This window comes from Labeo rohita, chromosome 18 (assembly GCF_022985175.1).
Source record: "Labeo rohita strain BAU-BD-2019 chromosome 18, IGBB_LRoh.1.0, whole genome shotgun sequence".
NCBI lineage: Eukaryota > Metazoa > Chordata > Actinopteri > Cypriniformes > Cyprinidae > Labeo > Labeo rohita.
Genome location: NC_066886.1, coordinates 10,760,370 through 10,882,265, shown reverse-complemented (window position 1 = coordinate 10,882,265; position 121,896 = coordinate 10,760,370). Strand labels below are relative to the sequence as shown.

General features: G+C 36.0%; 9 protein-coding genes across 20 annotated transcripts; 6 read left to right on the top strand and 3 right to left on the bottom strand.

Annotated features, from left to right (window-relative positions):
- Positions 1–442: 442 nt before the first annotated feature.
- trhr2 (thyrotropin releasing hormone receptor 2) lies at positions 443–11,005 on the bottom strand. The gene is made up of 4 exons (XM_051135892.1): positions 10,874–11,005; positions 8,283–8,953; positions 6,096–6,513; positions 443–1,557 (listed from the first exon to the last, which is right to left on the bottom strand). Exons 2-4 carry the CDS (start codon positions 8,666–8,668, stop codon positions 862–864), a joined length of 1,500 nt encoding a protein of 499 aa, XP_050991849.1. The 5' UTR covers positions 8,669–8,953; positions 10,874–11,005; the 3' UTR covers positions 443–861.
- A 1,446-nt stretch (positions 11,006–12,451) lies between these two features.
- On the top strand, positions 12,452–49,042 carry zc3h18 (zinc finger CCCH-type containing 18). Of its 5 annotated transcripts, none has more exons than XM_051135881.1 (19): positions 12,452–13,009; positions 14,514–15,403; positions 17,711–17,795; positions 18,516–18,679; positions 18,755–18,850; positions 19,171–19,328; positions 19,729–19,758; positions 19,866–19,977; positions 20,891–21,177; positions 38,644–38,829; positions 39,962–40,093; positions 40,244–40,339; positions 41,672–41,983; positions 44,944–45,060; positions 45,428–45,624; positions 46,881–47,071; positions 47,157–47,256; positions 47,435–47,531; positions 47,954–49,042. In XM_051135881.1, the coding sequence occupies exons 2-19, from the start codon at positions 14,525–14,527 to the stop codon at positions 48,177–48,179; spliced, it is 3,465 nt and encodes a 1,154-aa protein (XP_050991838.1). In that variant the 5' UTR covers positions 12,452–13,009; positions 14,514–14,524; the 3' UTR covers positions 48,180–49,042. The 5 variants fall into 5 exon arrangements, with proteins under 5 accessions (XP_050991838.1, XP_050991840.1, XP_050991839.1 ...); XM_051135883.1 differs by having other exon boundaries at positions 12,452–12,620; positions 41,711–41,983; positions 47,954–49,041; XM_051135882.1 differs by having other exon boundaries at positions 12,452–12,620; positions 47,160–47,256; positions 47,954–49,041.
- A 2,409-nt stretch (positions 49,043–51,451) lies between these two features.
- Positions 51,452–53,113, top strand: il17c (interleukin 17c). Its single transcript, XM_051135893.1, has 3 exons — positions 51,452–51,515; positions 51,647–51,894; positions 52,404–53,113. Exons 1-3 carry the CDS (start codon positions 51,510–51,512, stop codon positions 52,633–52,635), a joined length of 486 nt encoding a protein of 161 aa, XP_050991850.1. The 5' UTR covers positions 51,452–51,509; the 3' UTR covers positions 52,636–53,113.
- Positions 53,114–54,484: 1,371 nt separating this feature from the next.
- On the top strand, positions 54,485–78,705 carry tango6 (transport and golgi organization 6 homolog (Drosophila)). 5 transcript variants are annotated; one of them, XM_051135888.1, is made up of 19 exons: positions 54,485–54,621; positions 54,968–55,098; positions 55,162–55,617; positions 57,237–57,353; positions 57,443–57,602; positions 58,949–59,058; positions 59,149–59,311; positions 60,352–60,428; positions 60,527–60,639; positions 60,727–60,903; positions 61,996–62,122; positions 62,991–63,185; positions 63,545–63,679; positions 64,393–64,899; positions 66,607–66,664; positions 69,505–69,663; positions 72,886–73,037; positions 73,840–73,953; positions 77,973–78,705. In XM_051135888.1, the coding sequence occupies exons 1-19, from the start codon at positions 54,570–54,572 to the stop codon at positions 78,147–78,149; spliced, it is 3,180 nt and encodes a 1,059-aa protein (XP_050991845.1). In that variant the 5' UTR covers positions 54,485–54,569; the 3' UTR covers positions 78,150–78,705. The 5 variants fall into 5 exon arrangements, with proteins under 5 accessions (XP_050991845.1, XP_050991841.1, XP_050991844.1 ...); XM_051135884.1 differs by having other exon boundaries at positions 54,968–55,617; XM_051135887.1 differs by having other exon boundaries at positions 54,529–54,621; positions 54,968–55,617; positions 58,952–59,058; positions 60,361–60,428.
- An 8,860-nt stretch (positions 78,706–87,565) lies between these two features.
- has3 (hyaluronan synthase 3) lies at positions 87,566–93,484 on the top strand. The gene is made up of 3 exons (XM_051135890.1): positions 87,566–88,280; positions 89,814–89,915; positions 89,987–93,484. The coding sequence occupies exons 1-3, from the start codon at positions 87,651–87,653 to the stop codon at positions 90,914–90,916; spliced, it is 1,662 nt and encodes a 553-aa protein (XP_050991847.1). The 5' UTR covers positions 87,566–87,650; the 3' UTR covers positions 90,917–93,484.
- A 518-nt stretch (positions 93,485–94,002) lies between these two features.
- chtf8 (CTF8, chromosome transmission fidelity factor 8 homolog (S. cerevisiae)) lies at positions 94,003–95,480 on the bottom strand. The gene is made up of 3 exons (XM_051135894.1): positions 95,218–95,480; positions 95,019–95,136; positions 94,003–94,425 (listed from the first exon to the last, which is right to left on the bottom strand). Exons 1-3 carry the CDS (start codon positions 95,238–95,240, stop codon positions 94,192–94,194), a joined length of 375 nt encoding a protein of 124 aa, XP_050991851.1. The 5' UTR covers positions 95,241–95,480; the 3' UTR covers positions 94,003–94,191.
- Positions 95,481–96,865: 1,385 nt separating this feature from the next.
- On the top strand, positions 96,866–107,737 carry tbc1d15 (TBC1 domain family, member 15). Its single transcript, XM_051135889.1, has 17 exons — positions 96,866–96,951; positions 97,932–98,027; positions 98,352–98,423; positions 98,593–98,734; positions 98,853–99,057; positions 101,997–102,099; positions 102,204–102,401; positions 102,504–102,632; positions 104,048–104,151; positions 104,250–104,344; positions 104,455–104,571; positions 104,806–104,906; positions 105,123–105,222; positions 105,321–105,418; positions 105,549–105,665; positions 106,965–107,051; positions 107,171–107,737. The coding sequence occupies exons 1-17, from the start codon at positions 96,928–96,930 to the stop codon at positions 107,375–107,377; spliced, it is 1,995 nt and encodes a 664-aa protein (XP_050991846.1). The 5' UTR covers positions 96,866–96,927; the 3' UTR covers positions 107,378–107,737.
- Positions 107,738–108,732: 995 nt separating this feature from the next.
- tph2 (tryptophan hydroxylase 2 (tryptophan 5-monooxygenase)) lies at positions 108,733–114,145 on the top strand. The gene is made up of 12 exons (XM_051135517.1): positions 108,733–109,312; positions 109,549–110,193; positions 110,622–110,765; positions 110,845–111,028; positions 111,122–111,261; positions 111,908–111,975; positions 112,678–112,874; positions 112,985–113,120; positions 113,211–113,337; positions 113,564–113,659; positions 113,750–113,883; positions 113,965–114,145. The coding sequence occupies exons 2-12, from the start codon at positions 109,957–109,959 to the stop codon at positions 114,137–114,139; spliced, it is 1,638 nt and encodes a 545-aa protein (XP_050991474.1). The 5' UTR covers positions 108,733–109,312; positions 109,549–109,956; the 3' UTR covers positions 114,140–114,145.
- si:ch211-218c6.8 (apoptosis facilitator Bcl-2-like protein 14) lies at positions 114,135–117,884 on the bottom strand. Of its 4 annotated transcripts, none has more exons than XM_051135518.1 (6): positions 117,796–117,884; positions 117,309–117,453; positions 117,092–117,220; positions 116,915–116,994; positions 115,325–115,576; positions 114,135–115,189 (listed from the first exon to the last, which is right to left on the bottom strand). In XM_051135518.1, exons 2-6 carry the CDS (start codon positions 117,430–117,432, stop codon positions 115,148–115,150), a joined length of 627 nt encoding a protein of 208 aa, XP_050991475.1. In that variant the 5' UTR covers positions 117,433–117,453; positions 117,796–117,884; the 3' UTR covers positions 114,135–115,147. The 4 variants fall into 4 exon arrangements, with proteins under 4 accessions (XP_050991475.1, XP_050991477.1, XP_050991478.1 ...); XM_051135520.1 differs by having other exon boundaries at positions 117,095–117,220; XM_051135521.1 differs by having other exon boundaries at positions 117,330–117,453.
- Positions 117,885–121,896: the final 4,012 nt, after the last annotated feature.

The following is a 121,896-nucleotide window of genomic DNA, read 5'->3' as shown; positions in this document are numbered from 1 at the left end:
TTTAAGAGCAAGTGACCACACCGGCGCCTCCATCAGTCATGCAGTGAGTGCGCTACTATTCAGCTTCCACACTCTGCACTTAAATAGCGCAGATTTTTCTAGGTTAACATTAGACTGAACGGCCATGTAAAGCTGCTACTACTTACATATTTCAGATAAAAAGCCTTATTTGAAGTCGATGAATGATAGGTGAGTGTCTGGATGTCCTGCCCGATGTACTATATTAGAATATAAACCAGCCATTAATGATCTGTCCGTCATGGACTGCATGACTGTGCCACTTCCTGTGGATTTTTTTTTTTTTTGCGACTAAGCGACTAATAAAATTTTGGTCGACCAAGCCTTTTTTCGTCAACTAACAGTTGGTCGACTAATAGGGGGCAGCCCTAGTAAAAAGGGTATTGTTTTGCACGATCATTGAGGAATTTTAACCAAATTATGTTGCAGACATTTGATGAAGACCCTTAAGAATCTTGAAAACTTGTGGAAAATGGGCATCCGATGTCCCCTTTAAAAAGACTAATATGTGATTTTTATTTTTCATGTCAATTAATATGTCATTGTTCGTCTACATTTTTAAGTAGCAGCTGTAAAATGAGATGTTAAATGTTCCTTCAAAACAAATCAGTCAGCCTTAGCTGAAGCTCTAGCACTAGGAGGAATGTGATGCTGGTGCTGACAGCCAAATGGTTCCACTTGTAAATTATGAGGAGAGAGTGGCTTCAGTCTTGCCACCTCCACTGAAAAGTGAGGATGACGCCTGTTAGTAAATACAAGTTTTGAATCCCAAGATCTAGCTTTAAAATAAACAACCAGGCTCTAGCGATCAATGAAATATATACAGTATGTCATGGAGTGCATCTATACAATGCTATGATTTAACTCTGTGTCATTCTGTTTAGCTTCCACCAGAGTAAATTTGAATTCACCTTCGGCTAGTTGTGTCTGCTCTGTGTTGCTCATGTCAGCGATAATATCCTGAGCAGTATTATCGCTTTCCTCCATTATTTTCCCATTATCATTAATCTTGCTCATGTCCACGTTCTCCACTGTAGGCATCTCCTTGTCAACTGAGTTTTTCAATTCATCTATGTTGCAGTTTTCAACTGCGTTTTTCTTGAGGCTTGGCTCAATCTCATTTTTCACGCCGTCACTGATTAGCTTGTCCATATTTTCCTTGTTGTTCTCCATGCCTTTGTTTGGTTTCTGCTCAGGAGTGACTGAACTGGTTTTCTTAGGTGTGCCATTGGTGTTGCTGCAAAGTCGGGGGTCCCTTCCAAGGCTGTATCCGCTCTGGAACATGGAGAGCGTCCGCTGGTGCACGTCTTCCCTACGGCAGCGGTACAGGCCACGGAAGGCCGAGCGAAACTTCTGAGACATCAGGTTGTAAACGACAGGGTTGATCGCACTGTTGGCATAAATGCAGGTTCTGCAGAAGAGCAGGAACCAGGCGTCCAGGTATGGCGTGCTCACGAAGGAGTTAATGAGAACCAGGGTCCTGTACGGCATCCACAGCAGGGCGAAGAGCACAACAACCACTGCGAGCATCTTAGTGACCTGAAAAGGTGAGAAATGATAAAAGTGGCTCTTTGAGGTTTCCATATATACTTACATATAGATCTCTCTGATCTCTCAAAGCTTTCATATGAATTCAGAACACTTCTTTTAAGTATTTCTGACAATAACAGCAAGCATGTTCCTCGTGGTCACATATTGTATTTTTTAATAAGTTCTTTTCATGCCATTAACAGTGTGAACAGATTCATCTTTTGAATATTTTTCTTTTAACAATATGAATCTTGAATATTTTCTTTTAACAAGTCACAATGTTTGTAAAGCTAACGTAAAATCCTGACTTGACAGACTGTGTGCAACAGACAAAACAACTTCATTTTCTTGTGCAGAAAGAGAAGGATGATAGCAGTGCTTTAGTAATTTCTATTCTATTTATTTTTATGTTTGAAAGGAAAAGATGTACTGTTGAGGTCAAATGTTTGCACCCCCCTTTTCAGAATCATTAAAAATCCTAATTATTTTAGCAAAATAAAAGAGATCATACAAAATGCATGTTACAGAAGGTTACAAAAGGTTCAAACGCTCACTGATGCTTTTAATTTGAAGATCAGGGTAAATTTAATTTAATTTAATTTAAGTTTGTAAGTATCTTCTGTAGCTTCTGAGGGGAAGTGCTAAATGAAAAATGTACAAATCTCCATTCTGTTCAAAAGTTTTCCCCCCGGCTCTTAATGCATGGATTTTCCATCTGGAGCATCAGTGAGCGTTTGAAACCTCTAGTTGCGCATGAGTCCCTCAGTGTCAAAAGATGGATCTCAGAATCATACAGTTATTGTTGGAAAGGGTTCAAATACACAAAAATGCTGGAAAACCAAAGAATTTGTGGGACCTGAAAGATTTTTCTGAGGAACAGTGGGCAGCTTAACTGTTCAGGACAAAAAGGGACTTATGAACAACTATCACTAAAACAAAAACACAGCTGTGGATGATTCATGTAACAACACAGTATTAAAAATCAAGGGTATGTACATTTTTGAACCGGGTCATTTTTATAAATTCAAATTATTTTCTTTTTTGACTTTATGTAAACATCTTTTAGGTAAAATATCTTACTCAGGTCAGTACTATACAAAAAATAACATGCGTTTTGTATGATCCCTCTTATTTTGGTCAAATAATTAACATTTTGCAGATTCTGCAAGGTGTATGTAAACTTCATCTGTATCTACTGAAAAACAGTGGCTTACTGTGATAATTTTCAACTATTTAAAACATGTTCAAAACCATCATGTCACTTTAACAATTTTGACAAAACATTATCTATGTTAGCTCAATAGTGTAATAAATAGTAATATTTAAATTAGCAGAAATCACAACAATGTTCAGTACACCACAAAAACCCACAAGGCATAAAAACACAAGTACACAATCAATGAAAAAAAATGTGTACTGACAGGGCAGCAGTTCCATGTCTTCTTGTTAAAGCATGTATGTTATTATTATGTAGAAAAACTATGCCAACAGGCTTATACTGAGTGCTTAAATTAAATTTAAAGAAATAAATCGTCCTTGTTGGGATCTCATAAAGAAACAATTGCATTTTACATTACTGTTGCATTAAGATAAATGAAGCAGTCCGTAACATGCAAAAAGAGAGCTGCGAAGAGAATGACAGAGAGAAACAACAAGACGAGACATGCTCAAACATCTTCCATCAAACATCAGTCAAACATCATCTTTGTGTCCCCAGTGACAGTTCACAGGCAAACACTGCTGAACCCCTGTGAGAAGGGTGGAATATATCCACACCATGTTTTGTCTGTCAAACTAAACAAAGCAGTCCTCCCTAGTGTGTCCTCACTCATTTCAAGCGACAAATACATACTAAAATTCATCCCATTAAGATTCACAGGGACTCCTATGGGGCTCGAGCGCATTCATTGTCTCACGCTAGAGATAGACAACCGGTGACGGAGACCTTCAATAATAATGACAAAATTGTCTGCACAACAAAGCATCTAATTGAAGCCGTATGAGGCTGGGAGGAGCTCCTTTAATTAACAAAGCAGGAGATAATGACTGCATGACTGGCAGTGACAATTTGAATATGCATTTGAAATATCTGGTTATTGTGATTGCTTATCAATGGAAAACAAGGTCTTAACACAGCACAAACAAAGCCGGCTGCTACTCATGATTAGGTTAAATAAAGGGGAGCCTCTACTGTAGTGATGACTTTATCAGATTCATGGGAGAGATAACTTCACTCAACCACCGCCGTGGCACAGGCATCTTCAATCGTATTGAACTTTATGAAATTTTCAGATGAAGTGATCAAAGAGCTGGAGGTGCGCCGTAACCGAGGTACAAAAGCGGAAGAAAGGGAGTCGCTCTTATAACCTCAAAGAGCATAATCTCCAGGAGTATTAAGCATACTTGAGTGAACATCACAAATCATATTATGCAAATGTTCCGCTCAAGTGGGGCACTCTTGAATCTTCAAGATTTTGATCTGAGGCGAACACGAGCATCTCCGCACACACGTAAGTGCACTCGTGGTAAACGCGGGGACACGTGCACGTAAGGTCACTGAATGGTCTGAATTTCATGATATTATTATTATTATTATTAACGCTCTGAATCTATCATTAAACTCATTAGATCTACATCATTGAACTATCATTAAAGTCTCAGAACTACAAAACTATAAGTTTGTCTGGTTGGGTAATAAGACATTACTTGAAATGCCTTTTGTTTTCTCACCGCCTGCATAAATCATATTTCTGATGTCTATGATCTATCACAGAGTCTGTTATTCTAGAGTCACAACGCAGCTGTGGCTGATGCAGTGACGGTAATGTAGACCCAAACAGTACCCTGATGGCCTCTAATGCCTCTCTTCTGATGAGATAGATCCTGATGATCTGTTTTATGATGGTATACTGCCATTAGGTACACTTTCACATGATGAATAATAAGCTCAGATGTTTGGTCTCCATCCATATATGTGTTTATTTGCACAAATGAAGGTGTGCAGAGATATTATTGTGCTTTATACAGAACTCCAGACAAAAAATGACTACATTTTGGAAACAGTATACATTACTTCTGTTTTGATGCTAGCAGTAAAAAGTGCTGATAATGGTTCCAACATGTCACCCAAACAAACTTTTTCTTATGTAAAGTACAGTTGGGCCTCATTCACTAAAACTCTGTGTCTTTAATTACACATTGTCACATAAAAATGACTGTGAACTATATAACGGCACCTATGAGTCATTTGTTCACAAATCGGATACCAGAGCTTGTGCTGCGTTAGTTGTTGCGTGCAGAAAACACTGGCACAAAGTCAAACGTTTTTGAAACAATACAATTTTTTACAGTAGTCTCTTCTGTTCACCAAGCCTGCATTTATTTGATCCAAAGTACAGCAAGAACAGTAAAATTTTGAAATAGTTTTACTATTTAAAATGTTTTCTATTTGATATTTTAAATTGTACTTTATTCCTGTGATCAAAGCTACATTTTCAGCATCATTACTCCAGTCTTCAGTGTCACGTGATCCAAATCATACTAATATGCTGATTTGCTGAATATGCTGAAAGAAACATTTATTATTATTATTATCAATATTTAAAACAGTTGAGTACATTTTTTCAGGATTCTTTGATGAATAGAAAGATCCAAAGATCAGCATTTATTGTAACATTTGTAACAGCTTTTGTAACATTATACACTATACCATTTAAAAGCTTGAAGTCAGCATAATTTTTTTATTTATTTGTTTTGTTGGGAAAGAAGTTATAGAAATTAATACTTTTATTTAGCAATAAATAGATATATCTGAACTTTCTGTTTCATCAAAGAAACCTGAAAAAAATTCTACTGAGCTGTTTTCAACATAATATTTTTTTAAGCAGGAAATCAGAATATTAGAATTATTTCTGAAGGATCATGTGACTGGAGTAATGATGCTAAAAAATCAGCTTTGAAATCACAGGAATAAATTACATTTTAAAATGTTAAAATAGAAAACAGTTATTTTAAATAGTAAAAATATTTTTAAATTTTAATGTTTTTGCTATACTTTGGATCAAATAAATGCAGGCTTGGTAAGCAAAAGAGACTAAGAAAAAAAAATCTTACTGTTCAAAAACTTTTGACTGGTAGTGTAGGTACAAATTATTGTATGTTTTCTTACTTTTCTATGCAAAATTCTAGGCACTTGGCTTTTATAAATTAAGTTGTAACCAAATAAAATATAATACTAGAAATATTGACTTGATTATATACATTTTGCCAATTAAATGTGTTACTTTAAAGACTATTTTAATCTCCACCAGGAAAATAACGACACACTCTTTTCCTCACAAACTGACATTTAGTAGAGTGAAACATTATTCTCATAAAAAAAGAGAACTGACCTTTCAAAAAACAAATGTGAGATAATAATCATAAGGCACGGTACAGGAGAGAAGAACTGCCCTTCGTTTGCCCTCGACTGCAATCTCAGTGGATATCAAAATGCGGAATTAATTGTCTAAACACAAACTTTTGCAGACACACACACGCGCGCGTACCTGTTTCCGGGAAGAAAGCGCGCTCTTTGGGCGTCCCTGACGACCCACTTTTCCGGCGTCGGCTGGTTCTTTGCAGCTCCTCCTCAGAGTGGGGGCAGTTATGGTACCCGAGTCTGGTGGGTGGGGCAGAGGATTCAGGTAAAGGATTCGGGCGATGAGACCGTAAAGAGCAATGGCCAGAAGCAGCGGGATCACGTAGAAGATGGCGAAGTCGATCAGGTAGATAGGCAGGTAGAGGTCTCGAGAGACGCGGTAGCCACACTGAACACGACCCTCAGGGTTCACCTGGATGTCCACCAGGAACAGCCAGAGCATACAGTAGACACAGGTGAAAGCCCACACCCCGGCAATAATGCGTTTGGCTCGGGATACCGTACAGACAGTTTGAGCCCTCATTGGGTGACATATAGCGATGTATCTGTGGGACCAAGAGAAAATATTAAGGTATATTATTTAGTTAAATGTATTTAATATAGTGTTTCTCAATTAAGGACATGGAGCAAAGACTATAAGCGTAACATTTTAATGACATTAATGTCTAAAGCATATTATTTCGTTCCAGAAATATTTAGTTTTTTTTAAATCTTGTGTTTTGAAAGGATTTCAAACTCCCAAACCATTACGCACCATTTATTTTTATAAAAAATAATAATAACATTTAATGCTATTTTCAAATAATATAACAAAATAATAACAGTTAAAATAAAATGAAGGGCAAATTAATGCCATCTGGTGGGAGAAATAAAAATCAAGCTATAAAGTAAAGTAAATTTTATGGTCTGCCTTCTGGTCTCATCAAGTCCAGCTGTTTTTAGCTGTACAAACAACTCGTTTTGCTGCTTGATATTGCAAATTTGTGTGTTTTATCATAGTATTTTAATGTATTGTCTTAATTATGAACACACTAATTTGTAGTGCAACAGTTTTACCAATTACGTTGTAATTCTTATCCTTATTTCCCTGTAGAGTGTTTTCACAATGTGTCATCAGTCGGCCATTTTGGTGGCACTGAATGTAAACAATACCACTGAACCAAACAAACCTCTCATATTTTGCTAATTATTGCGGCTGAAAATGTTCACTTACTGTCATGTTTTTGGCTGGACTAATCGTTCGGACCGGGAATAATATTTTTTGTGCTTTAGACTGCCAAAAGTTATAACAAATCAATGAGAGGAGTGCAAAAAACTGTCTGAGGAACAAAAAGCGTTTGTGGTTGGCCAAACTGAACCAGGATTTTCAGAGAAAGTATTTTGACAACATTTGTGATTGTTTTTATCTTTTCCAGTTAGGTTGGTGAAATATTAGTCTAATATCTTTATTAATACTGCTCGTATGTATCTTTACCACCTATTAACTTTAGTTTGTCAAACTATTTCGCCTTTTACTGCTTACTAAGTCCTTCTCTATATGATTAAGCAGCTTCCACACGTTTTTTCTGTGGTTTAGACAGCACAAATTAGCAGAACAACACATTCAGTTGTACATTAACCGTGCAATCAGTTCTGTTGTTTACATCTGAGTATTGCCAATATGGTCGCACCAAATCGTGACGCGAGTGCACACCGTCTAGCAGCTAATGAACAGGAAGTCTCGCCTATAAGCTTACTTCCGTGTTGAAAAAATAAGGCGGATAGCTTCTAAATATAAAAAGGCTGTGCTGTGCATTCCCTTGTTGCTTATAGAAGTATTTTCAGGCATAAATGCTTTTAATTGGTTTTACATTTGGATATATATTTAGACATTATCAAAGATTAATTCAAGATTTGTTGGTTCTACCCCCCAAAAAATGCTGTTTTTTTTTATTTATTTTTTTTAATTTTCTATTTATATAGCAAGTGCCACAATACTCTGCAAGTTTTGTACCATTCCAATTAAGTCAAACATTTGCGAAATGCAAAATTTTCACTCTAAAAAAGACCAGCAAGGTGTTAAATATTGATATTTAAAAAGCCTGAAATCCCACATGGCAAAAAAATAAAGAGAAAATCTAATTTGTTTGTATACATAACACCAAAAAATACTGAGCCACAAAGACTATCAATATTCATTAGATTATTAATGGAGCATTTTTACTCATATTATCTTCATATGTATTTTATTTTCATATTATATAACTACAGTCTTTTACCAAAAACTCTGTCTCCATCTCTCAGCTATTTAATTTCCTTTCTTTTTAGGTCTTACCTCTCCACAGTAAAGGCTGTAATCGAACAGGAGGATGCATTAATACCAAGGTACTGAAAGTAGGTGATGCCCAGGCACCCAGTCTGCCCGTACACCCAGGTGGCCATCAGGCTCTCAGAGATGTTCGGAAGACCTGCGGCCACCAGGACCATGAGGTCCGCCACGGCCAAGCTCACCAGATAGCAGTTGGTGGGTGTACGCATGTGCCGCGTGGTAAGAACCACCAGCACGACCATGATGTTTCCCACTATGCCCACGCCACACACCAGCAGCACGAGGAAAACAGACACCGTCTTATACTCCAGGGACTCGGACACGGCGTCCCCAGACCCCACCAGGGAGATGTTGGTGGGGGTGTCCATTCTGGAGCTCACATTTTCTTGCATGATTAGTCCTCTTGATGTGAGTATTTTTAGGTGGACGATAAGAAAGAAAACAAAATTGAATCTGTTTGATGGTGTATGAAAAAAAACAGTCTATTGATGTTCTTTTCTCTTATTAAGTATGTTGTTTAATTTTCTTGGCTTCAACAACATAATGATGTTCATCTGCTGACCGCAGCCCATTATTTCTTCTGTAACAGTATCCTTCCATTAAAAGCATCGCATTGAAATCCAGAGGCTAATTTTTTTTTCCCACGTTAATGCAAGCGTCCGTCCAAATCGATCACTCTGGAATAAAAGATTGTAGAAGTCAGCGGGGAAAAAGCAAGTCTCAATCACCGTTAAGAGGATTTCATAGCCGTCTGTTAATTACTAAATAACAGTCCATTTCATCTGGCGCAAAAAGATAAGGCTGCACACAGACGTACGCTAAGGTGGGAGCATCACATATTAAAATAATATGTTGCAGACACACTTCCAATTTGTTTTCTTTACAAAATCCCATAACACTTGCTCTAGTAAGGATTGTAGGAGACTTCCTCTGAACATTATTGAGACAGGATGAGAAGCTTTTAATTATTCAAATGAGACATTTTAAGTGGTGCACGGCGATAAGTAGGAAGAATCACAGAAAGACTTAAAGCCACACAGCTGCTTGGCAAATGGCATGTTTAATATCCAAGGATCTTTAAATCAAATACAACCTTTGTTTTTATCCGCCTATTGAATTATCTTACAAATCTTCAAATTACCTCAATAGCTGTTTTTCAGTGCATATTGCACAAAAAGACACTTATCATATTGGAAGAGTGCAATGTTTACCACAAATATTCTTTGATAACGTATTTCAGGATTAATTCTAGTGTTTTTGAAATCCATTAAAGCCACTAAATGAGGCCAAGATGTTGTTCACAGGAGCTTGAAAAATCCAGACATCTGTTGCTCTTTTCAACCGTCTCTTTGCCTTGTAAATAAGACTGCATTGCCTCTCGGGGCTTCCCTAATAAATTGAGGTGGACACGATGTGAAAAGTAATTTAACTCAATCCCGACTTCCCAACCTTGCAAAACCCTGCTCGGACTTCATTTTACTCTATTTCATATTCCATTATTACTGCTCTGGCAGTGCAGATATGGACAAGAGCACTGCGGTTTCCAATCATGTAAACTGAAGAACATAAATGTGTATGTGTCCCTCTATGTTTAGTATGCTGCCTTTGCTTGAATTAAAAAATGAGGGACATGTTAGAAATTAAAAAAAAAACAAAAGTAAATGACAAGTAAACATATTGCAAGCACTAAGAAACACTATCCATTAGATTTCTGCTGTCACATATATAAAAGAGACCTCTTCCTTGTCTTTTTTCTGAGGTTGATTCAAAGATTTTCATTGATGGTGAGAGCCAGACGTGCTGCTATGAAACGGGCTATCATTCACATTTGTTTAGCTCTCCTAATTGACAGTATCACTACCAGAATCCCAAATCAGTAGAACGCTGAGGAAAACAGCACGGCTGTGTCTCAAAACCTAGTGAGCTCCCTAACCAGACAGCATTTTGGGGCGCCACACGTTCGGTTCAAAATGCTACATGCCTAAAAACGCTATCTAGGTAGGGAACTAACTAGATTTAGGACACATCCTACTCAGTCCGTGCAAAAATCACAGTCTCTCTTATAAATTTGTACCTGAACAGGAAAGCAGATGTTTCATTAATTCTGTAAATATTCATAGTTTGAGGAAAACGAATAATTTAGAGTTTCGCACGTTTTTAAAGCAACATTCCGTTTTAAAGCAAGTTCCATTTTGGCGCCTTAAAGAATATGTGAACTTGAGAACATCTTAAACACTCAAAAATATACACGCTCAGATTGTGAGTTTTATATCTCAATATTACAAACGTTCGACTGTATATATTTTTTTAATTATAAAAACGTTAGTAAACATTCGAACCGATCTTCTACGTGAGCAGCTTAATATTTTAAAACAGACTTGAACGAAACAAGCTATAAGAATTTCATTCTTGCAAAACCCACAGCTCTTTAACCACTTGTATACTTACATCAAGTGCATATCATATACATACACCTTTGTCTTCAAAAATAACACCTTAGGAATTAAGTTATGTTTTAAGAAAATCTCTTTAAAATTTGCCTAGTATGCAAACTGACATCGATAACTTCTCAAGATAAAAAATAAAGCGTCTCCTACCTGACATCATTCTTGTAGTTTGGAAGCAAAACAGCTCTCATGCAGTGTCGGCTGTAAACTCCAGATGAAAACAAAAAATACACTGATATGAAGTATTTGACATGACGAGCAAATAATCTGATCTTGTACAGAAGCGCTAGTAAATGCACTCTTAACTGTAAGTCTTCTTAACTGTAGGTCCCTTCATTACAATATCGCCCCCTAGTGGAAAAGCTCGCCGGTAATTCGTGCGTGTCTTGAGTGATTTTTAAGGCACACTGTAGGCTCCAATTAAAGATGCACTCACAAAATGTTCTACCCCATAGGAATGAATATTACTTTTGAAATATCATTTAAATGATGTACACTCACATGATAAAGACGCACAGTAAGTTATATCAGTGGCCTAATTAAGCGTTTGTTTTCTTTTGGTATTGTTACGATTATTAAATTGTTTGAATGTTAATTAATTTTATTAGGTAGGGTGTTTTCTTTAACTTAGGGGTGAATTCAGGTTGTTTTCAGACAATTTTCCTATTCATCTTGATGTCAAAATGTGCCCCAATTTACCCCTAATTAGTTTACTCGCCAGATATTTAAAATATGTAAAATGTTTAAAAAAATTAAACAGCTATTTTCCCTTTTTATATACTTTAATGTCATTTATGTTCCTGTCTGACCTCAGTATGTAAATATTGTTCCCGTTTGTTTGAATGTACACTACCAGTCAAAAGTTTTTGAACAGTATGATTTTTAATGTTTGTTTTTTTTAAGAGTCATACTGCTCACCAAGCCTGCATTTATTTAATCCAAAGTACAGCAAAAACAGTAAAATTCTGAAATATTTTTCCTATTTAAAACACCTGTTTGCTATTTGAATATATTTTGAAATGTAATTTATTCCTGATTTCAAAGTTGAATTTTTTAGCATCATTACTCCAGTCACAGGATCCTTCACAAATCATTCTAATATTCTGATTTGCTGCTCAGAAAACATTTATTATTATTATTATATTGGAAACAGCTGAGTAGAATTTTTTAAGGTTTCTTTGATGAATAGAAAGTTCAGAAGAACAGCAAAAAAAAATAAAAATAAAATAAATAAATATATATATATATATATATATTTTTTATTTTATTTTTTTTTTCCTGTTTATATTATTTCAGATAAATGCTGATCTTTGGATCTTGTTCATCAAAGAATCCTGAAAAAAATGTACTCAACTGTTTTAAATATTGTTAATAATAATAATATCATGTGACACTGAGGACGCGTAATGATGCTGAAAATTGAAAATTTTGCTTTGCCCACAGGAATAAATTACATTTTTAAATATATTCAAATAGAAAGCAGTTATTTTAAATAGTAAATATATTTACTATTATAGTAAATTCTTTAAATTATAGTAAGACTTCTTTAAAAAAATCTTTTGACTGGTAGTGTATGGCTCAGCATATTTATGTATTGTATATTTAATGTATTTATTTTCAATTGATTTCTAATAATAATTTAACAAGATTTCCTTTCTGTTGCTTGTTTGTGAATTTTATTCTATGCAATGACTAAAAAATCATCTGGTCGCGTTTTGATGACGTCTGGGTAATGGCCGCTCTCACTGTGTCGTGCAGGGTTTATGCATTTCTCCGGTAGAGAAAAATAAGAACCCCAGACAGATCGCTCATTGTTTGAACGCAGTCACCCCAAGGAGAGAGACCGGGTGACTCCCTACACTGAGACCCTGTCTCCCGAGACTCTGTGGTTTGAAAGGTGACCGAATGTGTTTTAATACGCGATGTCCGTTTGTTGTGCAGGAGGGAGCGCTTTATTGTTGCATGAGATTTTAGCCAGTGTGCATCGAAGAAACTCCGTGCAACGGCGTAACTCGCGAATTTAGACTTAGGAAGTAACGTATGTGTTATTTAAGCGCAAGTCTCGGGTTTTAGGCGGCGCGATCGTTCGGAAAATGTCGGAAATGGTGTGGTTTTCTAGTGTGCGGGCAGGACTCGGGCCTGTTAGCCGCATCGCCATCAACGAGCTCTCCCGTTAAAGATAAAGCGGCTAGTAAGACATGTGTCGGTCTCCCTCTCATGAATCCATTGCCTTAAATCTGAGAAGGTAAACAAGTTCCAGATGATTCAATGATTGGCCTTTGTGTGGTATGGAAAAGTTTGTTTATTTGTAAAGTTTTGAATGCGGTTAAGCTATGCTTACGTTAGCAGGCTAATGTAAGGTGTTGTTATGGAATAATTTGTAGGGTAATCAGTTCGTTTTAATAAAAATACTTTGTTTATGCAAGAGTGTCTTACGTAAATTCATAATGGTATAGATTTCACCTAAATAACGTTGGTATTAAAGTAATTGTTGCTATCTTAGCTTTGTATAAGACGCTGTCATTCAAAAATAAATGAAGTGACAAGTGTTCTGAAAGTCAGTTTAATGTAATGTAAGATATCAACCGCAGTCAAGCTTATTTAACAAACACAGCTTATTTATTTTTAATTATTTCAACACTAAGTAATTTTTAATATTTGAACACTTTTAACATGTATAAGAACTTGCAAGTAAAAATATTTATAATTGACTTATGTTTAGTATCAAGTCAACCCTTAGTGGGTTCAAGCATTGGCATTTTTGCTGTTTTTTTTCTTTTTATATACATTATAAATGTCGTTTTTGTGTATATTATACTTAAATATTATTATAACATTTTACATTTACACCACCAGTCAAAAGTTTTTTTTGATTTAGATTTTTAATGTTTTTTTTTTGTCTCTTCTTGTCGCCAAGCCTGCATTTATTTGATCCAAAATGCAGCGAAAGCAGTAATATTATGAAATATTTTTATTATTTAAAATAACCGCTTTGTGTTTGAATATATTTTAAAATGTAATTTATTTCTGTGATTTCAAAGCTGATTTTTTTCAGTGTCACATGATCTTTCAGAAATCATTCTAATATGCTATTATTATTATTATTATTATTATTATTATCATCAATATTTAAAACAGTTGAGTACATTTTCAGTATTCTTTGTTGAATAGAATGATCCAAAGTCATCTGAAATAAGCTTTTGTAACATTATACACTATACCATTCAAAAGCTTAGTCAGTATAGTTTATACTTTTTATTATAATATAATTATAATTTAATATAACTAATACTTTTATTCAGCAAGGATGCTTTAAATTGATCACAATAATAATAATAATAATAATAATAATAATAATATTGAGCAGCAGATTGGAATATTAGAATGATTTCTGAAGGATCATGTGACTGGAGTAATGATGCTAAAAATTCAGCATTGAAATCACAGGAATAAATTACATTTTAAAATATATCAAATAGAAAAACAGTTATTTTAAATAGTAAAAATGTTTCAAAATTTTACAGTTTTTGCTGTAGTTTGGATCAAATAATAAAAATAAATTAAAGGAAAAATAAGTGTTTTGACTGGTACTGTATTTACTAAATTTGTTATAAAAGTGTTAGGTTTCCAGGAGTTTACAAAAAAAATAGTTACTGTTTTATTACATGTTGCAAGTATTTGGAGTGGGTCTTAGAGGGTCTGTTAACTTAGACTTTATTTTTGTGTGTTTGTGTTTTTTTTTTTTGCTCTGTGTACTAACTGTTTGGCTCATATTGAATGTCTGCTTCAGAGTTCTTGCTAATGGATACGCCTGAGAGCCCCACCCAGTCCCCACAATCTCCTGAGGAAGAGGAGAAGGGTCTCTCCGACAATGAGCTACTGGAGTCGCCCGAGTCCCCAGCGGATGTAGACAAGGGAGTTTCGGACAGTGAGCTTTTGAATGATGATGAAAATGACGTACAGGAGCGTGGCGGAGACTCAGACTTTGAGGATGGAGACAGGGTAGCAGCTAGAGGCGAAGATCCTGAGGAGGTATCAGACCTGGATGACTACAAGATGGACAGGGAGGAGAGAGAAGACGTCCACCAACCAGACCTCGGTTTGATGTCCCGAGGAAGCAGACAGAACCCTAGCCAGTCTCCAGAGGAGGAAATCCTTGAGACACCGAGATCACCTGATCCTGACTCGCCGGGGCCAGAACACGAGCGACCTTTCACCCCAGTGGAAGAGGAGCGAGATGAGGAGGATGAGACGACCACCAAATCTGGTCTTGGCCGTGCTGAGCTTGAGGAAGAGGATGATGAGGAAGAAGAAAGGAGGAGGAGAAGGAGGGCGGCGATGGTAGTGAGCGATTTGAAGGACGAATCTTCCGTGTCTAGAGATCTGGATGAACATGAGCTGGATTATGACGAGGAGGTTCCAGAAGAGCCGAGTGCTGCTGCTCCTGAGGAGGACGAGGCAGAGAAGGGTCCCGCTGGGGAGGATGGAGAAGATGAGGAAGAGGATGATGAAGAGGAGGAGAAAAGACGGAAGAAAAAGGAAAGAAAACCAATTCTGCCTCCCGATAAAGATACGCCGCTGAGAAGATCTGAAGATTCAAGAGAGGGAGGCAGGAGAGATTCGTTCCGTGATAGAAAGAAAGAAGAAGACGATGGAGAGATTGATGAGGGAGAGATAGATGTAAGTATTTCGAAATCATTTGTGATTAGCATATGATGATTAGAGCTGTTCTATCTCAGTTTGCCACTGCAGGGCAAATTATGAGCGTTTGTGTAGGTGATGCAGAGAATATTGTTTTTGTATAGCCAGACCACAACAGTAGAGGGAGCAATTGAATCCAAAATCTTAAATTTTTTCTAGAATGGAAATCACCTACACTACCAGTGTAGGTGATTTTTTATTTTTTTATTTTTATTTTTTTTCACTACCAAGTCTGCATTTGTTTGATCCAAAGCACAGCAAAAACAGTAAAAATTAGAAATATATTTATAAATTAAAATAAGTGTTTTCTATTTGAATATATTTTAAAATGTAATCATAAAATGTCTTTAGTGTCACATGATCCTTTAGAAATAATTCTAATATGCTGATTTGCTGTTCAAGAAACATTTATTATTATTATTATTATTATTATTATTATTAATATTTAAAACAGTTCAGTACATTTTTTTTCAGGATTCTTTAAATAGAAAGATACAAAGATCAGCGTTTATATGAAATTAAAAGCTTTTGTTACATTATGCACTATACTATTCAAAAGTTTGGAGTCAGTATAAGTTTCAAATGATTAATCCTTTTATTTAGCAAGGATGCTTTAAACTGATCAAAAGTGATGATAAAGACATTTATAGTGTTACAAAAGATTTCTATTTCGGATAAATGCTGTTAAATGCGGATAAATAAACTTTCTATTCATCAAATAAACTGAAAAAATTCTACTCAGCTATTTTCAACATAATAATAATAAATGTTTTTTGAGCAGCAGATCAGAATATTAGAATGATTTCTGAAGGATCATATGACTGGAGTAATGATGCTAAAAATTCAGCTTTGAAATCACATTAATAAATTACATTTTAAAATATATTCAAATAGAAAACAGTTATTTTAAATAGTAAAATATTACTGTTTTTGCTGCACTTTGGATCAAATAAATGCAGGTTTGGTGAGCAGAAGAGACTTTAAAAAAAAACATTAAAAATATTACTGTTCAAAAACTTTTGACTGGTAGTGTACCTTTGCGGGTTATATTTAAGACAGTTATTATCTATTTTATTATACATTTTAGTCAGTTATTTTAGACTCTGTTATCAGCATATGCTGAAGTAGATTTGTCTCTTGCAGTCTCTGAGAGAATGTCAGTTGTTTTTACTTTCGCTTTCTGTATAGTGAATTGACTGAGGTTAAGACGCTCACCGGCATAACTAATGCATAAAGTTTTCACGTTTCTTGTGTGATATCCATTGATTCGCCTTCATGGTTTAAAACAGAAATATATTATCCAATATAGCGACGTAACCGCAAACCCCCATGCGTATGCATCTTAAATGCGGGGTGACATGAATGAGGAATCAACTCGGTATGCCATGCTGTCTGAAACACATCTCTATGCTTGTGCGCGCTTTGGGTGTGTGCAAGAACACAGCGTACGTAACACATTACTTCTGTTTCGTTTCTTCTTGTGGTTTTAAGTAGCTTGAATGTGTAAATTGGCAAATTAATCTGCAAATCACATGCCGAACAGTGGGGTCTGGACCTGGTTCATACTATCACGGATCAACTGCGATCCGTTTAAGCTTTAATAGATTATGTGACAGATCAGAGCAATCTTTTATTTACTAATTCAACATTAAATCATCAAATTGTTACTCCATACCGATCACATACAACGAAAGTGCAGAATAATTAGAACAATCATTTATGCACAATAAATAACGGAGCATCATATCTATACAAATTTTCCCTAGAACGTTCTCATGACCTGGTTGGGGACCTCTATTCTAACCATTCTAATGGATTCACAAGTTTCAAGATCGATGTTCTAAAGCAGCAGTTCTCAATCTTGTTCCTCTCATCCCCTGCTCTGCATCTCTCTCTCTCTCTCAGATCAGCTCAGCTGCTCCAACAATGAACTGTTCCACTTATTAACTTATTTTCACATAGCTATGACAAGCGTTAAACACGAACATGTATGTGGTTGGCGTTCTGTATTAAAGCTTTAAACATGATAAAACCATATATTAAACTTCTGAGGGAGGGCCGTTTTTGTGCTAGCTGAAAAGCAGTGTAAAATAAAGGTAAAATATTTGAAAAATGTGATTTTTTTTAAAAACGAAGCATAAAGGCATGTTGCTTTGCACCTCATAAACACAATCAAGCCTTCGAAAAGATCCATTAGACCACCCCTTTAAAATAAAAAAAAAATAAACCTTTAATCAGTTATTAATAAGTGCTACAGTAAGAGTGTTTTTCTGTTATTTTTATTAGGATGATGATCTTGAAGAGGGGGAGGTGAAGGACCCCATGGACCGGAAGATCAGACCCCGACCCATCTGCAGGTTTTTCATGAAAGGTAGTTCTTCATTCATGTGATTTCCTGAATGGTTTAAATCAGCTGATACAGCTTTTAACATTTAATGCTTTAGCTTATTTCTGAACAAACTTTGACACACTTTTTTAGTAGTCTTTTATGTAGCCCAAAGCGATAATAGAAAGCACGTTATCATCAAGGAAAATTGTTTAAGTTTGATAAGTGTTACATTTGCATTTAGTTTGTTGTTCTGTGTATGCCTAAATTACAACAGTAGGGGGAGCAATTGAATGCAGTATCTGAGCATATTTGTGACGCTAGACCACAAAACCAGTCATAAAGGTAAATTTTTTGAAATTGAGATGTATAGGTCAGATGAAACCTGAATAAATAAGCTTTCCATTAATATATGGTTTGTTAGGATAGGACAATATTTAGAAAATCAAAATATTGAGAAAATCACCTTTAAAGTTGGCCAAAAGAAGTTCTTAGCAATGCATATTACTAATCAAAACATGATCTTTACTTAATATCTGAATGATTTTTGGCATAAAAGAAAAATTGATCATTTTGTCCCATACAGTGTATTTTTAGCTATTGCTACAAATATACCAGTGCTACTTATGGCTGGTTTTGTGGTCCAGGGTCTCGTTTGTCTTTGGAGCAGTGGATGGTTTTGATGTTGACGCTTTGATTTAACATTTTTTTGAACTATCAGTATATATTTAAATACCACAATGGCTTCTCTCTGGTCTCTGACAGGTAACTGCACATGGGGCATGATCTGTAGGTTCATCCATCCAGGAGTCAATGATAAAGGCAACTACTCCCTCATCTCCAAGCCAGATCCCTTCTCTCCTAACGGAGCACCTCCTGGAGGAGCAGGAAGTGGTGGACCTCACCCCCTCATGCCTGCTAACCCCTGGGTATGCATCCTTTGTAAAGAATTTTCTACTATTTAGTTTCTTCCTGTATTAAAATCGTTAAAATTTCAATTCCAGGGAGCCCCTGCCGTAGAAGAATTGCCTCCCCCTCCACCGCCTCTAGATCCACCAGTGGAGAGCGCCTGGGAAAGAGGCCTTAGACATGCCAAAGAGGTACAGATATTACCTCCATGCATGTTTTAAAATTGCTTTTGAGTCAACCATTTAAAAAGTTTCATTTCTAGGTACTATTATACAGTCTATGGGTTTTTTGAGGGGAACTCTTCCATTCAAATTAGTCTGTAGTGTGTTCGTGGTTTGCAGTGATCACAAAAAAAATTGTAATTTTTTTTTAACTAAGCTAACATGATTTCTGTATTTTGATACTCGCTATGCTAGATATGTTAATGTGGGGAGGATTTGTTAAATAAAAGTTGTCAGTTGAACTGAATAACTGAAAGCCTTGTTTCAACTCAAATAAAACATTTCCTTAGGTGTTGAAGAAAGCCACCATCCGTAAAGAGCAGGAACCTGATTTTGAGGAAAAGCGTTTTACCGTAACCATAGGTGAAGATGACAGAGACTTTGACAAAGAAAATGACTTCTTCAGGGAACGCGGATATCGTATCACCAGAGAAATCAGAGATGCGGGGTATGAAAAAAAAAAAAAAAAAAAAGAAGACTTATCAGGAACTCAATCGGAGTGTGATTTCTTCCATTTGTTATCTTTGTTTCTGCGGGTTCATGTTCAAATATGGTTGTGGGTAGTTAACATACTTAAAGGTAATTGTCATCCATCTAAAACTAATGTTAAAAGCTTTTTGACTATTCTTATGAATATTAGTTTCCATGACCTTATTATACTTTTGACTATATGGAATTTTTGATGCAAAAATTAATTTCACAATGCAGGACCATTTTAAATGGCATCGAAATCTTATTCATTCATGTAAATTTGAAACTAAATTATTCTTGTTGATTAAAAAAACCCATGGGCGTAAGCTCTGACCCATACTGTAATGCTTTTCCCCTTTTCTCTTTCTGCATTGCAGTGATATTGAGTTCAGAGATCCAGGTTATGGGTGAGTATCGTAAATGAAATGCCCTCCTAAAACAAAACAACGTATGCTTTCACTATTAATTTAAACCACTTTATAATTTTACCGATTTCTATTCGTTTCTGTGGTAGTGATCCATATGGCGACCCATACTATGATTATGAGATGGAAGCTTTTTGGCGAGGAGGCCAGTATGAGAATTTCAGAGTGCAGTACACAGAGACCCCACTGCCGTACTACCCTGTGAGTACATGCTGATGTTGTGATCAGCTGTTTTACTGTCTTGTTTACTATATTTGTTCCAAGGGACATTTAGGTGGAATTAAATAACAGACATAACAGCACCTAAATGTGTTTATTATATAAAAATAGTTGACTGTTCAGTGTTGCATTTGATCAGAATCAAGTATTCCTAAGAGACATGTACCTAAATGTGACCCTGGACCACAAAACCAATAGCATAGGTATGTTTGTAGCAATAGCCAAAAATACATTGTATGGATCAAAATGATTGAATTTTCTTTTATGCCAAAAATCATTAGGAAATTAAGTAAAGATCATGTTCCATTAAGATATTTTGTGAATTTCCTACCGTAAATATATTAAAACATAATTTTTGATTAGTAATATGCATTGCTAAGAGCCTCATTTGTAGGGCCCTATGAAATCTGTTTTATTTTTTTTTTTTTTTTACCAAATTTCCGTTTTATTTCTTCCCACATTCAGTTTTTTCCTTTTTAATTTTTCTGGACTCCTTTTTGGTGGTTAAATCAAATTTTATTAATCAAAAAGCCAGTCTAATTAATTAAAACCATGAAACTTGTTTTTTTAACATCAGTTTATCAAAAGCTCATTAAAATGTTTTATTTTTTCTCACCTTATATTTTATTGTTATTGTTTTAGCATTTTCTCGGGCGATTTTCTCAATATTTAGATTTTTTTTCACCCTCAGATTCCAGATTTTCAAATTGTTGTATCTCGGCCAAATATTGTCCTATTCTAACGCACTGTATATCAATGGAAAGCTATTTATTTAGCTTTCAGATGATGTATAAATCTCAATTTCAAAAAATGTACCCTTCCGATTGGTTTTGTGGTCCAGGATCACATATTTGTAGTACTTAACAACTGAGATTTGTTTTTTGGTTCGTATCAGGACCGAGAGCGGGAACGAGATCCACGCGAGCGCCATCGCGAGAGGGAACGGGAGCGTGAGAGAGACCACCGTGAGCGAGAGCGCAGGCAGAGAGAGCGAGAAAGGGAGAGAGAACGAGAACGGGAGAAGGAAAGCCGGCGCAGGAAGGAGGAATGGGAGAGGGATCGTCTCAAACGGGACGAAAAGGAGGGAAGACCTAGAGAGCGGCCTCCCAGAGAGCCACGGGAGAAGAAAGATGATAAGGAGAAGCCACTCAAACCACGTTCGCCCACGAACATGCCACCCAGGTGAGTTTCAAGCTTCCTACTCTCTGGCTGCATTTGAAATCGCATACTTCCCTACTATATCGTAGGTTGAAAACAGTATGTGACAAAACAAGTTTCCCTGAATTCACAGTATTCATAAAAGAGTAAGGGGAAAAAGTATCCGGGTGATTTACTATTTTTGGTGATTCTGAAGTGTGCATAAGATGGATGATTTACTATCCTATGAGGCTACATAGAGGATTTATGAATCGCTGGTGAGTCACATGATGATGACAACATGGTGAATGCCGTACATCCAGATTACATTCATACTGTATAGAAGGTACTCTTTTTGCAGTTGTGAAGTAATTATGTACTCTTGAGTAGGTACTTTTTCGAATATGTGATTTTGGATGCAGCCTCGGTCTTAAATAGAATGCTGAAATGTCACAGACCATCTGATGCATATTGCACACTAAAATCACAAATGTGGTAATATGTAGCATTTTCAGTCTTATTGCCTGGCTGCTACACAAATTTGCGTTGTACAGGTTGTTAGTCTGTATATACTTATTTATTTGAAGTCCGCTGCAATGAATGGACTTGAAGTGTTTGTTGTTTGTGAAGTTCATGTGCAGTTAGTACTTCATTTGAGTTGGAAATTCTGACCACAATATCTACATGTGTTTCCACTAATTATTTGGGAGTTGTCTATGCAATCTTTCACATAGACTGCTGCATTTTAAAGTGATTTAAATTCCCCTTTCCACGTTGGATACTGGTTTACATTACTGTGATATGATCGAATTCATACTTAATTTACGCAGACAGCAGTTTTTTGGTTTTTTTGGCTCCTTGGCTTTTATTGGCTCTTTACTAAGTGAGAAATTTCTTTTCATGTATTTTTTTTTTTTTTTCTAAATAGTGCTTAATTTAAGTATGCCAAATGTTAATTTCTGGAACTGAAAATTCATCTTGTAAAAAGTGTAACTGAAGCTTAAAACATAGTAGATAAAATAATACTTTAATATAGGGCTGGGGCGATAGGGCGATAGTTATCGCACTACATACATTTTCTTGATAACGAGTTCGATAAATGTTCAATATAATGTTTATGCGGCAAAGTCAGAACAAAAGGAGTGCTAGTCATTTAAAACGCACCACTCGGACTGTTTATCCACTCAGATCAAAGTTCAAACGGTGGCACGGCGTGAATTTACTAGAGAAGATTTGTTCACGCGCTGATGAGTCTTAGTCACTAAACAGCACCGTGTAGGGGTGTAACGATACATGTATTCGTACCAAACCGTCACGGTACGAGCATCTCGGTTCGGTGCATGAGGCCTTACAACGAATACAGGCAATTCACCCTCAATCCAGAAGGGGGCGCCCGCAGTAATGCAGCTTTGTTTGATAACCGCCAGCAGAACGTCGAATGCCAGGAGTTGCGCACTTGAAAACAAAGCCCACTAGACAGTGATCATGTGCTGATTCTGAACGCGTCTCTCACTGACAAATGAGTAAAATGTTACTTTAAAGGCTTGCGCACTCAACTGTCTGTGACATGGAGCTTTGAGCTCTTGTATCCTACCTCTGTCATTCGGCACAAATCCAAACATTCCATAATATTTCCTTTTTTGTGAGCCAAATGCTGAACTGTTATTTATTATGTAAATAATACTTCAGTCGCGTTCTAACGATGACACAATGAGGCAGGCACGCTGATGTTTGGTTCACTGTTTCATTTTGATAAAGTAACGTTATCAACTGCGCTGTTAGCAATGCTAGAAGCCTGGAACTGATATGTTTTGTGTTTGAAACAAAAAACAAATAGAACGTCGCTTTCTACCATTTGAGTTTCCTTTCTGTCACAAACCTAGCATGGGTTTTTTTTTTTCTTTTTTTTTTTTCCCTTCCCTGTTGTACCGAAATCATATCGAACCGTGACCTTTGAACCGAGGTATGTACCGAACCATGACATCGGTGTACTGTTACACCTCTAGCGCTGTAATATCCAGTGTGAATCACTTGACTTCACTGAAGAACACAAATGACTCAGTTTAAAGCCAGATAAAACAGTGATGACAAACAGGTGAAACACTGTGTGCAACGATACAGTCAGAAGGCTTTTTAATCTACAAATCACCATCGTTTACCAAAGATTTACTGTAGTAGCACTAACTGCACCATGGTATTATATCAGAAATGTGGGTATATTTGTCAAGTTTTTTTATATTAATGTAGACATGTATTAGATGTATTGAAGGAGGATTAATGGAATATAATTACAGACAGTATTTTTTTGTGATTAAGCTATGGTGTTTATGCATTTATACTAAATGTATTTAGACTACTGTTTTTATACAAATACCTAGAAACCATATTACATTTTTTACCATGGTATTGGGGTGCTATATTTGTGGTTTTAACAGTTATTTACATTTACATTTACATTTATTCATTTAGCAGACGCTTTTATCCAAAGCGACTTACAGGTGGGGAATACATCAAGCGATTTGTCCTAAAGAAGCAAAACGACCTACGAAGTGCTCAAAATACCATATAACAGGCATTGTTCAAATAAGTACAAGCTAGAAAGGGAAAAGAGTAGAAAAGGAATTTTTAATTTTTTTTTTAAGTCAAGTAGTGTCAAAAGAGATGGGTTTTCAGCAGTTGCTTGAAAGTTGTTAGGGAGTTGGCATTCCGGATAGCGGTGGGAAGATCATTCCACCAGCCAGGAACGGTGTAAGAGAATGTTCTGGAAAGTGACTTTGTGCCTCTTTGTGATGGTACAATGAGGCGTCGCTCACTGGCGGATCTCAGAGTTCTGGAGGGAGTGTAGATTGGTAGCAATGAGTGGAGGTAGGCGGGCGCCGAGCCTGTGGTTGTTCTATAAGCAAGCATCAGTGTCTTGAATTTGATGCAAGCTGCAATTGGGAGCCAGTGCAGGGTGATAAAGAGAGGTGTGACATGGGCCCTTTTGGGCTCGTTGAAGACCAGTCGTGCTGCTGCATTCTGAATCATTTGTAGAGGTTTGATTGTGCATGAGGGAAGACCGGCTAGAAGAGCATTGCAGTAGTCCAGCCTGGAGATGACCAGGGCCTGGACAAGAAGTTGTGTGGCCTGCTCAGTTAGAAAGGGCCTGATCTTTCTAATGTTGTGTAGGGCAAACCTGAGGATCGAGCAGTTTTAGCAATGTGGTCTTTGAAAGTCAGCTGGTCATCAAAGATAACACCAAGATTTCTGGCAGAACTTGATGGGGTAATTGTTAAAGTACCTAAGTTGATGGTAAAATCATGTTGTAGAGTCAGAGTGGCAGGGAAAATAAGGAGCTCAGTCTTTGCCAAGTTGAGCTGTAGATGATGTTCTTTCATCCACTCCGAGATGTCCGCCAAGCAGCCTGAGATCCGTGCAGCTACTGTTGGATCATCTGGTTGAAATGAAAGATAGAGCTGCGTGTCATCAGCATAGCAGTGGTAAGAGAAGCCATGTGCCTGTATGATGGGCCCCAGTGATGTAGTGTAAATGGAGAAGAGGAGGGGTCCAAGAACTGATCCCTGAGGAACCCCAGTGGCCAGATGATGTGCTTTGGATACCTCCCCTCCCCAGGCCACCCTGAAAGACCTACCTGTGACATAGGATTCAAACCAGCGAAGAGGAGTCCCTGTGATACCCAGTGATGAGAGGGTGGACAGGAGGATCTGATGATTGACTGTGTCAAAAGCAGCAGAAAGGTCCAGCAAAATGAGTACCGATGATCTGGAATCAGCTTTTGCAATCCGCAAGGCTTCAGTGACTGACAGTAGTGCAGTTTCAGTTGAGTGGCCGCTCCTGAACCCTGACTGGTTAGCATCCAATGAACTGTTCTGCGCGAGAAACAGTGATACCTGGTTAAAAACGACTCGTTCCAGTGTTTTTGCAATGAATGGGAGGAGAGAGATCGGTCTATAGTTATCTATAAGTGAAGTGTTTATTGTAGGTTTTAATGTAGACGTTCATCTTTTAAATGAAAAACTAAAACTATCAAACGGCCCAGAAAGGTGATAAGGACATTGTTAAAATAGTCCATGTGACATCAGTGGTTCAACCATAATGTTATGAAGCTACGATAATGCTTTTTGTGACCAAAGAAAACAAAAAATAGCAACTTTATTCAACAGTTTCTTCTCTTCTGTGTTGTGTGCACAAGTGCCTTTCTATGCCATTAAAACATTTCAGTTGCTTAGCTGTCTATTCAGGGTCAGAAAGCTCTCGGATTTCATCAAAAGATTTTACAGGTTTGGAACGACATGAGAGTGAGTAATTAATGACAGAATTTTCATTTTTGGATGACGATCCCTTTAATATCACACTTTAATATGACACTTGCACAAGGTTGTTCTTTGTAGTTGCTGTAGCTATTTTAGCCCTGTAATGTGGGTATGTTACATTTAAATGGTCATTGAACAAAACGCAGCTATGATTGAAATTTACGCTGGACCGTGTTTATATCATGTAACTCTTTGTTGAGCACTGCAGAGTGACTGTTCTTCTATTTGTACACTGTAAGTTGCACTTGCACATGTAACACGCGTTCTGAATCTTCCGGCATTTTGGTCTTTCCTGACATTATCGCAATAGTTTTCTCCTGTTGGTTTTATTTCCCTTCGCAGTAATTTCTTCATCACCGTTTTCACTTGCATAACCATAGACTCAGATTGCATATTTGATTATGGTGACTTTATGGGAAATTTCCAGGAGGATTGTATCTCATGGCCACACCAGAGCTGCTCTTTTGACCCTCTACGTCATGTCAGCTCTCAATTTTCCTGGAGTAGAGATTCATATTTCATTAATTAAACCAAAATCCCACAAAACATGGACAAATTTCCGGCTCGCTTGTGTTGAGTAAATGACTTGTGTTCTCAGAATTCCACAAAGGGAGAGGGACATGCTTATGAATATGTCCCATGATACTTGCACAGAGTCATTCACCAGGCAGTGTAGGGGAGACACCCACCTACACGATTTGTTGACTTCAAAGACCGCTGTTGCGTCTCACATTTCTCAACTTCGTATGATATTATCTATTTTGTATGAACAATTAGGTCAGCTTGAAACTGGTTAAAATGCACAATCATACTTTCTTAAAATCATACCTTGTGACTAATGTATAAACACAGAGTTTCAGTTCCACAGAACACATCTGATGTGGTTAGTAAAATGCTTCATGTTTCATTGACAGTGCTAGATACTCAATACAGTATTGTTATTTGTGTAAAAAGTAAGTGCCTGTGTATTTATGGGCAGTAGCACCATTCAGATACAATTAGATTTTTGTATTAAATTACGTTATATTGATCCCAACTGGTTATTTATGTACGTAATAACTAGGCATAATAACTATAATAACGCCTTAGGCTGAAAGATATTGTATTGTGGTGTGATTGTGTATTGTGTCTGGTGTGTGACTGCTTTTATCTTTACTACTAGTCAAAAGTTTGGAATAATGAAAATGTATTGTTTTTGAAAGAAGCCCCTTATTTTCACATAAGCCAAAACATATACATAATTGATTATATAACTGAGCACCAATTCAGCATATTAGAAGGATTTCTGAAGAATCATTTGATGCTGAAAAGTAATGGCTGCTGAAAAAATAAAAAATAAAAAATTAGATTCACCGATTGGCTCAACCAACTAGAGTTTGGGATCTGTTTGTCTGAGCAGTTTAAGACAGAGATAGTACAGGAAACATGTTTTAAAGTCATTATTTTTGCATTTAATTCATGTACTGGCAACTACTTTTCATTTCATGTTTTGCAACATGCATCTTATGTCATCAGATTTTTCATGACACTTCTCAGTGCAACTAGCACATCTTGCATGATTTTGGAATTAGCTTTGGATTACCTGCATCACAGGTGAAAGTTTGTACTATTGTACTAACTATTTATTGTAATGAGCTGACGTAAATGGTCCGCAACTCTGATTATGGTAGCAATCACGTGATCTTGAAACGAGGGAAATTTTCCGCTTGGCAAAGGAATGAAGGAAAGAAATCATTAAACCTGGATGTTCACAGGGTGAACATTTCCCAGGCGTGGTGAACACAGGAGTGTGCGGTTAGATTGACACGGTTTGCTCACAAACAACTCCCTGTGACGTTGAAAGGCGTGCATGATTACCGTTTCAGGCTTTACCTGAATGTGTCAAGGCAAGCATTATTGTGCATACGTGTATATGTTTTTCATATTGTTGGCTCATCGCTACTCGTGCTGTGAGGTTTAAAATTCAGTCTGATTAGTATAAGGAAATTGACATTTGAAATAGCAATAATGGAAATGCATCATTTCATAACTTTGGCAGTGGCTGAAACTGAACTTAATTATTGTATCTGACTGATACTGCACGTGAATTGATACAAAGGGGGGGGTGATACGAACAAACCCTTAGTTCACAATATAAGTCAATGTTTTTCGCAATATACATCAAGTTTGGGATCAGTAAGATTTTTAATGTGTTTTTTAAATAAGTTTCTTATACGTATCACAGCTGCATTTATTTGATCAAAAATACAGAAAAATGTAATATTGTTAAATATTATTACAATGTAAAATAACTGTTTTTTATATATATATATATATATATATACACACACATTATAATTTAGTTTTTGATCAAAGCTGAGTTTTCAGCATCATTACTCCAGTCTTCAATGTATATATATACACACACATTATAATTTAGTTTTTGATCAAAGCTGAGTTTTCAGCATCATTACTCCAGTCTTCAATGTCACATGAACCTTCAGAAGTCATTCTAATATGTCCTTTTTTTTTTTTTTTTTTTTTTTTTTTTTTTTAGGCATTTTTTTAAAAGCATTTATTAATAAATAGAAAACTTTTCTAAAAACTGTACATTTTTTTATTTTTTGAAAGAAAAGAATACTTTTATGTGCTAAATTGATTAAAAAAAAGTGATAGCAAAGACTTGTATTGTTAGAAAATAATTTTTTGAATAATTGCTGTTCTTTTTAACTTTTTATTCATCAAAGAATCCTGAAAAAAGCAGCACGACTGTTTCCAACGTTGATAATAATAATATTATTAATAATAATAATAAATCAGCATATTAGTATGATTTCTGAAGGATCATGTGACACTTAAGACTGGAGTAATGATGCTGAAAATTCAGCTTTGCGTCACAGGAATTAATTACGTTTTAAAGTATATTAAAATGGAAAACTATTATTTTAAACTGTAATAATATTTCACAATATTTCTATTTTTTTTTCTCCATTTTGACCAAATAAATGCAGCCTTGATGAGCCTAATTGACTTGTTTAAAAAACATTAAAAATCTTAATGGTAGTGTATATATATTAATATAATAGTGTTTATTTTAGATATTAAAAATCATAATCAAAAATACAAAATACAATACAACAAAGATGCAAATATACAGTAGAAGTTTTTCAGGTAGGTGTGTCTGCAGACAATGATGATACAGAAATTAGTCAAATGTAAAAATAAAACATAGTCTTCTCTGTATAAATTACATTTACATTAATTATTAAAGCTACTGAAGTGTTTCATTTATTAATTTGTCAAGTCACTATGAAACCAAAATTGACTATTCTTTTTTTTTTTTTTTAATGTAATGTTGCCGTATTTCTTATAAGTAATTTATCTGTGCACGTTATTTTTATTATTATTTTTTTTTAACTGATGTGCCCTCATAATTTTTAATCAAAATTACTTCCAATGACATTTCTACTTTGACATGTTTACTGGTATAAGAGTGTGACAATGTCACTCGCTTGAGATCACAGCAATAGAGAATGGCAGCGATCCAACCAATTGCAGATGGACAAAAATGAAGTCATTCAGATATACATCACAGTAGGGAAGAAAAGACTATTGGAACTGACATTTCACGGCAACAATGTGGCAACATCAAGCACGTTCTGCACTTAAAAGAGAAGTCCACTTCCAGAACAACAATTTACAGATAATGTACTCACCCCCTTGTCATCCAAGATGTTCATGTCCTTCTTTCTTCAGTCGTAAAGAAATAGTTTTTTTGAGGTTGTAAACGATCCAAGCCAAGGAAGAAGGGTCTTATCTAACGAAACGATCAGTTATTTTCATAAATATAATACAATTTCTATACTTTTTAATGTCAAACGCTCGGCTTGTCTTGCTCTCCCTAAACTCTGTGTATTTTGGCTCAAGACAGTTAGGGTATGTCGAAAAACTCAGATCGTATTTTCTCCCTCAACTTCAAAATAGTACTATATCGCTGTTTTACCTTTTTTGTTAAGGGTGTTTGATCTTTGCATGTTCACTTTGCAAAGACTGGGTCGGTACTTCTGCAGCGATGTAGGATGATTTTAAAATGATTTTTGAAGTTGAGGGAGAAAATGCAATCTGAGTTTTTCTACATACAACTCGGGGCACCATATCAGTCCATTATATGGAGAAAAATCCTAAAATGTTTAACTCAAAAAAACACAATTTCTTTACGACTGAAGAAAGAAAGACATGAACATCTTGGATGACAAGGGGGTCTGTACATTATCTGTAAATTGTTGTTCTAGAAGTGGACTTCTCCTTTAATTTTCTCATTTATGCATGCAAATAATTTTTAGTTCTGTGGTGCACATTTATATATACGTGTCGTGATTATACATGATGAAGTAGAAACTCTATCAAAGTGTTTGTCGCCTTTACATTATTTACATATATATATATATATATATATATATAAAACCCAGCCCTAACTGATTCTGTCGCAGTTACGCTGCCCTCCAAAAGGTTGGAAACGCCCTAGAAAAGTGGGGTTTTGGACAATATTGGCATGAATCCTTTTTAATTTGATAATTTTGCACTGATAAGGGACAGCACAAGCTACGAAAACATATTTTATTACATAAACAGTTTATACATAGAATTTTTTTTTTTTTGATTAATCAAAATATCCACCATTAGTAGCTATTACAGCTCTTCATAATGTGGGCCTAAACTCATTGTATTCTAAACTTAATTGGCAATCAGTTGTTGAAGGTATTAAGGTGTGCTGACCCAAAAATCTTTTAAAAACCTAGGCTAAGTTTAAACCAGTAACCAGGCATCACAGCTGGTAAAAAGGCATGTCTGACTTTGACATGTGTATATTGCCATTATTATGTAATCAAAATGAAAATTGTTATTGCTGGTTTTCAATGATGATGTCAAGTTGCTTTAATGTATTTGCACTAAAAAATGATATGGATTTATACTGATGTTGCCCAAAACCACACTTTGCCAGGGGTGTTTTCAAACTTTTGAAGGGGAGGGTATGTAAATATATTTTGATTTAACACAAATTTTACATTATTGTCATTTTGAATGATTTGTTTCATTTCGCATATGTAATTACATCTTAATATCTGCTGGGAAACCCCCCCAAAATGACATTGTTTTGGCAGAAGGAAACCACAAATATGGCTTTAGATGTGAATATTCAGTTTATTCTCATGTCATTTAATATAAGCCTACTGTTTATGATCCATTTTCTTAAAGTATTAATTTTTTTATGTTTTTTTTTTTATTGCATTAAGCATTTTCATAAAACACTGCTTTGTTAATCACAGCTTTTTTTTTCAATTTAACCAGCAAAATGTTTAAATTGCAAGCCATAATTAATGATTAGGTTTATTCTGAAGCATGCATTTGTTGAAGGTTTCTTTTTCATTTAAATAGAAGTTTATTTTTATGGAATCAGGATTGTCCAAAGATGTGGAGAGGCCAGAAGAGGAATTGATCCAGGTTCTCTTTTCCATTGTGTCTGTGTCTGGTATATTCCTCTGTGTCGCCCCCTTCATTGTTATGTGTTGGTTTTTTGTTCTGCTTCTCCTTCATTTGTATTGCTTGACTGACTGTGATATTCCAGACTTCACTATAATGTCAGGGCATTTTGAACAGATTAATTGAACTGTTAGATTTCGTGCCCTGAGTGTGTTTGCTGAACAAGCAGTTACTCTGTGGTTTTCACCACTATGTACTGTACGCTGTCGTTCATAGTCACGTTTTGTGTGCTTAGAGATTTAGACACAGGACTGGAACTATGCCAAGCCAAGAATAAAATAAATGAGTGGGGAAAATCAAAACAAACTTTTTTTTTTTGTGTCCTGTTTATAGCACAGTATAGCACAATAGTTAAGTATGCCACAAAACAGGTTATAGGTAAAACCCTGTTTATTGTTTGCCGTTTATGGCGGGCGGCTCTTGCAATACTGGAATTGTGCTTTAGCGTCAGTTATTGGTGTTGGCATTTTAAGTTTCATCATTGTACGTCACAAAGGTGATAAATCCAGAGAAACGTCAAAGTGATGAAATGGCAGGTGTTTTGATTCTGGTTTGTTCTTTGTAAACAAGAGTCACGTCAGAGTTTGTCCGTATGGAAATACACTGTATGTTCTAAAAGATTATGTTTACATTCTTAATGTATGTCCCTGGTCATATTTGGCCATTTATCTGTACCAAAAATGTCCTTTAAAACTTAATCTACCACAGGAATACATTTAATTTTAAAATGATTTAAAAAATAATAATAATTTAATTTGTAATATTATACAATGCTGCTTTAAAAGTATTCATAATCAGTTAATTCCGGTCTTTTTCGGCATCAGAGACTTTTTAAAAAACTTTTTTTTTTATTCAGCTCTTTATGTAATCTCGTTTGATCTTCCAAGCTGCATTGTTACAGGCTGTACTTCCTAAAGCCTTTCTTCCTGTGTGAGTCTGATTTTAGTACAGCACACCTTTATAACCTGCTCATTTAGGTGTGACTTAAAATTACATCATCGGCTGAATCCAGGTTTCAAGTTACACCCTGTTTCAGAGCATGCCTTTTCCCCTGACAAGGAAAGCAATGCAGTGACTTCAGTCTTAAACGGTTTTATCTTATTTTCCGATATCCTCTGTAGAGATCAGATGTCATGATTACATACAAAGATGGTCAAATTGTTCTGCAAGCATAAGGCAATACATTGAAATATCTTTTCCGGATATTTTTTTTTTTAGACACATGAACAAGCGCTGCATTTATCCTTTTGTTATTACAGATGTCTCTGCATCTGTGTACTTTCCTGGCATGAATGTCAATTTGTCTAAACTTCCGTTCAGCTTACAGATTTATATGAATAATAATAATGCTTCAATGATGCAGAAATCATTCTGTATCAGTCGAAGACAATTTTAAAGTCTTAAGTCATAAGTGATTCTTGGAAAGACCTAAAGCTAGTCAGATGACATGGCTGCTAACCTCTCTTGACTGTGGTTTGACCTGGAGCTTTCCGATTTAGCACAACATTGATATCTAGCATACTCGCACTGAAAAATGACGACAAGGGCTTCCCATTACATGAACAGTCCACTGCCTTTCTGTTGACGGCATGCTGGTTGTTTTTAATGAGTTAAACACACCCGGGCCATCTGACACATACTCTATGGAGCGCTGTTAAAATATGTACATTTTTACGTGTAGGCTTACGTTTGTAAACATTCCAAATAATATTTTGGAGCCGTTGTCATTCTGATAACCCGTTGACCGAATGCAATGTTTATGTATGTGTAAAGTTAACAAATTAATAATGTAGTTTACATTTTTACTCATTAAATTAATTGATTTTAACAGTAAATGCATTTAAAAATGTACGAAAGATTAGTGTTTAATAAATGCTGTTCTTTTGAACTTTCTATTCATTTTATCCATAGAAATCTGAAATATCATTATCACTATTTCCAGAAAGATATTAAGTACCACAGGTGTTTTCAACATTGATAATAAGTGTTTATTAAGCGCCAAAGCATATTAAAATGATTTCTGAAGGATCATGTGACACCGAAGACTGGAGTAAAATTCAGTGTTTCGTAGCAGGAATAAATTGCACTTGAAATGTATGTTAAAATAGAAATCGGTTATTTAAAATTGTAGTAATATTTAACAATATGACTTTTTGTGTTTATCAAATAATTTCAGCCTTGGTGCAGAAATCCTTTCAAACTTTTGAACAGTAGTGTTCATGTGCAGTGATTTTAACAAATTGCTAGATCACTTCTGAAATCTGAATTTTTTTTTTTTTTTTTTTTTTGTTTTTTTTTTTTTTTTTCCCCTCGGTTACGAGTGAAACAGGATATTCTATGACTAATAAACTCAATAAAATACTTTGAACAATTAAAACACATTTATCTCCCATTTTCTGTTATTTGTAAATATTTTCTTTTTAATTTGGGGATTTGTCATGTTACTGCTCTGCATGAAATCTGTCTTCACGGAACGACGTGCTTCCTTTTTTCCATACAAACAGGAAATTAAAGGTGAGCTCAGATTCCACGTCTAAAAATAGCTTCTATTGTCTGTACTATTTTTAGGTACACTGCAATACTTGCCTCAGGTTTGTTTGGTCTCTGACATCACCCTAAAGGACATTCCAAGTCCTAGGCTGGATCACGTTAGTCATTAAACAGCATGCTTTAGTATACATAATGTAAACTGCCCTTAGTTTAACTAATAGTGTAATGTAATGATCTTTAATTAACCCAAGGATTAATAAGCAACTTCTTCAAAAACTCCCAAACTTGAAAGATTGCCCTAAACAGCTTTGGTTAACATGGACTAGGAATGTCCAGAAAAATTAAACTTGCATAATATGGGACTGCTCGAGGGCCAGCTGGTCAGGTGTTATGACGCCGTGGTCTGCTCCCTACATTTTATGGACTGTAACTCAGTGGTGAAGTCATGATGGGATATGCAATATCACTATTACTGATCATGGATGATTAAAATGTCTCTACGATCTGCTTTTGAAGAAAAATCGCAGCTGCAGCGCAGATGCAGTTGCTGCCTCCACCTCAATAGTGTACAGCCCAATCCCACAGGTACATTATTTTCATGTGCTTTAAAGCCTTGCTGGCTTTACATTACATTTGCGTGCTGTTCTGACATGCGCTTTTTCTGAGCACGTACACCTGTAGTTATCCTTCGCATCTGATTGCGCTAAGACCTAAGGCCTGGCATACTGCCCTAACGAAAGCCAAATTTACAGTACCAGTCTTTTTTATAGACCCTTGAGCTTGGCAAATTGTGTCATCAGCCTGTTTTGTGTTATGGTTTCTATGCTGCCACAGAGGATGTGTTAAATTGGACATTAGTCCTTGATATTAGAGATAATGGGTTATATAAAACTGGAAATTATGCGTAAACATGCAAAATTCCCATGCACATGTAAATAGTTTTTCGAAGGCACAAAAATGTTTCTTGTGTATGTGTAAAAGTTTGTATTTTTTTTGTATTTTTTTTATCTTAGGGACTCTGTATGTTGTCACATGAAAAATCTATGAAAAAACCCAGAGAAAATAAAAATATTTACAGATGACTGAACTAAATCCAAATCTAAAGCTGAAAAAAATGCTCTATGGGCCATTTATGTTAAAGATTGTCTGAAAATCTACTGAGAGGTTTGGACATATGAGTCTGGAAAAGTATGGAATTTTGAAATGGAAAATGAGTAGGAAAGCTGAAACACAGTTGGTTATGTTTAAAGTGAAAGTAAAAAGTAAGAGAACAAACGTGTGCCTGTATATTAGGTGTGTGCAGGTCTTAAAGGGGCAGCAGACTAACTGTACTAAACACACTGCCCCTTGTCATTCATTTTAAAGGGCACCTATTATGCAAAATCCACTTTTACAATGGACATAATTCTGTGTTGGCAGCATGAACACAACCACCCTACACTGATAAAAATCCACCCACTCATTTTTTTTAAAATCCCCATTAAATCAAATCAGTCTCACTAGGCATGCTATTCTAAGCAATGCGACTTAACATTGTTTAGGCCCCGCCTACAGCCGCTGACTGACAGTCCTGCATTGCCACCCACAGTGAGTTGTCTTTGGTATGTGCGCTGTTTGGGCAGTCTTTCAAGTTGCGGTTGTACATATTACCGTCCGTATCCTTGTGGTTAGCGCTCTGACATATACAGCGAAACTGCTTGTACGTTGTTTACTAGGATTGCTTACGAGACATTGTTTTCATTTCCTTTTTTTTTTTTTTAGTTGATGCTAAAGTTTGATGTTGATCTACCTATATGCATTTGTGTGCACAAAACATTTCATTTCGGACTGCTTTGTGAATGTCATATCGTTATAATGCTTAGCTAATGTTTCAAAGGCACAATTTATTTATTTTTTTATACATTTGTTTTTTAAATTAAAATATCCAAAAAGCACTAGAACTGTGTTATATATTTTGCTGAATTGTGTGCTTACTAGGGATGCAACAATACAGTTAGTCCACGGTTCAATACGTACTTCGGTTTTTAACCACGGTTTTCGGTTAGGTTCTAATATCTTGCCACTTCAGTGTAGTTTTTTTAAATTAACAAAATACTCCAGTAAGCCTCTATACACTGGAAAAAGCGTGGTTTAGTATATGTCTGCTTAGTATTTCTTTTGAGAGAGGTACTATTTTTTATTTTTATGCAAAATAGAATGAGTTTCATTTATACTGGACACCAGAGGGCGCCCTCGTGCAGAAAATCCACATATATGTCGAAGTATCACTGATGACGTTCCAGTCAGGAAATCACTAAAATGGATAAAGGCATTGCTATTGCTGTAACTGAATAAGTTATTTCAAACACTCGACTTATGTTGTGAATTAAAAATAAGTTATAATGTTTTTTTATAACTTTTGTTTTTATGACTCTTTTGTTGGGCAATTTTAACTAGTGTAATGGACCATGTCATTGCATTGCCTGCCAGTGACAGCATACACCCTTGATTTTCTGGTTTTATTTTGTAGAAGACATGGGAAAAACCCCAAAGACACTTTAATATGTTAATACTTTAATATGTTAATTATATTAGATAGGTAATGAACGCACAGAGTAGCATTATAATAGAACTTTCAACACACTGAAATATATTGAGTATGATAAAAACAGTGCTGTTTTACATCACATACACATGACCTGGAAGGAGCGGAAGTGCTTGACTGTGGCATAATAAAAGCTCAGCTGCTTTCGAACCATGTATCGTGCTCGTCCTTCATTAGCAATCGCTCCAGCGTTCTCGTTTCGCTTCCACAACTTTCAGCTCACCCTGCTTCATACTACAGTGATATTAATAATTCTTTAATACATTAGCTCATCTGTGAACATGATTTATGACCGAGTCATGATGGGTTGCATTGGCTATAGGGGTGAAGACTACCCCTAACTCCTATGATTCCACACTCACAGCGTCATGAACCTTTGTTTGTTTTGAATATGCGCCCTCTAGCAGCAAAAACGTACATTTTGCGCCTTGAATCATTTGTTTGCATACGTTATCAAAGTATTTTAATTGATCAGCACCACACTGTTAGTTTGGTGGCACTAGCAAACGCGTCCTACCTGCGCGGTCCTGACAGGTTGCTGTTTTGTCCCACTTTCAGTTTGTTAGGCTTCCCATATATATGGCTAAACACCAGTTCTCTCACTCTGTATGTTGCTTCTACCAACTGTTTTATTGCTGTAGGTATGCAGAGCAGTGACGTATACAAGAAGCTGTCTTCTGAAGACGGGGCGGGAATATGCAGCTCATTTGCATTTAAAGTGATACACACCAAAACAGCTTTTTTTTTTTAAAGACATGCTCCAAAAATGACTTTTCAAAATGATCTGTGGGTTATTTTGAGCTGCAACTGCACAGACACATTCTGGGGACACCCAAGATCAATATTACTACTTGTAAAAAGGAGCATAATAGGTGCCCTTTAATAAAACAACAAAACACAAATAGCCAGCAATAACCAGGAATATTAAAGGGGTCATCGGATGCCCATTTTCCACAAGCTGATAGATTCTTTAGGGTCTTAATGAAAAGTCTATAATATATATTTGTTTAAAAATTCTCAATGGTTGTGTAAAACAACACCCTTTTACCTTGCCAAAATCAGCTCTGCAAAAATCATCCTGTTCTTATCGAGGCTCCTTTAAATGTTAATGAGCTCTCCTCGCCCCGCCCCGCCCCTCTCTTCTCTCTGTGGAGTGACGAGCCTGTTTACTTTAGCTGCGTTTAGCCCTTAAACTTGCTAACTAGCACGTTATTAGGTAAGGTGATTGCAGAGATTCCTAAAAAAAACCCTTATACTCACTTCTGCTGTAGGTGAAGCTGGATCACGAATGATTTGCGCGAACATAGACGCGTTTATGTAGATCGTGTGACGCCACACCGACAGGCATCTGAGAGTGGCTCGATTTAAAAAAAATTTTGTATTGAAAACCACTGCATAGATTTTTATCATTATAGGGTAGATTTATACATACACTGCCAACACACATTATTGTTCAAACAACATGAAAAAGTTAACTTTGCATCCGATGACCCCTTTAAGGCATAATTGTGAAATATTATTAACAGTTCTTGGGGTTTTTTTAATTGAAGCGTAGGGGAAATCTAGGGCTCTTCTGGGGGAAATAAACACACTTAAGATTATAGACTAGATATCTTGTTGCCGGAAAACAACCGTTTACTTTGTCTGTAGAACAGGAATTGCGTGGGAAATATGAGGTAGTTTCTCCATTTCGTTGTCACCTGTTTTTTCTGGCATGTTGTTTGAAGGGGAGCCAACTGCTTCGATATTACCCATAGAAATGGTAAAATACATAGTATGGTCAGCTTTTATTATTTAATAACTAAACATGTGACCTGAGAGCAGTAGATTTCCTGAAGCAAATGGAGTGGTGGGTGACAGACAACAATAATAGAAATGTAGTAATACAGAGCTTATAAACTGTATTTGAATAACGGCTGTTTATGTAAGATTTGCTTTGTGGGAACAAGTTGGAAAGACATGCATACTTTCGGGTACAAAAGCGTGCTGTGAACTAATACAAATGAAGAGACATTTGACACTGCTTATGAGAAGTTTGTTGGCAGCTCTAGCTTCCTGATGAGCCGTTGGACGGCTTCCAAAGTCAGTGAAGAGGATATAGTCTGCTGCCTCCATAAAAAATTACTTTGCTCTACAGTTTTACAGGATATAATAAAATTGGTCTTTTATCACTATTGTAGCTCCACTTCCCTGTGAACACTAAAACATGGTAAAATCACTGTAACGGATAGCTTCCATTGTTAACATTGCTTAATATTGTTGACCTAATGGTGATTTTTTTTTTTTTTTTTATAATGTCAATTTGGGGTTTTTTTATTGTTTTTCAGGAAATTAACCGGCATATTCTCGTTTAAGGAAAACTTGTTTCCCTAGCATCTAGACTAAAACAAATCTATGCCGGCTTTACCATGTCAGTAACACAGCTTATTTGACAGAGAATGTGGAAATTCTACCTGCTAATTGTAAACATTTCACTTTCATTAAGAGAAATCCACGTTACAACTCTTTAAAGGAAATAGGTCATTGAGATGTTTGTCAGGTTTAAGAAAGTCACGCTATAGGTGCAGTCTTTCTGAATCCCCTTTTTATTGTTTTTCTTTTCAGAGGGCCAATGGAGCCACCACCAAAGAAGGAGATGGTCCCGTTGCCCAAGAGGCCAGATGAATGGAAAGACCCCTGGCGCAGGTCTAAATCCCCTAGGAGAAGACCCGGTCTCATGGGCTCCCCTCCACGTGGCCGTAGACGACACAGGCCCTCTGGATCTTCAGTTTCTCTTTCCAATTCATCTAGGTAAAATAGCTGCCATGGATCTATTGAGCCAGACATGTGGTTGATAAAGGGAAACTTTTGCCTACTTTTTTGCTAGTTGAAAAAGCCTCACGTCATTCCAAACCTGTTTGACTTAGTTTCTTTTGCAACGTGTTGCAAACAGTGTTGTTTTAAACCATATTGACTTTCATTATATGGACAAATCAGATCAGAATTAGAAAAAAATCTGAAAAAGTCTTAAAAAAAAAAAAAAAGAAGTTTGGAATGAACGGAATGAATCAGGGTGAGTAAATACAGTTAAGATCACTAGAGAAAGTTGTTTTGATTTTGAGATCTATCTTTTCACACTGAGGACAACTGAGGGACTCATGCAACTGACACAGAAGGTTGCATTAACCATGCATTAACAGCCAGGGGGTGAAAACTTTTAAACCGAATGGAGATGTGTACATTTTTCTTATTTTGCCTAAATATCATTTTTTTTTTATTTAATGCTGTCCTTCAGAGGCTACAGAGAAGATACTTGCATGTTTCCCAGAAAACAAAATAAGTTAAATTTACCCTGATCTTCAGATTGCATCGTGTTTCCTTCTGGAGCATCAGTGAGCTTTTGAATCTTCTGTAATAGTTGCATATGAGTCCCTCAGTTGTTCTCAGTTTAATAAAATGGATCTCAAAATCATACGGTAATTGTTGGAAAGGGTTCAAATACACAAAAATGCTAGAAAACCAAAGAATTTGTGGGACCTGAGGGATTTTAACTGTTCAGGACAAACAAGGGACTTGTGAACAACTATCACTAAACAAAAAAACAGCTGTGGATCATTCAGGTAACAACATGTATTAAGAATCAAGTGTATGTAAACTTTTGAAGTGGGTCGTTTTCATAAATTCAGTTATTGTTTTCTCTTGTGGACTGTATGTAAACATCTTTTATGTGAAATATCTTACTCAGGTCAGTACTAAATAAACAATAACATGCATTTTGTATGATCCCTCTTATTTTGGTAAAATAAGTAACATTTTTAATGATTCTGAAAGGGAGATGCAAATGTTTACCTCAACTGTAAATGAATTTTCATTTTTTTTGTGTGGAGTATTTTTTTAAGCTAAGAGGTAGTGCTTTTATTTATACATTTGGCCAATTTTCCAGGTCTTCATCCCGATCTTCGTCGTTCACGGGTTCTGGCTCTTCCCGTTCCCGTTCTCGCTCACGGTCTTCTTCGATGAGTTCCTACTCAAGTCACTCGTCTCAGCACAGCTCTTTCAGCGGAAGCCGCTCTAGGCAAGATATCACAGTTCACGACAATATCTTGATTTGTCATGCAAATTTGCTGTAATGACTTCCAGAACATTCAGTATACCACTTTTATAATTGGCTGGCTTTCACTGTGCATATTTGCTGTTATTAATCACTTTATTTTCCATTGTCTAGATCACGATCCTTCTCTTCCTCACTCTCCCCGACCCCCTCGGCACAAAGAAACACTAATAAGAACAAAGCTGAGCAGCCTCCCGGTGCATTGAAAGGGTAAATATACACTTATGCTCACATTTGGTTTACACACTACTGTTCAAAAGTTTGGGGTCGGTCTGTTTTTATTTTCTTTTTGAAAGTAATTAAAGTTTTTTTCCAGAAAGGAAGCATTAAATTGATCAAACGTGACAGTACAGTATAGTTTATGTTAACAACTTTCTGTTCCTCAAAGAATCATGTATCATGGTTTCAACAAAAATTGTTGTTTTCAGCATTTTTCTTGAGTACCAAATCAGCATATTAGAATGATTTATGAAGGGTTGTGTGACTTTGCCATCACAAGAACAAATTACATTATAATATATATTAAAATAGAAAAAACATTAAAAAAAAAAACTAGGTTATATTAATATTTCGCAATATTGCTGTTTTTCGCAATATTTTTGATTAAATAACCCAGATATTTAAAGACATTAAAGGATTAATTCACTTCCAGAATAAAAATTTCCTGATAATGTACTCGCCCCATGTCATCCAAGATGTTCATGTCTTTCTTTCTTCAGTCAAAAAAAAATTAAGGTTTTTGAGTAAAGCATTCCAGGATTTTTCTCCATATAGTGGACTTCAGTGGGGATCCAAATTGCAGTTTCAATGCAGTTTCAACCATCCCAGCCGAGGAATAAGGGTCTTATCTAATGAAAGGATCAGTTCCGGCAACTCATCTTGCACTAGCTTGACCTTACGTAATTACATTACGTAATCACGGATGTGTGACATAGACGGAGGTACCGACCCAGTGTTTATAAAGTAAACCTGCATACAAAGTACATGACCTGTACAAAAAAGTTAAAACAATGATGTCAGACGATTTTGACGTTTGAGGAGAAAATGAGATGGAGTTTTCTGCCCCACCCTACCTTTTTTGAACCGGAGTACACAGACAAAGAAATAACCATGCTTGACCTTTCCAACGTGGGTCACCGTGCAAGATGAGCATTTGTAGGTAAAAAGTATATACCTTTTTATTTTTTTTTGTTTAGAAAATGGCCAATCGTTTCACTAGATAAGACCTTAATTCCACATCTAGGATTGTGTAGAAGCTGCATTTTGGACCTTCAACCTGATGACTCCCACTGAAGTCCACTATATGGAGAAAAACCTGGAATGTTTTCCTCAAAAATTTTAATTTATTTTCGACTGAAGAAATGAAATGGGGACAAATAAGTGAATGAATCCTTTAAAAAAAATCTTACCAACCCCAGACTTTTGTTCGGCAGCTTACTGGTCTATATCAATTAGTGTTTTGTCTTTTTCTAGCTATAGTTGTCCATACTGCTCTTCTCATTTACTCACTGCATGCACGTGAAAATGCATATTTTCATTCAGCCCCCCATTGAAGCCTGGTGCACTGCCCCCTCCTCGCAGGGAGAAAGGACCCCCTAAAATGATGCCCAGTCCCTCATTACCTGAACAGCCAGGTAAACCACCCAAGCCAATCCCTGAGGCGGGAAAGCCCCCCAACCCCCGTCCAGCTGGAAGACCTCCTGGACCCAGAGAGCCAAGAGAGCCAAGAGAGCCCAGAGAGCCCAGAGAGCCTAGAGAACCCAGAGAGCCCAGAGAGCCGAGAGAGCCGAGAGAACCACCCAACATGAGAGAAGGACGCAAGAAAGAACGTCAACAGAACAACCCACCTCGCAGGTACAGCATCTTACTTGTTCATTCTGCCACTGACTATCTGTTTATCTGTTTATCTCTTTGCTTGGTTGTTGGTCACAGTCATTTACATGGATTGTTTACCCATAAAATGAAATTTCCTCATGTTGTGCCAAACTTTTTCACATTTCTTTCTTTTGTAAAATTCAACAGTTGACGAGGACTAGGGTTGTCAAGTTCTAAAATATCAAACAACAAAATAATAGTGTAGTTATAGTAGTCTTTTTAAAGGGATAGTTCACCCAAAAATAAAAATTCTGTCATTAATTGCTCACCCTCATTTCATTCCAAACCCGTAAGACCTTTGTTCATTTTCAGAACACAAGTGAAGACATTTTTGATCAGATCAGAGAGCTTTGACCCTGCATAGATGGAAACACAACTCGTTCGAGGTCTAGAACGGTAGTAAGACTGACAAAAGAGAAGAAATTGTTGAGTAAAGTTGTTGTTTTTGTTTTCTTTGCGCACAAAACTTATTCTCATAGCTTCATAAAATTACAGTTGAACCACTGATGTCACATGGACTATTTTAACAATGTCCTTACCACCTTTCTGGGCCTTGAATGTGTCAGTTGCATTGCTGTCTATGAAGGGTCAGAAAGCTCTTAGATTTTATCAAAATATCTTAATTTGTGTTCCGAAGATGAACCAAGATCTTACGGGTTTGGAACAACATAAGGGTGAGTAATTAATGAGAGTTTGCCTGTTTGAAAATTATTTGTGTTGGCGCCGATAGCCTTGTGGGCAGTGCGCCGACATACAGCGCCGTTGCGCTCCAGACGTCCCGTGTTCGAATCCCAACTCGAGGACCTTTCCCGAGCCTGCCCCCCCATCTCTTTCTCTCCCAGTTCGCTTCCTGTAACTTCTGATCTGTCCTGTCAGAATAAAGGCAAAATGCCAAATAATAAAAAAAAGAAAATTTGTTTCTGCTAGTGTCATTTTCAGTAAACAATGACTTAATATGTCTTTATTTTCTTGAATTCAGTCTATTATGCAAAGTTTGAAATATAGAACATAAATCTATACTTTATATATTTTCATTTTTAATTCATAATACGTTAATTGTTTTAAAATATTATTAAAGTAATATTTATTTTTATTAGTTTTCTTTTTGGAGCTTGGCATCAGACTACTTTCGTTTTTGTCTATTTATTTGTTGATTTAATCACTTTGTTTTACATGGAATTAAATGTCAAAGACATTTGGAATGATGTGAGGGTTAGTAGTAAATAGAAGAATTTTTCTTTAAGGTTAAGGATTGCATCACCGTAAGATCTGGAGATTTTGTTTGTGGCTTGAAAGTATGCTTATGTTTTTGTTTTGTTTTTTGCGGTTGTTTTTTTGACATTTGTGTTTCTGTGTATTTGCATATGAACCATTACCCAGTGACCAGCATTCTGTCTGTGTGCCTTTGTGTGAGAGAGAGTGAGTGTCTAGAAGGGCGCTTTTCAGCACAGGGAAGCAGCATGTGACAGTTCTGTGATCTGTAGCAGTGAGAGTGAAGTTTCACTCTGGATGTGGAATACCCTGTGTGGGTGTTTAGGAAAATCTCTTGTCCCGCTTGTTCTAAAGCTTCAGGACAAAGACCCTTCTGTGGACTAATGAAAGTTGTCACAACTGTCATGTTATGTAATTGCATTTGGCCAGATGTTGTTGGCATTTAGGAGCACATCTGATACAGACAAACCTTTATATCTCATATTAATATCAATAAGTAAATATTAGTTTGGCTTTTTTTTTTTTTTTTTTTTTTTTCTTTAAGGCAGTGTGGCTGGTGCTTGCCCATGCAAAACTTTGTTTCTGCTCTGCGGTTGTATTGTGGGTGGCTGTTAGATGGTTATTAACCAGCAATATCTACAAGATTTCTTTTGCTTATTCTCCATCAGTCAAAAATGGAGAAAATTGAAAAAAACAAAAAAACATGTTCCTTAACAAACTGCAACATTTTGAAGCATTATTCATGATTAACAATTTATTTTTATAACAATATATATTTTTATAAATATAAAGTTAAGAAAGAACGGGAACACTCGATCATTTCCATTGGCAAGAATTTGGGTCTGTGCTTTGACTGTAAGTGTTCAGATTTTTTCTGATCGAGGGCCAGCTGCCTGTACTTTCTCTTCACTCGGCTCTCAAGGCATGTAATGTTCATTTTTCACTTTTTTTTTTTTTGACCTAAGGCTGCATTTATCTGATATTAAAAATCTAAAAAGTGTGTAATATTACAGTTTGCAATTTTTGTTTTAAAATTTTGTTTAAAACATAATTTATGTGGTGGCAAAGCTGAAAATCAGCAGCCATTACTCCAGTCTTCGGTGTCACTTGTCACATGCTGAAACATTTCTTATCAATGTTGAAAACATTTGTTCTGCTATTTTTCTGGAACCCATAATCATTGATAAAAGTGTAAATGAACAAGTTTCTTTGAAATAGAAATTTTTGGAAGTTTGCAGTGATGTACTGTAGTGACCTGTAGATTCTTTTAAATTAGGAGAACTGACTTCCGTTGAAAATTTATGATGTAGTGTCCACAGTTGTTATTGTCAAAGAGGAACCTTCCGTGGTGTGACGCAGAAGAACATCATCAGGTGTGACATGGATGCTTTGTTTGTTCTTCCCTTTGCTTTGGATTTTTCACTTTGTGCAGTTTGTAATGAGTACAGAAATGCTTTGTTTTCTGAATGAACCTTTGAAGCTTCATTATCAGATTCAATGATTCAGTAACTGTTCAGATGGATTCAGTGAGTTCATTCAATGAAAGATTCATCAGACTGAACATAACCTAGAATTCATGAGTAATTAATTAATAAAATCAGCACTAATTCATTAAAACAGTTGGTTCAAAAGACTTGTTCATTCTTGAAATGCACAAGTTTTATCTCAATTGAGTGACCAACATTTGATTGTTTCTGTTTTTCTCTTCCTATCTGTTTTTCCGCCAGGCGAACAGTGAGTGGCAGTGTAAGTGGCAGCAGTTATTCTGGCTCCAGCTCACGCTCAAGATCCCATTCCTCCTCCGCCTCGCTCTCCCGGTCCCGTTCCGGGTCCCACAAGTCTAGGTTTGTGATGCGATACAGAGACAGTACAGGAAAAAATCCTGTTCTCTTAAAGTGATAGTTCACCCAAAAATTAAATTCTGGCTTAGTTCCAAACCCGCTAGTCCTTCGTTCATCTTTGGAACACAAATTAAGATATTTTTGATGAAATCCGAGAGCTCTCTGACTCTTCGTAGACAGCAAGGGTTCTACCACGTACAGTGTCCAGAAAGGTACCAGAAATAGAAATAGACGAACGAAGGTCTTACGGGTTTGGAACAACAGGAGGGTGAATAATTAACAGAATTTACATTTTTAGGTGAACTGTCCCTTTAATTAAAAAGATCAAATGCAAATATCATGGTGTCACAGATTGTCTGTGGTTTCACAGGTCTCTGTCGGTCAGTAGCGTGTCGTCTGTCTCATCCGCCTCCTCCAGCAGTAGCTCAGTCAGGAGCGCCGACTCTGATGACATGTACGCTGACCTGGCCAGCCCTGTGTCCTCGGCCAGCTCCAGATCACCCACACCAGGCCATGCCCGCAAGGAAAGGGGCCCTCCACGAGACAGGGGCCCCAACAAAGAAAGAGGTACTGTGGCCTTGGCACAAGCCATTAATTAGGTCGCTATGATTTCCACAATGTGTAAAACGCAGAATCCAGTCATAAAAATGTAATTCTCTGTATAATGCGGAAGGATACAGAACTTGCCAAATTTGGGATAAATAAATAAAAAGTAGGTTAGTGTCATTAAATCAAAATGGGGTATGGACTAGTGTCTGTGAATATTGTGAATATGAATCTTGTGTGTCTCTGTGTGAACGAATGGCGCTGATATGCGTTTTCTTTTACTACAGAAGCTGTTTTAGCCTCAGTATAGGAGTACATGAATACATAAACATAATCTGTAGAACTGCTCTGAGAGTCACATCATGAGCATTTTACCATTTCTTTTGAGAAAAACTATCGTCACATTATATACAAACAAATTTAAAGGTCTTCACAGCAAGCCGTCAAAAAAAAAAAGTTCGGTTTAACTTGAAGAAACGGTGACAGAGATATATTACTGAATGTAATGGTAGTACTACTACTAATACAATTATTATTAAAACATTATTTTTTAAGTAATATTTAAGGGAAAAGTCTTAATACACAACACAGTTTTTCCTGAGAAAAAGAAATAAATATAATAACAATAATGAATATTTTTTTAAAAATATCAAATCAGTTATTAAGAGATGCTTTTGATTATTAAAATGTAATGAAATTATTAAAATAGAAGCAAGAAAATTAATGGAAAACAGAATTTGGTACAAATAAAATTGAGATTGAGGAAAAAATGAACTGTATTTAATAGGGCCTTAAAAATTGATTTTTGTGTAATTTGTGTAAGTTTCATTATTTCAATTAATTAGATGAGCTTTTTGATGAATATTTTTTAATTTAACCATTAAAAAACAGTCTGGAAAAATTAAAGGAATTCAAAAAAATTAAAACTAAAAAAATGGAATTTGGAAAAAAATTAAGTGGAATTTGGGAAAAAAATAAAACTGATTGCAATATATTTTTACTAATACTGTTTTGTGAGTAGTGTTATTGTAAACTAAAAGTAAAAGTAAAAATCATTAACTGAAATGAAACTTCAGTGAAAAAAATAAATATTACATGAAAAACTGAAATGGCTGCCAAGCTAAAACTGTAAATAAAAAATAATAATAATAATAATAGCACATAAAAATTACTAAAAAACTATGAAAACTGAAAATATAAAAATAACATTTAAAATATTTAATAGCATATAAATAATACTGAAATAACACTGCTGTTTTGTTTGGTGTGCCTTAAAGGAAAACCACCAAAGAAAGACGAGCCTTTCAAAGATGAGCGAAAGCGAGTGGACCCCTCCGGTCTCCCCCCCAAGACCGGCTCTGGCATGCCTAGATCCGGGAACCGAGGTCACCCCATGCACCCGCCTCCTATGGGTCCTCCAGGAGGATACGGCTCTCACAAGGACATTAAACTCACCCTGCTCAACAAGGTAAATGGGGAAGGTGTCGATACGTTCATGTAGCTGCGCAGAAGTCTATGATGGTTGGTTGACTTCTTAATTCCTCTTTGGTTAGCAGCAAACCGACAGGGGCAATAGGAAAAGGTACTTTCCTGCCGATAAAGAGCGACCCCCTTCGCCTCTCAATAAGAGGATGGCGCTTTCGCCTGACAGAGGTAAACAACACGACACTGTACATTAACTGTCCATTAGAAAACCCCTCCAAAAATGTGATATCTGAACAGATACGGTTGTGGTTAAGATCTTTCCTCAAAGGATGTCCGGAAGTTCGATCAGATGCGTGTCTAATAGCGATATTCGCTCTCATGTATTTCTCTCTTGGTATCTCCGTAGGTCGTGACAGGAGGATCCCCGGTCGCCCCCCGCTGTCTCCTAGAATGGAGCGGCCCAAAGGCCAGGGTCCTCGACCCATGCCACCACAAGGAGAAAGGTCCGTCACTTTCTTTTCAGTCACACTTTCTGAATATCCCTTCAAATATGTGGTGATTTCCAGTTGTCAATTGATATGTTAACATGTAAGGAAAAGTTTGAATGAAGTTACATTTGTAAATTTAATTAAGAGTTAAGAGTTGAGATTAACTATTAATTGACTTTTATTTGGTCCGTTTGTATGTATAACACGTACATATATCTCTTGAGCAGTGATTGTGAGTAGATTTATTATTAATCTAGCTTTTATTTAAAAAAAAAAAAAAAGAAAAAAAGTAAATAAAAATCCCCATGTTTGTTCAACTTTAGTTCCCTTTTTACATGCAACAAGGTGTTTTATAACAAAAAGCTTTATCTTTGTGTGACTAAGCATAGAGAGTTAAAAATATCCCTTACTCATTTCTTTATATTTTTTCTCCTCAGGAAGCGTCCTTTATCTCCACCACCCAAATCTTCTGGGAAAGCTCCTGCTGCTGTGTCTGCAGGTAAACCACCTGCTCCCGGGGCTGGATCCGGTTCCGGCTCCGCTTCCAGTTCGGGCTCGGGCAAGCCGAGCAGCACTCTTTCTCGCCGCGAGGAGCTGCTGAAACAATTAAAGGCTGTTGAAGACGCCATAGCCCGCAAAAGGGCCAAAATCCCTGGGAAATAAACCTGGCGTTATCTAATTTCTGGGACATCTGCTTCTCGACGCCCAGTGTTTGCCAGAAATGGGCAAATGGTCGCCGTTCTGAACTCTAAGGGCTCATGTCCTTGGGAAAAGAGACCGCCGTTACATTTCTGCTTGTTTTGCCCTCAGAGAGAGGTTGTTTAGATTTTATATCAATGTTGAGAAGTGGCCCGTTCACTTCATGTTTGTTTTCGCAGGAAGATGGAATCTTTACTGTAGTGTCTCAAAGATAAAAACTGTACATTCAGCGCACATTTTTGCTCTTCATCCTGCCGCTCATATATCCTAGTTGCTTTATCCCCACTCCTGTTATTTTATGTGGTATGACAGATGCTTCATCTGTTTGGACCAGCCTGGATGCATTTCACGTTGGTCCTGCTCAGTCTGCCTTTTCATAACCATACAGTTAGGAAAGTCCACCTTAACCAATGACTTTGTCTATCCGCCACCACGTGTTTAGCATTTACTGTTTTTCACAATGTGCAACTACAAAGTCAGGTGACAGAATACCTGTTGCATTCTAGAGAACCAATGACAGTGATGTGAAGTATTGCTTTTTTAAGATTCTGCATTGTTTCCCCTAGCTTTTCAAGTGAGAACCTGCGTTTTATTTGTCCCTCATTTTTAGTTGAACGTGTGAGAGGCTGCAAATGGGGACACCCGGAGATAAGGAATAATTCCGTCTTGCTTTTTGTGACAGAAAAAAGCTTCTAAATAAACTATTTTGATAAAGATGATAAATCTGTTGAAGTGATTCCTGTATTTAATGAAATACTTTTCCATCTGTGCACATATGAAGGTCTGATGCAGAGCATGTGTACATATTCTTCATTGGCAGGGTTGCCAGGTGTTCACAGCAACACCTACTATTCAAAACGAGCGTTTTAGATGGCAAAAACCCTGCTGAAAAAAAAACTATTTTTAATGGTTTAACTAGAACAAACAAAATTTGTAATGGTTTTACTGATTATAATGAGATTTGCATTGGTTTTAATGGAAACTGTAAGGGTCCCTGTGAGTTTCTACTGGTAATTGATTACCTTCTATCGGTGGCTTGTTAAAACCACTAAATCCTAATGGAATTCTGTTCCAGAATATACTATTTCTGTGATGGTTTGTATTGTTTTCTTTTTTTTTTTTTTTTTTTTTTTTTTTTTTAGCTGTCCCCACATTCCAGGGGCTAAATATCACCTTCAACCCACGGCCATGAAAAACAACCTGTGCAAAGTTGTTAAAGTAGCCCTATTCTGGGAGAAAACCGAGGTTTTGGCAACACTGATCACTGGTTTGTGTCTGATCACACTGTTTGTTGCACCTGTTATCCGGCTTCTGTAGCTTTGAATCAATACAAGCAGCAAATTAGTGAGATCATTTATTGACATGGTTGGAACATTCTTCATCTTCCTTTGTACTTTAATACGTCATAAGTTGTAGGAGTTAAATAATCGTTATTGCTCTACTGTGATACACCCACATTCTTTCGTAAGTCATTTGAAATGGTTAAGCTGTGATGAATTGTAGTTAGTGCTCATCCGATTTAGTGTCAGTGCAGCTGAATATAATACTAAACGCTGTTGACTTTAAACTATTTGGTTTTTGTATAAAAATAGGTTTAGTATTTAAAAAATGGTTCATTAATAAATTTTAGTGTAAATGTGCAGTCTACTATGAATGATACTTTAAATTTTAAAACATATTAGGGCTGTCAAGCGATTAATCACATTTGAAAAAATTATATATGCGTGAATACTGTGCATATTTATTATGTATATATATGTATGTGTGTGTGTGTATATATATATATATATATATATATATATATATATATAACAAAAATGTTGTTTATACATAAAAGATGTATATATAATATAAATCATAAATGTATGTACACATAAATATTTTTAAAATATATACACTTATATGTATTTATATATACATTTTAAATATACACCTATATATAAACAACCTTTTATTTTGGATTCTATTAATCATGATTAATTGCTTGACAGCCCTAATGTGTTAAATGATTAATTGTGATTAATCGCATCCAAAAGAAGTGTTTTGTTTACCTAATATATGTGTGTATATTTATTATGTATAAATATATACACACACAAAAAATATATTATGAAAAATATATTTTTTCCATGTATATATTTATTTAAAAATATTTTTAATGTATAAACAACTTTTTTTTTTTTTTAAATATATACATAATAATGCACCGTACACATATATTATGTGAAACTTTTGTTTTGTACATGATTAATTGCGATTAATCGTTTGACAGCATTAATATATATAATATGCTGATACTTACAATTTCTGTCAGCATGTGAGTGAAATGAATCCTCAGTTTCACATTCTCTGTAGAATGTATAGAATTTATGCACAAAGCTTAGGGGACTCCTGGGGAGATGTTTTTCAAATTGGCTGATCTGATGATGTTGGGAAATTTCACTTGGTCTTGTCCCGTGATGGCAACCCCACAGGCAGCCAAAACTGATATCATTTTAGTTAATGAATGACCTGTTATTGAGGGCTCTTTTGTCATGTCCAAAACATCCAGGGGGCTCCCACAATTTATCTCCACGTTCACACTTCCAGGGATTTGAAAAGGTCACAAAATGCTTGAAGAAAGGGGAATTTTCTCCATCTGAAGCAGAATATCAGTGATACCTCTTCATGTTAAATAATGTTGTTTGATTTAGTCTTAATGAAATGCAGGGTATGTTTGGTGAATGTTTTGTGTAAGTAATACATCTAGGGGTTGTCTTGCAACACTTCTCTTTAAAATTAATCAAGCTATTAACTAGGGGACTTACATCTCCCATTTCCTATCAAAAAATATCGCAATATACCAGTATTAATGACTCAAGCACTGCATTTAATCAATTAAATCTTTTACTGTTTATTTGAAAATGAGGAAAAATAGATTACTGTTTATACAAAAGGATAAACTTGCAATTTCCCATTCAGATGTCACATCCTATGCTTCTGAAAAAACAATTTGACACAGGATTTCATTAGGGTTGACAGTTTTACACACTTATTGATAATGAAAAGATAAAAAAAAGTGAAGTTTTTTTTCCATGTAGCCTGTAGTATAATGCTCTTGTGTATGTAGCGCTTCATTTGAAAGAGGAAGCACGGAAGTAAATATTTATTACTATTTCCTCATAGACTCGGATTTTCCCTGATGATGGATACGACAGGTAGCCTATAAATTCGGCCTCACACAACCTAAGCACTAGCTAAACATAAGCCTTACCGCGGGTCAACGGAGTGTTGATAAAACAACTTGAATAAATTATGCGGGTGAGTGGAAAAAATGTTTTATGTACTTAAATATTTTAAAAAGTAATTCATATATATGAATCTATAAAATGTATGATTTATAAAAAAATAGTTTTTGCACTCTATTTATCGGTTCATTTTTTATCTTACAGTCTCCAGCGCTGTTTCTTGGAATAGTTTTCTTCTTCCTGTCGGAGAACATCGTGAAAGCAAAGAATTTGGGATGTTTCAGTGAATGTGAACATGGGTTCAGCAAGATTCACAACAAGCTACTTCAGGCTTATCATGCACACAGACACATGCGTCTTCAGCCCGTTCATCATACTGCGAACTCCTGTGGGGATTACGTTCGGTCTTCTTCAGACCTTAAAGATCGCTCACTGTCCCCCTGGCGGAAAAGGTAGATATAGCTCTCTAAATCACGCATTTCAACAATACCATAGAAATCAGAACCTTGCAAAAAGCTCAGCAGCACATTTGCCCTATAATGAAGCATTGCTGATGACGTAATCGAACTTTCGTATAATTCCAGAATGGAATGTTTGACTATTTGCAGTGACGTTCTAATATATTTTATTTGATACATACGTTCATAAATGGTTTAATATTTGTTGTTGTTGTTTTTTCAATTACGTCATTTTCAGCGCATCATGCGCTGCGTAGTTGCCTCATATACGAATTCACAGTCGTACTTTTTTATTTTTACTTCAAAAGAAAGTTCGAAATATTGCAATTTACAAATAAAAAAAAAATAAAAATAAAAAAAGAATGGGGAAAACCCTTCAGAACCAAGCCTGATGAGAGCATTATGAGGCATCATAAAACGGTGTAAATGTAGGCTTTTATATATTTAACCAGTTTTAGCGACTTGCTACATGACTAATGTAACGTTATCTGTTGTGTTTTCAGAACTGTGGAAGTTCAAGACATGTTCCCATCAAAATACGAAGAAGCAGAGTGTTTGTGCGATGGCTGCATCATTAACGGGGTTGAAAATAGGACCTACAACTCCGTGCCTGTGTACGAAACTCGTTTATTCCTCAAGAAGGTTCCTTGCCCGTCTGACCCGAAAAAATACTCTTTAAAGTATGAACTTGTGTCGGTGGCTGTAGGCTGTACCTGTGCAGTTCCTCTCCAATAAGAGAGCATCATACTATACAGACCAAAACTGTAGAGACGTGTCTCATGTACCATGTCGTGTTTGTTTTAAAATGCAATTTTTGATAAGGTACTTACATTGTTTGATATGCTTATATGTATAAGCTGAAAGGTTGCATGTGTCACATGGTTTATTTTTTAAGATTGCAAACCACAAAATCTTTCTTGAAAGGAAGATATATTTGTATTATTGTAAAACACTAATGTATTTAGGCTTTATTTATTTATATGTTAATAACTTATTTACTATTTATTTACATTTTATGTACATTATGCAAATATGTGAACATTTGATCTCACGCCTACATGTCCTTGTTTGAATCAGGCGTGAAATTCAGTTCTGTCAGTGACAGGAATGGTTATAAGTTTGTTTCAGTGATAACGATATAATGTGTTAGAATGTTTTTTGGTCCTGTACTTTGCATTTTGTCCAAATGGTATTATGTTCGTAATGTGTAAAAAAAAATAATAATAAAATAAAGTCTATATTAATTTTTACTTATTCATTTGTCCATATATCTGTAAGTTCCTGTGTACCTAAATTTCAAACACATTTTCACCACAGAATGAATGAATGAATGAATGAATGAATGAATCATTATTCTAATTACTGTTTTGCAAAAAAAAAAAAAAAAAAAAAACAAAAACAACGAATAAATTAGTCAAATTAAAATATGTATAAATTACAGTACCATTTGTTTTAGTGGCTTTATGCAGAAGTATTGACTCAGTAATATACACTTCCAATCAAAGGTTTTTAAACAGTAAGATGGTTTTAAAGAAGTCTCTTCTGCTCACCAAGCCTGCATTTATTTGATCCAAAATACAGCAGTAATATTGTGAAATATTTTTACTATCTATAATAGCTGCGTTCTATTTGAATATATTTTAAAATGTAATTTATTCCTGTGATCAGATTTTCAGCATTATTATTCCTGTCTTCACTGTCACATGACTCTTCAGAAATCATTCTAATATGCTGATTTACTGTTCAAGATTTTTTTTTTAAATTATCATTATTATAAATATTTAAAACAGTTGAGTACATTCATTTTTTCAGGATTCTTTGATGAATAGAAAGATCCAAAGATCAGCATTTATCAGTAATAAAAAGCTTTTGTAACATTATACACTATACCATTCAAAAGCTTGGAGTCAGTATTTTTCTTTTTCTTTCTTTCTTTCTTTCTATATTTATTTATTTATCAGGATGGTTTAAATTGATCAGAAGTGATTATAAAAACATCTGTAATGTTACAAAACATTTCTATTTCAGATAAATGTTGTTCTTCTGAACTTGCTATTCATCAAAGAAACCTGAAAAAATTCTACTCAGCTGTTTTTTTAATAATAATAATAATAATAATAATAATAATAAATGCTTTTGAGCAGCAAATATTAGAAAGATTTCTGAAAGATCATGTGACTTGAGTACTGATGATAAAAAAAATCAGCTTTGAAATCACAAAAATTAATTACATTTTAAAATGTATTAAACTATTTTTAATGGTTTAACCAGAACAAACTAAATTTGTAATGGATTTACTGATTATAATGAGACTTGCATTGGTTTTAATGAAAACTGTAATGGACCTTGTGAGTTTCTGCTGGTAATTGGTTGCCTTCTATTGGTGGCTTGTTAAAACCACTAAATCCTAATGGAATAAACACACTACAGAAAAACATTTTTAAATGGATTTAATGTTTAAACGTTGATAGATTGAAATGTTTGTAATGGTATTTGTAGTGGAAAACATTAGAATTTCTGTGACGGTTTGTATATAAAGAGAGAGAGAGGGGCTTTTAATTTGTTGAACGTTGTGGGACTTTTATTTTGAAAGGCGTCTACCGTTTTGACGTTAAAGCATTGCGACAAAGTACTTGTAGACAAGACAACACATTGCATTGTGGATTAAAATGACCACAGCACTAATAAAGTCTCTCAGTATATTAACGAAACCTATTCGAGGTAAGAAAGAATATATAACAATCGTGGAAAAAAGTTTAAAAGCACACTTTTCTCTGTTGTTGGCTAAATGCACTTAGTCTAGTCTAGCAGAAGCATTACTCACATGTTAAGTTAATTTTCTCACCCTCATGTTGTTCCAAAACAGTATGACTTTCGTTAGATGTCTGGCAGCCTCGGTTCACTTTTAACTGTCAGTGGTTATTTTTTCTCTAAACATATGAAATGTAATGACTGTCATTCTACCCAACATCTAATTTTCTGCCTCACAGAAGAAGGAAACTCATGCAGATTTGTGTGATGTTTATGTTTACACATTTTCTAAATATTGACTGCATTTTTTTTCTAGAGTCTCAGTCAAGTGATGGTCAAAGCACGCAAACAGCACTTGTGTCAGCTCTCCAGAGGAACCTGTCAGAGCTTCAGGAGCACATGTCTAGGGGAGAAGAGCTGGAGGAAGCCCGACAACTTCTGGAGGAGGTTAGAAAAGACATCACATGGTTCTGTATTGATACAGATGACCTAACTTGGAGCTTTGTCCAGGAATGTCTTATCTTATTGCTCTGCCTGGCACGTCACCTCAACCGCCTCCTGGAAGCCTTTCACCAGAATCCTACTGCACCAAATCCTGCAACCCCCGAAGCTGCTCCACCACTCCCTCCAGATGTTCTCAGTGTGGCCCAGCAAAAGACACTGGGCACTGTATTGCAGTTTGTGGTCACACTGGGTCTCTGCCCATATTTAGCTCCTGGTGTAGGGGTGCCCCTAGCGCTGCGGTCAGCTTTTGGGGCAGCAGTGGAGGGGGCGGTCCGACACGATGTGGCCCCTGCGGGGGAACGGCGTTTACTTATCACTACTAATGTGCTGCTGGAGGTGTCTGCACTGTCATCGCTAGCAACTCCCGTGTTTACACGGCATCTGGGTGATATCATGGCAGCTCTGTGTCAGTTAGCATATCGACCACAGCGCCCTGAAGGAGATGGTACAAAGAGCAATAAGGTAAAAGAAACTACACTAATATTTATTACTTTTTTGACTACATTATACAAGTGGTATCCCATAGTCTCACTTTAGGTCTGGGGTTTCTAAAGCCATGGAAAACCTGCATTTATAAAGGAAATAATTTTTTTTTCCAAGCCTGGAACAGTCATAAAAACAATTAAGTGACAAATATGATTTGAAATAGTTTTAGTTAGCACTGAATTACAAATGTGACCCTGGACCACAAAACCAGTCATAAGTAGCACGGGTATATTTGTATTAATAGTCAAAAATACATTGTATGGGTGAAAATCATTAGGATATTAAGATCATGTTCCATGAAGATATTTTGTAAATTTCCTACCGTAAATATATCAAAACTTAATTTTTGATTAGTAATATGCATTGCTAAGAACTTTATTTGGACAACAGTAAAGATAATTTTCTCAGTATTTAGATTTTTTTTTTGCACCCTCAGATTTTCAAATAGTTGTATTTCAGCCAAATATTGTCCTAACAAACCATACATCAATGGAAAGCTTATTTATTTAGCTTTCAAATGATGCATTAATTTCAGTGTAAAAAAATGTACCCTTATGACTGGTTTTGTGGTCCGTAGTCACAAATGTATATTGATGAACAATATATAAAACTTAAATTATTAACTTAAATTATTAAAACTTAAAAGAAAGTGAGAAATGATGACTGGGCAACTAACTGAAAAAAAAAAAAAAAAAATCTAAAGTACTAAAATGACTAAAACAGAAAGAGTAAACTTAACTAAAAAAATAAAAATGACAAAAGCACATACCAAAGATCTAATTAAACTAAACCAAAAATAAAATGAAACTAAAACTATTGCAAATATTTTTATTAATTAAAATAAAGATTAAATAATATAAAAATGTAAATATTAGATGAAAAACTGAAATGAAAATGAGAAATGTTGCATTGGCAACTAAAGAAATAAAAGTTGACGTTTTTAAAAAATTACCAATATTAAAACTGAAAATAATAATAATTATAATAACTTAGTAAAGTAAAATAATAAAATAGTAAATTTATAAATGTATTGTAACATTTTAAATGTCTTTATCATCACTTTTGACCAATTAAAAGCATTTTTGCTAAATAGAAGTATTAATTTATATAATTAAAAAAAATATATACTGACTCCAAGCTTTTGAATGGTATAGTGTGTTACAAATATGTTACAACAGTTGTTTATTTCAGATAAATGCTGATCTTTGGATCTTTCTATTAATCGAAGAATCCTGAAAAAAAAAATGACTCAACTGTTTTTAATAATATTGATAATAATAATAATTAAAAAAAGCTTTGATCACAGGAATAAATTACATTTTAAAATATATTCAAATAGACAGCAGTTATTTTAAATAGTAAAAATATTTCACAATATTACTGCTTTTGCTGTATTTTGGATCAAATAAATGCAGGCTTGCTGAGACGAAGAGAATAAAAAAACAAACAAACAAAAAAAAAAACATTAAAAATCTTACTCTTCAAAATCTTTTGACTGGTAGTGTAGGTGTGCAAATCCTGTAGGTTTCTCTTTTATGTTTCATATTGGCCAAAGCTGAATCTTTAACCATTTCAGCCTTGCTCATCCACCACAGGGTCTGACGGTAGAGGAGCGCAAGTCCTGCAAAGAAGCTCTCCACAATCTTCTTGGGAAAGTGTATCAGCCAATCATCATCAAAGAGCTGCTTGTTCTGCAAGGGGGTCCTAAACAGGTCTGTTTTGCCCACTGTCTTTCTGAATACTTTTCTGATGTGTTTGTGTGACTCAGTGGAGGCATATCATGTGTAATCTGTGATTTCAGGCGTCAGGTTCCAGAAGTGGATGTGCTGGCGGGGGAGGCAAGGCTCTAACCCAAGCTCCACCGTGGCTGAGGCGACTGTGTGGACAGTTGCTGTCTGACAGGTTAATGCAGCCACAAGGCGTTCAGGCAGTGGTGAGGGCCATCCTAGAGGGGACTGGAGGTAAGGCTGAATTTCGTAAAGAGGTCAGATGGCTGAAACGGTGTTTGAGAGGACAGTCAGTAAGGCATCGCATTTTTTTTTGTTGTTCAGGAATTTTAATGAAATGCAGTATCCTGAAACTGTGTCCTGTTTCCTACAACAAATACCCCCAGGCTAGATGTCTGGGTTAGAATGGATAGAACTAAAAATATCCCTGATGAACTAAAAACAGGAGATATGTCTTTTATGCCAAAAATCATTACAATATTAAGTAAAGATCATGTTCCATGAAGATATACTGTAAATTTCCTACCATAAATATATCAAAACTTAATTTTTGATTAATAATATGCATTGCTTAGAACTTCATTTGGACAACTTTAAAGCCTATTTTCTCAGTATTATGATTTTTTTGCACCTTCAGATTCCAGATTTTCAAATAGTATCTCTGCCAAATATTGTCCTGTCCTAACAAAGCTTATTTTTACAAAATAAATTGCTAATAAAAATTAGTAAAAACACATAAAATCAAATTAACCTTAAACTAAATTAAAATCAAAACTGAAAATATAAAAATGAAAGCTAATTCAAAATATAAATAAATATTATAATAGCATATAAATATTACTAAAATAACACTGTTATGAAAAACTATATATAAAAATGTATTTATTTCTTTTTGTAAAAATCTTATACAGTAAGAATGATAGGAAAAGTAATATTTTTACTGTTTAAAATAACTATTTTCAATTTTGAATATATTTTAAGATGTAGTTTTTTTTTCTGTGATTTCAAAGTTGAATTTTTAGTATAACTCCAGTCACATGATCCTCCAGAAATCATTCTAATATTCTGATTTGATGAATAGAAAGTTCAGAAGATACACTTTTATTGTTATTTTTTAAATAATTTATGACTGTTACATATAATTTGTAACCTGTTTATCCTTTATGCCTTATGCAGATTCTAAATACATTAGCAAATACATTTCCACCTGTGTTCCTGCTTGCGTTTTTTGGTCCATAAATTTTAATGAAATTCAGTATCCTGAGACTATGAGACTATCGCCTACAGCAGTTGCCCCCAGGCTAGATTCCCAGGTTAGAATGGACAGAACTTAAAATATGGCTGATGAACTAAAAATAGGAGACATGTCAGTGAGTGAGCAAAAGTGTTTTGCATAAGCACATAAAAAAGCAGTGTTAATTGGTTCAGCCAAGTCATGGAATCATAATTTTTTGAATGGTGGTGGAAAACGTGTATTTTCATCCAGTACATAACTAAAAAATCCTAATGTGTTTCCAGTGGGTTTATCATGACATGGAATGGCATTATTTTTTTTATCTGTGTTTCACATTTCTGACCAGCAGGTGGCGATTCTGACTGGAGGAAATGTGATGCTGTGGCCAAGATCCTTGCTGCCTGTCCTCAGCAGTCACTCTCTGCTGAGAGTTATTACAGTCAAGTGTGTCCACAGGTAAAGTAGTGTTCAATTATTACTATTATTATTATTGACAGATTCTCTAAGATTGATTCTAATCATGCAATGTAATGTCACTGGATTTAGATTCTGGAGCTTCTGCATTTCAAAGACAAGCTGACTGCACAGCAGTTCCAGAGAGTGGCCACCAGGGCGGCGCTCATCATGGTCCAAGATCGGCCTGAGTTTGCACAGCGATTCCTGCTCTTTCCTCTTCTCTCCCCTCTTCATCGTTGTGCAGAGGGAATCGGTTAGTATGTGTGTTAGCTGATTTAGTTTAGTGATGGGAAGTTCGGATCATTTTACCGACTCGGTCCTTTGAGTCTCGTTCAGCAAAATGAACGAATCTTTTTTCGAGTCATTTCGTTCATTTCGTTCATTTTAGCAAAATATAATTAAAATGGTACGTTTTACCTCCCTAACACATCTACTGCTTACACAAACGTTGATCACACTACAAACAAAACAAAACTATAATGCTATAAGAAACAGAAAAGATTCATTCATTGTTTACCTGGGTCTTTAGTCTATGATTCGCTCACCTCGCCTCTTATCCGACAAGTTTTCGGGTTTGAGTTGTTCGTTCATCACGTGACAGCCCAATTAGCTAACCAACGCAGTCTGAGCCGGAAAGAGAATTGATTAGTTCATCTCTCGAGTCCTCGGGTTTGAGTCGTTCGTTCATCACGTGACATCCCCGTAATGTTAACCTATGCAGCCTGAGCCGGAAGGAGAATTGATTAGTTCATCTTTTGAGTCTTCGGGTTTGAGTCGTTCGTTAATCACGTGACAGCCCTGTAACGTTAACCTATGCAGTCTGAGCCGGAAAGAGAATTGATTAGTTCATCTTTTGAGTCTTCGGGTTTGGAGTCGTTCGTTCATCACGTGACATCCCCGTAATGTTAACCTATGCAGTCTGAGCCGGAAGGAGAATTGTTTAGTGACAATCTTTTGAGTCTTCGGGTTTGAGTCGTTCGCTCATCACGTGACAGCCCCATAAGGTGAACGAACGACTCTAAAACAGGTGAACTAATTCCAGTACAGAACCTAATAGGATGTTGCGCATGCGCGACTGAACGAATCACTCCCCGAGGCGACTCGTTCGTCCCGAGTCACATTAAAGATTCGTTCAAAATGAACGAATCGTTCAAGAACGACCCATCACTAATTTAGTTCAGGTTGTTATGCTCTGACTGAGTGATAAAGCTGCATCAAGTTGCATGCTGATGTTTTTCTCAATACACAGATGCAAAGCATACTCATTTGAGCCTTATGAAATGAACTGATAAGCTTTTGCAGGAGATGACCTATCTCAGGATGTAGTGGAGGAGTGGGAGCTGACTCGTTGTATTGAGGACGTATATAAAGTAAGCAAAGAATTCTGTAAAGTTCAAACACCGTATCATCAATTACATGAAATTGCAATATCAATATTTACATAAGAGTGGTATTTCATTCTGCTCAGATTTGTGTGGTGGGAAACAGTCCATCAGAACTGCTGCTGAAAGCTCTAACAGATGTCATCTCAACACTGTTCAGTCTCTTTTGCTTCACAAAACAGAATGTCTCTCATTTACGGTCAGTGTGCATTCTGAACATGGCACAATTTACTGAAGTATTTGTAATAGTCTGGATTTTTGGACTAAAAGTGGTTGTTCTCTACAGCACATCCTGTCAGGAGATCCTGATGTGGTTCCTGTCTCACTCAGAGCACTCGGTAGCTCTTTCGCAGCTGAAACGACTGTGTGGACTCCTGGGAGAAGTGAGTGGAGTCAGACATGGCTTTCAGTTCTCACCTGGCAGTGAAGGAGGGGCCAGAATTACAGTCAGAGAGTCTATAAGGTATTATTAACTGAGAGCCCAACAATAATTATGTACTGTTTTGTAGACGATTGTAATATTTGAGGCAGGCTAATATACCAGCTATTTCAAGCTTATTGGTTCATGTGACCGTGGACCACAAAACTAGTCATAACCAGGTATATTTGTAGCAATAGCCGAGAATACATTTTATGGGTCAAAATGATCTATTTTATTTTATGCTAAAATCATTAGGATATTAAGTAAAGATCATGTTCCATGAAGATGTTTTGTAAAGTTCTTGCCGTAAATACATCAAAACATAATTTTTGTAAGAAATATGCATTGCTAAGAACTTCATTTGGACAGATTTAAAGGTGATTTTCTCAATATTTTGATTTTTTTGCACCTCCAGATTCTACATTTTCAAATAGTTGCATCTCGACCAAATATTGTCCTATCCCAACAAACCATACATCAAAAAGATTAGTTTTTAAATGTTCAGTGATGAATTTGGAGTTGATATTGTGTAGAATACTCATTTATATTAAGCATAAATTACGGTATGTCAGTATAATCGCAACCATCAGCTACCGTATATTACAGTTTGCAAAATTTGGGGTTAGTAAGTTATTTTTAATACATTAATACTTCTATTCAATGTTTTTATGCATTAAGTTATCAAAACAGTTATTCATTCTGTTCTTTTAAACTTTCTGCTCAAAAATATTAAGCAGCACAACTGTTTTTAGCTTTCATAATAATAAGAAATGTTCCATTTCCCCCCATATTTTTCCCTCATAAAACAAATAAAAAAAACCCTCAAATTCAGGATAAAATTTTTTTCTTGAGCAACGAATCAGCATATTATTGTGATTTCTGAAGGAATTTGTGTCACTAAATTCAGCTTTGCCATCACAGGGATAAAATATATTTTAAAATGTATTGTAATTAAAAACAGTGATTTTAAAGTATAATTATATTATATTATATTATATCACAATATTGCTATTTTTCTATATTTTTCATCAAATTAATGTAGCCTTGGGATCATAAGAAAGCTTTGAATGGTAGTGTATGTAGCAAAGCATATTGATTAACCTGTAATGAACCTGTCTCTGTGTGTTTCGGCAGTGATGAAGATGACGCCCTGTATGAAAAGGTCTCGGGTGAGCAGTGGAGAGTGCAGTGTCTGGTGCAGCTATTGGGAGAGATGAAGGACAGTGACCTGCCTGGAGAATTTTTCCTACTGTTGCTGCAGGTGCTGATCTGTGCCAGTCTGTTAAAGCTTTATTTTTTTTTTTCCAGTGTAGCTCAACATTTAGAACTGCTCCTCTAAATTGTACCATATAAGATCAATGAAGGTACTAAAGATGTTAAGACTCAAAAGCAAGAATTGAAGACTCAAGAATTCTTCAGAATGTAGAGATTTTAAATAACTTTTACAGTTAAAGTGGTAGCTCACCCAAAAATTAAGATTCTGTCATTAATCACTCACCCTCATGTTGTTCTAAACCCATAGGACCATCGATCATTTTCAGAACACAAATTAAGATATTTTTGATGAAATCTGAGAGCTTTCTGACTCTGCATAAACAGCAACGGTACTACCACGTCATGTACTCTTATGAACGCACATCGAAGACTGACACGTACGAGAAGATATTGTTAAATTAAGTTTTCATTTTTGTTTTCTTTGCGCACAAAAAAATTTGCATAGCTTCATAAAATTAAGGTTGAACCCGTGATGTTACATGGACTATTTTAATGATGTCCTTACTACCTTTCTGTGCCTTGAACCTGTCAGTTGCATTGCTGTCTATGTAAGGTCAGAAAGCTCTTGGATTTCATCAAAAACACCTTAATTTGTGTCCTGGAGGGTTTGGAATGACATGAGGGTGAGTAATTTTCATTTTTGGGTGAACTATCTCTTTAAGTATTATCTTCTACTTGACCTAAAGATTTGGAAGTTTCCTTCCCAGAATTCTCAAAATAAATTGCCTTTTGTGGATGCTGTGAAACCAATTTGAATTTGAAAGTGGATGCTGTGATCACATGATTTTTTTTAGCATGCTACACTTTAGGTGGTGAAACCTCTTTATTCGTTGTCTTTTTCATGCTGTTTCCAGGACTTAACGGCTGTGGCTGCTGAGCCGGAGGAGGCTGAGCAGGAAGTGGACACCTCATCTATGACCCTGCTGGAGTTAGAGCAGCACCTGCTGGGGCGTGTGAGTGGACATGGACTGAGACTGGCTCTGCTGCAGGTGTTGGCCATCATGTGTGAGGGGCTTCCATACACACAGCTGCTCCGCAAGCCAACTCAGGTGTGATATAAAAGAAATCATGCATACAAGGTTTATTTAAACATATAAAATGATTCCTCTCTGCCTTTAAAATCTTTTAAGCTGTTTTATCATTTTGTATTTTCTGCTCTGTTTCGACTGAGGTTTAAATAGGGGAAACGTAGGCCATCTAAAAATAAAAACATATCATCTCCTGGCCAGATCTGTTCCATTTACCTCGCAACAAAGAGTATCTTCTCTCTGACTGTTATTTAGGGCAGGTGTATGAGACTCTCTTGGCACAGTTGTGATATATCATCAGTTGTGCTATTTTATGTAGTGATACTAGTGTCAGAGAAGGTCTTTTTATGTCAGCAATACATTTGTCTTTCTGCATACAGGTGGTTGGGTTCATAGTATCCATGCTGCAGAGGGCATGTGTTAGTCTGGAGCGTGGCACTGACAGCCCAGTGGAGAGTCAGACGCTCAGTATGGGAATGGGGCTTGTGGCTACTTTACTTTCTGGAGCTGCTGAGGTACAGTAGTGTATTGTTATATGTTTTGCTGCTGCCCTTTGCTCACTCTATTGTAAGAATTTTCCTAGCAAAAACCTGTTTGCTGCATTTTTGGATAGCTGACATCTTGCAATTGAATCATGCAATTTAGTCCAGCAGTGTGGCAAGCTACACTTAGTCAAAAACTGTTTTTAACAAAAAGGTTCTATTTTTGTGTAGTGAAATTTTATATGACCTCATATATTGAGTGATTTAAATTTAAAAAATGTGAAAAATGTGTTTGTCGCACCACAGTATTTTTTAAAAGAAATGCATAAAATTGAAAAGTGAAAAAGTCAAATTGTGAAAAATGTAAAAAAACAAACAAAAAAATCCGCTTAAAGTATTCACTAATATATTTAGGCACTAATGTATTAAATGTATTAATATATTTATGAATATAATTTATTATTCAGAAATAAGTTATTTCTGTTAATTTGGTGTGATTATTTTAAAAAATAGCAAAAAAGTATAATTATAAATCCATTACAAATATAATAATAATAAAACTGTTGTTGAATAATATTTATTTGAAAAGGATACAATATTGATGTCAATTACCTATTAATAAATCAGCGTATTATTTAATTAATATGTGCAAATTTTAAACTAAAATCTTGTTGTTGGAAAAAATGTTAATGGATGTTTTATTTATTATTTATTACCAATTTGTACCTGTGTATGTCATCTTTCAGCTTACTGCAGATGATTATTCATCAATGGGTGAACTGTTGCCCCACCTGGAGCAGATTTCCCAACAGCACCCAGAGCTAGTCATCCAGGAGCTGGCGTCCGATCTGAGTGCCACCATTGCCACACATGGGGCTTATCACCCTAAAACTGTCCCCAAAACAGCCACCCAGCACAGTACTGCCCACAGTCGTGCTCAACCAGCAGGTCACAGTTCAAAAACTCTCCCAGCTAGTACACCCTCATCTAGAGCTCCTTCCAGACCCCAGGTCCCTAAACAACCAATCTCACATCCAAAACATACAACAGACAAAATTAATCACAGTCAGAAAACTAGAGGAATACCCAATTGTGGGAATTCTGATCCTTCACGTAGTAAAGCTTTCTCTGAGTGCTTGCTCGAGGCCTGTGACCCAGATGTGCCCACCCGAGCCGTAGCTCTGCGTTCACTGACCCACTCAGTTAAAGATGGAGACAAGGAGGCGCTGGAGAACAAGGACAAACTATTAACAGTAAGTGAGAAATCTGTAAGTGTGTGTGTATGTATCTATATAATGGAGAGCCGCTGCGTCAGAAAAAACTGTCCTTGAGTAAATTTTTTTTAACAATACATTTTTCAGGGTTTCACAAAATTCACAGTTTGCTAATGTGAACACACCCACTGTTGGAGAGTAAATAGTTACATGTAGAGGTCGACCGATTATCGGCGGCGATATTAAGAATTTTTATGGTTATCGGTATTGGTAATTTTCAAAACGGATTTGCCGATAAAATAATTTAAAAGCATTTAAAGAGTTTTTGTCAGAGCCCTGTAATTTTTTTTAGGAGTGACATAAGAGTATGGAGTAGGGGTCAACTGATTAAGCATTTTTATGGTTATCGGTATCTGTTATTTTCAAAACTGATTTGCGAATAAAATAATTTAAAAGCATGTAAGGAAAGTTTTTGTCAGAGCCCTTGTTATGCTTAATTTTGACATTAATTTTCATTTTTACACCAGACCATATATATATATATATATGTATGTTCAAAATATCGGTTATCGGTGTACTTGATCTGTAATAAACTGTATCAGGATCGCTGCTGAAAAGCACATATCTGTCGACCCTTAGTTACATGTAACACTGTTACATAATTTAATTACAAAATAAATTTAACTGTAATTGTGATTAATCGTTGCCCAGTACTAAATTTAAATAGGTTAATTTTTAATCTGTAACCTAAGTAACCTTCCCAACACTGACCACACGTTTCTATAAATATAAAATATTTATTTATTCCTGTGTGCCATTTCCAGTTCATCTAACGCTGTTTATTCTAAATGACTGTTGATTTTTCTTTACATTTAGGTTGTAAGAATATTTCCTCTTCAGTGATTTTTTTTTTGGGTCATTTTGAGTTCTAGAGTTGCGCTTTGATGCAAGTGATCATTATAGTATCTGATAAACACCTTTTCTCCCAGTATGCATTATTCTCTCTGATGCTAAAAGCTAGGTGTCACGTACGCATCTCTCCTGGGGTTTGCTTACACTCTTCCCTGGGTGACACTGTTTATATGGGCCAGCGATTTTGAATGTTCCTCTTTCTCCAGTGTGCTGTTTTCAAGGGTGGGTGAGGGTCTAGACCATGTTTTATAAATGAGGTGGGATGTTTGGTGTGTAAAACCTCTTGCTTGAGGGCACCCAAAGACTCTCATGGGATCTAGTTATGATGAGCGGCTTTCGGCAGTGTCTCATCTAATATTCTCTGTAATAAGAGCCTCTTCTGTGTCCGTCGCCTTCATAAATAGAACCAATTCACACATAAGCACGGACACAGAACATCATGACAGTGACAACACCCAGTAATCCAGTAATATATGTGTACCTCCAGGAAATCAAGTTTTTTTTTTTTTTTTCCTTTTTATTCATTCAATATATTTTGGATATTTATGTGTCTGTTTTTGCCTTTTTTGATTGAGATTGGGTTATCTTTTGTATTCATTTTTAGTTATTCTTTAATTCGCTCTTAAAGTCACACCACTTCACCCCACGTGAACTCATTTAAATCTCTTAAATCCGCAGGCCATAGACATGTTTTAATTTGCATTACTGTAAACGTGCTGAGAGCTGAGCTATTGGCTCCTCGAAAAACTGTCAGCGATAATTAGACTAAGGAATTAATTAACTCTGCCCTAATTCTTTGCTCAGCTTTCAGTGAATTATTTCAATGTGTTGCAGCTCTTTCTGGAAAACCTGGAACATGAAGACTCCTTTGTGTATCTGTCTGCCATTCAAGGTAATTCATTCATTAGTTTAAACAAGAAATCAACCTAAACTCCAAAGAAATACAACAAAATATGACAGTCACACTTGCATTTGCCTATTTTTTTACATGACTATTTATGTTTTTTAGAAATTATTATAAAATGTTGATTCATTTGTAGTTGTGGTGGTATATAATAGAACAGCTTGGTTTTGACTGGTTGAATGACTTTGTTGTAAATGGAGGTGTAAAGCATAGACATTACATTGACCTGATTTACTTTGCAGTGGAACTCACTGTCAGCTTTACCTCAGCACATTACAATATGAGTTCAGCTCCCACGTTACTCATTTCTAAAGAATAAAGACATTCGGTTAAACCTTTCACTTGGTAAATAACCAAACTTTTCTATTGCTATGATAGACAAAGCATCCATTTCCTGAGCATATCAAAGTAGTCATTGTAGTAGTCCTTATAATGTTTTCAGTTGAATCTGAATAAAATTGAATATTACAAAATTACTAATAATGATTTAATTTTTTAGTTATTTAAATTGTTTAATTGTTTGTTTTATATATACAAGCATTTATATATATATATACTACCATTTTTGGGACCAGTAAGAGATTTTTTAAATTTAATTAATTTATTTATTGGATAGACATTAAAATGGTCACAATTGACAATAGAAAGTTTACATTGTTACAACGGTCTATTTTTAAATAAATGTTTTTTTTCTTTTGGAAGGTTCTGTTCATTAAAGAATCCTGAAAAATGTCTTACAGTTTACAAAAATACATTAAGCAAAAGACCTGTTTTTAATGTTGATAATAAGAATAAATGTTTCTTGAGCAGCAAATCAGTGTATTAGAATGATTTTTGAAGGATCATGTGACACTGAAGTACGGAAGCCTGTTTCCGCCACTGACTAAAAAATAAAAAAGGTAATTGCGACTTTTTTTCTCACTTTTTTTCTCTGAATTGTGTAAGACAAACTTGCAATTCTGACCTTTTTTTTCTCAGAATTGCAAGAAATAAACTTGCAATTGCAAGTTTACATCTCGCAATTCTGACTTTTTTCCTCAGAACTGCACAGACTCACAATTCTAAATATTTTTCTCAGAATTCTGAGATATAAACTCACAATTCTGACTTTTTTTTCCTACAGAATTTGTATCTTAAATATCTTATATCTCTATATCTTAGAGTTTATATCTCGCAACTTAGACTTTTCTCAGATTTGCGAGTTTATATCTCATAATTCTGACTTAATAACTCGCAGTTACGAGTTTGTATCTTACAGTTCTGAGAAAAAAAGTCAGAATTGCAAGATAAAAGGTCACAATAACCTTTTTTTTATTCAGTGGTGGAAACAGGCTTTCATGCTGAAGACTGGAGTAATGGCTTCTAAATTTAGCTTTGCCATCACAGGAATAAACTACATTTTAAAATATATTAAAAATAGAAAACGGTTATTTTAAGTTGTAATCATATTTCATAGCGTTGCTGTTTTTGCTGTATTGTGATCAGATAAATGCAGCCTTGGTAAACATAAGAGATTCTTAAAAAAACAAACAAAAAAACAGTAAACATTTCTTCAAATCTTTTTAAAGGAGAAGTCCACTTCTAGAACAAAAATTTACAGATAATGTGCTCACCCCCTTGTCATCCAAGATGTTCATGTCTTTCTTTCTTCAGTCGTAAAGAAATTGCTTTTTGAGGAAACATTTCAGAATTTTTCTCCAATATAATGGACTGCTATGGTGCTCCGAGTTTGAACTTTCAAAATGCAGAGTAAATGCGGCTTCAAACAATCCCAAATGCGACTGTAAACAATCCCAGCTGAGGAAGAAGGGTCTTACCTAGCGAAACGATCTGTTATTTTCATGAAAATAATGCAATTTATATACTTTTTAGTGTCAAACGCTCTTCTTGTCTGTTTTTTGCCGGTTCACGACAGTTAGGGCATGTCGGAAAACTCCCATTTCATGTTCTCCCTCAACTTCAAAATCATCCTATATCGCTGTTTTAACGTTTTGGTTAAGGATGTTCACTGTGCAAAGACTGGGTTTGTACTTCTGCAGCAGTGTAGGATGATTTTGAAGTTGAGGGAGAAAATACAATTAGAGTTTTTCGACATACCCTAACTGACTTGAACCAGAATACACGTTCAGGCAGAGCAAGACAAGATGAGCGTTTGAGATTAAAAAGTATTTAAATTTAATTTTTTAAATTAAAGTAACCGATTGTTTTGCTAGATAAGACCCTTCTTCCTCAGGTGGGATCGTTTGAAGCCGCGTTTAAACTGCATTCTGGAAGTTCAAACACCATAGCAGTCCATTACATGGAGAAAAATCCTGAAATGCTTTCCTTAAAAAACATAATTTCTTTTTGACTGAAGAAAGAAAGACATGAACATCTTGGATGACAAGGGGGTGAGTACATTCTCTGTACATTTTTGTGCCGAAAGTGGATTTCTTCCTTTAAGAATAGTGTATATTGATCAGCAATTGTGGAGGATTTTCTTTGTATATATGTCTTTCTCAGAAATAACTGGATCAGTCTGAGGTTATTTTAAGAATAGCTTTGGGATTTACAACAACGTTGTTTCTGGGCCAGCAAACAGATTTAGAGTGCTCTATTTTGGGTTGATTAGCTAAACCAGCTCTGTTTGCAACCAATATGATCTCACCTCTTGTCCATAAATAGTCATACAGGACCATCTCAACCCTTTTTAGCCCTATTGAGGAATAGCTGAGTTAAGATTTTAATGCTCTGGCAGCCTATTGTGGTTTTTATTCATCCAGTCTTAAAGAGAGTCTGTCAGATGTTCAGTCTTTTTTCAAAGCTGTTGTTTCTTTTTTCTGTTTCAGGGTTGGCAGTGTTGGCTGACTCTTTTCCTGAGCAGATTCTGCAGAGACTGCTGGGAGAGTATCAGAGCGGGGCGGCTGTCGGTTCCCCCAAAAGGGAGCGTTCCCTAGAGACACGCCTCAAAGTGGGCGAGGTTTTAATGAGAGCCAGCAGGGCCATGGGTGAGCACAGTCACTGTCTGTAGTCTTTCTTTCTAGTCTTTCTTTCAAAATACTTTCTTTTAATAAACATGCCCCGCTTCAGGACCAGTTTGTCAGATCTGGGCAGTGCCATATCCCCAACACAAGTGTGCGGTTATTCATTGTGTCTCGAGATCATTCAGTCTGGGTCTGAGACATGTCGTCTTGGCCCGGCTCCTTAACGCTAACAGACCGAGCTCTGAAAAAGCTTAACAGCTGCTACAGTCCGCTGAAACCGCACAATGAGTCTCACAGCTCTCTGTCACATTCATAGCGCCTTCACACACAGCAGGGGGCATCACACACTTCACCCTCACACTTGAGCCCAATTTACATTTTCAACTATGAGTATTATCTAATGGGACATTGATTTCAATCCTTAAATCCTTGATTTTGTACTAACTAAATATCTAACCACAACATGCTGTTTCACAATGTACACATCCAGTCCATAATTTAAAAATCTAGCATCCTGCATACTTGTGGCTCTGGTTTCTAATTAAACATGTCACTTAATAAGGGGCTTGGACAGATGGCCACAGTTAACAAGAAGCACAGCATCAAAGAAAGTGTATGTTACACTTTTTCTTGCCCCTTTCTTTTTCCCTCCCTCAGACACACATTTCTTTTTTCTTGTAGATCTAGTCCACAATAGCCATTAAAGCTCTTTTGATCTGTTTAGAGGATTGGTCAGCAAAAGAAGTGGACATTCATGTCTGAATAGGTCCTGGCACATGGGTTCTGGAAGGTTTTGTAGAGTTTAAATGATGAGCCAGAAAAATCAGCTGTGTAGCAAGACCCTCTGAACCTACCTGGCAGGCGTTTTAATTGATTTTGTCTTGTTTTATCCCTATTAATTTTTCTTTAAAGAATGCTAATTCCTCTTACACTATTACCTGCTGGTGTGAGGAGGATTTTTTTTTTTTTGGAGCTCTTTCATACAAGCCAAAAAAATCCCATTTTAGTGACTTTCCTCATGCTGTAGGAACGTGCTTTGGACTTTCTCAGACTTTCACACCGAGATGGAGAGATTGGAAGAGGAGTGGCGACTTCAGCTTTGTGTTTGTGTGTGTGTGTTTGATGTGTGTTCTGACTGGAGCTTTCATCCAGTGCACTGTATATGTGGTATTAGAAAGAGTTAGTTTTGTTTGTCTTTATGTACAGTTGAAGTCAAAAGTTTACATACACCTTGCAGAATCTGCAAAATGATAATTATTTTACCAAAATAAGAGGGATCATGCAAAATGCATGTTATTTTTTATTTAGTACTGACCTGAATAAAATATTCAGCATAAAAGACATTTACATATAGTCCACAAGAGAAAATAATAGTTGAAATTATAAAAATGACCCCGATCAAAAGTTTACATACACTGGATTCTTAAGGAGAAGTTCACTTAAAGAACAGAGATTTACGGATAGTGTACTTACCCCTTTGTCATCCAAGATGTCCATGTCTTTTTTTCTTCAGTCGTAAAGAAATTATGTTTTTTGAGGAAAACATTTCAGAATTTTCTCCATATAATGGACTGATATGGTGCCCCGAGTTGGAACTTCTAAAATGCAGTTTGAATGTGGCTGCAAACAATCCCAAATACGGTTGTAAAAGATCCCAGCCAAGGAAGAAGGGTCTTATCTAGCGAAACGATCGGTTATTTTCATAAAAATAATACAATTTATATACTTCTTAATGTCAAACGCTTGTCTTTTCTGGTTCATGACAGTTAGGGTATGTCGAAAAACTCCCATCTCATGTTCTCCCTCAAATTCTAAATCGTCCTATATGGCTGTTTTACCTTTTTTTGTTAAGGGTGTTTGATCTTCTTTGCATGTTCACTTTGCAAAGACTGGGTCGGTACTTCTGCAGCGATGTAGGATGATTTTGAAATGATTTTTATAGTTGAGGGAGAAAATACGATCTGAGTTTTTCGACATACCCTAACTGTCTTGAGCCAGAATACACAGAGTTCAGGCAGAGCAAGACAAGATGAGCGTTTGAGATTTAAAAAGTATTTAAATTGTATTTTTTTTTAATGAAAATAACCATTCGTTTCGCTAGATAAGACCCCTGTTCCTCGTCTGGGATTGTTTACAACTGCATTTAGGATCGTTTGAAGCCACATTTAAACTGTATTTTGGAAGTCCATTATATGGAGAAAAATGTTGAAATGTTTTTCTCAAAAAACAGCTTTTTTATGACTGAAGAAAGAAAGACATGAACATCTTGGATGACAAGGGGGTGAGTACATTATCTGTAAATTTTTGTTCTGGAAGTGGACTTCTCCTTTAATGCTATGTTGTTAACTGAATAATTTTTGTGTATTTGAACCCTTTTCAGCAATGAATATATGATTTTGAGATCCATTTTTTTCACACTTAGGACAACTGAGGGATTCATATGCAACTATTACAGAAGGTTCAAACGCTCACTGATGCTCCAGAAGGAAAAACAATGCATTAAGAGCTGGGGGTGAAAACTTTTGAACAGAATGAAAATGTGTAATTTTTCTTATTTTGCCTAAATATATATTTTTTTTCATTTAGTACTGCTCTTTAGAAGCTACAGAAGATACTTGCATGTTTCCCAGAAGACAAAATAAGTTAAATTTACCCTGATCTTCAAATTCAAAAAGTTTTCACCCCCCGGGTCTTAATGCGTCCTGTTTCCTTCAGAAGCATCAGTGAGCATTTGAACCTTCTGTAATAGTTGCATATGAGTCCCTCAGTTGTCTTCAGTGTAAAAAGATGGATCTCAAAATCATACAGTCATTGTTGGAAAGGGTTCAAACACACAAAAAATGATGATAAACCAAATAATTTGAGGGACCTGAAGGATTTCACTAAAGAACAGCAGGCAGTTTAACTGTTTAGGACAAACAAGGAGCTCAAAAACACAGCTGTGGATCATTCAGATAACAAAACAGTATTAAAAATGAAGTGTATGTAAACTTTTAAACAGGGTCATTTTTATAAATTTGTCTATTATTTTCTATAATGGACTACATGTTAACGTCTTTAATGTGAAATATCTTATTCGGGTCAGTACTAAATCAAAAATAACATGCATTTTGTATGATCCCTCTTATTTTGGTAAAATAATTTACATTTTGCAGATTCTGCAAGGTGTATTTTAACTTTTGAATTCAACTGTATGTATCTAAATATCTGTACAAATGAATTAAAATCTTGTCATTTATCTCTTAGGTGATCTTGCTCCACACTACGGCCGCCCTCTGATTGGTGTGTTCCTGAATGGCACACGAGATGAGGACAGTAGTGTGCGTGCCAGCAGCCTCTCTAATTTGGGTGAACTCTGTCAACGTCTCAACTTTTCCCTCGGACCACTGGCGCAAGAGGTAGTACCACTATAGAACTGAAAACCTAAAAAGCCAAGACAACCAGTCAAGCTGATGAAAAGCTGATTCTTTATGTTGTTTAGTCTGTAATTAGTTCTTTTTAAGCAGATCCCTAAGGCTGCTTCTTAGTCTGATGTCATCATTCTCTACTGTGCACAGCTGTGTGTGTGTGTACACATGTACATCTCTACACAAGATTACCACGTCTAGTGCTGAGATCAGGATTTCTGGTAGCGGAGCAGGGTGATAGATGGATGAACCTGACCTGCGTCAATTTCACTGATTTGCTCTTTAAAATCAATTTCTTGCCTACAAATCTTAATGTAGCAGTCGATTATGTATGCAAAGCATTAAAACGTACCTGAGACTTTAGCATTATACTTTTGCTGCCTTGCAAACATTGATATTTCCTTTAGGAAATGCAAATCTAGTATTCTTTGATACTTCTGCTAATATGTGAAACGTGTGACTGCTTTGCAGTTGGAAAGCAGTTTGTTTATTTTTTCAGTGCTTGTACATACAGTCGTTAAGAAAATCTACTATAAGCTTCTGAGCTGCAGCGGTGCTCTGGAGATCTTCATGAATAAGCATCTCTGTCAGTGTGACTAACTGGGCTGCTTATTCATGAAAGAGCCTATCTGCAACAGGCTGTTCTCCAGCGTCTTGACGATTAGCCTTGTGCATGTGTTTAGACACCAATCGACCCGCTACATTGACATTAAGATCAACTAGTGCAGCATTGCAGATCTTTGCGGCCTGCATACGTCCCTTGTATTTGACCTCTGTGTGCTGGTTCTTGCAGCTGAGCACGTGTCTGACCGCCATGATAAAGACCGACAGAGAAGCAGAAGTTCGAAGAGCTGCGGTCCACGTCATTGCTCTGGTTCTTAGGGGCCTTAGTGATAAAACCACTCAGGTCAGTATATCTGTGATTCTTGCTGGTATTAAGGGAATATAAAAGGCTTTTTGTAAAGCACTTGATTTTTTTATTTAATCTAAAAAGTACAATAAATTGTTCTTTTGGTTGGGACTACTTTTTGATCATTACACCATGTCTCTACCTGGTATCCTTGGATGTATCATGATCCTTCAGAAATCATTCTTACATGTTGATTTGGTGTGCAAGAAATGTTTCTTTTTGTTATGAATATTGAAAAAAAGTTAGAAGGTAATGTAACTTTACTTGTGCTAATTACACCTGTGTAATTAGTTTGTTTTATTGCTGAAATTTCTGTTTTTTTTTTTTTTTTGCAGGATTCTGTATGATTGCTTTATTTTGATTTCCTTATTGATTTTTTTTGTTTTGTTTTGTTGTTGTTTTTTTTACAAATTCTAGGCTTGTAATTTTTCTTTAAAGGTGTGAAGTCCCATCTCTGAGTTCATATTAATAATGTGCGAAGGCATCCACTTTTTTTCCAGAATAATTCTGAAAACAAATGACATTCTCTGAGTTTACAGAATATGTTTTGCGTGTAAGGTTATAGAGTAGGTTGCTAGGTCTTCTGATCTGGTGTAATCAGATCATCATGTGTTTAGTGGGAGGAATTCTTCTCTTCCAGCATCTGGACTGATGAGCAGCAGCTGTAATTTTCTACTCTCTTATTTAGAGGTCACCTGCTGTGTAAGACAACCAGTGCTCTGTATAATCATCACTATCAGCAGACACCCTTGTTCCCACGGCCCTGATCACTTTCCCAACAATGGCTTTCATTTTAGATAACAGCTCCTACAGCTCATTTTGTACATGCTGAATAAAATCGATAACCATAGGGTAATTTATTTATTTCACATTTTCAGAAGAAAATCTGACTGCATTTTAGTGCCACATTAATTTTTTTTAAATCTAGGATTAATAAAGTCATAATATTACGAGATTAAAGTCTAAATAATATGAAAATAAAGTTTAAGTATTACGAGAGTTAAGTCGAAATATTTCGAGAATAAAGTTGAAATTCAGAATTTTCACAAAGGAAACAGTATCATTTAATGAATCGAATTGAAATCGAAAAGATGATTGATTCACATGAATACAGCGATCTGTCCCACCACATTAAAGAGCATGAAAATTATTGTAGGACTAGGGCTGGGCGATAATTCGATAACAATAATTATCGCTCAATGTGAATTTCTTTGATAAACGATAACAAGAGTTCGATAAATGTTCAAACGGCGGTACCATAGACACGGCGCAAACTTACTGGAGCAGATACGTTAACTCGCTAAAAAAAAAAATCGGTCACTAAACAGCGCCAGTGTGCAGTGCTAGAATCTGTGAAAACAAATGATTCGGTTTATAGCCAAACGAAACAGGGCTGACAAACAAGAGAAACACTGCGCAACGATACAGTCGGAAGGCTTTTTAATCTACGAATCGCCATCATTTAACATAGATTTACTGTAGTAGCGCTTACTGCACCGTGGTATTGTGTCAGAAATGTGGGTATGTCGAATTTTGTTATGTTATTACTGTAGACATGTATTAAATGTATCGAAGGAGGAGTAATAGTATTTTTGTGGTTAAGCTATATCGTTTATGCATTTATACTAAATATATTTAGTCTGTTTATGCTGTTTTTCATACAAATATCTAGGAACCATATTACATTTTTCTATGGATCTATGGATGATATTATGCAAGAGCAATAGTTAATTAAAACTCAAACAGTCAGAATAATTAAATTTTAACCATATAAAAATGAGGTTGCTACAATTTTTACAGATATTACTGATTTTAAAAGTTAACATAAATCTACATCCTAACACAAGCTACTATCAAATGTGTATTTCTAAGAGACAAAAATTTTTATATTATTATATATGTTAATATTATCAGGTAACACAAACATGTTTCTTGATTTGACATTATATTACTCATTAACATTTTTTTTTCTGTTATGGAAAAATGACTGGAAAAAGTGTGTACCATAAAGAATATTTTAAAGCCACATTTAATCGTCTGGTTTTCACACTGTAGCAAAAATCTGGCTTTAAAGAAATAAAAATTGTGACATTTATCGTGATAATTATCGATATCGACAGATATGAAAAAAATGATCGTGATAATTTTTTGCCCATATCGCCTATGCCCTATGTAGGACACATTTTTTGTATCTCGCTATAAAACGGACAGATTTTGAAAGCTTTTATATTAGTTTTATATTAATATTTTATATTAAAATTACCAAAAGCACAAAGCTTATTGCTATTACTGGATGGCTGGCGCACTACAAATGGGCCGAATGAATGCAATCAAAGACTTGAAATATTATTTCCAAGCATGTCCGTGCGAGTATAACACATGGTATGATTTCTGCTAATAATCCCACATATATTCAAATAAATTCCAGTGGCCTGGCAACTTATCCTGGTGCTCCCAATCCAGGCCATTTGCATACACAAGCTATACTGTCAAAATATTCTAACTTTGATTTATTTCTCATAATTTTAACATTATTCTCGAAACATTTAGACTTTATTCTCGTAATTTCAACTTTAGTCTCAAAAACATTTTGACTTTATTCTCTTAATTTTGACTTTATTCTCAAAATATTTCAACTTTATTCTTGTAATTTCAACTTTATTCTCGTAATTTCGACTTTAATCTAGTCTTTTTATATATTTTTTTCTTTTTTAAAGTGGCATCGTGAGAAAAGGTGGTCCTTGCTTAAGCAAAAATTGTCCCTGCTATGCTAGAGTGTTGTTGGCAAGACATATTTAAAAAGTATTGATGTTCATAACATGAACTGTGCAGGATAAGGTTATAAAGTTGAACTTTTAGGGTTAGAAGTTTGCTTTGAATCCTTTTATAAAGTGTAATGTATCACGAGTTACAGCTTTAACTACATTAACCAGTCAGAGCCTTGTTGTGAGGTCATATGAATCACACCACAAGATTGAATTTGTAAGTTTTATTGATAAAAAATGTTCTTTTGATGTTGTCAGCAGACTGGCAGTCGATTGACATTCCAAGTTTACAGACTACAGTTCTGTTCTTCCATAATGCAGTGTGATAATTGTATGCCAGTTATTTAAATATATTTTATATGTATCACAAAAATCCCATATGAAAGGAAGATATTTTCCTCTTATGGAATGATCTTTAAACCTTGATAATGTCTTAAAGGGATAGTTCACCCAAAAAAAAAATTTACCAGTAATTACTCGGAACACAAATTAAGATGTTTTTGATGAAATCCGAGAGCTTTTTGACCCTGCATAGACAGCAACACAGCTGACATATTCAAGGCCCATAAAATGTGTCAGCCTACAAAATCTACATCTACTTTGTCTTTTTACTACTTGACTTTGCAGCACTTGGAATTTTTTTGGGTTTGTCCACATAAAACGCATCTCCCTCTGTAGACACACATGAACTGATCCCATGACCTCAGAGCCGACTGAACTGGTCATTGCTGCTGCAATTGACCTTTTATACTTTTGACCCCCTGATTTACAGCGGCAGAGTCCACCCTAGTTAGTACCCCGAGTCTTGAAATATTTGCACAAGCACTTTATAGGACAGGTTTTACCCGGCGATGCTGTCCCTTGCATGTACCTTGGCATTGGCCCGGGTGCAAATTCATATCTGTCATCGCCGTCTGTTGGGTTTCCCAGGATGCAGCCTCACAAAGGTCCTTCTGGTATTAGGAGCGGTTGTTACTTAGTACAGCTGTTGCAGTGAGTAATGAAACGGCTCGTCCAGGTAAACCATAAGTCACAATGCCTGGTGTCTTTTAGTGTGAAGTTAAAAGAGCTGACTGCTCACAAAAGTGCTCTCCTGCTGTGAGGGAGAAGGTCAAGAACATCTGCCTCAAGAGACACATACTGTACTCATTATATTCTCTTCCTCGTTTGTTATTTTCTCACTTTGAGTAGTACAGTAAAACAGTACATCTGCTTACTTAAGTGTTTTTGTCTCTCCTTCTGCTTTTTCAGGTTCTTGGGGATGTTTTGTTAGAGCTGTATCGGGCTCTGAAGTGGGTGGTGCGGTCGGACCCAGATGAGGTGGCTGTACTCCACGCTCAACTTGCTCTGGAGGAGCTGGATGATGTCATGAGGAGGTTCATCTTCCCACAGCAGAAACTTGAGAAAAAGATTGTGGTACTTCCTTGACAAGGCTCCAGGACTTACATAACCTTTTTTTAGATGGAGGATTTCCTCTTAGATTTTCACCATCCATTGATTTATACATGTTTTTTTTTCTTCCCTCCCCGTAATCATTTTTCACACCCATATTTTCATTCTCAAACTAAAAAACCTGTCTTAGCTTTGATAAACTAGCACTGTGGCTTTTGTTATCTGTGGTTATAGAGGGCACCACAAGATATATATCTGTGTAAAGAGCTCAGCGGTAGCTGGTTTTCACTCTATTCTGCAAAGGTGATAAAATGCCTGTTTGCTTTTTTATCGAATGTTTGTGTTACATATAAAGACGGCTAGGTCATGACATCATTGTAATATACGACAGGGCAATTAGTCATTCTCCTAAATGTACCCCCACTGCACAATAGTGAAACTTTCCATTCATGTTAACCGTCTCTATGGCTTGCTGACCTCTTGGGTCTGCACCAAAGAAGAGCTGGTTAAATGCCATGTAAATACAAATGTTAGCATTTATGCTAACTCAGAATGTTAGTTTGGACATGAGGTGCCTCTGAAATAAAATAAAAAGTGCTTATTTTTCCAAAAATGGTCTAATGTTTATATTATTCTGTCGTTAACAGTTTCTTTTTCCTTTTGCTAGGACTATCTTTGTGTAAGTGTAAGCACATGTCTGAACATGTGGGTTAGGTTGCAGTGCCACAAGTTCCTGACTGCCTCGTGTGCTGTAAGGTAATAGAGGTGGACCGACCATTCACTTTCTAAAAGTAGTTCACATTGTAAAAAAAAAAAAAAAAAAAAAAAACATATAGCATTTGTTGTAGGTATTGTATTAAAGGGACAGTTCACCCAAAAATAAAAAAAAGTTCTTCGTTCGTCTTCGGAACACAGATTAAGTTATTTTTGATGAAATTTGAGAGCTTTCTGACACTGCATAGACAGTAATGCAACTGACATGTTCAAGAAATGTCATCTTTTGTGTTTTACAGAAGTCAGTCATACAGATTTGGAACAACATAGTAGTATATAATGGCAGTATTTTTATTTTTGGGTGAACAATCCCTTTAAGTCACGCAGGAAAAAAATGTAGGACAGGAAATTTGTGGGCGTTCAATAACAGAATAGAGTCAGACTGAATGAGAGTTAGCTAAAACAATACCTAAATGCTGAAGTTATTACATTTTGATTACAAAGACAGACAGGTTTTGCACAGATGAAACTTTCAAAATAAGACCAGGAATACTCTTTTAGAAAGTAAATATAGATTTCATGTTGACTGACTATATTTGTGACTCTGTACCACAAAACCAGACATAAGGGTCAATTTTTTGAAATTGAGATTCATACATCATCTGAAAGCTGAATAAGCTCTCCGTTGATGTATGGTTTGGATACGTCATATAGGATAGAACAATATTTGACCGAGATGCAACTATTTTAAAATCTAGAATCTGAGGGTGCAAAAAAATCTAAATATTGAGAAAATCACCTTTAAAAGTTAAGTTCTTAGTGAGGCATATTACTAATCAAATATTAAGTTTTGATATATTTACGGTAAGAAATTTACAAAATATCTTCATGGAACATGATCTTTACTTAATATCCTAATGATTTTTGGCATTAAAGAAAACTTGATAATTTTGACCCATACAATGTATTTTTGGCTATTGCTACAAAATACCCATGCTGTTTAAGACTGGTTTTGTGGTCCAGGTTCACATTTGTTAACAATGCATTTTCTGTTTTCAGAAACGTAAAGAATGAGATGAAACCAAAATAGATAGAATTCCTAAACATCTGAATAACAAATAAAACAAAAACCAGAGATGGTTTGTAAAACTGTTCTTTTTTGACTGTGTAGCACCTAGAGCTCTGCAGATGCTTCCAAAGGATCTCAACGATTTGATTTTAGTCTTTATTACTTTATTGCTTTCTCTTTTTTTTTGCAGTTTCTTATAACATATAGACAATTTAGAGTAGATGTCACAGTTATGTCAATTGCAGCTGCACGCGCATAGTGGTTGCAGAAAAACACTGTTAACAAGTGGAGGTAAACGGGTAAAATTCATGGAATAAGTGAAAAAAAAAAAACAATTTTTGTGCCTTTTGATGTCAAAATCAGAATGCAAATAATTTGGACTTTATAACTCGATTTAACTTAAAAATAGTGAGTTTGTCAATTCTGAGCCAATTCTGCCAAAGACACAAGGGTGATTCGCACTCAAAAATCACTGTTTTTATTAACACAAGGGGAAAAAGACACATGTTTTGGGTCATGTTGAATTGTATTATTTTGTTATTCTGTCATACTGTAATGCAGACTTTGCAAGAAGGCTGTTATTGATGGATAGAGCAGTTACTCTATATATCAGTATAAATGGTCTTACAGCTGACAGCAAATTTCAGGTGTGTAAAGCATAGAAATGTAGGGATGCTACAGAATTTACTGATAATTTACTCACCCCCATGCCACCCAAGATGTTCATGTGTTTCTTTCTTCAGTCACAAATAATTAAGTTTGAGGAGAACATTCATATAAAGGACTTCAATGGGGATTAACAGGTTGAAGATCCAAACTGCACTTTCAATGCAGCTTGAAAGGGCTCTACACAATCCCAGGCGAGGAATAAGGGTCTTATCTAGCGAAACAATCGGTCAAAAAAAAAAAATGCATATACATTTTAACCACAAATGCTCGTCTTGCACTAGCTCTGTGATGGGCATGCATGTCTTCACGCTTTATGTAATCACGTTGGAGAAGTCATGTGCGGTTAGTACTTTGGTTAAAAAAGGTAGGGTAGGGTGAAAAACTCATCTAATTTTCTCCTCCAGTTTCAAAATCGCCCGACATCGTTGTTTTACCCTTTTTTGTAAAGGGGGTTTGAGTTACTTTCCATGTTTCCACGCGTGACCTTTCCAGCGTGACTATGTAATGCATGAGGTCAAGCTAGTGCAAGATGAGCATTTGTAGTTAAAAAGTATGTAAATTTGTATTTTTCTTAAAAAATGACCAATCATTTCGCTAGATAAGACCCTTATTCCTTGGCTGGCATTGAGTAGAGCCCCTTGAAGCTGCATTGAAACTGCAATTTGGATCTTCAACCCACTGGCCAACACTGAAGTCCACTATATGGAGAAAAATCCTGTAATGTTTTCCTCAAAAACCTTAATTTCTTTTCAGCTGAAGAAAAAAGACATGAACATCTTGGATGACATGGGGGTGAGGAAATTATCAAGAAATTTTCATTCTGGAAGTGAACTTCTCCTTTAAAGGCTAATAATAAAAATGTATTTTGACATCCATGTTTAGCTTTTTTTTTTGTATATTGCATATCGCACTTGTGTTTGAACCCATATTCAGGATGTGCTGGCTCATATAATTACTGTGTAATGGGTAGCTGCCCGGTTGGAAGTCGTAAACTTTGTCGTAGTGTTTCTGCAAAGAAGCCTCACAGGCTGTTGAGGTGTCTCTAATAATTGCTTCTCTGGTTAGGATCCAAAGACGTTTCCACAGCAAGGGGTAAATCAGTGACGCCACTGCGCAGCACTGAAGCCAGGCCGATGGAGAGTCACACTTTCACCTTCCTTCCCTGCAACCCCCATACTAACCTTCCCACGACTGCTACTCAGCCATGAAAGAGCCATTACGCTAATTACTACTCCTGCCATGCAGCGGAATCAGAAAGAGAAAGGGCGTGAGCGTGTTTTACCTGGCCGGTGAATTTCGGAGGGATCGTTTCGGAAAACAGAGCAAGTTTTCATTGGGTGCCGGAGGAAGACACAACTGAGATGGGAATGTTTGGGGATGCCGTGGATATTGATTACGTCCGATCTTGCTGCAGTCTATCTTTCTCTTCCTTCTCTCGCAGATCTCTTCATCAGCCGGTGTTGGACCTGCATGCTGCCAGCAGGAGGGGTGCAGGGAGGGGTGATAGATAAATAAATAACCCAATAAAGGATGCATTGAGAGGGTGTGTGTGTAGCCAAGGGAAGAGGGTGCCTGCTTAAACAGTCCCGAGTCTTGTTGAAGGTTGGCTGCACTGCAGAGCAGGGGGAAAAGCACGGAGAAGGGACCTTGAAGGATTTCGGGCTGCACTGCAGACAATGCCACTGCAGTACAGCGCTGACACAGAGGCATGAGGTCCACCGGCGGACCCCCAGCCTCCTCGCGCCAGGTGAGAACTTAATTCAGAGCTGATATCGCAGGCCTTCATGCCTCGGGAGGAGAGGGAGGGAGAGACACAAAAAGAAGGGGAGGGAAGCAGAGGAGGAGGAGGGTAATGGTGCTGTATTTTTGGAAAAGGGATCTCCTGAATTAAGTGTGGCTGGAATAAAGATGTAGTGTGAGCAGGAGGCTGAACAAGGACGGTGCTGTGCTCCACTGTGGTGGAGAGGAGCGAAGCAGACGCCTGGCATACACACACTCGCGCACACACCGGCTCGGAGAGGCTGAGAGAAAGAGAGAGAGAGAGCCCACCGTCACAGCTGCGGGGCTGGGAAGGTAAGAGACGTTTAATTCAAATGGAGTTTCATCTTCTGTCTGTATGTATTGTGGGAGTTAATGAAATATGAAAGCATGCAGAGTCATATGTTCATTGTGTGGTTGTATGTATGTGATACTAAAACTGAGAGAGTCAAAACAAGGAGTTTTAGGATGGGTGTGTGTGTTTTATTGCACAAATAGGCTACTGTATGCTTGTGTTTGTACAAGGTACTAAAAAAATCACTGCTGCACTCAAATGGTTATGGATAGCTTTTAGTATTCAACTTGAGAAAATGAGTGAATGTGTGAGATTTTTAAGAATTAAGAATTACAATCTTAGTCCTTGTGGAATAAGGCCCTCTGTTTTTTGGCACCCTTGTTAGTGCCCTGAGGCTGAGTAAATAAGTGGGCAGGGGGGACGGAGTAAAACAGGAAAGGAAACAACGGGAAAATTGTGTTTTAAGGGCTGTTGCCCGATTAAAGGAAAATTGTGTCTGTTTAGCTTTCCATGTCATACAGTTATTGACAACACAAGGTCTGGTGAGAGTTTTGAAAAATGCTTCTGGGTTTATACAGTTTGCCTGTACAAACTAGAATATTGAGCAAATGTTCACAGTTCACCCCAGCACAGAATTTACAAAAGACTTGGTCAGTATTACATGCACATTCAATGTGTTTATTTAACAGGACTAAAATTATTATCCTAGCAACTTCATTATTGTTAAATCAGTTTTATATAACTAAATGTGAACATTAAATCATTAAAACATTAAAAGTTAAAGATTCTTTGTGTTTTGGATGTTGGATATTGCATGTGAGAGGCTGAAATCTCTATAGGTGCCCCCTAGTGTTTTGTTTTATTGTTTTGTTTTCTTTTATTTCTAATTTTCTTCATAATTAAATTCTATTTTTATTATGCACAATGACAGATCAAGAGAAATCATTTAAAAAACTTGTTTAAAATACATGCCAAATGCTTACAAATGTAATTTTTGTTTACATGTTGGTTGCCTTTCTTGTCACGTGACAAAACAGCTTCCTGCATGTTGGTTATTCCACATTAACTTTGATTTGGCATATGACAGTTTTCATGTAATATTTTAAACATTTTAAAAATGTATTCAAATATTATGAAATATTAATGAATATATATTCATTTGTTATATAATTGTACATTTATTTACTATTATTATTAATAATTAATATTATATTTATAAATTTAAATGTATTTAAATGAATTAAAAGCTATTTTATTTTTAAATATTTTATTTCATTTATTTTCTTAGAATCTCCATTAAGTTACACTAACTAGACAATTTTGACATTTAAAAAGTATTTCAAACAGCTTCCTGCATGTTGGTTATTTTACATTCACTTTGATTTGGCATATGAAAGTTTTTCAAATAATGTTTTAAACGTGTATTAAAATATTATGAAATATTAATGAATACATATTCATTTATTATATAATTATATATTATGTAATTATATATTAATTTATTATATAATATATTAATTAATATTATATATTAATTTAAATGTAATGATATTTAAATGAATTAAAATAAAATATATATTAAATATTTGTATTTTATTTTATTTATTTATTAGAATCTCTATTAAGTTAAACTAACTAGAAAATTTTGACATTAAAAAGTATCCAAATTTAAAACAGCTTTCCGCATTACATTTAAATTAATTAAAATAAAATCTATATATTTTTGGTATTTTATTTTATTATTTATTTTATTTTATTTTATTTATTTCTTAGAATCAGTCACACTAACTAGACAATTTTGACATTAAAATTAATTCAGAGACTGAAACCATGTTTGTCATATCTTTGATTTTTTTAGTTTAGTTTTTTCTTTTTAAATAAAAATACACGAAAAGGCAAAAAAAGTGGGATTTTTTTTAATCACTAATCATTTTTTATATCAAACTTCATGCTTATGAAACATGTTAAATGGCTATAAATGGGTTTTCCCATTATGTACAATGTATCTATACACTATCTAATTTGCATATTAATGTGGTTTTGGGTCAACATGTAATGAAAAAAGAAGTGTCATAATGTGAGTAATAATTAGCAAGATTTTCATCATAATATCTAATATTTCAAGGGAATATTGATATGTTTTTTTTTTCCTCTATATTCACTTGTTGTGTCTCCCAAAATACATAACAAACATGGTTCAAGTCCTGGTGTCCTCTACATTGGACAGTTGTTGTTCTTTCGTAGAAACAGAAAGTCATATATATTGAGATGTTGATTATGACAAAATTTGAAAATGATTCAGATGACAAAATATTGTCATATTTCCATATGGGTGTTAAATTTGATCACTGAATTAATGTCAGCTATTTTAAAGACCAAGGCCAAGATTTTTTGATGAAGAGCTATGATACCAATCACATTATGAAATGACTGTGGAAAATGGAGTTTTATAAAGTTTAAAGCTAGTATATTATGTATCTGACAGTCTAATTTGATCATTATTTCATTTGATAATTATAATGCACATTGTACTGGCACATGCTCAGTTTACCCAAACACATCATGCTCTCCCTTCCAGCCATTCATCTCACTTCCTCTCACCTGCTGCCCTCCCTCTTCAGTTGTGGTGATTCCCAGCCCCCCTTCATTCCTCTCCCACCTCCTCCCTTTGTCAGTGTCCTGTCCTGCATCCAAGAGTCCTCATTCTGTCTGATCCACACCTGAGAATACAGACTATTTCAGGGCAAGAGGCTTCGGCTGGTCACCCCACTAGCGACCTGCAATGCACCTGTGACTTCATACAACACTTCTGGATCCTGTCTACTTTTATGTCATCTGTGACCACCTGCTTTATCAGGGCTGAGCGTGCACGATTACCTATGATTATCCCTATGATTACTCACAAGAGAAACAGACCTAAGAACAACGCAGTGCAGCTTATGGAGTAGAATAGATTTATTAAAGGCATAACCAAGGATATGAGGTAATTGAGCTCTCATGGACTGATCTCCACGCAGGCGGTGAATATCTCATCATGACAACAGTGAGTAACCAATGACCTCTGACCCTTTTTATTTGTTGAAAGTTAAAAGATGATTAATTTTCAGTTTTTCACTGTGACATCCAGGGATCATCCAGAATACAATGCAATAAATAATTGCATCTTGGCTGTGCATCTTGAGTTGACATAACAGTCCTACCATGTGATCAAAGGCTATAGTTTGAGCACCTTTAATCCTTTCATCACACATATGGTAGTGGGTTTGTTTGCAGTGTTTAGTGACTGAGTGATGGTTAGTGTCCTGTTTGACATTGGGCTCTTCTTCACACCCGACCCTCTGAGCTAACAAGCCTCCGGAGGAAGATTCCCTCTAATTATGGTCAAACATAACACTCTGAATCTGCCTGCTGTCTCCATCTGACCCTCAGGGTCTTTACAGTTTGCCTTTGTTCACATCACAGGAAAATGTATAGGACAAGACAAAAAAAGGGTTGAGTTCATTATAGTGCACTGGCAGTGTTTGGGGTTTTTGCCAGTTCTGATTCCAGACACATTGCTTAAAGTTAAAACCAAATTGCTAATATGAAAGGATCAGTTATGTATTTCTTGGAATTATATGACGTAAAACAGCTAAATACTGGTCTGGCGCAACTGTAAATAACTGTGGGAACAGTCAGCCACTGTGGAAGAAAAATCAACAACCACTTCAGTGGAAGTCAACGTTATTTCTGCCACTCTTCTCCATTGCAGTGACTGTTATGATATAAGGGCACTGAGTGAAGCGGCTCTTTCTTTCATAAAAGGGGGAGCAGGAGGCAATTGAATGAATGAAAGCGAGGATTGTTCCCTAGTCTGGGTGCCACTGATTACCTGCCAAACTCAGCCTAGCCTTTAATTAAAGTCATTAACCTGAGAGAATGAGGGGAAAAAAGTGAGAAAGACAACCAGAGAGAGTTTCACATGAAGTTTGTAGTATTGTCACAATGTTAGTTGTTGCCAATGTTTTTTTTTTAATATCTATATATAGCTATATAGCTATATATATATATATATATATATATATATATATATATATATATATATATATATATACATACACACATATATACATATGTCATATATGTCTATATGTATATTATAGATACACATTTACACACACACACATTTTATATATATATATATATATATATATACACATTGTGCATATATATTTAAATGCAAATGTGTGCATGTACGTATATATATATATATATATATGTGTGTGTGTATATATATATACACACACACACACTTACATGTAAACGCTATATATAATTGTGTGTGTGTACGTATGAGTAAATGTGTATATATGTATATGCATATTTACATATATACTGTATACACATTGTATATATGTAATATACATATGTATGTATATCTGTCTCTCTCTCTCTCTCTCTATATATATATACACACACATACACATTGTATACACATGTAATTGCGTGTGTGTATTTCCGTACAATTATTTGTTGTACAGATTTTATGCTGATTTTATTAAAAAATGTATTACGTCTGTATAAGATGGTTTTCATTACTAAATCTTATTAAAGAAAATATAATGATATAATAATTGGAAATAATTATACTGGGAATAACAAACAGACTCAAAAGTAAAACAGACTAATGGGAATTTAGAGGTAAATGCAAAAATCTTGATGGTCATAGAAATAAATTATTTAAAAAAATAATTTCTATTTTTTATTATTTTAATTTTTATTCACTCGATTTTGGGGGCGAATTCACATCATCATGAGATTCACTGTAATTTACAACTAAATTCTTATTACTAAAATACATTATATCTCCCTACATATCTGTCTCTATCTACTAGGATATCTGCTGTTGATATTTGGATTTGTCATGTTTTAAAACTGTTAAACATCTCTGTTCCTCTGTAGAGGAATTGCTACTGGTGGGAGTGAGAGAAAAAAAAAAAGCAAATTATGTTTTTTCTACCATTAATTGTGATCTCTTTTTTCCTCTTTTTAGATGCCCTCTCGCTTTGGCACTGCGGTGCGGATCTTCATCACCACCTTATTCGCGGCAGTGGTGCTTTTTGCTATCCTCCTGGCTTATGTGACAGGTTACCAGTTCATCCACACCGAGCAGCACCACCTGTCTTTCGGCTTGTACGGTGCCTTTCTATCCCTCCACCTCCTCCTGCAGAGCCTCTTCGCCTTCCTAGAGCACCGTCAAATGCGCGGCCCCTCCAGACCCCAGCACCTGCGACGCACCGTGGCCCTCTGCATCGCAGCTTATCAGGAGGATCCGGACTACCTTCGCAAGTGTCTTCGGAGCATTCGCCGCATTTCTTTTCCTGGCCTTAAAGTAGTGCTGGTGGTGGATGGGAATCGGCATGAGGATGCCTACATGATGGACATCTTCCAGGAGGTGATGGGGGGAGTGGAGCAGACGGGCTGTGTGGTGTGGAAGGGGAATTACCATAGCGACGGGGATGGAGGACAAGGGAAAGGCTCACTGCATGCCGAGGAAGCTGCACGGGTGGCCAGGGTGGTGCGGAGCTGCCGTTACTCCTGCATCATGCAAGAGTGGGGTGGCAAGAGGGAGGTCATGTATACAGCCTTCAAAGCACTGGGAGATACTGTGGATTACATACAGGTAAGTCTAGACCCCACTAACAACCTAAAATGAATAAAACGGAAACAATCCTGCCTGACTAAATGTTCACAGAATAATAGGACAAGTACCCGTAAAATAATAGGAATGAAGAGCATCCATTCCAGACATGCTTACTTGTTACTCTCACAAGGATCATCAAACTTGGTTCTGAAGGTCTAGTGTCCCACAGAGTTTAGCTCCAACCCTAAACAAACACACCTGAAGCAGCTACTCAAGGTCTTACTAGGCATGCTAGAAACTTCCAGGCAGGTGTGTTGAGGAAAGTGGGATCTAAACTCTGCAGGACTGAGTTTGGAGACCGCTGAGTTAGGCTGATGATACATGGGGCAACTTTTTGAGTGATGTTGCTTGGCCACTTTCCCATTGAGAATGGGTGACAAATTTGTATCTGGAATTTTAGATAAATCGTGCATCCTGTGTCTCACCTGGTTTCCCGTTGACGGCAACATTGCTTAAAAAGCTGCCCCGTGTATCATCAGCCTTATACTATGAAAAACACTGAATTTTAATATTGGTGAGCCAACGATTTACTGTCACACTTCATAGTCTGGCATCACCTCATAGTTTCCTCAATCCCACTGTAATCCAGGGGTCTCCAAACTTGGTCCTGGAAGGCTAGTATTCTGCAGAGTTTAGCTCCAACCCTAATTAAACACACCTAAAGCAGCTAATCAAGGTCTTACTAGGCATGCTAGAGACTTCCAGGCAGGTGTTGAGGCAAGATAGATCTAAACTCTGCAGGACCAAGTCTGGAGGCCCCTGAGTTAAACTGATGATACACATCACCGCATAGTTTCCTCAATGTCACTGTAATCCAGGGGTGTCCAAACTCGGTTCTGGAGGTCCGGTGTCCTGCAGAGTTTAGCTCCAATTTGCCCTGACACACCTGCCTGGACATTTCTAGTATGCCTAGACCAGTGGTTCCCAACCACGTTCCTGGAGGCCCCCCCCAGCACTGCACATTTTGCATCTCTTCTTCGTCTGACACCCATTTCAGGTCTTGGAGTCTCTACTAATGAGCTGATGATCTGAATCAGGTGTTTTTGATTAAGGAGACATGGAAATCATGCAGTGTTCGGGGGGCCTCCAGCAACGTGGTTGGGAACCACTGGCCTAGACCTTGATTAGCTGGTTCAGGTGTGTTTAATTGGGGTTAGAGCTAAACTCTGCAGGACAGTGGCCCTCCAGGACCGAGTTAGGACACGCTGTAATCCGAAACCTTGCAGCACTGAGGTCAAAGGTGAGTCTTATTACTTACCTTCACCAGTAGTCCTGAACACACCTGTGCTGTCATCAGCCTTTCATTGTTGAACATATGACTGATATCTTCAGGAACAAAGATGACCTTGAAACATCTGCGAGCCAGTGTTTGTAGTGCCACTAGTTCCCTGCAACAGTCCTTGTATTGTTCAGAGAATCAGCCTCACATGAAACGAGGAAAACAGTTGTATCTCAGATAAGGTTGCAGAGAAGTCTTCTAAATCATTGTGTATCTCTCTTGGTGTTTTGCAGGTATGCGATTCAGACACTGTGCTTGATCCAGCATGCACCATTGAGATGCTGAAGGTTCTAGAAGAGGATCCGGAAGTGGGTGGGGTTGGAGGAGATGTTCAGGTAAGAAACTTGTTTGAGAAGTTTTCCCAGAAGTTTTCTCTTCATAGAGTACTCACTGAGAGTTCTTTCAGATTCTCAACAAGTACGACTCCTGGATCTCCTTCCTGAGCAGTGTCCGTTACTGGATGGCCTTCAACGTGGAGCGGGCATGCCAGTCCTACTTCGGATGTGTGCAGTGCATCAGTGGACCTCTGGGAATGTACCGCAACTCCCTTCTCCAGCAGTTCCTGGAGCCCTGGTACCACCAGACCTTCCTAGGAAGCAAGTGCAGCTTCGGGGACGATCGGCACCTCACCAACCGCGTCCTCAGCTTCGGCTACAAAACCAAGTTCACGGCTCGCTCGCAATGCCAAACCGAGACCCCCACACAATACCTGCGCTGGCTCAACCAGCAGACCCGCTGGAGCAAGTCTTACTTTCGAGAGTGGCTCTACAACGCCCTTTGGTTCCACAAGCACAGCCTCTGGATGACCTATGAATCTGTGGTCACCGGGTTCTTCCCCTTCTTCCTGGTGGCTACAGTCATCCATCTGTTCTACCGAGGCCGGCTGTGGAACATCTTGCTCTTCTTGCTAACAGTACAGCTGGTGGGCATGGTGAAAGCCACCTATGCCTGCTTCCTGCGGGGCAGGCTTGTCATGATCTTCATGTCACTGTATTCACTACTCTACATGTCAAGCCTACTTCCTGCTAAGATCTTTGCCTTGTTGACTATTAACAAAGCAGGTTGGGGAACATCAGGCAGGAAGAAGATAGTGGTAAACCTTATTGGGGCCGTGCCTGTGACCGTGTGGGCAGCCATACTGCTCGGTGGTGTGGTTTATACCATTTACTGTGAGGTGCAAGAGCCCTTTAGTGAGACAGAAAAGGCTCTTCTTATCGCAGGCACCATCCTCTATGCCTGTTACTGGCTCATACTCCTGGTGCTCTACCTGGCCATAGTGGCCAAGCGCTGTAACAAAAGAGAGGAACAGTATCACCTATCCTATGCCGAAGCCTAGCATGATCTCTCTAAAAGATCTCTACATGCTGTCAGGGCTCATTTGAAATGGCCCCGTCTTTACCTGGTGCTGCAATCCTGGTTATAATCATGGATAAAGTCCAAGACTGTCGGATGTTAGGTGGTTATTTTTAAGCTACGTTAGCTAAGTTGTTAGCTATGGCTGCTTGAGTGGAGTTTTTGAGAGAGCCATAATTTACACAAGCTGACATCAGGAATGGTGCTTCTCATGATTATAAAGCACACAATAAGAAAGTGGCCAGCCAAGGTGGGAACAAAAAGTTGAGCCAAAGGATAAGTTGATGTAGGCAAGCTGACACACTCATATTAAGTTAAGGGGTGATGTTGGTGCTCGGATGTATAGTTATATAGAATGTGAACTGTCGAGGATAGAGAGGTGTATGCCAACACTTGAGAAACCTGCATAAGACACTAAGCTCGCCAAACCCAGTCAGTATTTTAATGTCCTTTATCTGACAATCCAGCATAATTCTATATTTCATCGATAGAAATTGTGGTGCTGCTCATACTTTTGTGGGGTAACATGATAGATAGAACATTCAAGAAAACCAACAGCATTCACAGTTGAAGTTTACAGAATCTGCAAAATGTTCATTATTTTACCAAAATAAGAGGGATCATACGAAATGCATGTTTTTTGTTTTTTTTTTAAGTACTGACCTGAAAAAGATATTTCACATAAGATGCTTACAAATAGTCCACAAGTTTACATATACTTGATTCTTACTGTGCTGTTACCTGAATGATCCACAGCTGTGATTTTTTGGTTTGTTTGTTTAGTGATAGTTGTTCATGAGTCCCTTGTTTGTCCTGAACAGTTAAACTGCCTGCTGTTCTTTAGAAAAGTCCTTCAGGTTCCACAAGTTCTTTGGTTTTTCAACAATTTTGTGGATTTTTAGATCCATCTTTTCACAGTGAGGACACCTGAGGGACTGTTACAGAAGGTTCAAATGCTCTCTGATGCTTCAGAAGGAAACATGATGCATTACAAGCCAGAGGTGTAAACTTTTGAACAAAATTCCCCAGAAAACTGTTAAATTTACCCTGATCTTCAAATTCCAAAAGTTTTCACCCCTCTTACTGTATGATCCCCCTTATTTTGGTAATTAACATTTTACTTTTGACTTCAACTGTAAATGAGAATTTCTTGGTTCTCTATAAATATTTACTACACTGTACATGTTTACAGTTGAAGATGTATCAAGTAACATCCAGTTTTAGTGAATGCATAGTGTCAGGCAACCAAAGAGGATTGTCTCTAGTGTGTTTGTTAAAAAAAAAACAATGGAGGAAAGATTGTTCTCCTATTTTTATTCTCATTCTCCCTTTTTACCAAAAAGACAAACTTGGTGGAAGTATATAATAAAAACATGTCTTTTTTATTTTCATTATAGGTGGTGAAACCAGAGCTGTAACTAACGTAGACAGTGATGCTTAAACTATTACAACAATTTTCCTTAGTTTTCCTAAGAACTTAAAAGCATAAACAGTGTTATATGTAAGTATCCAGTTATACTGCCTAAAACTTTAGACATTAAATTTTTTTGTTTACAGACTTTGAATAGCATTTCTAATATTCATTTTCTATAGAGGTTTATAATTTAATAACATTTCAATCATGCTTCACTACCAGGTGAGATTATTTTTAACTTAAAAGGCATGTGGACTTATGTTGTGATATTTACTGCATTTCCCACCCCCAAACTGATTATTTATATAACGTATTTTAGCTAATTCTGCATGTTACAGAATCTGACCATCTTTGCAAATTCTAACCTTTTCCTGTAACATAAACTTACTATATTATTCCCATTAATTTAATTACAATGTTCGGCTAGAGAGATAAATACAAAAAAGGCGAACTGAAGTAACTTATTTATGGTATGCGAAGTTAGGCGGTTTTAAAGATTACCACATATAGATCAAAGGTGTACAGTGGGCTGTTTTTCCACCGTCAGCCCACCCATGCAATAATTTGTAGATTTACTTTGGTATGAATGCTAACGCTAGCATTTTCTGCTCCCTTCCCCCCAAAACACACATTAACTCTGGCGGAGATCTAAACACTGAGGCTAGTGTGCATATGTGTGCAAGTTTAGAGAGAAGCTTTGATTTTATGAAACATTTGGCTGCTTGACTTTTGCTTGTGCATTACATGTGATAACAGTGAACTGCTGTGGACTGCAGCATCCTATAAAGCTGCAAAAATAAGATGATGACTTTGATGACACAATGCAAGTATGAAACCAGATCTACATCATGTTTACAATCAAACTTGGAATCGCATTGTTCACATTTGTGTATTTTCGGATTTTATGCAATTCAGTTGTAGACTGAGTGCCAAGACTGATACGCTCCTCAGGAACAGAGTGCGGGGCTTAAAATGATTTTTTAAAAATGAGACCTGAACAAATTGGGTTTAAGCAATATAGAAGAGGTAGAAACAGAGCCACATTTACAGTGTGGGACAAAAAAAACAGTTTTGCTCTGCTGCCTGCCAAACACAACCAACTAATATGTAGATGGTTCATTTTATTTTATCAGTGAAAACTAGGTCATGCGTTCTTTCAAGTGTATTGTAAAGTAATATATATTTTTGTAATGTAAAATTCAAAGATATTTTAAACATGCGAGTATCCTGACGCATTTTCCTAGGAAACTTTATTTTATGAAAAACATGTTAAGTTATTTTCATAACACTGTACAGATTAGGGAATAATAAATTATTCATTTTTCCATAACAGAAGAGGTTAAGTGTTTTTAACCAAAATGCACAGTTGTTTTACAGACCGCCATTGGCAGCTTATGTCTACTCACAAAATTAAATATTCAAGTGTAAACGGTGACGTTTCATCAAGTCTGTGTGTCACAGCTAACCTGTACAAAACCTAGAAATGGCCATCATGGTCTTTTTTAATCTCACATGAACTTTACATATTATGTTTTATGTATTTTATGTACATTCTGGTGTATGCGAAAGAAGCTGGATTCCTTAAATTTGGACATTTCCCATGTAATTATTTTTGCAAACACTTGTAACTGATGTTTTGATACAATAAACTTCAATTTTAAAAAATGAGCATTTCTTTACTTTTTTGGGCCTATTACTTACATTACTTGGAATTTATATTTGTTCACATTCGTGACAATGTACAAAGATACTAATCCACCATTCAAAACAACCGTATGTGAATATAAATGTTACAAGTCTAGAATTCCGTGCTGATCAGTCAGTCTCTGATATCTGAACATAAGTTATACCTTCTTTGGCACATTAGTGATGATGGGTTTGGGTCGGGTTTTAAAAATTAGCTTCTTTTTGATGAGGGCAGAAACTGTGTAAAATGTTGGGTTCTCTTGGTTTGTTTCCATTGCGTCGTCTTCATTCTGAGGGAGTCCGGAGTGCTTCATCAGAACAGCAAAGGGCTTCTCCAGTTTGACCTGTTTGCCATAGAGGATGTGATGTCCGACTATTAGGACCGGTACACCCTTGGAGAGAGGACAAATCAAGAATTTACCATAGGTAAATAGATATAAAAGTGTTTTCAGCATTTTATCTGTTTCCATATTTAGTCCAAACTGTCTTTCACAATAAAAAGCATTTACAATGTACTGCAAAAATACAATTTCTTATCATTTCAGGCTGAGATGAGACCAGTTGTGACCCTGAACCACAAAACCAGTCTTAAGTAGCACGGGTATATTTGTAGCAATTGCCAAGAATACATTGTATGGGTTAAAGTTATTGATTTTTATTTTACGCCCAAAATCATCAAGATATGTTCCATTAATATACTTTGTAAATTTCTTACTGTAAATATATCAAAACTTATTTTTTTATTACAATGCATTGCTAAGAACTTCATTTGGACAACTTTAAAGGCAATTTTCTCAATATTTAGATTTTTTTGCACCCTCAGATTTTCAAATAGTTGTTTCTCTGCCAAATATTGTCCTATCCTAACAAACCATACCTCAATGGGACGTTTGATATGTAATTGTATAAATCTAAAAAATTTAAAAAATTGACCCTTATGACTGGTTTTGCGGTCAAGGGTCACAATTATTAGAGAAAGACAAACCTCTTTAGTGTAGTGCAGGTCTCCCATTAGATTTCCAGCAAGTCCAGTGTTCTGTCTGGACACCATTTCTCCCTGCAGCTCCACCAGGAGCCATTCAGCTGGACCTTCACCAGCTTTACTGCAGGACACACCGAAAAACATTTTCAATAAGAGCTTTTAGATCATGACCTGTAAAAACAGCTTAAGTCCTTGTACCAACCTCGAGATGATTATTTGAACCATTCCTTTATCTGTTTCTTCTTTCAGGATACACAAATCACAATTCGTCCTGCTCTGTTGCCCTTCTCGTTGACAAGACGAAACAAGTGACTGTGTACATGAATTGACAGAATTATACTACTCATAGATATTCGTAAACACACACTTCTCAAATCCGGAATTGTACATGATCTTCTGCTGACACACAAGTTTCCCGCCAGTGTGAGTTACGTTTCAAAATAAAAGTCCTGTTGTAGTGGAAACCACTAGAGGGCATTCAAGGTTCGTCTGTGCCTGACTTTCTTCGGTTGTAGTTAACGTTAGGCCTGCACTAAAATCTTTTTTTTGTTCTCGAATTTCGTTAATTGTTTTCTACGTTTCTGAGAAAATAATTCAGGTAACTACTACAATAGTCTTGTTTATGAATTGTAATATCATTAAAGTTCGGAGATTGAGAGTACAATTAAAATTCTTAAACGTTATAAAGTAAAATATACATAAAGTAAAATATATGTCAGTTGTACCCAGTAGGTACCTGCGATTTTTTTTATAATTTATTTTTTTTTTATAAAGAACAACAGTAAAGCTGAGAAGTTGTGTTGTTGATTGTTGTTGTTGAAAAAAATAGATATAGTAGTTATATGACTGATTTTTATTGCAAAAGGTATTTCTAGTCGATTAACATGCATATATATTTGTAACTTTTTCATTGTTGAAAATTCAATAAAAAAAAATCTGACTTTCAAGAAAAAAACAGGGAACATAGAGAAAATGACAGGGAATTGAGGATACTCGAGAAAACAAAAACGAGTCAAAACATAACCAATTTGTATTTCTCAACTGCACAACTTACAAATACATAAAAACTTGATAGCTTTTTCATTTAATTCAATATTTAAGTAGTTAAATATTAAATTAAATAAATGTTAAATATTGTTTTTTTGTGTGTGTAAATTAACAAGTAAATACAAGTATTTTAATTTACATTGTTAAATAAAGATTTTAATGTAATATCGTTAAATATTTTTATTTAAAATAACTGCTTTCTATTTGAATATATTTTAAAATGTAATTTATAGCTGTGAATAAAAAGCTGAATTTTTAGCAACATTACTCCAGTCACATGATCCTTCAGAAACCATTCCGGAAGGATGAATAGAAAGTTCAGAAGAACAGTATTTATTTGAAATAGAAGTCTTTTGTAACATTATAAATGTCTTTGTCATCACTTTTGACTAAAAAAAAATGTACTCAACTTAAATATTGATAGTATTAATAATAATAATATTAATAATAATAATTAATTAAATGTTTCTTGATCATGTGACACTGAAGTCTGGAGTAATGATGCTGAAAATTTAGCCTTGATCACAGGAATGGATTACATGTTAAACTATATTCAAATAGAAAGCAGTTATTTTAAATAGTAAAAATATTTCACAAACGTTAGTGTATACGCGTTAGTGTATAAGCAAATATAATAACATAGTGGCGAAAATAAATGTAAAGCAGTTTCAGGGCAACCACGACCAACTTTTAATTATTATTATTATTATTATTATTATTATTATTATTATTATTGAAAACTCGCGTTTTTAAATACGTCAGTGCGCATGCGCGGCGTTGGCCATGCGGAAAATGACTCGTCAGTGTTGTTGTGGATCGCTGACAGGCACGTGAGCGGTGCTACGTAGTCTATTTAGCAGTCGACATGGCGGCCACAACTCCTCCCAAGGTACTGAGCATGCAGTTTTATAAGTCAATACACGGTCAAAACGGCAGATAGCTCAATTTTATCGGTGTTTTTAAGTGGGTTGTGGTGTAGGTACTCTGTTTGACTAGATTTATGAGCTGTCGGTGCTGGGAAATAGATGGTAGACTGGTCTGATAAACTGCTGTGTGTTAGCAACAGTTAGCCTGGCTGCTAACACCCAAACACTCTGACATACTGCTGATAAAACTGCGAAAAACACGGACGTCAGAAGCAGCGTTTACGCTGCCAGTTACACCACAACTGCAATATCTAACGTATTTGAGGCATTCGGACAGTAAAAACTAAAAAAATACAATTGTGTCTGTGCTTAACCAGTGTTGGCTCATGAGCTGGTTGGCAGGTTTATGAAGATCATAATCTAGATAATAAAAATGTTTTAAGCTAGATGACTGACAGTTGAATTCAATCCATAAAAAAAGCTATCTTTCAATATGTCAGATTCTCGTAATGAGCTATTTCTTAGCACTACAGAATCTCATTTTCATTTTCTCGTGTCTCATGTATGAGCAAATACCTTTACCACCATTATGTTTTGATGGTTGAGTGATTTAGCAGTCACAGCTACCAATACCACACGGAGTTAATATGGAAATCATAACATGGAACCTTGTACAATGCTCATGTGGTGCAAGTTATTTTCCAAGGGTTATTTTTAGTTTTTCAGTGATCAGTTTCATGTTTTTTTATTGTAAGTGAGCCTTCAAGAACATTCTGTTTGTGTCGGCATGACAGGAGCTGTCAGTTCCTGAAGTTCAAGCCTCAGGCTGCAGACTAACTTGCCTTTTAAGGCACAGGGAGCGGAGTACTGTAACAGGATCCTGAAATGTTTGTTTTTAGTGACCTATTTAGAAAGAATAACATGTCTGTTCATTGTTAACCAAACTGTGTAATGTTCTCTTAACATATACTTAGTTTAGGTGTATACTTTCTTTGTTTTGCAGGTGGTGTTTGAACACGAGGGAGTCTTCATTCACTCATCTGCAGATGAATCTGAGGATCAGGATTTAATATCGGGGTTCCTCAGGATTGTTGAAAAGGTATGAGCTTTGTCAGTTGCTAGAAATAATATTTAGATTTAATGAGTGTCTTGTTATGGGATTATTATGATTTTCCTAAATTGCGTCAGTGTGACGTACTTAAGATGTTATTCCACATTCTTGTGTCATTGTTAGGACAGCTAATACACTGTCATTCAAACACACGTTAATAAACAATTTTTCAGAAATCATTCTAAGATGTTGATGCTTAAGAAACATTATTATCATTCTTATTATCGTAGTTCATTTGCTGAAAAAACAATTAATTTCATAGCAATCTATCAGTATCTTTCAATATCTTATTTGTTTCTTTTTTATCTGTAGGATGGTGAAACCCTTGTGGAATACAAACCACTGGAGGATGCCGATCCCTCAAACATGCTGTGTGCCTGCAAGGTTTGTTAGTCCACTCATAAATTATGCATTTCCTGTTTCATCTGTGAGATATTTTGCATGTTGACTGAGAGTTTAAATTACTCCTGCAGTTCATCTGTGCTCTCTACTTGCATTCTGATTAGTTCTGGATTAGGATAACCTGATTTTGTTTAAATTTAATTATGGGAAGGACTCCAGCTCAGTGGTGGAGTGGACGCAGAGTTCAGAAGATAACCCTCACCGTCCTCTTGACCATCAGCTGAGCTATGAAACAGAGTGGGACATGATCAACGCTGTCTCGTTCCGGAGAAAAGTGCACTCACATGGAGATGGTAAACAGTTTCACTTACATGAGCCAAATGTGGTTGAACTGCTTTAAAAATACCTCTTTTTGAAGATGGAAATCTGTAATGGTGACCAAGCTTATTATTTATTGTCATATTGTCACAGGTGGATCAAACCACGCAAATGACCGGAACAAGTGGGCCTTCTTTTTTAACGTGTGTGACCTCAGGTCTATCACAGTCAAATGTGAGGGCTGGTCATACATCACTTTCCGCTTGAAGGATGGCACAGCACTACCAGCTATTCATTTCCACCAGGGCGGGAGCGCAGCATTCCTGGATAGCCTGAGGAAATCAGTTCAGATCAACGAGTAAGTGAAGTGTCAGGGGTACATTTAGTCTAAATAGGTCAGGCCTAATCTGTGGCTCAGCCATAGGCAAATATTGTGCAATATCTATTTCAATATCATTCTATTTATGAGAGATCTGAATAGTTTGTTTTTTAATGCAGCAGTAGCCCAGTAGAGTGTAGTCATGAGTTACAGATGTTGAATACCTTATAAGCAGTTCTGCACAGAACCAGCACTCTTAGGATGAGTTATAGTTAAATTATTGTAGAAGAATACAAAATAGGTACGCACATCCAATATACCAATTTGGAGTAGACGTCACAGTTACGTCACTTGCGGTTGCACACACATTTGGTGGCAGAAAAACACTGGTAACAAGAGGGAAATGGTTAAATTCCATCGAATAAGAGAGAAAAATGTTGTGCCTTTGGGTGTCAGAATTGGAATGCAAATCATTGTTATAAAATACTGTCGTCAAAAACGCAATTTGAAACTAAATGCAAGCGTTTAAACGGACATAATATGGATGAAGCCTGCTATGATTGCTCTACTTTTAAAGCATATATTTATTAAACTAACATTTTACATAACATTTACCTATATTTTATCATTTTTACATTATCATTTTACAATTCTGTTTTTTTCCCCTCAAAAATGCAAGTTTGTAGCTCCTAGTTCAGACTTTATAACTCAGCAGTTGTGAGTTTGTCAATTCTGAGGGAAAAAAAGCCTGAAGTGATATAGAAATATAATCTCGAAATTGCGAGTATGAATTTTTAAATTTGAAATATAAAAATTAAAATTACCTTTTTTTGTTCTTTTATTCCATGGCTTCCATAGACTGCTACTTTAACTGTCATTTTCTGCCGCCAGATTGGCTCCTCCCACAAAAAACCATCATCACTGTTTACAAACACCGAAATTGGTCTATACCCAGATTTGGGGCCAGATTTACTAACCACTTGTGCCAACTTAACTTAAAATTTATTGAACTTATTCATGAGAAGTTTTGACCTGTCAGGTCTTTAATCATTGCCTGATGAAGACCTGACTGGTCAAAACTTAGTAATTTAAAATAAAGTAATTTAATATTTTTTTATCCTTAATTGTAAAACCCATAAAGAATGTAATGCTACACTCCTTATGCAGTGGAAAATACAACTAAATATATTAAAATATGAAGAGTTTAAAATTATGTTTTTTATTATGTCATCATGTTTTTATTGTGTTAGTTAGCTGTAATTTTTTTTAGTTATTTTTAAGTTATTTTTCCTTAATCAAAATAACCCATCTGGAGTTTGATTGAGATTAATTAAAATGCACAAACATGATTTTAAAAAGGTTAATGGTAAAAAATAAATATTAATTTTTGAATTTTTGATTATTGAAATCAATTAAATGTGCATTTTTTATCTTTTATTTTTAATTAATAAACAGAGTTGTTTTTTAAACTTAAAGGAGATTTTTGCCAAACGATGCTGACATTTAAAAGCACCAAAATAAACACGCCCACGCACCAATAAGACCTCACCCCTATTTTAATAACTCCGCTCCACACGAACGTACACAACCCTGGCATAACGACGATCGAAGATGACAAACAAGCATATTCAGACTGCAAAATCAACATTACTCACCTATCAAAAAGGTAACGCAACCTCGGCATCCGATTCATGCTCTTCCCGCTCCCTGAGTTCTCTCCGCTGGAAAGCTGCTTCGATATTTACCTCTTGTCTGATTGTAACCCTTCTTCTTAATGTTTTGTTTCTCAGATGTTTTTCTCATTTTTTATCTTCCATTTCTCTCTATCTATAGTCGATCTGCTAATATCCGTCCTGTGCACTCAAAGTGAAAGCTCTCTGCTCTGTATTATAAGACATGCCCCTTACTGCTGATTGGCTACAAGTGTGTTTTGGGACTCGTTCCGTGGTCTGTGGTCAAAAGCGTTTTCCAAAAATTGCTTAGTACACCTTTAATGGTAAATGCCTTACTCTGGTGAAGCTAAATATTGTGTTCAAAACTATACATTGTGTACTTATACTGTGCATTGTTTATTTACCATGTAGTGTATTTTTGTTGTGAGGTTTTGTAATTTTATAAGTTTATTTCATAAAACATCAAAATCTGTAGCCTCTCCCCCTCCACTACATAAGGAAAGCTACAACAGTTGCATGAAGTGGCCACATTTCACACTTCCTGGTTCATTTGAGTGCATTTTTTCTTTTTGGGGTTTTCAGTGTGAGCGCATTGTTCACACTATGAATACTAACAAAAGGCATAGGAAAGTGCATAACAAGCCTTAATAAGCCTTAATTTGGCTTTTACAAAATCATTTGTACTGTCATATCTGATCATCTGATCAGAATCATCTGATCATTTTTTCATTCTTCCAGTTTTTAGATAAAAGTGACCCTTGACCTTTGAATTCACTAAATACCGCAGCCACTAAAATTGACTCACGGAGTTTTTCATCCAAAGATTTCCTCTTTTAAAACTGAACACATCAAACTGCAACCCAATCTGCATGCAAACGAGACCTAGTATCTCGCCACCTTTGAGGAAGTCCAGCATGTGTTCTGTGGCGAAAGGCCGTGAGCGTGATTCATGTAAGGTCGAACAGCAGCTGTTCGTTTAGAGTTAAGGCTTTATAAAAGGGACAGGAAGACACTCCTCTCCTCTGCGTTAAATATCACACCAGATTAAATCCGGCAGTAAGCATGCTGAATTCAGCGCTGGCGAGGAAAAGATAGCTGTTATTAAAGTTCTTATCTGAGTCTCCATAATGAAACATAGGCTTGGCTTTGTCTGCTCGGCTTCTCCCGTCATTCAAACCCCAGAGTGATATGACCAGTGATGTCATGTGTTTACAATTCGAATACTTGTTTTTATGTGTACTCTTCAAATTATGATGGTATTACTTTAAGATTATGCAATTAAGAAAGATTATCTGTCTTTCAAAGGAGTCCCGATGATGAAAGTGTTTTGATTGTCAGCACCTACAGCAAAGCCTTCTCACAGTCCTTTGAGAATCTTTTGGATGATTCAAACTATGGCTTTGTACAGGTTTGTGATTTGCACTGGAAATTCTAATAGTGACCATATAAAAATACTCATTAATGTGATTGAATGCAGTATTATATTCACAGTATTATTCACTCTCCAACCAGAAATTCAAGAAAGATCCTTACACAACAACACTTGGTGGCTTCTCCAAAGTCACAAACTACCTCTTTGATGCATTTCGGGCGCCTGAATTGGAGTGTCAGCAGAGGCCTGCTGAGGAGGTGGCAGATTTGTTGGGAGAGCTCATTCCTGGACTAGAGATTAACCAGCAGGAAGAGCCTGGATTTGAAGTCATCACCAGAGTGAGTGCAGCCCAAACTTTGACTCGGTTGAGTCTAGACATGAGGAATCCTGTACAAAAAAATACTCTTATGGTAAACTGATTTGAGGTGTCTTTGTTCCAGCTTGATCTGGGACCGAGGCCAGAGGTGCAAAGAAGGGGGCCAGTAACAATGGAGGAATGGGCAAAGTACCAGGACTCAGAGGGAAGAATAACCAATGTACCTCACTTAAAAGATGTTATATTTAAAGGGGTAAGAAGTTACCTTGAATATCTTCCTGTAGCCCATTAATGTACGTAATATCTGGCCCACAGGATATTCTTTGCCTGTTGCCTATGCTGGTTGTGGTCTTTGAACATTCTTCCCCTTTTTCACTGTAGTCTTTAGCTGTCACCTTTTTGATTGTGGTTTTATTACCTCAGCTTTACCCTTGTTAACCGCTTTTGTTAACCTTTGTGGTAGATTTGTGCCTTTGTTCCGCATCGTAAAGGAAATCACATACCCTACCTACCATTTATTTGATTAGTAAAAAGGTTTTAATATTGTAACACATTATTATTGTGATGACAGATGAATTTCCAACAGCCATTACTTCAGTCCTTAATGTCATAATCATTCTAATATGCTGATTTGGTGCTCGGCTTTAGTTAGAAATGGTTGTATCAAGGTTGAAACTTAATTTTGAACAAATTTTTTTCAGCACATTTTTTTCTGGATTTTTTTTTCTTTCTGGATTCTTTGGATTCCCTGGATTTATTTCTAGATTCTTTGAAGTTCAGAAGGACAAAATATAAATTCTTTTTGTAACAGTATAAATGTTTTACTGACACTTTTTTATCAGTTTAATGCATCCTTGATGAATGAAAGTACTAATTTCTTATTAAAAAATGTTTTACTCATTCTACATCAAAAACAAAACATTTTATTAAAGGTTTAACAAAAAAAAAAAAACATTTCTGAGGACCTATAAAATGTTTTGTTTTTGTTTTTTTACCAAATTCTGTGATTTCCATTAATTTCTGGATGTCTGATTTCATCCAGTTTTAGTAGTTTGTAATTGAATCTCTAATTAATGTATTTAATAAAACTTGAATTTATTATTATTCATGTATTTATTTATTTTATTTTATTTTATTTTTAAAATTCTGTATTTTTCCTCTAAATAAATTCCAGTAAATTTTTTAGTAATATTTTTAATTTTCCTTAAAAAATATTTTAATTTAATTTAATAATAATTTTATTAGTAGTAGCAGTGCTATCATTACATTAAGGAATTTTATTTTAGTCACAGTTTGTTCAAGTTAAACCCAATTCTATTTTATTTATATAAAATATTTAATTATGTTTTATTTTGACTAATTTCTGAATTTCTGTTTGTTTGTGATATGACAATAGTTTTTCTCAAAAGAAACTGTAAAATGCTTAAGAAGTGACTCTCATAGAAGTTTGAGAGAGTATGTTTGTGTTTATATTCTCTTGTATTGAGGCGGCAGAGGCTCCGCAAGTGATGCAGAACATGCAGGATTCATGTTTAAATAAAGCTGTTGTAGTGTCCGATGTTTCTTCCTTTCACTTAACACCAGACCTGTTTAGACATGTCTAGTGAACCTGTTTCAAAATATTTCAGACACTGTAGTTTATCAACGCTGCTGATTTGATCTCAACAGGGCCTTTGCCATGCAGTGAGAAAAGAGGCTTGGAAATTTTTGCTTGGCTATTTTCCATGGAACAGCACTCATGAAGAAAGGAAGCTCCTGCAAAAGAGAAAAACGTATGCATGTTTTCCTCAGAGTATCTACAGCGTTTGATTTAAAGCTCCATTCTTATCAGACTAGGCATACATAACATCATGTGTTCTCCTTTTAACAGTGATGAATACTTCAGAATGAAGCTCCAGTGGAAATCAGTAAGCGAAGAGCAGGAAAGGAGAAACTCAAGGTTACGAGATTACAGAAGCCTTATTGGTGTGTATTTCATTACATCGCAAGTTTTATCCTTTAGTTGTTTTAAAAATGCTCTTCATGCTTTTCATTACCTGAATGAAGCTCAATTTGAGTTGTTGAATTTTTTTTAGAAAAAGATGTGAACCGAACTGACCGAAATAATAAGTTTTATGAAGGCCTGGACAACCCTGGCTTGATATTACTACATGACATACTGATGACTTACTGCATGTACGACTTTGATCTAGGCAAGTGACTACATGTGTTTGAAACATCATTCAGTGCAGCTTTTCTTAATAAAAAAGATCTGTTATGTATACTCCCATGCTGATACCTTGTTTTTACCAATCATTTAAAAACAACCCTTCTGTTTATGTCAGTGTGATTTTAATTGCACATCCAGTTATTTAGATTATGGATAATGTTAAGTGCTTTTCAGTGTCGTGTTGCTTGTATTTACCCAGTTTCTTGTTCCTGCGCAGGGTATGTGCAGGGCATGAGTGATCTGCTGTCTCCCATCCTCTTTGTGATGGAGAATGAAGTGGATGCCTTCTGGTGCTTTGTTTCCTTCATGGATGAAATGGTAATGCAATGTGTTTGTTACAGCACATCTCTCTTTAGCACTCGGGTTTGCTGGGTATGAGAAGATTTGGCCGCATCAATAAAGCATGTTTCTGTCCTCACGCTATTGTTGTTGTGCGCAAGCACATTTAATGGACTTGATTGTCCTACAAAAGGCTTACTTGTAGTTGTTCAGGAGAAAGTTTTGGTTTTTTATAACTGTTCGTGTTTGTTACAGCATGAAAACTTTGAAGAGCAGATGCAGGGGATGAAGACTCAACTAATCCAACTCAGCACTTTGCTTCGGCTGCTAGATCTTGCCTTCTGGAACTATCTAGGTAAGATATAAGAGGAAGACTAATTAGAAATGACTTTACAGGATTCTGTGACCATTAGTAGCCAATGTGTTCTTTTCTGTGTTTATGCGGTTTTGCAGAGGCACAGGATTCTGGGTACTTATATTTCTGTTTTCGCTGGTTATTGATCCGATTTAAGAGAGAGCTACATTTTCAGGACGTCCTACGCCTTTGGGAGGTGTGTAATAACTATTGCCCATCTGTACTGTTTTGTCAGTACACAGCAGCTACTGGCTGTGGTCATGTTGATTAACTGTTTTATTGGCATTTGATTTAATGTTTTATTTAATTTATATTTTCTCGTTCAGGTCATGTGGACCAGACTGCCTTGCCAAAACTTTCACCTTCTGGTGTGCTGTGCCATTTTAGACTCAGAGAAACAAAAAATTATGGACAGAAAATATGGATTCAATGAAATCCTGAAGGTTAGTGTTAACTGTATCTTATACACTACCATTCAAAGTTAAATTCAAATTTAGAAATGTGAAATTTTGAATGAATACTTTTATTTAGCAAGGATGCATTGACAGTAAAGAACTATTCTAATGTTACAAAAGTGTTCAACTTAAAAAAATGCTGTTCTTTTAAACTTTCTGTGTGTCAAAGAATATATCACCATTTCAAACAAAAAATATTACATAGCACAAGTGTTTTTTAAGGATTAGTTCATTCCAGAATTCAAATTTCCTGATAATTTAGTCACCCCTATGTCATCGAAGATGTTCATGTCTTTCTTTCTTCAGTTGAAAAGAAACAATTTTTGAGGAAAACATTCCAGGATTTTTCTCCATATAGTGGACTTCAATGGGGATCAACGGTTGAAAATCCAAATTACAGTTTCAGTGCAGCTTCAAAGGTCTCTATATGATCCCAGCTGAGGAATAAGGGTCTTATTTAGTCAAACAATTGGTCGTTTCTCCCCCCCCAAAATAAAACTGTATATGCTTTTTAACCACGAATACTTTCTCAACTTCACGCATTACGTAGGTGGAAGTAGTGACCCAGTGTCTACAAAGCAAACATGCAAAAAGTCAAATGGCCTTTACAAAAAAAAGATAAAACAACAGTGTTGGACGATTTTAAAGTTGGAGGAAAAAATGAGATGGAGTTTTTCACCCTGATCTACCTTTTTGAACCGGAGTACACAGATGAAGGACTTTTCAAACGTGAATACGAAATGCGTGAAATCGTAACCGTGCATCGCACAGCTAGTGCAAGATGAGCATTTGTGGTTAAAAAGTATAGAAATTTGTATTTTTTTTTAGAAAATGACCTATTGTTTTGCTAGAGAAGACCCTTATTCCTCGCCTGGGATCATGTAGAGCCCTTTGAAGCTGCATTGAAACCCCTTTATCCCAATTGAAGTCCACTATATGGAGAAAAATCCTGAAAATTTCCTCAAACCTTAATTTTGTGTTTTTAAGAGTAATGGCTACTGAAAATACAGCTTTGCCATCACAGGAATAAACTACATTTTAAAATTTATTTAAATAGAAAACACTTATTTTAAAGTGTTATATTTCACAATATTAGAGGTTTTACTGTATTGTATCAAATAAATGCAACCTTGGTAAGCATTAGAGATTTTTATGAAAAACCTTACAAAAAGAAACATACCAACCCCAAAATATGAACGGTAGTTTGTATGTTTTATAACATACATAAATTAGCTTTAGAAATTTTATTAGTGGAGAAATTCTTCACCTGTTATGTTTTCTTTACAGCATATAAATGAACTCTCCATGAAACTAGACATTGAAGAAATCCTTATCAAATCAGAAGCTATCTGCATGCAGATAAAGAATTGTAAGGTAAGTCCTAAGCATGATTGCATTTAGTGGGGTATGTGATCTATAACACTTTTTTTTTCTCAGTATTATGTGATTATTTTATCCCGTTAATACAAGAATCTCTTCTGATTCCCTCTAAGGACTTGCCCCATTCAGTGAGTGAGATTCTGGGTCTCAACACAGTCGCTGAACCCTCAGCAGCATTAGAAACCAGTGAATATGGAATACTTGAGTCACCTCAGACCTCACCGAGATCCACACACAGACAAGATCACCTCGTCTCAAACGGCCACAGCCACTTAAAAGAAACAACACACAACGGCTGCAAAGTAGCCTTCATTTCCTAGTGTACAGCACTACGTGATGTATATTACAGATTTTATAGCCCCCATATTCCAGCAAGATGAACAGTATTGGGTGTCATGTAGATATTTGCTACCAAATGCCACATTGTAAAATATCCCAGAGAAAATATATGAATGTAAAACTAGGATCCAAAAGGATCCCCAAAGCATTATTTTTGTAATATCTTGTACCATATTGTCTTTCATTGAAATAATCATTCCTTCTCATTGTACTGAGAGAGTTTTCATAATGTTTAAATGGTGGGGTATCCATTGTTGAATATTATATATTTTTTGTTCTTATCAGTTTGCCCTTTTCCTAAATAATTCAGATTCAAATTAAAATCTGTCTTCCTTCCATTAGATTGTGAGTTATATTTATATTACACCTTCTGTTTTCTTTGTTTAGTGAAATGAGCCTTTTTGTATTATGTACAGTTGAAGTCAAAAGTTTACATACACCTTGCAGAATCTGCTAAATGTTCAGTATTTTACCAAAATAAGAGGGATCATATAAAATGCATGTTATTCTTAATTTAAATAAGATATTTCACATAAAACATGTTTACATATAATCCACAAGAGAAAATAATAGTTAAACTTATAAAATTGACCCCATTCAAAAGTTTACATCCACTTGATTCTTAATTCTTGATCCACAGCTGTGTGCTTTTTTTTTTAATGATAGTTGTTCATGAGTCCCTTGTTTGTCCTAAATAGTTAAACTGTCTGCTGTTCTTCAGAAAAATCCTTCAGGTCCCACAAATTCTTTGGTTTTTCAGCATTTTTGTGTATTTGAACCCTTCCGACAATGATTGCATGATTTTGAGATCCATCTTTTCACACTGAGGACAACTGAGGGACTCATATGCAACTATTACAGAAGGTTCAAACATTCACTGATGCTTCAGAAGGAAAAACAATGCTTTTCACGCAGGGGATGAAAACTTTTGAACAGAATGAAGATGTGTAAATTTTTGCCAAAATATCATATTTTTCATTTAGTACTGCCCTTTAGAAGCTACAGAAGATACTTACACGTTTCCCAGAAGACAAAATAAGTTAAAATTATTTAATTATATTTAAATATTTAAATTGAAAAAGTTTTCACCTGCCTGCTCTTAATGCACCGTGTTTCCTTCTGTCCCATCAGTGAGCGTTTGAACCTCCTATAATAGTTGTGTATGAGTCCCTCAGTTGTTTTCTGTGTGAAAAGATGGATCTCAAAATCAATGATTTTTGGAAAGGGTTCAAATACATAAAAATGCTAAAAAACCTAATAATTTGTGGGACTTGAAGGATTTTTCTGAAAAACAGCAGACAGTTTAACTGTTCAGGACAAACAAGGGACTCATGAACAACTAACACTCAGGTAAAAGTATTAAGAATCAGGAGTATGTAAACCTTTGAACGAGGTAATTTTTGTAATTTCAACTATTATTTTTTTCTTGTGAACTATATGTAAATGTCTTATATGTGAAATATCTTATTCAGGTCAGTACTTAAAAAAATAACATGAATTTGTATCCTTATTTTGGAAAAATAATATTTTGCAGATTCTGCAAGGTGTATGAATACTTTTTACTTCAGCTGTATTAGGAAAGAGTACTTTGTAATTAGTTGGTCACCTTAGATAAAAGACCCACAAAAACACAACAATTTAACCATCACGATAGACACCATAAACCAAAACAAGTTCAACTGGCATGTAAATGTGGTGTGAGATTCAAAGTTGGCAGTCTTCATTCATTCGGCCTGCTATGACATTTGCAGATGAGATGGAGCGACGCTGAAAATACTGATTGAGGATGAAATGTCTTTTATCCACTCGTAACCACATCCCACAACAAAGACACACCGAATCAACTTCCATCTCTTTCATTTCCTGTTCCACAGGAAATTGCCTCAGAGGAAGCTGATAGCTCACTGCTCATCGCAGTAATGTTATCTCTCTCCTAGCTCCCTTTCATTAAAGAAACGGCAGCATTTTGTGCACTGACAAACACGCTCATTCACCAAACCCATAAACAACGTGCATCTGTGGTCAAAAGGCAGTTTGCCCTGAATGCATTTTGCTTACAATGATGTTTACATAAATAATGCTGACATTTAAGTTCATAGTTTATGGAAAGGATTGCTCTAATCTCACTACATTTGTCTTGCTTTCTATATAGAACGTGTTTCTAAATCCTGACTCGGAAGGACTGTACGAAGGCCTTTATATCAAAAAAAATGACGGGTCCTGTTTGCTGTTATCTCCCCCTCTCCTCCCCGTTTATGGAAATCTGAATTATTTTGCTCTAGATTCATTTCTCCTAGAAGGTGAGATGAGCTTATCCACTTCAATCAGGGCTTGGACGTGTCGACATTTCCTAATGGAGCAGCCATCCCCTCAAAAGCTAATATGAGCGATTGCCTACCCCTTGAGACAGTGGCCCTTCTCAACGTCATTCGTCACAGTATATAATCCCAGCTCTGATACCGCCGGGGGAGGAGTGTCAGGTACTGTGGCACATGCAAAGAGCTCCCAGTCATCTCTGAAGGGGCAGCTTAAGGAGACAATAACACCTTCGACTTATGAGATGCAGGGAAAGAAGGCATCTCAAGAAACAGCAACTATGTCCTCTGAACTACAAACTAACCCGAAGGGGCCGCAGACAGCCCCTAAATCACCTATTGGGCTTCTTAGGAAAAGGGGTCAAGAAGCAATTCCAAAGATGCAACCCGCTATGATGATGTTCTCTAGCAAATACTGGGCTCGGCGAGGTATGTCTTTGGATTCAGCAATGTATGACCAGCAACATCTTGCAGCCTCCATGGTGAGTACTGGACAGTTTTGATGGACCATCTTTTGGGCATCAAATTGCCAAAAATTTATTTAAATTTGTGGAATATATTAAATTATTGTCACTGATTTACACTGGAAAGTGCAATTAGTTGCTGTAGTGTGCTTTACTACAAAATTAATATAGTAACTGAAAGCCTGGGTAGCTGGAACTGGGCAATGTTTTGACATTGAAAAAACAGAAATTGGTCAAAGGTCAAAGTTAAGGTCACAACAAAAACACACTAAATCAACTTCCACCTCTTTCCTGTTCCACAGGCCTCTGTGTAAATTCTTCTTTTGAGGTTAATTACCACCCTTAATGCTTGTAAACAAATTACTTTTTAAAAGAAATAAGCTTTTCTCTTAACCCAGCTCTGCATCTTAAGAGTTTTATATTCACTAAGCAACACCTCCACGCAGCTCCGCAGGACATCCTTTAATCGGATAGATGAAAGACCTGACAAAGAAGAACCGAAATCCACTCATGACCTTGGGAAATTAGCAGTGATTTTCTCTCTGAAGAATGAAGTTGGCTGTCTGGTGAAAGCGCTGAGGCTCTTTCAGGTTAGTGAACACCAAGTATATGTAATGCATGGTACATATCGAATAACCAAAGTGATATCCTGCCGTCGAATGTTTATAGGAAAAGCATGTGAATTTGGCCCACATCGAGTCTCGGAGATCCAAGAGACTCTCCAATGAGGTGGAGATTTATGCAGAGTGCAACTGCACGAAGAAAGAGTTCAACGAGTTAGTGCAGCACCTGAAAGACCACGTCAACATCGTCTCATATAACACACCTCAACACGTGTGGTCTGCAGAGACTGGTAAGCCTGAAATCAGTGATTAGAAGAATAGCCATTGTAACTGTGCTCTGGCTTTGTGACAATGTTGCTGATTCATCTGACTGTTTATTCCAGACTGTTTGGACTGTGTGTGCGTTTTGGGTGGGTTGCCAGATGGGGAAGGAATACCATGGTTTCCTCAAAAGATCTCAGAGCTGGACCAATGCTCTCATCGAGTGCTAATGTATGGCTCGGAACTGGATGCTGACCATCCAGTAAGTAAATTTGTTTAGTAATTGTTTAGTAGCTCAACGGTGGAGTGAATGAAACCGTGTCCCAACAAGCAATATATTCTGTTTATTCATACATTATACAATATACATTAATATTCAGTAATGCAATTGTGAATTTAATCCACCTTTTTCCTTAATGCAGAAGTAAGCCTATAGGTGAGACTTCTGGTTCATTAACCACTATAGGGACATAGCGAGAACAATGACAAAGTGTAGTAAACAGTAAAACTGTTTGCACTAAAAAACATGGTTCTAATAATTATGATAATATGTTAAAATAATATGGTAAGACACACCAATTTGCAATATCAAGCCGCAAAACGCAGTTTTTTACAGCTAAAAATAGCTGGATGCGGCTGAGACACCCATAAAATGTACAAATGGCCACACCCACTCTTACAGGAAGAAAAAAGGTAGATACTTTCTAAATGTAATAATACATTTTTAACATTTAAAGCTGATTAATGGGAGTTAACCAGTGAATAATAGTATATTAGTATATAGTATAGTATTATTACATTAACCTAGATTTTAAAAAATTGTTCAGAATTGTACATGATACCCAATGCATTAACTAAAGTTAAAAATGAAACCTTATTATGAAGTGATTATTTGTTTTTTGTTGCAGGGCTTCAAAGACAAAGTATATCGGGAGAGGAGGAAGTACTTTGTGGAGGTTGCAATGAACTACAAATTGTTAGTATGATTCATAATATACTTTATATATTGTTGTGTAGTTGATTTTGCTATTGAGTTCTTGTAGACATTTCTTCGTGAAATGTCCACAACATGCTTTGATTAAAATTCCTCAGTGGTTGTGTACCTTGTCAAAAACAACTCTATTCACAGCGAGCCGTTTCGGTGTATGTCTCTTTAAATGCTAATGAGCTACTGCTCACCCCACCCCTCTCTTCCATTTTTTCTGTGTATTCAAAAACAAAACACCAAAAATAAAACTAATCCACTGCGTCCTCAGTGGCTATAATTTTGGGTGAAAATTAAGACGCTTATGTTCTTTTACATCCAACTACAAAAAACCTGCATAACTTACAAAACGTTGTCGCTACAGCTGCTTGAACGTGGAGAAAATAGCGGACAGCATACTACTGGCCGAGGACAGAGATATGCTAAAAAGGGACAGTCCGTCAGCGGTTGTGGGCGGGGCTTGAGCAGTATGACATCATACTGTTCAGAAAATCAAAATGGCTTGATAACTGAGACTGTTTAGGTTTTTGGGGGATTTAAAAAAGGAGTGAATGTATTTTTATCATTGCAGGGTGGTTGTGTCCATACACTAAGAAACATTTATATGCAAACTGACTACCAAATAACAGAAAAATTGCTGAGTTTTTTCCATTTCTTCCTTAATATAACACTAAATATTTTTTTGTTTAACAGTGGGCAGCCCATCCCACGTATAGAATACACAGAAGAGGAAGTGAAGACATGGGGAGTGATTTTCAGAGAGCTTACAAAACTCTATCCAACTCATGCCTGCCGCGAGTATTTAAAAAACCTCCCTCTTCTCACAAAGCATTGTGGGTACAGAGAGGACAACATCCCACAGCTGGAAGATGTGTCTCGATTCCTACGTGGTAAAAAAAATATGTGAAAGTCACATTCATTCAATTACTTTCTACTTGCATTATGGCTTCATTCATTTAAAAAGTCAACACTGTGAAAATTTTCATTGTGAACATTTCAGATAGATCAGGATTTACCGTACGACCTGTGGCTGGATATCTGTCACCACGAGACTTTCTGGCCGGTCTGGCTTATCGAGTGTTTAATTGCACTCAGTACATTCGTCACAGCACCGATCCTCTCTACACACCAGAACCGTGAGTATAAACCCACACTGATGATTCATTTGTAAAAAATGTAGTTTATCTTTATCACCTCTAACCTCTAAACTGTTCTTATGTTTTCAGGGACACCTGCCATGAACTGCTGGGTCACGTACCTCTCCTGGCAGATCCCAAGTTTGCTCAGTTTTCTCAAGAAATTGGCCTTGCATCTCTAGGTGCTTCAGATGAGGATGTGCAGAAACTGGCAACAGTAAGTATGACAGCAGCTTATTGAATTCCTAAATGTCATTTCGAACTTGACTGACAGTCAAATCTGAAATAAAAAGGTCACTGACGTTTTTCATGGCATAAAGTTTGATCTATGGTGTTAAGTCACATGCATTTGCATTGAAATAAGATCACTGGCTCTGCATGGCAGACTCCAGTGAGAGACAATTAGATCTGGGCAAAACTTTTGCAACATCTTTTTTTTCCAGTGCTATTTCTTCACAATTGAATTTGGACTGTGCAAACAAGAAGGCCAGTTGAGAGCCTATGGAGCAGGTCTGCTGTCTTCTATTGGAGAGTTGAGAGTATGAAGCCCTTTGTTAACTATATTTATGCAGCTCAAGTGTTAAATGTCAAGTTTGTAAGTGAATGAATCATCCTCTTTGATTACGCAGCATGCGTTGTCTGACAAAGCAAAGGTGAAGATGTTTGATCCCAAAACCACTTGCTACCAGGAGTGCCTCATTACAACATTTCAAGATGTTTATTTTGTCTCTGAGAGTTTTGAAGAGGCAAAAGAGAAAATGAGGTAAATATATCTATTCAGTCAAATTAAAAATAATGACTTAAGACTTCACAATGTCAATTAATGTCGTTTCTGTCTCAACAGGGAATTTGCTAAAACAATAAAAAGGCCTTTTTCTGTCTACTACAACCCGTACACCCAAAGCATCGATTTACTGAAGGACACCAGGAGCATTGAGAACGTGGTTCAAGATCTTCGCAGCGACCTTACCACCGTCTGTGACGCTCTGGGAAAAATGAACACGTACCTCGGTATCTAGCTAGTCAGAGTCAGTTCTTTATTGTAGAAGCTGCATTGTTTTACATGATTTCATTCAAATTCCATCAATACTGTTACATCTGCAGTGATGTTGATTATCTGGGTTAAATGTCCATTAGTCTTGGCTTGTTATGAGGATGTATGCCACATAAATTAAGGTGTGAAATATTGCAAACATAGTCATCATATGGCATTCCAAACCAGTCATTACAAAGACACTAAAGGAAACACAAATGAAAAGAAAGCGTTCAGTATTTATCTAGTTTTTGCCTCTTTGTGCCGAATGTTGTGCTTAAGACAGAATTATAACAAATTTATGTGTTTATTTCAACCTCATAGCAAATGAAGGCAGGTACTTACATGTAATAATGATTAAAAAAAAAAAAAAAGCACATTAAGCGTTATTCTCATTCCGGTGGCATCCTCTGATTGTAAAGAGTATGTTTGTGATGCTTTATTTGTTCCAACTTCTCAGTCAATAAAGCATTATATTTTAGCATTATATTTTGACCTGCTTTTTAGAAACACATTTTATTCATAACACTAAATTTTATATCATAATAAAAGTAAAAAAAAATCTAGATTTATCAAATATGTATTTTTTATATTTTATAAGTATATTATAATATAATAAACAATATCAATATTTTTAATCAATATCCACTTTATTTGTACCATAAGAGTGTGCGCAGTCATTTGTAAATTTTATGGGTCTGGCTTCTGGTCTTATCCGCGTACAGCTATTTTTAGTCATACAAAACAGTTTGTTTTGCTGCTTGATATTGCAAATTGGTGTCATACCATATTATTTTTTTGTAGTGCAAACAGTTGTACCATTTACCGCATGTTTTTATTCTTCTCATTATTTCCCTATAGCGGGTAATAAACCTGAAGTCTCACCCATAAGCTTACTTCCGCATTGAAGAAAAAGATGTGTGTATATATATATATATATATATATATAAATCAATTTGATCACTAAAAGCCATATGTTTCACAGTATATCTTGTCAATGGACCTCTTCATCATCGTCATCCTCAAAGGCTTTCTCCTACATTAAGTAAGAGATTACTTGTGATTAGTGTATTGAGCATTATTGTAATTATTTTATTTAGTAAACTGCATTCATTTCTAGTAAAATTATTTATTTGAAATTGTTTTTTAAACATAAAGCATAAACTCTCACCCAGCCACCGTGCTGTTTAACCCAGGGAGCGAAGTATTCCTGCAGGTACTGAGCTCCGTATCCCATGGCTCTGTTCATGGGTTGTAGGTCCAGGGCTTTGAGTCTGCTGGTGACCTCAAAGGCTAGGGCGATCTCCTCACGTTTACTTCCTCCTTGTACTACACTTGTGATGAAGGTTTTGGTCAGTTTTTTAAAGACGTCGTAAGAGAAAGTACGCTGCAGGTATCCTTTAAGCTCATGGTTGCTCAGAATCTGAGAAAGACATTTAAGAGCAGGAAAAGGTTTTAGGACAGCGCACCAAACAGCTACAGTTGAGGTCAAACGTTTACATACACCTTGCAGAATCTGCAAAATGTTAATTATTTGACCAAAATAAAAGGGATCATACAAAATGCATGTTATTTTTAATTTGAATAAGATAATTCACATAAAAGATGTTTACATAAAGTCCACAAGAGAAAATAATAGCTGAATTTATAAAAATGACTCCACAGCTGTGTTTTTGAGTCCCTTGTTTGTCTTAAACATTTAAACTGCCTGCTGTTCTTCAAAAACATCCTTCAGGTCCCACAAATTCTTTGGTTTTTCAACATTTTTGTGTATTTGAACCTTTTCAGCATTAACTGTATGATTTTGAGATCCATCTTTTCACACTGAGTACAACTGAGGGATTCATATGCAACTATTAAATAAGTTTTAAATGCTCACTGATGCTCCAGAAGAAAACAAAACATGCATTAACAGCCGGGGGTAAAAACTTTTGAACAGAATGAAGATTTCTACATTTTTTTTTTTTTTTTACATTTAGTACTGCCCTTCAGCTACAGACAATACTTACATGTTTCCCAGAAGACAAAATAAGTTCAATTTACCCTGATCCTCAAATTCAAAAAGTTTTCACCCCCAGCTCTTAATGCATGGTTTTTCTTTCTGAAGCATCACTGAGCATTTGAACCTGCTGTAATAGTTGCATATGAGTCCCTCAATTGTCCTCAGTGTGAAAAGATGGATCTCAAAATCGTAGTCATTTTTGAAGTTTAAATACACACAAAAATGCTGAAAAACGAAAGAATTTGTGGGACCTAAAGATATTTCTGAAGAATAACAAGCAGTTTAACAGTTCAGGACAAACAAGGGACTCAAAAAACAGATGTGGATCATTCAACAAAACAGTATTAAGAATCAAGTGTATGTAAACAGGGTAATTTTTATCAATTCAACTATTATTTTCTCTTGTGGACTATATGTAAACATATTTTCTTCTATCTTTCTCAGGTCAGTCCTACATAAAATATATAACACTTTTTATGATCCCTCTTTCTTTCTTACTTTGGTAATATAATTACAATTTTGCAGATTCTGCACAGTGCATGCAAACTTTTGACCTCTGAGCTGTATTTTACAGCTTTGATTGTGACTCTTTAATAAGTATTATTATCTTTTATAATTGATTTTCATAATATTTCATAATACTTTTTACTGAAGTCTTACATTTGGTTTGTATCTATTAAGTTCCAAATTCCAAACATCAAAATATATGGAACAAAAACTAACCAGTTAGACTACAGACTGGACAGAAATCATGTTTACCTTTTCATTTAAGTTGTCCCCTGATTTCTTCAGTAAGTCAACAAGCTTCTCTATAACATCTTGGTCAACATCTTTATCACCTATAACGAGGCCGGAGCACAAATACAATCTGGATAATCAATACTGTTATACAAGTTTATATTTCGATGACTGATTGTGTATAACAGTACACTTTACCACTATCTGCCTCTATTCCTTCATCAGCATTAAGTCTTCTGTCTACAGGCTGGAGTAGTTCTTCGTCAAGAAGTCCGTTGTCTACAATCTGGGTCAGTTTTTCAGCCACATCACTAAATTTCTCATCACCTGTTTTCAAGACACAACATTAAAATGAGAATAAATGTTATAATACTGTCAGAAACAGATGTCAAATACAGTATTTCTCTGGTCTAACCTGCATCGAAGCTGTACATACAGGCACTTTGCCTCAATCTGGTCTGTGGTTTCCTCCTCTTCTGGCAATATGTTTCAAGCAATCGATATTCATCACTAGTTATTAAAGGTAAATCACCTTCCATCACGTGAACCAACTACTTCTGCTGATCAGATAAAGAAACAGGACATTTTACTTGTTATGCTACATGTCACATCCGCAAATAAAACGTAATCAATCGCTCGTAATCAATACTTATTAACATTTCGTATCTAAAAAGACTTATCTAAACTAAAGCTAAGTTATGAAGCTCCAGTTTAAACTTTACACCACGTCACTGATCACGTCTTGTCTAACGTCAAGTTACGTTTGTTCCTCTGACTCTGGTTTTACCTGAAAACGCACATTGCTGTAATTCTTTAATCGGACCGCATTAAATCTATTGAATGAATGTAAAAGCGACGTGATCTCTTATTATCTTAACAGAAAATACTGCAACAAAACTTACCGGGACACCGGGCAAAGCTTTCCTGAGAGTTGGAGACGTACAACTTACTGTACATTCGAACGTACGCCCGTGTAGTTGTGACGTCTTACCTACCCGGAAGTTTTGTACGTAAGTTAACAGTTACAGCTGTGGTTGCTGCTTTCATTATCTTTTCTTTTGTCATTCATGTTGTTTTTGGTTTATGTTCGACTGACGTTCATCACGTACAGTTTTTAAATGTGTTAAAAATATTGCTTTCTTCTACTTTTTATTTTATTTTTGTTTTCACAATTTACAACAATGAAGTATAATATCGCATAAAAATAAGATGTGACTGCAAACATCATTTTATAGCGTTTTAAATAATTATTATTAAAGATAGCAGTGGCACCAGGTTTCCTTAATCTCATTTTATGGTTTGCATAATTAACTAGTTACACTAGCAGAATTTTGATGAAAATTCTAATTTGTCTTGCATCTGTTGTTTATGTTAAAATGCACGTTTATAATAAGCTAAATAATTATGACATCTCAGCTAGCCAGTGTTTTCCATTCAGCTGCACTCTTGCCGTAGAAAACGTTTGGTTCATAGCAAAATTGTGGCAATTGTTTTTATAACCCCCCCCAAACCGCAAGCACCTTCTGAATACATAACTAGGGTGTCGCGCCAGGGCTGTACAGTGCGGCCTATGTGTCAAACGTTTGAAAAAAATCAGTCTGTGCGTTCAAATTTATCTCAGTAGAACGCGTGCATGGATTTTGCATGAGGTTGAGTCTGTTAACAAACCTGTTGTCTATTGAGACAACATTTTAATGACATTTTTTGTTTCAAATTCATTTAATAACATCGGTGTTATTAAACAATCAGTGTTTTTTTTTTTTTTAATAACTTCCCTTTGTGATCTGACGTGGTTTCACATCACAGAATGAAGCAAATTCATTATTTATAGTATTCTGTAAAGTGATAAAGGCTGTTGATTAGCATTGCGTTGCATCTATAGTTTATTCATATAAAAATACCCAATGTGGCTTGAAAAACAGAGAAACCATTTAGTCGCAATCGTACAGATATGTCTCCATGTTTAATCAGTTAAAACGTCTGTATCTGAGTTTTGTTCAGTTTGGGCATTTGTCCATATTAGGGATTTCCTGTATGAATGAAACATTATGGCGGTATGCACATAAGTGCATATGGTTGTAATCCGCAATAAAATTCAAAGAAGAATGAAACATTATATTACATGTGTGCAATCACTAATGCTCACAACAGTGAATGCATAAGATTTTCTGACAAAAAAAAAAAGATTTATTTTTTTTGTTTGTTTTGTTTTAAGATTTTTAATCATAATATTATAATAAATATACCTTTCTAAACATTTATTGTTCAGCCTCCTGCATGTTAACAGGTCATGCTGCAGTTGTCTGTAAAATATATTGATAATCATTAACAATAATTATCAGGGGCGTCGTAGTTGGGTGAAAAGTGGGACTAAATTACCAGGGCCCCAAGTGGGGGGAAGGCCCCTGAGGAGTGAAATTTTATTTTCCTTTAAATATAATTTTAGGATCACAATAAATGTTGTTAACTAATGTAAATACTAATATTTTGGGTAAATGCATCAGTTGATTGATGTATTAAATGGTGTCCAAGTACATATAGTGTCTGAGGACAGGCACCCTCTCCCTGCACGAAATGGTTTAGTCCACCTTCACCGGGCTTTTTGACTAGGCGCATTTGAAGTAGCCAGTGTTGCCAACTTAGCGACTTTTCAGACCCCCCCTGGCGACTTTTTTTCGAAAAAGCGCCTAACGACAAATCTAGCGACTTCTTGGACAAACCTTATTTAGTTTACGAGACTCTCTGGTACTGCCGCGCGAGCGCAAAGTCGTGCTTTCCCAGCGCGCGCGCTCTCCCTCTCTATCTGCGTCTACTCTGTTCAGTGAGCGGCAGAGAAGCAGCACTTTCAGATAAAAAAAAAGATATTCTGATGCTTCTAACTCTATTTTACATGCAAGTATAGCCGAAATCACAGCACAGCCATTGTCTTATGTGTATTTTATTTCATTAGACAATGTCGTGATTATGAATCACGATTTTAGTGTAGATAAATATCTTCGAGAGCTGGTTATGTAGTCCTAATGGGCCGCGTTTCAGTCACTATTTCATGTTTACCCTGTTGTCTGACAAAAGAAACCGTAAAATATATCAATATATCTATGAAATATATAAATGAAAACAGTTTAATTGTATTTGGCTGCATTAAATAGCAGTATGTGAGCACAGAGAGGCAAGACAATACGACGTACTGACGTACGCTAATGAGCTAATATGCTAATGAACGTATGACATTTGACGGCTTTTCAAGTGGGGTTTAGCTACTTTCCATTGAAAAAAAGTTGGCAACACTGGAAGTAGCGTTCATTCTGCTGAAGCGGCAGACGGCAGTGCATAACTGTGCTATGGAAGATGATGTCTAAGAAAGCTAAATCCGGTTCTCAGAAAAGAAAAGAGAGGCAAGAAAGGGATAAAAAAAGAAATGAGGGAAAGCAACTGCTAACAGACTTCTTTCCCAAGAAAGGTGAGCCCAAAATGTGAGAGCAAATAGTCTACAAATGAACTCCTGCTGTGGTTACAAAACACTTCAATACCACCGCGATTATCAGTGCTAATAACACAACAGCATAACACAAAATTAGAAATGACATGATGCCTTGTTTGCATAGCCTACACCATTTCAATAGTATACTAATTCGAAAACTAAATTAATATTTGTTATTGGACTATAGTCTAACTTTGTAGGCTCAATGTCATATAGGTTCATGAGGATAGGCTGTCATATTAGTAGCAAAGCTAACTTGTGAAACGCATGGCACTCAGTTTCAGAAACTGTCACAGAGGGTGAGTTTAGGCAACCTTTGGTGGCATCTACTGTTAGCTTTTAAGCATTCTGCAAATAAAACAGAAATTCAGAGAAGCTGTGTAATAAGGCTTTTTTTGTTATACATGTAAGAGTTCTTAGATTAGTAGTAAGGTTAGTTGTAGGTAGTTGTGAACCTCGAGCTTACTGTGGCCCATGGCCACTGCTTGTGCATAGGGCCCAGAATTTGTTGCTGCGCCCCTGATAATTACTGTTTTGTTTAATGTTTTATTTAGTAATAACTATATTCAGAATTAGTCATATTGATAAAAACAACATTTTGACCAAATTGTGCAGCCCTACAGACAGGCACAACAAACTCAGCGTTTTTTTTTCATGTTTGGTCATTTTTGAAAACCTTTTTGGTTTCAGTTTAGATTTTGTTGTTACGGTTTAGATTTTGGAATTCACTTAATGTTGCCTCTCAGAATAGTCTCTTGAAATGAAGTCTTGTTACACATTAATGCTATTTTTTAAATTATTTGAAATGAAAGTATGATAGAGAGATTAAAGTGAAGTTATAGAAATGGAATCCAAGAGATATCTTTCTGGAGCTGGAAAAAAGATGTTTTGACTGCTATATACAAAATATTTATTGCTGTAGTGCTTGTTTTATACATGCAGTGATGCCCATGATCAGACCCAGATCCAATATCTAATGCATTGAAGCTTTTATCAATCAAAACTAAACAAAACACACAAATTTCTGAATATTAGTAGGCCTATGTTTATTTTGTTTATGCTCTGTTTATTTTATTTAGTTTTTGTGTATGCATCCTTTATATTTAATTTATTTGTGTTGCATGTGTATCTGTTTGCTCAAGCTCACTTGCACTCTTATTTTTTTTTTTTTAATTTTTACATATGTTTGTTGAATGTGTTACAATTAATACACATTTACACTTAAATATTGAAATAGTCATGTTATGTGCTTTCTCTTCACTCGTCAAATTTTTATAACAGTTTTTTTTTCACACTAGTGGGCCCCATTTTCATTATCTTGCCTAGGGCCCTACAGACCTACAGGCCAGCACTGCAAATACCTACATTACTTTGAGGTTTGTCTGCAAAGCCAAAAGTACAAGAATAACCAGGTAACAATAATCTGCATATTAGTTGACTAAATTAATTTTACATAATCACAGTGTTTGTATCAGAAAAAAGTTAAATCCACAGGAAATTTAAAAATTAAGTTATAGAATTT

Excerpts from the sequence above, each read along its gene's own strand:
- trhr2 (XM_051135892.1), bottom strand. The coding sequence starts at position 8,668 with ATGCAAGAAAATGTGAGCTCCAGAATGGACACCCCCACCAACATCTCC. Across the intron at positions 6,514-8,282 it reads ACAGCCTTTACTGTGGAGAG|ATACATCGCTATATGTCACC; the intron begins GTAAGACCTAAA and ends TTGGTCCCACAG. Across the intron at positions 1,558-6,095 it reads CGCTTTCTTCCCGGAAACAG|GTCACTAAGATGCTCGCAGT; the intron begins GTACGCGCGCGT and ends TCACCTTTTCAG.
- zc3h18 (XM_051135881.1), top strand. The coding sequence starts at position 14,525 with ATGGATACGCCTGAGAGCCCCACCCAGTCCCCACAATCTCCTGAGGAA. Across the intron at positions 47,072-47,156 it reads AACTCACCCTGCTCAACAAG|CAGCAAACCGACAGGGGCAA; the intron begins GTAAATGGGGAA and ends CTCTTTGGTTAG. Across the intron at positions 47,257-47,434 it reads GGCGCTTTCGCCTGACAGAG|GTCGTGACAGGAGGATCCCC; the intron begins GTAAACAACACG and ends GTATCTCCGTAG.
- il17c (XM_051135893.1), top strand. Across the intron at positions 51,895-52,403 it reads CTGTCCCCCTGGCGGAAAAG|AACTGTGGAAGTTCAAGACA; the intron begins GTAGATATAGCT and ends TTGTGTTTTCAG.
- tango6 (XM_051135884.1), top strand. The coding sequence starts at position 54,570 with ATGACCACAGCACTAATAAAGTCTCTCAGTATATTAACGAAACCTATT. Across the intron at positions 59,312-60,351 it reads TCGTTGTGCAGAGGGAATCG|CTTTTGCAGGAGATGACCTA; the intron begins GTTAGTATGTGT and ends TGAACTGATAAG. Across the intron at positions 73,038-73,839 it reads TCGGACCACTGGCGCAAGAG|CTGAGCACGTGTCTGACCGC; the intron begins GTAGTACCACTA and ends TGGTTCTTGCAG.
- has3 (XM_051135890.1), top strand. The coding sequence starts at position 87,651 with ATGCCCTCTCGCTTTGGCACTGCGGTGCGGATCTTCATCACCACCTTA. Across the intron at positions 88,281-89,813 it reads ATACTGTGGATTACATACAG|GTATGCGATTCAGACACTGT; the intron begins GTAAGTCTAGAC and ends GGTGTTTTGCAG. Across the intron at positions 89,916-89,986 it reads GGGTTGGAGGAGATGTTCAG|ATTCTCAACAAGTACGACTC; the intron begins GTAAGAAACTTG and ends GAGTTCTTTCAG.
- chtf8 (XM_051135894.1), bottom strand. The coding sequence starts at position 95,240 with ATGGTTCAAATAATCATCTCGAG. Across the intron at positions 95,137-95,217 it reads GTTCAAATAATCATCTCGAG|TAAAGCTGGTGAAGGTCCAG; the intron begins GTTGGTACAAGG and ends TGTGTCCTGCAG. Across the intron at positions 94,426-95,018 it reads ACCTGCACTACACTAAAGAG|GGTGTACCGGTCCTAATAGT; the intron begins GTTTGTCTTTCT and ends CCTCTCTCCAAG.
- tbc1d15 (XM_051135889.1), top strand. The coding sequence starts at position 96,928 with ATGGCGGCCACAACTCCTCCCAAG. Across the intron at positions 102,100-102,203 it reads CAAACTATGGCTTTGTACAG|AAATTCAAGAAAGATCCTTA; the intron begins GTTTGTGATTTG and ends CTCTCCAACCAG. Across the intron at positions 104,572-104,805 it reads CATGTACGACTTTGATCTAG|GGTATGTGCAGGGCATGAGT; the intron begins GCAAGTGACTAC and ends GTTCCTGCGCAG.
- tph2 (XM_051135517.1), top strand. The coding sequence starts at position 109,957 with ATGCAGGGAAAGAAGGCATCTCAAGAAACAGCAACTATGTCCTCTGAA. Across the intron at positions 113,121-113,210 it reads CCTCTCTACACACCAGAACC|GGACACCTGCCATGAACTGC; the intron begins GTGAGTATAAAC and ends TTATGTTTTCAG. Across the intron at positions 113,338-113,563 it reads ATGTGCAGAAACTGGCAACA|TGCTATTTCTTCACAATTGA; the intron begins GTAAGTATGACA and ends TTTTTTTTCCAG.
- si:ch211-218c6.8 (XM_051135518.1), bottom strand. The coding sequence starts at position 117,432 with ATGGAAGGTGATTTACCTTTAATAACTAGTGATGAATATCGATTGCTT. Across the intron at positions 117,221-117,308 it reads TATGTACAGCTTCGATGCAG|GTGATGAGAAATTTAGTGAT; the intron begins GTTAGACCAGAG and ends TCTTGAAAACAG. Across the intron at positions 116,995-117,091 it reads AGGAATAGAGGCAGATAGTG|GTGATAAAGATGTTGACCAA; the intron begins GTAAAGTGTACT and ends GCCTCGTTATAG.